The sequence below is a fragment of the Centropristis striata genome, chromosome 15 (genome assembly GCF_030273125.1).
Source record: "Centropristis striata isolate RG_2023a ecotype Rhode Island chromosome 15, C.striata_1.0, whole genome shotgun sequence".
Taxonomy (NCBI): Eukaryota; Metazoa; Chordata; class Actinopteri; order Perciformes; family Serranidae; genus Centropristis; species Centropristis striata.
The window spans coordinates 19,905,352-20,029,702 of record NC_081531.1 but is presented as its reverse complement, the minus strand read 5'-3'; the positions used below and the strand labels follow the sequence as shown (position 1 = coordinate 20,029,702).

The following is a 124,351-nucleotide window of genomic DNA, read 5'->3' as shown; positions in this document are numbered from 1 at the left end:
GGTGTCTTTCAGAAAATAATGTTATTATATTTCATAGCATTGGAATATTACTACTGATACTTCGACATACAAGCAGTATTTTTATACAGCTGGTGGGGCTCATTTTAAATGCTTTATTATATAAGCTGTTGGAAAGTGCAGTACATTACTGATTATTTTATCAACTGCTAACATTTACTTTTTGTAACATTTGAACATGTTAAGTTACTACAGCTGTCATACAAATGGAGTGGATTAGAAGTATAAAGTAGCATTAAGGTGAAATACTCAAGTGAAGTGAAAGTAACTCAAAAGGTACAGTAATTGAGTTGTTTTCTCCCACTGTAAAACACTCTAAAAAGGGCCATTCTGCAGTATGAGTGCAATGTAAGTATAATATATACTCATAATGCTGTGTCAAGAACTTGAGAAGAAATCTCAATTTGTTTTATTTGTAGTACTTTGAAATCTGTTTTGTTCTTTTTGTGACAGAAGTGTTTGCTAGCTGACCTGAGATCAGGTGAAGATGAACCTCCGAGCTTCTTTCCCACAGAAAAAGTTTACCAGCCATCTCTTCACTGTCTGTGGGAAATGTGAGCGCTGTCTGTAAGTCAGTCTGTGGGATCTGCTGACTGCAACACTGGGAGCTGTTATCTGCTTCATCATCTCTGCTGCCGACTCATCCTGCATATAAAACTGCTGAGTCTCTGAAACAAAGTCAACAGACAAAAAAAAAAGGTTTGGGTTTCCTCCCTTTAGATTACATGATGCAGCAGATTCTCCAACCACAGTGTGATTGTTTGTTTGTTTGTTTGAAGGTGCTGATGTCATCATCAGTCGCCGGTGGATCTTCGTGGGAACTAGAGGAGAGTTCACTGTACTTCTGTACTCCACTGTGTTTCCCAACTGTACTCTACTGTGAGAGGGTGGATCTGAATAAGAAGTGAGTACACTATGCACGCCTATACTGGGAACCTGACTGCACCAGCTTGTGGCTATGATGCTGCTAACACACTAAGCTTCGATATACCTTTGCTATAGCTGGATCCAGAACCTCAATTCTGTGACCATTGTCTGACTAAGATGTTTTGATGATTGATTTGACTTCTATGGACCCTTATCAAAAATGTAGCCCCCACGTACCTCCCAAAAAATTCCAGGATATTTTGCCAGAGGGCCAAATTAACAAAATTAACTTTTGAACCAGAGTACCTAGAATCATGTTTGAGTAGTAATAATAATGATAATAATACATTTAATTTATAAGCACCTTTCTAACCCTCAAGGACACTGTACAATAATTGTAGACAAAACAGGGAATGAAAACAAGCTACATCAAATAAAACAAAACAAAGAAAGTGTGGCATGGTTACAGAAAATAAAACTGAAAAAAAGAAGTGCCGTGCAATCATACGGAGTTGGCTAATTGGCACAGATGAGTTTTGAGTCAGGATTTGAATAGTGGGAGAGAGTCTGTGTTACGGAGAAGACACTTTTCTGTGTAAATTGACCATGACATCAGTTTGATGTTATGACACCTTTTCTGACCAAGAAATCCAAGATGGCCACCATCAAATAGAGTGAAAGACATTGAAATGTAAGTTATTGTTTCTAAACAAGAAAATAAAACATCCTTACAGAGTCATAAAGATTGACCGTCATAACAAGCGTCACTGACCTAATACTTATTTTAAATATTATGTTGCTGTCGCTGTACAGCTAAAATTTTCTGATGCTATAGGATTCATAACAAAACGTTTTAAAAAAATAGACCTACCTTGCTGTGTTTGTTCCTGTATTTCTTTTTCCTTGTCCTTCACACGAATTATAAAGATATTGGCTGCCTTATGCTAAGTTTTAATGTCCTATTAATTTACAATACTTCACTGACAAATGATACTATGAATGTTTCTCTCCAATGCTCAAATGTCTCTGATACTGTAGAACTATTATTCCGTTCATTTGCTACAATTTCCTTGAGAATACAGGTGCATAGCAATAAATTAAAATATCATAGAGAAGATATAGATCCATTACACACAGAATGAAACATTTCATGTCTTAATTTATTTAATTTCTTTTAATTAAAATGATTATGGCTCACATTTAATGAATACCTCAAATTCAGTGTCTCAAAGAATTTGGTATGTCCATCTATATGCACTCAATACTTGGTTGGGGCTATTTGACTTGAACTACTGAAAATTTACTTTTCCATGATATTCTAAAATATTGAGATGCACCTGTATCTCTCCTGTATCTCGCATCATTGAAAAGCCATATTAATATTTTGGTGCCTTTGTTGATTTACTTCCTTATTATTTGACTTCATTATTTGTATTATAAAAAAAAAAAAGTTGTAAAAACAATCAACTACATCATTTTTTAAAATATCTTTTGTTGTTGTTTTATCAAATAATATATAAATGTACTTGTTTAAACTGTGTTTTTGATGACTTTTCCCTTTTGAATCCCATTTGGATTTTTTAGAATCCAACACAATCCTTTCTTAAATTAATTATTATATTCTATTTTTCAATTTCCCTTTTTTTCATCCAGAACATTCTATTGTTAATTTGGACGTTTGGGCGCTGTAAAAATGGACGAAACATCATTACCCTTTTTTTTTTATTTTTTTATTCCAAACACACATTCCACTGATATTTACACTTTTAAAAAGACATTCACCCCCTTTTAAAAAAAAATTAAGATAAATACAAACATTCCCACGCTCTTTACAGTGAGCTCAGTGCGTTCTGGCTGGCAGCATCAAGTTGACAGAGACATTTTACAAACTTTAAAATCAACATCAGTTCTCAATGTAAACACAAGACATTTTCTGGCGGTGAACCATCACTGCTGGAGAACCAGAGGGTCTAGGGGCAGAACTTCAGTGAAGCCCCCAGAGTACAGAGGCCCACACTGGGGCTGAAGCTGCTGCAGCTGTTGGGCCTCCTGAAGGTCCTGCTGAAGACAGGATGCTGTTTGCAGGTCGACGTAGAGCGGTGGTGAGCCGGTCTGAGGGTCGGCAAGGGAGGAGAAGCATGGGGAAGTCAAGTGGGAGGAGGGGAGGAGAGGTGGAGGAGTAGGGGAGGAGTGATGGACGGAGGAGTAGAGGGGAGGAGAGGAGCTGCAGGTGTCCCACTGTGGCACCACAGCGCCAGGGGAGTAAGAGGAAACGTATCCCTTAGGAGGAGGTGGAGGAGGAGTGGGGGAGGCGTGGTCCGGTACCTGCATGTACAGTGAGGGGGAGCTTATGTGAGGAGGAGGGAGGGAGTTCTGGAGGTGACACATGAAGCCGCTGAGACCAGGGGAAGCATCTGGGAGTGCAGGGAGCTCAGTGCTGCCGCTGCAGTGCATGCTGGGAATTTTAGGGCTGGGCTCTGACGAGGAGGAGTCTGAGGAAGAGGGCGAGGGAGAGGAGGAGGACGGTTTCTCATCGTCTGCCTTTCTCTTTCTCTTGCGGCGAAAGTTTCCATTGTCAAAACTTTTCTCACAATTTGGGTCCAGAGTCCAGTAGTTTCCTTTACCTGCAGAGAGGAGGAGAAGGGGGAAGGTTAAAGACACAAGCACCAACTATTTATCTTATCTTGTCATCAGAAGGTCAAAGAAACACACATTTAATTTTTTAAATATCCAGAAACAAATGCCAGGAAGGTGGCTTTAGCATCAGTTTCTGCCATGCTGAACTCCCTTTAAAAAACACTTAATTTTTAAACCTCCTTTTTGCAAGCAGGACAATTACAATTAGAGTGAAATGTATCTCTTAACAGATCCCTGACAATCTCTGTTGTGTTTTTCACTTTTTATTTAGAAACCATAATCCAACTGTGAGCTCAAGAAACAACCAGAACTGTCTGGTTTTAACTGTGTCAGACAGCTTCTTTTATGGAAAAAAACTATGTGGGGTTTGGTTTGGCATAATCTTGTTAAAAACACTATAACCACTATTTGACTTGAACTTATGGTGGAAAGTAATGCGTTTGAAACACGTTTTACCTTTCAGCCAATAAAAGCCTATTTCCTGTAATTGATGTATAGTTATGTTAACAAAATAAAAGCCTGGATTAAAGACTAGATCCTGTGATACACTCTAAACTGTACAGATTTATTTTGATAAAACTCTCACCTGGGTCACTCTCATCACGGGGAACCTTCCGGAAACAGTCATTGAGCGACAGGTTGTGGCGGATGGAGTTCTGCCATCCAGCTTTGTTGCGGCTGTAGAAGGGAAAGTTTTCAGAGACATACTGGTAGATCTGGCTCAGGGTCAGTCGCTGCTCGGGTGCTCCCTGTATGGCCATGGCGATGAGGGCGGAGTAGGAGTACGGTGGGCGAACCAGGCGCAGGACGTCATCCGGGGTGGACAGGGAGAACCAGGGGCCGTTGGGGAGCAGGGGCCTTTGAGAGCTGTAGAGATGAGGGAAGAAGCCTCCGAAGGCTGGAGGGAGTCCTAATGGGAGTCCTGTGGACCCTGAAATGGGGCCCGGGTCTGGGCTGTTGGAGCAGAGGTAGGAGTCGCTGTGGTTGTTGGAAGCTGGGAGCCATGGTGATCCAGACAGGTTGGGGTCAGGAGGAGCTGGAGGGCTGTACAGGCTGAAGTCAGATGGATCGAGGCCCAGAGGCAGAAGCTCCTGCTGGGGGAGAGAGCGTCCACACAGCGGGGGGGACAGACCTTGCTCCGGGACGAAGGACGCCATGCTGGAAACTCTTGTCACTTTCCTGTCCTTCTATATGAACCTGTGTGTGTGAGGACGTCCTCTTCTGCTTAGCACAGCCCAGTGTGTGTTTGAAGAAGAGTCCTCCTGCACCTGTCCTGCTCTGTACACCTGCTGCTGCTCACCTGAGGAACTTATACTCTGCTGCCCCTCCCACAGACGAGCTGATTGGCTCCTGTGCTGTCTCACACACACACACACACACACACACACAAATTCGCATGCAAAAGTGTGTGTGTGTGTGTGTGTGTGTGTGTGTGTGTGTGTGTGTGTGTGTGTGTGTGTGGTGGGGGTTGATTTGAATAAGAGCAGGTTGAATTCCTCCCCTCAGGCAGATAAGAGCCTGAGGATTTAATGCTGAGGTATGTCACCACACACACACACACACACACACACACACACACACACACACACATTTGAGCCTCTTTTTACAGTTTCAGACGTTACAGCTTCTCGTCTGATGAAAGTCACTTATTCTAAACACTGAAAGTAAAACAGTAAAAGTCTTAAAGGGACAGTTCACCCCAAAAGCAAAATACATAATGTATTACTCTTACCTGTAGTTCTGTCAAATCTAGATTGTTTTAGTGTGTGTTGAAGATATCAGCTGTAGAGGTGCTTGGCTTGTGGTGCTCAAAATGCCAAAAACCTACATGTGAAAACACGATCAGTCAAGATAATCCAAAGACCTCGTTGTGAGTAGTTTCATGTAGGAATTATTTTCTATAGATTGAACTACACCCATCAACCGCATCACCAGGCAGAAGGAAACATGTATCTATATAAACTTGGCTCGGAAGTAGTAGATTTTTGCAGGGTTGAGTCCTAAAACCTGTAAATGAGTTAGCACTTTAGCACTTCCGGTTCCCTCGTCTCAAAGTCAACACTGAAACTTGTGTATTCTTTGAAAGATCACCAAAAATACACCGTTTATCGTAGAAGGAAACTATAAAAATGTGCATTATCATTGAAATTCTGACAATCCTTTAATGTATTACAGCTTATGAAAAGTAACCAAAACAAGGCTTAAAATTGTGATTTTTGTCAAAATCACTTAGTTCTACATGTCTAGATAATGTTAAAATCATTCAATTCTGTGCTTCTCAGCGCAATTGTGAAGCCCTGATTGATTCTGATGAGACGAATGGTCACAAATATTCACTGAAAATCGGATGTAAGAGCAGGCTGTTTCCACAGAGCAGAGAGGAGAGGAGAGGACAGCAAGTAGAGGTTGTAAAAATGCGAATAGCATGTATGGCATGTTTTTTTCCAATATTTATGACACGTGTGGGCACTTGCAAAAGTGTTGTATATATACATTTGATTTTATTTCAATTAAAAAAAGCTTTTTGTTTTTTGCTGAGTTGTTCCCACTTTTAGCCATGATTGTGCTGATTCTATAGAGATGAAAGACTTATATATTGCAGTGAAATACAAGGCCACTGTAAGCTGAAATGGCTTGGGATTCAGAGGGTCAAAGCAGTTAACAATAGACTGACTGAAACAAAATATTCTCAGATCAGAAGTTGAATGTTTATTTTAAATGTGCTGACTCACGAGGTTGAAGTGATTCCTTGAGAGCAGAAAGTGAAACTGAATCTGATTTAAAAGGAACTGACAGTCTGAACACAAACAGAATAACAGACCATCAGCTGCTGTTTGAGGTGTCGCCCAGACCATTGTTCTTAAAACCCCAAACACACAGTCAGCATGTCCACAGTCACATTAACACTTCAATCCCAATTAAACCATACCATAGCACTTTCATTTAAATATCTTAGTCTCACTGCAAGCCAACATGTTCTCCTTTAAATCAGAATTAGACCATAAACACATGCTGCATTAAGGGGAGACACTACAGGTGAATAGGGGTTTTTGTTTTCTAGACTTTATGTAGATTTCCCCTCAATTGACCAAAAGTGAGCATTAGATAATATCTCATTTGTATTTAAACATTATAGAAAACTTGTAACACAAAAAAGAATATATCATATTTACTTGTTAAATTTTCTTCCCTTGTGTCTTGACAAATACATGGAATTTTACTTGAGATTTTAAAAGCTGTTTTCTTAAAACAAGAAATCAGAACCAGAAATCTTTACTTTAGTAGTACTTACATACCCAAACTTTCCAGTTTCCAGTTCATCTATATTCTGGATTTTTTTTATAGAGGGACTTGTTCATATATTATTCATGGACTGATTTATAAAATGTGAAAATGTATTTTTTTTATTTATTAATTTTATTAGCTGTTGATAGTATTTTTATGGGTTGGTAAAAAGAGATATCCAAAATTGCTGTTAAAACCTTTGAATATAATATGTCAACAAAACTAAGCAAAACATTTAGAACCTGGATTTATACAATGTTAAGATTCCTGTTGCTGCTATGCATATGCAAATTAGCGCATATGTAATAAAAAAGTAAAACCATAAAATGTCAGAAAACTTGCAATACAAAAAAATAACTGTCATAATGTAAGTGAGGGGAAGTTTCATGGTGATATCTGTTGGTCAAACGTTTTGCCATATTCATGTGTGGTGTCTTATATATAAAGTTTGTGCAGGGATGTAATGATACATTCAACTCACGATTTTGTTACGATTCACCATCCTGAGTTAATGATACAATTTTCTCATGATTTTAACAAGTGAGATTGAGGACAAGTTATGAGTGAAAAAGATTCACAAAATCTACAAAAATATTTTTTTCTGATATCGTTTCTTTATCAAATTAAATAATCATGTTTTATTTTTGAGGTAGGCTATAATCTGTGCAACACAATTTTGTTTTAAAAAAAGAAAGAAAAAAACTGTATTTGAAAACAAATCAAATAAATAAATAAATAAATAAAATCTCTTCAGATGAACAGATTGAGCCTTGGCCTGTCTTCCTACCTTTGTTATTTTTTATGGATATCATCATTTTAAGGCAGAGATTGGGATCTCTGTACATTCACAAAGCATGCAGTTTCATGTCTTGTGTGTTGTCTTCTTACCTGTTTCCTTTTTTGACTCCCTCTGGATTCCACCGGATATAGTTGCATCACACTTGGATGTAACACAACCGCCAGAGCTTACTACCACTGGACAATGCATGTAATTCCTCCAGACTCACTGCTGCACTTTTCACAAACAACGCAAAAGTGATTCTCTGCTCTGATCTGCTTAAAAAGGAAGCCAAAATGCTGCCACAGCTCAGATTATAAACAGGATGGAGCATTCTGCAGCCGCCATGTTTTTCAGCCTTGAAAAGTTGATGACGTAGGACATTTGACAAGTGACGTCAAAAGTAGATAGCTCCATCTATCATTGCATTGTTGAGAGCAAACTTAATGACATGTTATTGTAGGCCAACCCGAAAGTTAGCATCAACATGGGGTCTATTAAGAAGTGTTAATGCAGCCGATAAGAGTAAAAAGCTAACGTTATGCGATAGCTAATTATTCCACAGTAGCATGACTTGCGCCGTTATGCTTTAGCTTTTTTAGCTTTAAGAGTTTTCAAGACATTGAAAAATACTAGAGGCTGTAAGGCGGACTAGTGAGAGAGTTCCTGCCTGTGTCTGGTGCAATGATGTTTAATGTCCCTGACAACCACTGGAGTCTCATTTAGCCACTTGTTAGCAAACCCCTTTTTGTGGGCGGATTTACTAACGTATTTTATGAAAACAACAAAACGCGAACATCTCTTAAGCTTGTGTTAACCACAGACCTGAACCTAGGGTTATATAAAGTCATTACACCATGTCTGAATCTCCATCCATCCATTGTTTCTGTCTGTAGAGGAGATGATTTCAACATCACCTCCTCTGCTCTGATTCTAATCCTGTCCTTGTATTTTTACTTCAAATTTAAAATCGCAACGCCATCATCGTCATCGTAAATCCAGGCCACCGACAGCAGAACTGTCAGTGTGTCTGGACTGAAGCAGACAGACTTCTTATCTCTGCCAATGGGACTCAACCTCAATGATTCACACCTGTTTGTGTGTGTGTGTGTGTGTGTGTGTGTGTGTGTGTGATGATGGCAGTTGGCAGTGGCAGCAGTAATCTTCAGCCCTGCGGTGCCTTCGAGGACGATGCAGACAAAACAACACACAGAGTCTGAACCATAACTGACTGATGACTGGGATTATATAGAGTGCAGGGGGTGAGGTGGGGGGTCCAGAATACTTTCAAACATAACTGTCAAGTACAGTCAGGTTGAAGGTGATCAGCAGAGGGAGATTAATTGTTTCACATTAATATCTTTAGATAGCAACATACAGCTTCAACAGCTGGCTCCACAAATCCCTTAATTACTGAAGCCTCGATCACTCAACACTCTAATAAATCACTTAAAGCCATTGATGCTTGCTGTTACTATTATGATTCATACTAACGCTCAGAAGAATTTATGATGTGTGTTCAGTCTTGATAGTGGTTCTAAAAGGAAACATATATGATGTTAACTCATCAGGATTCCCCACCATGTAACAGAACTTTTCCACTAGGTCCGACAACAGAGGGCGTCTCAACACTTTTTATTAATTTCCTACGAAGAACAGCAAAGATACTCTGTGCAGGGGAAGCAGCTGTGCATTGCATGATGGGAGGGTTGAGGCGAGTCTTGAAGGTGTTACTGCATTTGCTGTTCTGTATTAGCATGAAGTAGACTAGACCTCAATATTATGCTAATGAGGCTAAAATGAAACAAGATTAAGCATTGGCATTGACTTTCTTTTCTTTATTTTTTGTAGATTAGATGTAAAGACAGTTTACAAGCATGCCACCATGTCATTTTCTGTTTAAACAGACTGGTCTCCCCTCAAAAACGACCCCATAGGTCATTTGTACAAGCAGCAAAATGCGACCCATATTTACTTTTGAGACAGTCCACCACTGCGCTCAAGTAAAAATGAATGACGGCAAGTATCAAGCATCAAAGTTGTAGTTATGGCAGGAGGGAGGGGAGGTGGATGGGTCAAACAAACCAAGGACTTTCACCTAAGAGAACGGCGTTTGTGTCCTGGGTAAAAACAAAACCATGCATCATAGTTTTTACATAACTATGTCATTTCCAGTAGTCATGTCATCCTTGTTAACTACTTCACTTCCAGCATTTATGTACATTTATTTACTGTCTAAACTGTCTTTTATAATGCCTTACCAGAAAGTTTTTGCCCTAAACCTAGATCAGAGGTTTTGTAGCCTAAATTTAACCAAACTGCAGCCTTTTTTTTACAACATCGAGCCGTACGTGTATGTATAATGATATACGTGCTATTTTTAGAACGCTCCGATCTGTACCATGAAATGCTCAAATTGGTCATTTTGGTTATTGACAAATGATTTATTCTGTTGTTTAGTTTGGAGATCTTGTTGGTTTTAAACGGCAAGCAGAGAACCAGGGCTGCCCAACTAGCAGCATGTTTATCCAGCCAGGTGTGTTCCACAATAGGCTCCAATAGAGAATCAGAACCCACCTATATTTTCAGCAAGTGACCATTGAATGGAGATCCTCCAGCACCCTAAAGTGAATCAGACCTAGCCCTTTGCAGGGTTCCTGTGCAGCAGGTTTTTGCCTGTCCTTGCACCCCTGATACTGGGCGGAGAAAACTGAGAACTTTGAAGAGCTGCAACCCAATGTTAAGAAGACGCTGAGTTAGCACACACACCCGGTTCATTCTTTGCTACAAGAACAATGTGTTTTCTACCACACATTCGTTGCAACAAAAGATTAAATAATTGTCACTTTAATAACTTTCAAGAGTTTTAAAATCCTAAATCGTAGCCCCAAAATGTCCCACACAAAGCATGAACACTGGAGACTTGTGATGGCTTCATTAATTAACAAACAAAATGTAGCTTTAAATACATTCATGAAATGTGGGATTTATTGAGTTCAGCTGAAGAGAGAATCAAGACAGTTTTTGCCATCAACACGCATAGTTTGAAAATGAGATACACTTCCACTAAATGCTATAGAAATACAGCATTATCCAATTTCTTGATCTGGAAGTAGCATCATACAGACAATACAATTTAAAACCTACACTTGGAGATGATTTAGAGCTTTTAACCTGAAGGGTTTATTGTGTTAAATCCGTCAAACTCATGAACAGAGCCCTGACAAGAAGCTGTAGTTTGTATATGGTCAAAAATAAGCAAATTAAGCTATATGTGCAAAAAGACAGCATTTTTTACTCACAGAAAGATATTTGCTAATGGCATTTGAGGTGGACATTCATCCTAATTCCACCTGTTGGATTTGCTTCTGGTTCAGTTTTGTGATGCGGTCAGGACTACATCTGTCCGGTCATGTGGTATCCAGCTGGGTCAGAGAGCAGACATTGGTTCTGCTGGGAAGAGCCGCGGTTTTTGGCATCAATGAGGAGCAGAGGAGACTGGGAGTAATGGCCGATGATGTCGTTTACTGATGGGAAGTTCTGCACGCACACACACACACACACACACACACACACACACACACACACACACACACACGGTGCGATTACATACTAAGTCAAAGTCCACAGTGGCCGACATGAATGATGCAACACCAATGATGATGCAACACCAATGATGACAAACTTTACTTCTTCTGAAGACCTCCGGTAAGTAACTTCATGTTTACCTCCTGGACTTTGAGTCCGGTTCCGAGCAGGAACCTCTGGTTCTGCTGTCTGATCTGGATGTTGTAGACTTTGTCCTGGTATAACACCATCAGGGTGAAGGGCTGATTGGCGAGCTGTCGGGTGCTGTCCCTCACCAGGTACGCCCCGTCCTGAACACAAACACAGAGTAATATGTGAGGGGTGAACGCCACAGAAAACTTGATGTAAAACTTCTTCTGATTGATTATAACAGGACATTCACTCAAATATTGCACTTCAATACTAGTTTATACTTAAACATTATAAGGGAATTTCACAAATGTGACACAGCAACACCCTTCTATATGGCTAATCATGCTGAGTGTTTTGGAGCTACAACCCCATCATGCTTCAGTGAATTGCACTGTGGGATACAACTCAGGGTTTTTTTTGCGTGTATACTGTACTTTTATTTCAGTACTTTGTTTTTCTTACCTTGTTGACTCGTTTCAAACATCCTTCTGCCTGACCTCTGCCCACTTTACCTACATACCAGTGAGGGTCCAGCCCCTACACAACAAACACACACAACAAACACAAAGACAACAGCATCACCTGCTGTTCACTGTGAAGAACATACATCTAGCACGTACATGTTATACATAAACCAGCCTGCCTACATTCACACAGACAAATGAAGGTTATTAAAACGGTTAAGGGAAACAAAATAAGCTTTCAGAACTGAGAAAAGTATTTACTGATTGCCCTTTCAACTACACGTCTAACAGCTAACAGGGGACCTAAGACTGTGTGCAGGTTTATAAGGACGCAGTTATTCAGTTCAGAGGTGCACAACCAAACACCACCAATAAACCTTGCTTCAGGATTGGTTTAAAGAGAATAAATGTGTGTGTATGAGTGTGTTTTATTACCTGTGTGTGTCCTGTTGTGGGAGGAGAAGGACGAAATGACTGTCTGTCTGGTCCCCCAATGCTGCCTCTTTGTTCAGCCATCGCTGCATACACACACACACACATGCACACACACACATACACACGCACACACACACAGTCAGTTCTGTACTTATAATCCTGTAATATCCCTACTGCTGGATGAAGAAGCTCTTTAGGTAACAGAGCAGCCTCTAGTGTTTTCAAAGGGCCAACACAAGAATCTGATTCCTCAGGTCATAACTGTGAGTTGTAAATATGGTGTCACTTGTGTAAAAGATAAATAAAATGAATGAGTGAGGGAACTGCCCATTAACAAAAAATGTATTATTTTATTATATACAAAATATTACATTATATTGACACTGACACTGAAAAACAAGTGATATCTGAAAAAAAAGGTGTGTACGAATGAGTAGCCAAATGTATTTCGCCATATTTGGGAGACAATAAAAAAAAAAAAAATTTAAAGCTATTAGGAGCACAATAGCCTGTAGCCATCAATTATCATAAGCTAAAGGTAGGTTTCTCTTCATAGACAAACTTTTTAAAATCTGTTTTCATTTAGTCATAGTGTCTCCATTAAAAGTAGGGCAAATCATTTATTAACAGTACATGTTTGCAGTGTAACAATAAATCACTGGATTTTTCTTTTACTCAAAAAACCTTAAAAACATTTGACGATTCTCAGGTAAGTTTTGTAGCATGTCTTTCTCAGTATTCTAAGTGAATTTATGGATGTTCTGGACGGACATCAGAAATATCTTCAAGAGGTGTAATGATATCAATTATGTGTTTTATGTCTGCGTGTTGACATTTCACTGAGTTACGAAGAAGAGAAGGAGGGAGATTTTTTACATAGATTGATACATACATATTGATACAGATACATACATATTGATACATTGATTTTACATAGATTCACCTTCTGATCAACGCAAAGTTAATCCTGCTTGAATGGAGCTTTAATCTCAAGAGAGAAGGCATATTTCCTAAAATGTCGAAATAAACTGTATTCTTGTAATGTTAGTGTTAATCTTGTTTTGTTCTTACCAGAATGCAGTTTGTGAGGCAGAGAGCCTACAGAAGGAACATTGGGAGGCAGACTGCTCAAAAACAAACAAAAGAAAGAGATTATTCATCACAAATGCCAGAAATACGGAATTTAAGTTTATCCTATGGGTGTTTGATTTTTTTTACCACTAGTTGGTACTGTTGAGTCCTTTATATCTTGTGTTCTAAAACCATATGTGGACAGTGATCACAATAATTATATCCATCTATACTGACTGCAATGGGTAACATAGCGTAAGAACTGATATAATCTCAGCAGCACGTGATAATAACTTGTACCATATTTCTAAATCTATTGAGAGCATTTGATACAGTTAATTACAACATTTTATAGATATGTGGTTTTCTTGATAGAGCATTTGTAATTGTTAGATATAACTTTATATGAAATAGAATAACATGACAATAACTGGTTAAGATGTTGAGTTGCTGTTCTGTGGTGTGCCTCAGGGCTCCATTCTTGTACCACTATTTTTCCTAATGTATTTAATTGATATACCAAATGTGTCCAACATAGTTATTCTTAAAATGTTGGTAGATGGTTCTCTCACAATAATTTTGATTAAACAAACCGACTCTGGTTCATCTGCTTATGCTCTCTCTTAATATCTACCTTAATTATTGTGGAAACACTCATCAAAGATATTACTTATTACTAGTATTAGAATAATGAAATTCCCTCAAGACCAAACAACTAAATTTCCTGGAATTCAGCTTGAGAAAATATATTGATTGTGTCAGTAAATAAATAATTTAGTAGTTGTTATTTTGTGTCCTTGTTGATTTCATATCACAGTATTGTGTCTTAAATAGCAATAGAGGGCTAATGCAAAAGTATAAGAAGTGACTGTTGTTGTTCAGTATTGACAGGATGCATTTACATGCATCCTGTCAATGAATATTGTTTTTTCATACCTGTCTCCTGGGCGTGAGGGGAGCCCGGGAAGTCCAGGGCGTGGGGGCAGACTTTTATTGTGAAGGGGGAAGGTGTTGTGTTTAAGAGCTGGAAGAGAAGAGAATGATTTAAAGAATCACTGATACTCTGGGATATACTTTTATTAGCCAGTTTATAAGTTAAGTGTAAATGTGCAATGATGTGTCCATTATCAGGAAGATGAGGTCATTGATTCTTTAAAAGGTATTAACTCATTTTTACTATTATTAAGACTAATAATTTATCAAAATCATCCACCTGAGCTATTACTCTGCAACAGGAGATATTTCTCATTTGCTTCGCTCATAGAACCCTTTGGCTTAGCTATGAGCCAGGAAGTTAAACGTTACGCTAGCAAGATTTAATGTCAATAACATTGAGTATGGTTGGCAACATTATAATTTGACAATACGTTAAACAACAAGACTAGCTAGTTATCAGTCAGTGTCCCCAAATCAGATTTTCAGCCATCTGTACCATAGCCTGAAGTAGCAAGTAAATTCAAAGGGGCAGTGTACTTCTTGCAGCTTGTGTGTTACAGTCTCCATCTTGTGGTGTTCAGAGGATGTGGCAATGAAGGACGAAACTCAGTGTTGGAAATAATTGCAATAAATTCTGAAGAGAGGTTTTGAGAGTGTTTCTTATGCTATGGTTGCTACTAGCCAACACATTACTTTAGAACGGTAAATAGACAGTTTCACTGGAACCGGTGTCCACTGTCAAGAATTAATGGAAATCCTGCATCCAATCAGAATTGAGTATAAAATAAATATACTAAAATAATCTCACCTTCTTCATGCTGATGAGAGAGTAGAGAAGAAAAGAAAAGGATTAGAGTTAATTATTTTTCTTTGCTAAATTTACCATCATAATAAAATGTTATTTGAACAACAACTTACCACCTCTCTCTTCGTATCGAACCTGTAAAATCAAACCACGTTAAAAAAAATCTGATTAATATCAAATAATTTGATCATCTTGCAGTTGTTTTATCATGCAAAATGGGAAGAAAACAATTGAATAATATGACAGCAATAACATACTGGAAGCAAATGTGATTAATTCACATTATTGACTGATATAAAATGTCAGGTCTGCCTAAATGCACGGTTATTAGAGATTATTTGATGAATGATTTGTGTGTGCTGACCTGGTTGCAGCAGGCCTGGCTGAGGAGTTGCTCCTGCTGACTGAGGTGGAGGATGGAGGAAGAACAGGTGGTTTGGTCATGGTGGGAGGACTGGGGGTGTCCTGTTGAGGCCTGAACACATTAAAGATTGGAGAATAGTTAAGGATCTTAATATAAGACCACAGTTCAGCTAACTTCCTCTGAGGGCGAGCACATAGACCTGCTTCCGTTTGCTTACAACAGTTGAACTGCTGACTATGTTTAATGTCATTTAAAAGGGGCAAAACGTAAGAATAAAATAAAATAAAAAATATTTATTATTTATTTTCTTTTACGTCATTATTTGCACATATTTTATACCTATTTATTTAAAATCAGTGTAAATAGTAAAGGGCCCAGCATAGACCCTTGTCGTGCTCCCTTATTTATTCTTAATAAATATGATGAACAGTGTCTCTGTACTTACCTCCAAGAAGGAGTCCTCGGCTGTAAAAAACAAAAACAAAAACAGAAGGAAACAAATATGTTATCCATGTAAACATTTTGCATGTAATTTCTGAACTGATCTAATGAATAAAATCATCCTTCGGCTCAGAGTATTTTCAGTATATTAACATTCATCCACCTGATAACTGTGTTGTTAAATAAAGTTCATTTCAACAAAAGACTCACCCTATCTGCTGTGTGAGGTCCTGTACAGAAGAGAAAAGTTGATGTCATCGTGATCAGTAAAAACATCAGATTATAAAATTTATACTTCACATCTTTTTTGTGCTTATCTGTCACATTATTGTGTGTTTTTTCAGGGAAAATGTAGATAATGTAATGAAGTTGTTAAAAAAAAAGAAAGAAAAGAAAAAAGAAAAAGCATAACAAATAAAGATGACAGTAATACAATCAACTGAATTTTACATTTACATTTTTACCTGTCTTTTTTTTGTTTACCAGTTTATTACTTTTTGCTTCCAAATCAAATTATGACTCTCAAAACTACCTCTGACAGGGGACGAGTTGGATCCTGAATCTCGGCCCGGTTTGTTCCCGCGAAAGATCTGCGGAGGCCCTGGAGGAACTGAACAGAGCAACAGAATTACAGCAGAATTAAATAATCTCCATTCCAGTCCAATCTCCATTAAAAGTCAGATGGGTGACATAATTAGCAGCTCCTGCTTGCAATGTACTCATGGATGTACAGTCAGCTATCACTTCTTTATGAGTGTCTGTTTACATGTGAACTCACATTTTCTTCCCACACTATGTGGAGAGTGGTCTCTTCGAGAGGAGCCAGACTCCGGCTAAACACACACACACACACACACACACACACACACACATACAGTATACTGAAATTATTTGAGCAGTTTAAAACAAATGTTCAAAATCATTACTTGAGTGTTAAAATGAGACTTACCACCCGAGGAGATGGTGCAGAGAGGGTGGAGACTGGGGGACGAGGACACAAAGCAGGGGGTGGGCCTCTTGAGGACACATGGTTATCTACACACACACACACACACACACACACACACACACACAATCACGCAGAGTTATTAGTGTATTACCATCAGTTTACTGGTTTAATGAGCTGCATCCATCTCTTCATAATACTTAAAGCAAGATTGTGCGGGCTGCAGTACCCCCTGCTGGCCACAGTGAAACCGTAGAAATATTTATTATTTCTTGTAAAGTCCTCTACAGCCACATTATAAAAATCTGAGATTTTGAAAAATATGTTGCGATTTTTCAAAAGAAAAAGTCTTAATATTAGGAGAGTAAAGTCATATTTCATAAGAAAAAATTGGTATTACCACAAAAATATTTCAAGAAAATAGTAGTAATAGGCTAAGAATAAAACTCTACTTTAATAAGAATAAATTCATAACATTTCAAGAAAAATGGCGGCAATAACACAAGAATAAAGTCAAAGTTTTTCAAGAAAATGTAGCAATATTACGAGGTGGGAGGATCAGAGGTGTCGGGTTGAGGCCCTGAAGATATGAAATATTAATGGACAGGTGCAGATGATAATAATATAAAATGTCGTATTTATTTAATATGATCCAAACCAATGATTTGTAGTGAGCATGTGGTAGCATGTTATCTATTACATACCGATGTATTGACTTTCTCCTATGGGCATGGTGGGGAACAGCTTGTGAGCCAGGTCCTCTGAAGGTTCAGAGGGAGGTGGCTCGTAATCGTTGGCCGTGTCCAGGTCATCATTTGGGGACTCGTAGTCTCCCACGCTGCCCTCATCGCCACTGTATGGACTCTCATAGTCATCGTCAAACTCTTCATCATCCTGACGGAGCAAAGGACAGGCGGAGAGGTGGATGACACAATAGCAACATACTACAGTTCTGCAACCAGTGATCCAATCTAATGTTTCTACAGAAATGTAAGTCTGTTTGAAACTGAAGTGTTGCTAAAATGTTAAGAACCTTTAACACCTCACACCCCTCCTAAAATCCCAAAGGTGCCCAGGATTGAAGAGAGTTTTTTTCTGGTTAAAATTAAATGAAAAGGAACAGAAAGAGAAAAATAAAAAGATAAAAGTCAGACTTACAAACTCGTCTTCACCCCAGCCCTGAACTTCCACAGGTGTTTCTGTAGAGGAGAAAGCAGCCCACAGCTAAATATACTGATTTTTTATATTTATATATTTACATAAACTAAATATAAACTAAACTAATACTGCAGTACTGTAAAGTGTACTAGCACATGTAAGAGTAATATGATACCATATACTTCAAGCTACACCAGAATATTATCATATTCATAATACTAATAATAATATGATTAAGTCATTATACTTTGTGTTTGTTCTACATTAATACTAAATGTTTGTGTAACAATATTATATTACACACACAACCTATATGTATGTATGTAATAAAACAGTATATATTGCAAAGAATCACTCAACAATTTCGACCGAACATGAGATGCTTTGTGATATAAAATGATGGAAGATAAATTCCTACCTGGTTCATGATATTTGGGCGTTGATCTGTGGTGGAAAGAAATAATTTTATTGTTAATATTTTTTAAAAAGGTAATTATTGAGTATTAATTAAAGTACCTCTGCAACTTCATAGTATAATATTTAAGCCCTGTATACATTCATATAATATCTCTGTTTTAACATATGTGGTACAGTTAAGGAACTAGTTTAAATACTATATTTAAGTATCCATTGGTTTGTGGACTACTGTTTTGTAGCCTTGAGTTTGGAATTTCTGCTGTTGCAACTTTTTTGGAGGCCAGAAGCAACCATATTTGGATGAAGACACTGAACACCCACCTATACCGTCAACCTGACTGCACCTGGCTCCTGGTTATGCAATGAAAAGTCACTGCTAACAAAGTTATCTTCCATAATTTGAGGTAAACCAAAGAAAAGTTCATGCCTGGTAGTAAAAGAAAAGGTCAAAAGGTTTGAAACATGTTCTTACCTAATACCAAACAGGCCTCTCCTCTCCTCTTTCTTGCTGATTTCAATGCTGATCTTTGAGATCATCCTGAGAAAAGAGACACAGAGAGCTGCTACATGTCTATGTCTATATCATATCATATCTCTCAGCTTCTGTTCTTCCACACATGGTCTCTTTCCATTCTTGCATCACACAAAAAAACATTAACAAAGTGCATACTGGTGCATCTCAAAAAATTAGAAATATCATGGAAAAGTCAATTTCCAGTAGTTCAAGTCAAATAGCCCCAACCAAGTATTGAGTGCATATAGATGGACATACTTTTCAGAGGCCAACATTTCCATATTAAATATACTTTTTAAAATTGGTCTTTTGTAATATTACATTTTTTGAGATACTGAATTTTAGGTCTTCATTAAATGTAAGCTATAATCACTAAAATTAGAAGAAATTAAATAAATTAAGACATGAAATGTTTCATTCTGTGTGTAATGGATCTATATATAATGTGTTATTTCCACTTTTTACTTTACTAATTACTGACATGAATAAACTTTTCTACGATATTCTAATTTATTGAGATGCACCTGTATTATATATTTTAGAAAGGAAAATAATGATCTTAATAAAAAAACAGAGGTTAAAAGTTTAAAGTTGATGTACTGTTTTACTGTTAATTAAAAATAATGTAATCCATCAATATGTGGGTGTGTTACAGTATCTGTGAAAAGTTTCTCTGAGAAATGAATCAGCAGGTCTACTCACGGAGCGTGAAGTTTGGGGAATTTCTGGAGGTCGTTCTCACTCAGATTCTACAAAACAAGAGAAAACCGTGTTTAACAGTACATGTTTGATCAATATGAGGACATTTTAAAGTCCAGACCAATGAATAGCTAAAGCTTTACCTTCTCTTGTCCTTCACTACCTCCTTTCTGTCCTTACCTTTCCTGCATCCTTCTATCCTTCTCCACCTCCAACTTACCTTACATCCTTGTCTTTCTCCATCTCTCCCTTTTCCTTTCCGTCAGCCTTCTGTCTTTCTTCAGCTCCTTCTCTTCTTTTCTTCATCTTCTGTTCTTCTCCAACTCCCTACATCCATGACTCTCTCCACCTCCTTCCTTCCTCCCCCTATCCTTCAATCCTTCTCTACCTCCCCCTTTCGTTCGCTACATCCTGATATCCTTCTCTACCTCCTCCTTACCTTCTCTGCCTTCATCTCTTCACCGTCTTTAAGCTTACAGTCTGGATTTAACTTTTCTTTTCTTAATAAATGTTTGTAAATGTAAATAAACTCACTACAAATCTGGAGCCGCTGATGGAGTGCTTCAACACCACCTTATCGCAGCCAGACAGATTCATCTGCAAAGACACATTACAAACATCAGTGACATAGCTCATACAGTGTTTTTGTGGGTGGAGGCAGCAGGAGTTGAACACTCAAACTCAACAGGATTATTCCTCTCTTCAGACCAGATCAACACTGACTTTTAGTTTCACATGAGACATGAACAGTTGTCCCCTGGGTGAAAGTTTTGTTTGTCTGACTCTTTGATTCACCCAAACCGCCATCATACACACACTTTGTCACTCTTTATACTGCATCAACTCTTTCTTCCTTTGAGGCAGTGAGGCTCCTTCTAGCTTAAGATGACGTGTGTTATAGGAAAATTATTTGTTTGTGGGTAGAAGTAGGAACAGTGAAGAAAAAGAGCCTGAACACAGCTAATAAGCTACAATAGCTTCCTTCATTTTAAACTTTTCAGCTCTGAATCCACTCAAATGTCTGCTCTGTCAGGGCAGCCTCTTATTGGTCAACAGTTAAAATATGCAAGTCAACTCTTATAACGAAATCCACTTATTGCAGCAATAGGCTTGCTCTATAAATGTTGTGACTGCAACTGTTGTCTAACTGCTGCAAGTTGCATTTAAATGGTCCTTTTGACCACTAATTAAGAGAAGAAGATAGAAAGATAGAGTATGGACGGAGCTCTCACCCTCTTCAAGTGGTCTGCCAGCTGCTGTGGGCTCCACCCCATCACCTCTGCCCTGGATGGCACTCGATCACAGCTCATCCTGTGTTTTCTAAGACTTTCAAAGACTCCGTCAAGCTGATGTCAAGCCAAAGATTCTAACGAAAGGTGACCACCATCTGAGTGGATCACCTGGAGATAAGTCTGTATTTGCCCAGTCCTGCTGTTCCTATTGAGGTTGTCTTCAGTTGGACGTTCACACGACGGACAGGCAGACAGGCCTGACTCGTCACCACTCCTTCCTACGAAATGCAAAACTAAACTTGTCTTGAAGAAATAAAAAAGTAACTGCCACCAAAAAGTTTTACTTCCTCAAAATCAACTCACCACTTTCTATCTCTCCGAGTCTTTCCAAGAGAAGACACTTAAGAGAAGAGAGCAAAGTGTAGGCAGACATGTCACTGGGGAACCAAAATGGCTTCCTTCTTTCTTCCTCTCTCTCTTCCACTCTTTTTATGTGTCTATGTCTCTCTATCTCTTTGCCTCTCTTCCCTCCCCTCCCTCCCTCCGTCTCAGAGGAAGTGACTGTGCAGAGGGGGGGATGAGGGCAGCATCATCCTCCTCCCCCCGTCTGACCACAGAGCGGAACAGATGCTGCACTTGCACCCACTCGCTGCATCTAGCGAGAAACGCTATCTTAAACAAACACAAGAGAGGAAGCAGGAAGTGACAGACTCTGGATCAGTTTCTGTGTTCAGTTTGCTCTCTGCAACAGTTGACACTGAACCCAGGTCAGATTATTAGAGCCATCTCTATCAATAGATTCATAGAGTGATTAAAAAAAGGTTAAACTGCAACTTCTACTGAAGTGTGACGTATTTGTGAAAAGAAACCAACAGTACAAATTTGATGTAGTTGTACTTCACTTGTGCATTTCAGTTTTCCGCTACTTTGTACTGATCCACTATATCAGTATGAAGTAAATATTGTACTTTTTAATTTTTGTACTCCATTACATTTATCTGACAGCTTTAGTTACTTTTCAAGTTAAGATTTTGCACAGAATACATATGACGTTTATAAAATATGTATTTTTTTATATATTGACCCCACCAGCCATTTAATATGGTTAACTTTTAAAATTTTGAATTGTAAATTATGAACGTGAATTTGTTAATTTCAATCTGTGTGAACTGAACATTTAGTTAGCTCTTTTAAAGCTTTAACCTGCGTAGCACCGAGCAAAACCCCATAAAAGCTTATTAAATGTGTTACTGTTGCTGTTCTCTCAGACAATATTTTAGCCTATGTTTGTTTACATTGTCAAATTTTCACCATCAAAAGTGTACTGAATGATCAATTAGCAGCTACTGTTTGGAGTGTATCCATGGATGCATAGTCAAATATTTCTGGATTACTTTGATACTGAAGAAAACTTAAAAACATGATGATATTCAGGCAAGTTCCACAGTATTTGTTTTCTGATTTCGAAGCAGATTTAAGGATGTTTATTCTGGATGGACTTTAAAGATAATGGTATCTTCAAGAAGGGTAATTCACACTGAATTGTCAAATATGTGTTGAACAATGACTGTGTTCACATTTCACTGAGTTACGAAGAAGAGAAAATGGGAAATTTAGGGTAATAATTTACTTCCTGCAGCAGCTTTGCGTCCTCTTAACTATCTAGTTTCTCCCTGTGGAAGCTTTTGTCTTTGTCCTCATGAATGTCCACTATTTATTACAGGCGATAATTTTCTGTCATTACCCTATGGTCATGGAATGTCATTCTACCATTCTAACTTGTCTTATCTAATAGTGTCTCCAGCCCACTGGAGGCAGAAACAACGCAAGGTTTTAAAGGCTAGCTTTCATAAATATGACACAAGAGATGTGCATTCTGGAAATAAGGGAACAAAAATAAATCCTCACATATATGAGCTGCGGTGAGGGCTGACTGTAAGAGAGAGCTACCGAGTGTGAATATGCAAAATTAAAAAACTTTCAGTTCAGCTTTATTCTTTGGTTAGTGGAGCAGAAGAACACATTAAACTCAAATCCTGTTTGGGAAGTTCTTTAAACAGTCCTGTAAATTCACTTTGAATACCACATGCAAAAAAACTCACCAAAGTGCTGGTTAAGAAGAAAACTGTGTGTCTAATATAATAAATTGCATAGCTAACACCAATGTGTCATTCTAACACACTGTTGCCATGTTGTGTTCGGTTTCACAACAAGCGGTTAAAAACTGCATAACCTTAAAGAATCAGAATTATAATGCTAAAAAATCTTTTAATTCAGCCTCCAAACAGTTGCTGTGCTGTTATTGAGGAGTAACTACATTTATTCTGTTTTATTTCATTTCTAAATAAAATACATTTGTTAATTTATTCATTAAAAAAATAAAAAAAAATAAATGAAATTGGAGAGATTGTCCCTGAGGGCAGCTAAAAAAAACCCACAAAAAGCCTCCAGCATGTTTTTTGGTGCATTTACTGAAAAAGAGCTGAATAAAAGATAAATTGGAGTCAATTAGAAACAAAAAAATGTTTATTAAAATCTGAATTTCCCCCAACAAACAAATATGTTGAAAATAATACTAACATGACTGTGTCTGATGTCACAAATAAAAATTTAAGAAGTAAAAATTAAATTTGTTGCCATTTTCTCTAGCTCAGTTCTTAAATATTTTATGTATTTTAACACTCAAATTCTTGTAATCAAAAATTCTGTTTTTTAGCAAACTACACTACACACATTTTTCATAACAAGAATTTGAATCTTTGTATGAACACTTTTGAATTTTAAATGTATTTTTGTTTGAAGAACAGCTTCTTTTCAAGGAGTTTCTAATGGAAATGCAATTCCATCTGCATGTACTTGAACATGTCGCAGTCTGACATCTCATTAACTTAAAGGAAAATTCTGCAGTTCTTTCTCTGCCCTTCTGTCCATATTTTCTGTTAGTTCCCAAGTTTTCTTCTAGGTTTTCACAAAGATAACTTTACCATAACATTAAAGGGTTAGTTTGGATTTTCTTCAGTGGTTTTTTCAGAGGTACTTATCCATAATCAGTGTATTACCTAAAGTAGGTTAAGTCAGCACATTCCCAGTTTGGAGAAGCAGAATGGAGTAGCAGTACAGAAGCTAAGCAATGAACTGCTTAGGAAGGGATGTGCAGAAAAATGGATTTTAGCCACCTAAATCACCATCACAGTCAAAGCCAGATGCAAGGATCTTCCCACACTTCAACCTGTGTGATATTAACCTCTGGTGCTATTAAGGCACTACATTTTTGTCAATGTCTGGTGGCTTTGATGAGATAGATAACAGCTTCAGTACCTATTCATTCAACTTTAACTATTATAAATATTTCCTGTGTCAACAGCCATCTACTGTAGCCAATACTCTGACTATGGATAACAACACTTTAAAAAGTCCAAACTATCCCTTTAAGAGTGTGTTCACCTTCATTTTGCTGAATCAAATGTGTTCAGAACCGATTGTGATGGATGAATCTACCAAATAAAAAGCCTGACTGTAGACAAAAAGGAAATAGTCTGAATCAGGCTGATGAAAGATTTCAGGACTGAGAGTCTGCAACAGGCCTTCTTCCTGTCTTCAGAGTCTGAGTCTGGTCTCAAAGTCCAGCTGACTGGAACCAGTTCGCTGCCCTGGTGCATGATGGTCCCCACTGTGGAGTTGCAGAGCCTCAGTGACTCTTCTTTGATGAGCCAAAGCCAGAGAAACCCATCACCGCCGCCATTTCATCATCCTCCTCAAAGTCCACGTCTTCTTCTGCCCGACGCTTCCTCTCCTTCTGCTTCTCCTTTTTGTAGGCCTTCGCCTTCTCTTCCTGACAACAGAGAGGACACCAGCTCTCAGGTAGGCATCATAAAACTCATTAAACTTTGAGTAGGCATCATAACACAATAAGTATGGATCACAACACTACAAGTATGAATCATAAAACTACAAAAATGCCTCATTAAACTATGAGCACACATAATAAAATTAAATACATCATAAGACTATAAATATGCATCATAAAATTACATCCCCCAGTTTCACACTTCCTTTCAAGGGGACCCCCCCTCCTCACCTCCTCCCTTAGCTCCTTCATGCGCTCCTCAAAGTCATACTCCTTCTGCTTCTCCTCCATCTTTTTCTTGTTCACCTCAAAACGTTTCTTCACCTGATCAAGAGACGAGCGCTCGACTCGCATCGACATCCCCAGGTTCCTCTGGTCTGCTCACACACACACACACACACACACACACACACACACACACACACACACACACACACACACACACACACACACACACACACACACACACACACACACACACACACACACACACACACACACACACACACACACACACACACACACACACACACACACACACACACACACACACACACAGAGTTAGGCAGGAACAGACTGATAAAAATGAATTTATCATCACCTCACAGATGTGAACTCACGCTTTTTGCCATTGATGTGATCCAGGAAGTTTATGGAGTCTTTCACGACACAGTCACAGACATTACAGTAATAACTGAAAGAGGAAAGAGAAACCAATCAAGGTCCAGTTCTCTGTCCATCACTTCGGGAGAAACCTAAACTGTGATGTTTTAAATCAGGAGGCTAAGAAGTCAAAACGTTAAAATTCACCACCTTTTATGTGGATGTCCATCCAATCAGTGATTATTGTAAGTGTAGTCTCTTGAAGCAATACATTCCTCAGGGTATGCTATACTGACAGTGGAAAATATGTTGTTCTTCCTGCATCCTGCACTGTTTGATGTGACAATGACATAGTTGGAAGTGAGAAAGAACTACAGGCTAATTCAGCTTGGACAGTTGCTTACATACTCCTCCTTATTCTGTTTGCTTGTATTGCAGACTGGTTACATTTCCAAATGCAAAAATGGCATCACTAAATATGAGCACGGAGGATGAGGATTAATTTTTACAATGTTCTGGCTTTTTGCTTCAATCGACTACATTTACCATCAACACTGATTGGAAGTCCACACAAAAGGGGGTGTATTTTCCATATAAATAAGGATGTTTGCAGTTTTCATACCCGCCCATCTCAGCCTGAGGAGTGGTCTTTGTGATGACGATGGTCTTCCCCAGTTTAGACTCCAGATCCACTTTATAGTCTCTATGACGGAGGAGATCCCTCTTGACCGGCGGAGCTGTTTTCCCTGAAAGAGAGAGGCATTTGGAATATAAAAAACCGAGAAAAGGAAAGAATAAATAAATCATCATTAAGGAAACAAAAAAAGATAGGAGGAAAAAAGGAGGATAAGATTGAAGTACAGAAAGAAAAGAATGCAGGAAATTTTAAACACAACACATTAAACACAATTTTCCTCTTATTAGAAAGTTCCTTAAATTTTCCAAATCAGATGTGGAAAATAATTAAATAAAATCTAAACTTGAGTTTATTTTTAAAAATATGTATGCATCTTCTCACCATCTCGCCTTTCTCTGTCTCTCTCCTCAGCCAGGCGTTTCTGAGCGAGGTTTTCATATTCATCTTTGTCCCACTTCCGACGGAAGTCATTCTTACTGGACTAAAAGAGAAGAAGAAGGAGGAGAAAGTAAAAATTGAGAGAAGAAGCCAAACCTACCCCTATGGCAAAAATCAAAACAGGAAAGTAACAAAGTTTATTTACTTAAGCACAATTTTAAGATACTTGTTCTTAATTTGAGTATTTCAATTTTCTACTACTTTATACATCTACTCCACGGCATCTCAGAGGGAAATATTGTACTTCTTTTTACTGCACTGCATGTATTTGGTAACTTTAGTTATTTTGCAGATTCATATAACTAATACAGAAAAAAAAGACCAGTGGACTAGGTGAGGACTGACTGCGATTAAATCTGAGATTAAATGACTGCGAATAGTGATTAAATCTAATATAATATACATACCCATAAAAAGTATAAAACAAAGTATATGAAGAACAATTATATCACTGTGGGCATTGTCATAAAAAAAACTGTTTAAACCACCAAGATCTAAAAATGAACTTTTAAAATGTGGCTATAAACAGGATAAAAAGTGTATAGCCGGGGAGATGATGCCATTGACAGACTACAAAATGAAATGGGACTGTTAACTTGATGAAAAATACAGATTTCTCTGGGTTTTATTGTTAGAAACCTTTGAGTTAACACAAATACAACACTCAAAAAACACATACATAACATAAATCTAGTTGTTTTAGGTACATATTATACCTTTAAAGCAATGCACACAATCAATACATAAATAACTATAATTCAATAATTCTGAAGGTGATACTTTTACTTCTTCTACATCTTCTGTCACTTAAGGGCACAATTGTCAAAGTTAGTAATACAGAATTATGTTAAAATAGTAATAACCAGTGGTGGAATGTTACTAAGTACATTTATTCAAGTACTGTACTTAAGTACAATTTTGAGGTACGTTCTTGAGTATTTCCATTTTATGTACCTTTATACGTCTACTTCACTACATTCTGAGGGAAATGATTGTACTTTTTACTCCATTACATTTAGTTGGCAGCTTAAGTTACTAGTTTATAAGGTCAAGATTTAACATGGAAAAACATGATCAATTTAAAGTGATTAGACATATGTTTTTCAATGATACCTCATAACAGTAAAATAGGTAGTAAAAATGAGCTTTGTCTTCACAAAACTAAAACGCTGCTTACATAAATGCATCAATACAGATAATGTAATACGATATTTGGAATATATAAAACAATCGGAGTGGGGACATTCTGCATAACGAGTACTTTTACTTTAGATACTTTAAGTACATTTTGATACTGATACTGTTGCACTTTTGCTGAAGTAAGTTTTGAATGCAGGACCTTTACTTGTAGTAGAGTAATTTTACAGTGTGGTATTAGTAATTTTACCTAAGTAAGGGATCTGAGTACTTCTTCCAGCACTGGTAATAATAACATTATTGCATCGTTGATGTGTTAGTTGGTGGTAATGACGCTTTTATTCTGAAGGAATTACGCCGGATGTCTCATTGTTGTTACTGCTAGCGGAAAAACGGCTAACAGTCTAGGAATCAGCAGCGTTATTCTACTTCAGCAGTGCAGCTAAATGACATAAACAAACCACCACAATGTTCAAATTTTAGTTTAGTTTGAAATGTTATAAGAAACATGAATTTTACATTTGAATTAAACCCGGAAACATTAACAATTGTTATCTGTCATCGGGCTAGCTGCCTTTAGCCGTTAGCTGAGGCGCCGCTCCAAACTGTTCTAAACCCTTTAAACGGACACCAGTGTCGGCTGTTAGCAGCTCTAATAAACAGACACTGCGGTGCTGAAGAGAAAGTCACAGACACATTTAAGTAATTTAATATTTTGACACTAAAAACACACATCAGAGCAGGAACTCACCCCACTACCAGACGCCATCTTGTTTACTCGGTAGCAAAATACGGCCTGTCGCACAATCAGGGTTCGTGTTTAAGAAGCGAAACATCACCCCCTACAGGAGCGGAGACACACTACTTTAATAATAATGTAAGAATAAATTCATAGGGAATACTATCCATGCTAAAATGTTCTCCAAGAGGGAAATTCTACTGGGATGATGTTCACTGGAAGAAAACATGGTTACAGCCTTATAAATTTTGCATCTCTAATAAGATTAAAGAAATACACTTTTTACACAAAATCTACCCTTGCAATTCAATGCTATCCAAGTTTATGGATATGGATAATAAATGTGTCTTCTGTGATGTGGAGGAATATATTGGTCATGCATTTTGTGAATGTAATGTTGTAAAAATCATTTATCTGACTTTCTTAGTGTCTCATACCTATTGTCCAAAAAAGATGTTCTTTGTTATTTTACTCATTGTAACAAATCTATTGAATTTGTAGCCAATTTCTTAATTCTCTCTTTCTGTAAGTTCTTTAAACACAAACACAGATTTCTCAAAGCTAAGCCAACGTTTAAGCTGTTTCAACTTGGTTGCCTGAAATAAATAGGCTACAATTGCCTGTATGAAGTACCCTGAAGTAAATAAATATGGCATTATAAAAATGTAATTTCCCTGAAATTAATAAATGTGGCATTACGAAATAAAAGTTCCCTGAAATAAATAAAAGCCCTTTATTTATCGATTGATTGATTGATTTATTGATTGATTGATTTATCAATCTAATGCCTAATTTATTTATTTCAGGATCTATTTCATAGGTTAATTTATTGACTTACCTATTATTAATTTATATAGGCTATAGTTCAAACGCTGGATAAACCGGTTGATAACAAAAGTACTATAGTGATTGACTGATCCATCATCTGACCAGGAGCAGCCCAGGTGAGTCGCTTGGCGGCTGCAGGCCCCGCCCCCCTCAGGTGCGGCTCGTTAAAGAGCTGTGAAAGCGGAACAATAGCGTCTGTCAGACAAAAGTGTGAGGCGCCAAACTCAAACTGCAAAAAATGTCAACCAGCGGAGTGGAAACTGCAGCTCAGAGCCCGCTGCTCTCCTCCAGGTCTGTAACAACAACAGGAAACACCTTTTACATTAGAATTAGTTAAATCACGACACAGAGAAGGTGCACAAAGGCACGGCTTTATACCCGGATTTTACTCATTCAGTCATTTCTACTTTGGATGTGATACATTTCACCCCAGCGTTTTAAAAACATATATATTTTTATATTAGGGCCTATTTATATTTTATTAAGTCTGAAAATGATTTTGAACTGTTAAACCCCGGAGAAGAGTTGATCAATTTTGTTGCTACATGGTGGTTAAGTGAAGTGAAACTTAGGAGTGATTAACTGCCTTTAAATTTTAAATGCGGATTTCACTTCTCAGGCTGCACAAAGGCTCCAACTCTGCTCTCTGATTGGTAGTTGTCCCTGCAGCTTGTGGGCAACACCTGCAGGCATCACTAAGGACTGCTAAACTGACTTTTATAACTTTTCTGTTAAAAATAATTTAATGGATATCGCAACAAAACGATTTGGATAAGGCTACCTAAATTATCCCTTTTTTGTCTTGCAAGTATTCTGAAATTTTATGTTTTGTATGTACAAATTTGGTGTTCTATATGTGCTGATTCTCAACAAATTTCCAGAACAGGAATCTGAAAACTCTTGTTTAATTTTGTTGACATATTAAAATTAAGGGGTATTTTCTTTTTATTGTTACATAATCAGAAAACATGGTTTAACAACCATAACATAAAATCAATTTCTGCCATGTTTTTAGGGATAAAATCTATTCTAAAATTCTCAGACTATTAATATATATATTTTTTTTTTGGATCACAACATTGCTGAAATGTTGTGTTCAAATATGCAAATTAGGCATTATCTGCTAAGAATGGAGAAATGTCATGCTGACTTGGCTTTTAGGTGTTGTTGAGCCAGGTCACACACAGAAAGACTAGCTCTACCTATCTTGCGTCCTGGTACACCCCTCTGATGTGATCTTGTTTCCCCAGCTTCTGTTTCAGCCCGTGTGTTTGTATGAGGGGCTGGTCATCCGCCGTGTGGAATGGCCTCCCTGACCCGCTGCTGGCCGCTGCCTCCTCCAGATGCTCTGCCCCCGAGCCATGGCTCCTCCCCGGCTGCAGCTCTGTCTATGACAGCCTGGTCAGGTGAGAAACACATCTGGTGATGATCTTGTCACCCGGACTAACATGACCAGGTGTTTCACTTCATGTGGAACTGCACAGCATTTTCATCCCTTGGCCTAGGTCACACATATTGAGACGATGTCTCACATTATGATACTACGTTAACCGTTACCCTCAGATTCCAGTCTTTGTGCTATATGCTAAAAGTTTTCCCCTGCTCTTCCAGTCAGCAAAAGTCAGCAACTGAGGTAATAATGTAGCACCAGTCATTTTTCTAAAGATTGGCAAGAAAAAAAAAAAGTTGAAATTGAAACCACTCCGCATTGGTAATGTGTTCTAAAAACATTCTTTGTCCCAAGTTTGGCTTGTTGGGATCTGGTCACCTGAAAGACGTCTCAGTGCCTAACAATTTGTTTTAAATCGCATTACATAATTAATTCTACACTATCTATGCTCTGATTGGTTTACAGGTGTAAAATGACAATATAGATCTGTTTCTGAACTAAAGGTTAAAAAAATACTACAGTGTAAAAATACTCAAGTAAACTTTTTTTAACTTGTAGTTAAGTATTTGAATCAAAATGTAGTATGGCTCAAACTGCATCACAGATATTATGACACAAAGGTTTGTTCCATTTAACATAAATTAATTAATTAAAAAAAGTTTAATCTGTGATATTTTCTTACCAAGACTTCAACCTGGTGTTTTTTTTGTTTTTTTTGTACAGCAGAAATTTTCCTGAATTCAGGTTCTTGTGACTGTAATTGTTTATGGGTTAAAAATGAGCCAGATTGAAATCAGTGGATTTCTACTCATGACGTAAATTGTCACATCTACATTCTTGCATTCTTCTTTGACTCTCTTCCTCCTCCTCCTCCTCACAGTAACCTCTCTCCAATTCCATCTGCTCCGGCTGCCAGCGGCCTGCGAGGACGAGAGAGGGCAACCCCCAACAAACCTCGCAGGTTCAATAACTTTATTTTAATAGAGCAGAGATGTGTAGTCAGGGTCTATATAATGATGTCATGCTGAACAAGATCGTAATGATTTTAAAAGTTATTAACAATAATTTGGAATAATGTGTAGAACATTTTACAGAACAGAATGCAAACCACTCAAACTGTATGGACCCTGTCTACAGTCACTCAATTGTCTGTCTGCAGGCCGTCCATCCTGGAGCGCTGTATACTCAAAGTGTCCACCAGCAGTGTGGCTGTGGGGACGGACGATCTGGACAACAAGAGGTCAGTAGACTCAACTTAAACAAAACATTATAATGTGACCAACAGGATGATTCATTACTATGACTGAAGGCGTTGTTGAGAATTGCATTGAGGAAACCTTTAAAATTAAATTATCTGACTCCAACAGTAAATCTTCTTGCCAATTCTCTGTGCAGATGGTTTGATGGGGAATGATGAGCAGGAGACGTCCAAGTTCTCAGTTTTTACATTTTATTACAATAAGTCAAGGAATGTGCAGTTAGAGTCTCTGGGTTTAAACATCACTTCCCTGATTTACTGCCCTTCTGTCCCTCTAACCCTTTTTTATAACCTAACAATGTTTTACTAATATGTGGGTAGATCTCTCCAGAAGGTGCGTCCCTTTCGAACCGTTGATTTGTCAGTTTTAATCAATATTGTGGACAAGTCATGTCACCAAGAAGAGAAGATAGTTACCTCCTCTCCTCAGCACACTGTGTCCATGACCTGGCCTGTTCCCAAAACATTCAACACAACCTCCTGCCTTGTTATGACTTGCAGAGATATTAGTGGAGACACAGATGTTGCAATGTGCACATAAAATACGAAGCATACAATGTATATTGTGATAATAGAATCTTCTATTTCTATCTATTTATCTATATCTATTATCTATATCTATCTATTTAATCACAGTTTCTAAACCAATATTAACACATGATCAAAATCATTGTATCAAGAGCATCTTAAATGATTAATCCATGTCAGCAGAGAGAGAGGGCACACGCACACAGTGAATTACGCATGCAGATAGTGACCCCCATGCACAGAGACAGAAGACAGAGTAACTAATAATAATTATTTCTAACAGCGTTCAGTTGTCACCTTGTTTGGCACCTAACAGTCTAATTAATAGTTCAACTAAAGAACAAATGTCAAAGAAGTTCAGTATTATTATATCTATAAAAAAAACCTACCCCTTTGGAATATATGAAAGCTGTAGATTAATATTAAAATACATTTTTAGACTGGCTTATTTTACAGAAGTGGAAGAACCCAAATAGATTAGAGTGACTTATAGGTAATGTTTCCACATTAAAATGTCAAACAGGTTTTTCAAAAACCCTGAAAAAATCAAATGCAATTGGAATAAAGGTAACTGTTGGTTGCCTGTCAATGGCATCCTATCTGCTTTGCGCATGCAACAGTTGCAGGACCTCTCTCCAGAACTAGTGCCTGATACAGACGGTGTCCATGTCGTCTTTGACATTTCTTGGCAAGCTATCCCCACTAACTGTATCTTGTGCACAAAGACGAGGATGCACAGCAGTGTGCATGATGGTTTCAATTATCAACAAATGGGTCAGGAACCCACTCATAAAAATAATTTCTCCATAGGGCTACTTGTGGGATTTTTGTCTTTAAATTTAGCCTCAATCTAGTCCCTGACGTCTTTGTGTCCCTGCAGGCCCCCTCCTGGTCGCTCCTACCCCCGCCTCCCGGACCCGGCCAACATGGAGACCAACGCTGCAGTTTTGAAGCGGCGGCAGAAACAGATCCAGTATGGCAAAAACACCAGCGGCTACCAGAACTACCTGCAGCAAGTCCCCAAGTGAGAAAACACCCATTGGTACTGAATCAGGGTTCAAAAAACATATCTTTATAACTTAATAACTAACCCAAACAACATGAAACACTTCATTGATTTAGCGTGGCTTTCACTTCCTGACGATGTCATTATCTCTAATGTCGATCCAGAATAAAGGTCAATAAATCCACGAAGAGATCATTGAAAAAAGACCCTGCAGAACTTGCCTGAAAATCATCATGTTAAGTTTTCTTCGGAAAGCCATTCAGTGATGGCTGTCTTTCCATTCTTTGGATGCACTGCAAAGTAGGAGCTGATAACCGCTCATTCAGCTCACTTTTAATGGAGACAATATGATTAAATGTAAACATTTATAGATTAAAGTGAAAACCAGTACCGACCTGGAGCTCACATTACCAGAGAACATCTGAGTTCTACAGGGTCTTACTCTCCTGATTTATTCTGTCATGATACGTCTTGGAAGCATCTATCAGATTAACAACATGTTTGACTTCCTCCATTTTCACCCTGGGCAGGGGTCGAAATAATTCAGTTGTTAAAATAAATATCAGTGACTTGGTCTTATCTGCTCCTTACACTCTGACTGCTCCTCGTCCTCAGACACCTGAGGGACGCTAAACTCCACCCGTCCACTCCCAACAAGTACAGGAAGTACAGCAGGCGCTCCTGGGACATGCAGGTGCGTCTGTGGAGGCGAGCGCTGCACCTGTGGGATCCTCCGACTGACACCCAGCCGGACACTGCTGACACACAGGACCCTGTGGAGCAACTGTAAGTGGAAAATATATCTGAAGCATTAAATTATTTGTTATTGAATGCCCCGATTTCTTTTTCTTAATCAGTTACATGTTTGAGAAACTGACATTTTACAGGGATCGTACACAGCTTAAGGCAAGCTAAATTAGAAGAGAAGATTACTTTATTAATCCCACAATGGGGAAATTCAACCTCTGCATTTAACCCATCCTTTTTTACACACAAGTGAAGACACCATGAACAAATGTCAAAGAAGTTCAGTATTATATCTATAAAAAACCTACCCCTTTGGAATATATGAAAGCTGTAGATTAATATTAAAATACATTTTTAGACTGGCTTATTTTACAGAAGTGGAAGAACCCAAATAGATTAGAGTGATTTATAGGTAATGTTTCCACATTAAAAATGTCTAAAACAGGGTTTTCAAACCCTGAAAAAATCAAATGCAATTGTGGACAAAGGTAACTGTTGGTTGCCTGTCAATGGCATCCTATCTGCTTTGCGCATGCAACAGTTGCAGGACCTCTCTCCAGAACTAGTGCCTGATACAGACGGTGTCCATGTCGTCTTTGACATTTCTTGGCAAGCTATCCCCACTAACTGTATCTTGTGCACAAAGACGAGGATGCACAGCAACGTGCATGATGGACACCATGCAAGGAGCAGTGGGCAGCACATTACTGCGCCCGGGGAGCTGTGCAGGAGGGTTAGGTGCCTTGCTCAAGGGCACTTCAGTCCTAGACCTGTCAGTACCGATTCAAACCGGCGACTCTAGGCCACGGACTGCCCGTGGCCTAGAGGAAATTATATTTTGCTTGGCATTAAAAAGTCCTAAATATAAGACCAATTTTACCAATACAGAGATGGAAAAGAACATTAAGCAACACCCATTACTTGGGGTGGGGGACATTTTTTCCTCAAATGTTATTGTAATATAAAGCATGTCTTCTTGCCTCCTCAGAGATGAGGATAGAAAAATACTACTTCAAACTTGGCAAAATTGGAAACGAGAATCTTTTGTATAAAATCCTTTTTTTTTTTCTTTTTTTTTTTTAGATTTTGCCTTAAAAGATTAATAAAATCCTTTATTTTTAGATGAATGTTTTTAAGATAAGATAATATACTTTTCTGACTTCCCCCCCCCCCCCCCAGGCAGAACCAGCTGGCAAAGATGACCTCTGACCTCTGTGAGGATGGAGGAGACAAGCAGAGAGAGAAAGAGACTCCAGCAGCCTCTAAAGCCTCCTCTGTGTCTCCTCTGTCAGCCTTAACGTCTTTGGAGCTGACGGGACCCTGGAACGTCCCGCTTTCACCGGTAACAGAACAGCCGGGCCTGTTTGAGCATTTCGGATGCTTTGCACAGCACAAACTGTATTTATATCAACCTGTGTTTTGTTCCTTCCTGTCAGGAGGCTGAGATGAACCAAAGGGCTCTACGATCTCCTCCCGGCCTAAGCTACTCCTTCAGAAGTCGGCTGACCAACAATGACAACATGACAGACTGGCTCCGCCTCCTGCTGGAGGCAGACAACGGCCAAGGTGAGTCGATTGAAAATATTTAATAGTACTGCTTCCTTGTTTAGTTAGTTTGTGTTGTTGTGTCGTAAAAGGAGTAGGAGCCAACCTAACTAATCAAGGCAGCAGTAGACCGCCAACCTCCTGTTTTCTACAAGGTAAAAGTTATGGTATTCGAAAAGGAGTCTGGAGGCCTCAAAGACAGCATAGTTGGGTATAACTGGTTCAGTTCCCGACCGCTACAGAGAATCCATAAAGTAGCTAAATGTGCAAATTAATGTTTTTCGGAGGCAACTTATTCACTTCGAGGCAGCAACCTCCGGGTCCGAGCAGTGAGGCAAACCAGGGAGAGCCTTAAGCTGCATTCTACCAAAAATGCCAGCAGGGGGTGTTGATGGTGGCTGCAGAAGCATTTCATTTCATTAATTTCAATACAAAATGAGAACTTCTCACTTGATTTATTACCGCAGAATTTTTTCTTTTAGGACAACACTATGGTCTCAATCGCGAGTAAGATCTTCAAGATCTCATGTTAATAGTGTAAATAATGGCCCCATTTAGAAGATAAAGAATCGTATGATTTGGGGCGTGGCTACCTTTGTTTGACAGGTCACTAACAAGGCCAGCCATCATCAGAAGAGAAGGAGAACAATGCGTATCCAAGAAAAAAGGACGTTACCGGTTTGGTCTCACAACTTTGACCCTTTCACTGTATTTTCACTTAATGACAGTTTATTTAAACGTTTTGTTCATTAAAAATGTCTTGTTCAGCGTTTTGGTTGGACTAACAGACATTTTTCTTAGGCAAGTAATATACGTTTTGTTTTTGTTAGCCAAAATGAACATCCCAGTTAATGCTACAGTAAATGCTAACATGAATTAGCAGCGACTTTGCTCAGTCAGGTTGCCGGTGAAGAGAGGCGTGTCATCAGAGCCCTCTCTCTCCTCCACAGCGCAAATACGGTCTGCTCCCTGTTTTCTAAAAACGAGATGGCGACTAATGTAACGCTAAACTCGATGCGTCAAACAGGCAGTCCACAAACAAATGGGTGATGTCACGGTCACTACGTCCATTATTTATACAGTATATGTTCACTTCCCATTTATCAGTAGTAGAAGGCGGTATGAAGAGGTATGATCACATCGTCATATTTGAGATGTGATGGGTGGTGTTTCCACCGGTTTGACTACACAGTTGAAGGCTATACATCAGACCTTGTTTTGTTTCTCTTTGTCTTTTCCTCAGTATTTGATTCTTAAATTGTTTTTTTTTTTTTCCCCCTCTGTTTACATAACATTAAATATTGTTTTCTGGTAGATTTTGGCTCTGATGACCAGCAGGTTCCTGTTTTCTCTGACCAGCTCTTGTGGAATCCATACTAAGTCACCTAATCTCCACCAGTCTGAAAGAAACAAAGTTCAGTCGTCTGTAAACGTCTGAAACTCCTCAATCATCTTTGAGGAAACTCGATGTGGCATTGTTTATCCTCAATGTGTCGGAGTAGAGTTTGTGTGTTTCCAGTACATTTGTCTTTTTAAGATGCTTGAAGATTTACTATGACAGCAGGGATGTGACTGATCCTTGATCAGAGTACCATCCAACCCTCCATCGGGAGGCCTGCGACCTGAAGAGAGGAACCACCTCTTCTCTCAGCTGAACACCTGAGCATGATACGATAGTTTGCACTTTATATATTTATGTTAAATTGCATCAGATGGCACACTTCTCACCTGCATCATGTTTTAGTTTCAACTTCTGCACTAATGGAAAAGCTGCTATATATATATCTATATATTTTTTTTTTGTACTTTAAGTCACTTTGTGTCACTTTTATCGCCTCTTCTGCAGGCTTGTCTTTTGTCCACCATCACCTTCATGCTCTACTGTCTGGCTCAGGCTCCAGCTTCTCCTTTCTCTACCTCCAATGTTTTTTCTAAAAAACAAAAAACCCTTATTAATTGAAGGGAAATGGCTGTCACTTTGTGTTGTGAGTTTTATTTTACTTTGTTTGTCATTTTGTGCTGCTTGAATGTCAAGAGCAAAGCTGAACGATTAATAAAGATGTAAATAAAGTGTTATAAATTCACAGGCGGACCTGTTTATTTTTTCCACACATCTATTTTTTTTTTTTTTTTTTTAAATGAGTTTGTTCCCAATATACAAGAGTGGGGCCAGAGGGGTGGTCCAGGCCCCTGAGAGTCCATAAAGCTACCCAAAGAATTAATAGAATTACTATATAACCACAAACTACCTGTTATGCACATTTTAAACCAAAACTAAACACTGTAATTTCAAAAAGCCTTGAAATTTTGTACTTACATCTGGCCTTGTATGGCAAAGTTGATATATCGATAAAAGCAAAATGCAAGTGCTGAGGAAACAGATTTGGTGCGTGCTAGCTAGCTAGCTAATATTTGTTTAATTTGTGTTCTGAAACTGGAGCAAAACCCTATTCCCATCAAGTTTTCTAGATTGAATGGTTTTCCTGATAGAGAACTCGCAGAACTTACTCTTTGTTACATATCAATTTCTAATAATCGCATTAGGGTAGTGGAGGGACACAAGCATTATTTGGCATGTCTTTATGCCTTGTTGGGGGGGAAAAAATACGGTGCAAGTGTATTTTCTTTGTCAGCAGTCAGAAATTGATGGGTATTCCTCTAATGCTTTTTTAAAATCTAAAATTAAATATTTCATTAAATTAGAATATGGATATAGTAAAGTCATAAATATATGATGTAAGAAGCAATACAATTGTTCATGAAGAAAAAAACGTAAATTTCCAATACAAGCGCTCTCTATACTCACAAAGATTTCACAACAGACAACAAACCAAAATTACTTTAAGTAGCTCTCGACTGACCTCACTCCAAAAAGTAAAAGGCAACAACAAAAGAAAAGGGAGAAGAAAAAGGAGTCTCACAGTAACCCGCAGCTGTCGCGTCCGTCACCCTATGCACATACTGTGCCTTCTCTCATCCATGTATAGTGGAAGTAAAATGAGAAATTATACAAGTACACCAGACAATAACAGGGTGGATGACGTTAATAAGAATGAATAAGTAAATGAAGTAAAAACAGATAAACAGTCAAATTAAATTTCATAAACCTAAATAAATTAAATGAAACCATCAATACAACAAACAGTATATATATATGTGTATATATATGTATATGTATGTATGTATATGTATGTATATATATATATGTATGTATATATATGTATATGTATATATATATATATATATATATATATATATGTTTGTTGCACAATTAAATAGTCAAATACATCCAAGCAAAATATACAGATAATAGCATATATAGGATATACAAATGATATGCATTTTTGAAAATCAAATATTACTGTTAATGTCACATAAATGTATTCTCCCCTATGAACAACTAATGTAAGATGTAAGAGCAGACTGTGAGGTTATTTTAGTTAATGTGTGGTGCAGAGGGTTGGAGGTGTCTCCTCCGTCCACACGGTGTGCTGCTACAGGCGGACAGCATCAGTCAGATCTGTCGGTGAATCATCTGTTTCTGTGTGTTTGTCCTTTAACTGCAATGGTCTCTTACACTGTTTCACCTAATGAACAATCTGGAGAATTAAATAGTAACAGCAGAACTGAGTGACAGGCAAAACAGACCGCAGATCTGCTGCTGTAAACAAGCTGCCTCTGTGCTCAGGCTTTAAACTACAACTCCCATCATCCTTCAGCGATCCAGCTCTTATTCTAACGCTTGCTAAATTATACTTATTAATGTCATATTTTCGAATTGTTAACTAGATAAGAGATTGAGTGAGGATGTGATAAAAAATATTATAAATATGTAGCAGGTGCTGTGCGGGGTGATGAGGTGTAGCACCGCCCCTCCTCCTCCTGCCTGGCACCGTAAATGTTATTTATGAATGCCTACCGCTCACGGGCGTGTGCACGCACATTCGTTATTATTATGTTTTAATAATTACAAGACATTGGACATTGATTACCACCGATGCTAAGGACTGACACGGATCCTGCGTTGCCCGCTGTGTGCGGTTAAATCCAGACTTTAATTCATTGTGGTGGGTTTGGTGCTGACAGCGGAGAGCGGCGGCGGCGGCGGCAGGCGGAGCGGTGCTCTTTAATAATACTGGGTCAATACACCGAGTACCGCCGCTGTCTGCCAGCCCGCTGCATCACCCCGTCACCCGGAGGTGCTGCCCGATAAGGTAAGCATGCCAGTCGGCTGAGAATGAGCAAAAACAACCGATTGTGAGATGGTTCCCTGTCTGTGGAGGCTAGCTGATCCATCCCGCAGCATCCCGCCGTGTTTTCCTCCTCACACGCTGCTTAGAGAGCTCACAGGCCGGCCAGACGCTATTATCATCCCCGTTATTATTATTGTTAGCTGGCGCTGATTCTGGATGGGAATTAGCCTGTGAGGCATTCATATTTTTTCAGTGATAACCTCTCTCAAGTAAAAGATAGAGGTTGGACGAGACACGAGAACATCCCTGCTGATATTTACCGGGTTTGTTTGTGAACCAGCGCGGCTAGCTGCTAGCTGCTAACGCTGGGCAGGTCAGTTAGCCACCGTTAGCTAACTGCTGCCCCTGGATGCAGCCAGGCGGCCGGTGTAGCTCCTTAGCCCCGCAGACCCGCGGAGCACACCAGCCTGAGCCCCCGGAATCAGCGAGGCTGTGGCTGGGGCACAATCCTCAGTCATCCGTTTTATTTCAGCGAGCAAAATGGCTGAATTTATTGTGCCGACCTTGAAAGTAATAACGAGATGACATATTATTTATAGCAAGCTAACTGTTCAGGTGAGCTGCTCGGTGATGTAACCGACTGCATTAATACCACACATCTGATTTATTTTATTTTATGATACACGACGCATATGTAAAAAAAAAAAAAAAAAATCATAATGACATCCCCATATTTATTCTGTACCCAAACAGGGGGACCACTAAATCGGTGTGTATTAGCATCCCTCATTGAAAACAATAGGATTTGTTAGCCAAAAGCTAGCAGCAGCCGGAGATGCCCAGCGGCCTCAGCCAGTCCGGCATCAGAGAGGCGGCTGTGCTCAGGCTGCACAATGGCCTCCACTGCCAGGGACAGCCTGTCATCTCCAAACACTGTGCTATTATTTAACCACAACAACCCATGTGTTTAACTGCACCCCCATTAACACCAGTATCTCGAGACTGAATCAGCATCAAGAGGGTGTTCAGGGTCTCGACTGTTTGTGGCCCCTGACCTCATGTGTACCATAATGACTCCATCAGTTGTCATCCATGTGTTGACATGTTGTTGTATCATATTTATAAGGCAGGGTCAGGGGGGTGCGCTAGAAATAGTGAGTGGAATGTACCCTCTTTATGATGTATGTGTGTGTGTGTGTGTGTGTATATATATATATATATATATATATATATATATATATTTATAAGGCAATCAACAGAGTATTAAACATGCATTTATATTGATTAGGGGTGTCAAGATTCTGCAAATCCACAAATTTGATTTGACTTTTTTTCAGTATTGAAGGCTATGCCATTTGTTGGCATTGTTAGACTATGCAGTCTTGATGCATAAAGATCAACAGATCAATGGTTTTTATGCCCTGACAACTCATCATTCAAATTCTTTAAAAATATCATCTTTTGTCATATGCCAAATTTTTCTGGAATGTACCACCCGTCAAATGTTGATCCTGTTTTGGATTTTGATCATTTAAATTGGAAGCTCTTTTTGATCCTTTTTTAAATTTTAAATTTAAATCATGACCCTTCTTACATTGATAATCGGTGAATTGCTTGCCAAACATTTCAGCTACTTCTTCTATGGTAAATCTGATATCTTGTGTTTAGGATTGTTGGCCACACAAAACAAGCAATATGAAGATTTCACCTTGGGCTCTGAGTAATAATAGCTTTCAATTCTTTATTTGTCATACAGACAACAATTACAATGAAGCACTCTTTGGCCATGTTTTCAGACATCTTCCAACAATGCTTCTAAAAAAATGTGAAAAGTATCATTTGCCATAAGTCAGACTCACAGGATGCAGGCTGCTGGTATATTTGCAAGGGCACCATCACAGCATCCCGGTCTTTGTGCTGCCCTAAGACGATTGGGATTGGTTTAAAGAAATACAAACAAACCTGAATATCTTTTCCATTATCACTGAAAGGTAATGGGATCAGAAAGAATAGGTTGCCATTGGCAACCATTTTGAGAGACAGACAACTATCCCTGGCCTTTGGTGCCACTTTAAGATATTAAAAATGTATTAATGTTTTGCTGATCACTGTCCCTACTTTGTTTATAACATTAGTGTAGAGCTGCAACGATTAATCGACCAATCAATTATTCAGTTAAGAGAAAAATAATCAGCAACTATTTTGATAACTGATTAATCATCAAAGTAATAATATTGGCAAAACTGTCTCTCAAATGAGGAGATTTACTACTTTTCTCTGTTTGTCAGCCGAAAACCCAAAGATATTCAAAACATCATCACTTTGACAAAAATGAATGGATTTTTAACAATTTTCTGATCTTTTAGACATAAAACCTCTAATTGAGAGAATAATCAATAGATTAATCAGTAAACAAGATAATTGTTATTTGAGATACATTTAAATATTGCTGTTACATTCAGAACTCAAACCAGACAGAAAACATTGCACATGCATTGGTGCATTCACTTGCATACACACAATGGTGAAGCAAATTAAGTTTTTTGACTGTGGGGTGAAATTTACTTAGCTAACCTTTCAACATCACAAAGGAAATTGCATGCTGATTCAGTGTGCACAAAGCTAGATTAACCTGAACAAAAAAACAACCAGGAATTTTGAAGTCCTGACATCATTGAGCTTGCGGCAAAATCATACTGAACAACATACACCTCACCACCAATGATGCTTAGAGCGGGAAAAATTTGTTGGTTAATAAATTAGTTAGCTGAATTTTACTATTTTGATCATTTTGTCTATTTTCAAGTGAAAATGTCAAATTTCTTGTGTCAGCTTCTTTAATGTTCTAGATTTTCTCAGTTTTGTATCAAATTGTTTATTTTTGGGATTTGGGCTGTGGATCCATATAAATCAAAAATCTGATGTAATTTGGGGTATTTTCCTCGATATTCTGAAATTTTGTAGCCCGAAGGATCAATTGAATAATTGAAGACAATAAATGCATTAATACATAATTGTCAGCTGCAGCGCTTATATTTTCTGAAGAAGCAGCATGATGATCATATAGAAGTTAGGGCTGCAACCAACAATTACTTTATTATTAATCATTATTATTATTTATCGCAAATTATTTTCTCTATTACTCCATCCATTTTTAGGTCTATAAATGGCCACTGTATAAAAGGCAGCAAATTCTCACATTTGAATTTGATCCATGAAATGTTAAGAAAAAAATATTCCGTATCCAGTTTTGAAATACTTGTTGATACATTTTCTGTTGATGTCAACTGATATATGGATCTGTTTTACTTGTTAATTGCAAATATTTCAACATCAGTGTTTAGACTCTCAATAGAGGAATGAAGCTGCCAAAATCAAACATTAATAAACATGGGTTTACCTGCTATAGACACAGCACCGAGGCCAAATTAATGTAAAAACCGTGTGCAGAGGTGACCTAAGGCAGGGCTGTACAGTGCGAGTGTTTCATTCAAATTATCCCCCAAAATGTGAGTGAGGGCCCAGTGGCCCACCAGCCCACTTTTAGGCTAATTTTCTGTTACCAGTTTAGCATGAAGCCATGGTGACATTAGCAAGCTAGCTAACTAGCTGGCTGCTAAATGACTAGAATTTAACAACTTAATGCTTCATCCACACACTCTTGTCACAGCACATGGCTAGCATTAGGTGAGGGCTTCTGATTGGCTTACCCAGTAATTTTGGCCTAACCTTAACCAATCTTATGCCTCAACCTAACCCCGTTTGTTGGATATGGTCTAGCATCTACCTTCATTTTCTGTAACCAGTGTAGCAATAAAACATGGTGGTATTAACAAGCTAGCTAGCTAACTAGTCAATCACTAGAAGAGTAAACCTCCATCCACACGTTCTTGTCACAGCATAGTAAAAGGCACATCAAAAGGCTGCACTGACCAAACATATCCAGCCATATTCAGGTTCCAGCCTAAACATGTGTATGTATGGGGACTTTGCCGCCCTTCCATTGGCTCTTATATCTGCACCCTTGGTTGTTTAAATGAACATGCTTGACTCTGCAACACTCAAGTCTATCTGCTCTTCCTCTCCAGGTGCGTTGCCGGGGGCAACAGCTGACTGACAATGTCCTTGTGAGAGTGGGCGGGGCTACCTGGCCCTGAGGTGGTAAGGAGGAGGAGTCTCAACCCTCAGCCCCTCCCAATCTCTCCTCCTGCGACGGACCGAACGGACGGACACACAAACGGGTGTGGCTCTCCCCTCCCTCCTCCTCTTCCTCCTCCTCCTTCCCTCTTGTCCCCATTCTCTCCCCATCCTCTCTCCTTCTCCTCCCCCATCTCCTCCCTCGACCCCATCCCCTGCCACCATGCTGTGGTCACGCTGCTGGTGGAGAGCCTGAGGAAGCAGACTCTGGAAGGCGACCCTGCTCAGCCAGGGGACTTCTACCTGGTGAGTCTCCTCTCCACCTGCAGTCGCATCTGCACTGCAGCAAGGGCTGCAAATCCTAATCCTAATCAAGGTTATTTTGGTCAATATTGGGATAATGATTATTTCACACTTTGAACCAGCCTCCTCAGCTGTGTGATGACATCTAAGCTGAAGCAGCTCTCTCATATGTCCACTAGATGATGCTCCAACAAAAAAAACGTGCAGGTTAACTACCTCTCATAGAATAAAGTACTGTAGTACAGCACTCATCAATAACATTTCCTCCTATTCATCTTTACAATTTTAAACCAAGAGAAAATAATTATTTTGTTAGCAGTCAACAACAACAGCTCCCATACTTTTATATATATCATTTAAAAATGTGTAATCATTGTATTATTAGTAGAAAAGCTATTTAGTCTGTTTAAACTCCTTGTTTATTATCTTTTAGTCCCTGCTGGACCCGAAAACCCTCGCAGAGTGCTGGCCCCCAGATGGCTTGATGCCTGGTGAGTGTTCCCGATACAAGAATTCATTGTGATTTGCTCTACATGAATGAAAGAGTACTCCATTAATGTAGTATTTCACTTCCAGTTAGAGCTTAAAATCAGAACGATCCAAATCAGCAGAGTTGGAGATATCCTGACTTTGGTCTTTACATATCCTACGATGCAACTTAATAGTGAGAAAAAAATGTATTCTTACATATCAATAACCTCATCACATGTGTGTATCCTCTCAGAGAGCAGCTACTGGCAGCTCTGCCCTCCCTCCAAGTCTGGCCTGCAGGGGGGGTTACTGAGCTCTAGTTTCCCCCCCGGCCCCGTGCCTCTGGTGCCCCCAGATGCTCACCTGCAGGAGGGGGGCGACCCCCTGGACGGTAACCCCTCTCAGCCACAGCAGCACCGGCCCCTGGCGCCCAGCACCTCAGCATCCGAGCTGTCCCTCCCCGGAGCGCCAGTGCCCCCTCCCGGCCCCGGCCCCGGGCCCCCTCCACCTCCTCCCCCGCCACCCAAACGGCACTGCCGTTCACTGTCGGTGCCCGAGGACCTGTCGCGCTGCCGCTACACTTGGCGGCCCAGTGCCTCACGGGTCTGGACTCCTGTCAGTCGCCAGCAATGCCATGGGGGAGCGGTTACAGGTGGGGGCGCAGGGGCGGGAGGAGGGGGTATAGGGGCAGGTGTGGCAGGGGGAGGAGCCTGTCCTCTCCGTGCTCCCAGCTCTTCTCTGAACTCGTCACTGCACTCCTCATCAAGTCCAACTTTCTTCAGCCTGGCGCTGTCTCCAGACTCCCCACTGCCCTGGAGCTTCCCCTGGGACCCCAGCGAGGCGGCGGCAGGGGGAGGAGCCTGCTGCTGCTTCTTCCCCTCCCCCTCCTCCTGTTCCTCCTCGCCCTCTCCCCTCCACCCGCCTCCCCCTCCTCAGAGGCGTTTCTCCCTCTCCCCCGTGCTCATCAGAGACTCGGCGGCCTCCACGTTCCTTCCCCCGCCTCCTGTGCCGAGCCAAGCGGCAGCACGTCCTCCGAGTTGCTCGGCCGTGGCTGGAGCGACCGTGGGGGGCCCGGTGCCCGCCTCACCCTCCTCAGCTTGCAGCACGCCGTCATCTCTGCGCCGCAGTCTGCCACCGCAGCTGCCTCGATGCCACTCGCAGCCCTGCGACCTGCTGCTGCTTAAACCAGGTCTGAAGAGACGCCGTGACCCCGATAGACCCTGCGCCCGACCTGTCCTCGACTTCACTAAGATGACTCAGGTATTGATTTCGCATCTTTCTTAAGCAATTTTTTATTTAAGTAAGTGATGAAGTAAAGTCTCATTGTGGACATATTGATCACATTTCTGACCAACTGTTTTCCCAATATGCTATGCTATATTCATGCTATGTTGTATGCAATCTTGTCTGATTCATTGGTATTGATTGGAGGTGAAGTCTAGTTTTCAGAGTTGTTGAAACTTAACTTCTAATAAGTATCTGTGTTCCTCTTCTTGACCCCTCACCTGTGTCGATCCTGCAGACCCGCAGCATCGACCCGCAGTGTCTGGAGCGTGGCGGTAGGCTGGCGTGTGGAGGCGACGTCTGCATGGGCATGGAGTCCTTCATGGGCGACTTCAGGGGCTCCTGCTCACCTGCCGAGTGCCTGGGCAGGACCAGCATTGGGCCGCTGAGCGAGAGCGACGAGGAGTGCCGTGAGGACGACGAGGACGACGACGGCGAAGAGGAAGCCGAGGAGCGCGAGGCGGCGCAGCAGGCGGTGTTTGAGAGGGATTGTACAGAACTCGACTTGAACTTAATAGAAGAAAACTGACGCATTTGTAAATGGAAGGCTGTTCTCTGTTTCAGTTTTATAATTTTGTTTTGTTTTAAATTGATCTGAAACCCCTCCCCTCTTCCTGGACCGCCATCGTCTCAACACTCCGCACCTCCTTGCCACCAATCAGCAAGGCTCTCAGGAACAACACCTTCTCTCATTAGATGAGCTGGGGTAAACGAAGCTGATTGATGACGACAGTGATGATGTGACTACCACCGGTAAAGACTCGGCGCTGTGGAATCCTCCTGGCTGCTTTTTAACATTTGTTAAAGCTATTGGAAAGTTCGTTTTTAAAATAAGAGTAATTTTGGTGATGAGAGGGAAGTCTTAAACCTGCATCTGACATTCAGTTACCAAAATGATCTCCGTGTCATTATGCTAACACACCAACAAGCCATTGTTCAGGTACCTGAAGCCCAGATGCAGAGTTTTTCTCTCCTCTGTGACTGGATTCAAACTGTCCAGGTGCGTCTTGGAGTCCAGGTGTCTTCCAACACACAGCTGCTGAGTCTCTGTAACACACTAATGTCTGATAAGGCTGTCGCCGCACTGCAGCGCTAACCTGACACGTCATCACCACGTCCATCACACAGTCCTGCACCGCAACACAAGGCCTTATCTCAAAGAGCAGCTTTCACCTGCAGTCAGGATTTAAAGGGTCAGTTCACCCAAATTAAAATTACTTATTTCTTCATCTAAGTTCAACTCGAGACATTATTTCCAAAATTAACAAAACTAATCCATGTTATGATTTCAACCTGAATTTCGTGGCTATAATTATTTAAACAGCTTGGTGTTGCTACACTACACTACAAAATAAATGCACTTTATTTTACTATATCCAGTCACAGAACATGACTCCTCTGAGGGGCCAAATGTCTTCAGCAGCACTCGACAAACTCGTAACATTGGAATCTGATTTTTTTTTTTGGTGAAATTTGAGCTTATTTTTGTTTCAGTCAACGTTTTTGTTGTGCATTTAGGCATTTTGAGCTGCCTCCAAAAAATACCATTAGGATCCCGATTGGGTATTTGGTTTCAGCCATTACAAGTAATAGTTTTTTTTTCTTTGGGACTTCAATGCGAATATTCAGCAACAAATCTATCTCAGAAACAACAAGGACAAGCGTCCCGAGCTGATGTTGACGATATGCTCTGTGTCTTTGTATTTTGGGTGAGCTGACCCTTCAATCAATAGAATGATATGACATTATTAAGGTATTAAGTAGTTGACTTGTTGGTTGGAAATAAGTGGAATGTCACTTGATCTTTAAATACACACAAGTAGAGCAGCTTAGGCTGAATATTAATAACCCAGCATCTGATAAACATTTATTCGAGGTAAATACATTTATCACAGCCCAATGTCTCAAATAGAGATTTTCAGTATTTTATTTGAGTAAAACATTTCATTAAGAGTGATCAGAATCAGTAATCTTTTATTGGCATACCATAAACAGCTCAAAGACAAAAACATTATTGCAGATGAACTACACTCTACATGTCACAGTCATGTGAGCTCAGCGATGTGATCGGTGTGGCGTTCAGGTTCGCTGCTGTTTCGCGGTGTCATCCCATCAGGCTTCACTGAGGGCAGGTAGCCACTGATGCTGTTGTTCACCTGAGTGTTCACACATTCCTGTCACACGCCTGTCACTACACTCACTCCTGCTCATTTACCCATTGTGTGTCTCTCTCTCTCTCTCTCTCTCTCTTTCTCTCTCTCTCTCTCTCTCTCTCTCTCTCATCATGATCCTGATGGTCATGTGACTTCTGTCCAGATTAAATCCGGATTGTGTCCTGATAATATATCTTTACCCGACAGTCTGTGTTAACTCTCAATTTAATCTAAACAACTTTTGTGGACACACAAGGCAAGTTTCCTAAATGTTAACCAAATTTATGGAAAATGCTCAACAGAAAAACAGTTTCTTAATGTCTGAAATGTAGGAAATAAAAAGCTGGTTGAGCTAATTCCGAGTCAGTGCCATAAAGCCACTGCGGATGAAGAAGAGGTGTTTGAAAGAGTATCAGTCAAAGCTGGAAAAAAATAAAAGCTATTATTTTGAAGCCAGAGCTTTAGATAAAAAAACAAACCTCACAGCCATGGCAAAATGTACACGATATGAATTAACAATTGCATTAATGATAGAAAATTTTAAAAATCATGCTTTCCTGCAAAAAAAGAAATATTTTAACAAGCTGGAACAATTAAAGTTAAATGTTAAACATTTTTCAATGCTTTATAATATACTTTATGAAATTCCTTAATTTAATTGCAGGTGCTTTTATCTATCAGGATTTAATCTTGATGCTGAAGATGCACATAACCACCAGCACTAAAAGTGATTTCTGGAGAGTTGTCTGAAAATGCTTGCAAGTTATGCCGATAATTTTTTCCCCTCAGATTTTCACTTGAAACCCTCAAAAAAAAGAACAAAAATGTAATGTTTAAGGTCTCTCAACCTGAGCATCCAGCTGCACTGCTGCATAAAGGACCACAAGGCTTATTTTACATTTTAGAACTTTTCTATTGAGAATCATTCTTCACATTCCTGCTGATCACTTCAAATCTGTGATTTCCTTCCATCTGGGCAGCCATTTTGTTTCCCATAGTTTCTATGAAAATCAAACTGCAGTGAGATAATCCATTACACTCAGTGTTGTATTTTAGTTTTTCAAAATGATTTTCATGGGGTGATACAGCTGAAAACAAACCTCTATTCAGTGATGCATTCAGGGACACTCTAAGGTCTGAGAGCTGCCGGAAAGAGAGTCAAACCCAGAAGACAATCACCAAGTAAACAACATATAAAAAATGTTAAAAAAAGAAAACGTGTGTTTGGTCGCTTCGGTTCAGCAGATGACTCTCAGATGTAAAAATGTCCCTGGATGCAAAAAGGGAAAAGAGGTACAATTTAATAAACTTTCACTAAAAAGTAAGGATGTTCAAATGCTGACTGTGATGGATTATCATCATTTATAATTGTGGCAACTTTACTGTTAAACTTTCAGATATTTGTTTAAGCTCAACAGCAGCAAATTCACTCTGTAAGAGATTGTTTTTGTGTTAGTGAGTTGTTTCACTTAGAGGGTTTCATTTTGAATGAGTGTTCCTTCTATGTCTAATGTTAGATTTTATCCGTCTCATCGTTGGGGGGAAATATGAAAATAACGTGTATTTTTTAACTGAGAAACATCCTCTTGCACTCTTAAAGGAACAGTTCAACTTATTGACAAATATGTTCACATTTTGTTGAGAGTGAGACGTGCAGGTGAATATCAGTGTCAAGTACGGAAGCCGGAGTCGGTATGTGGTTAGCCTAGCTTAGCATAAAGACTGGGAACTACTAGCATGTTAATATGCTAATGTTAGCATTTAAGTCTAAGCACAGCTGTGCCTAGGTAGTTGCAGAATTTGTTTGTCTTCACATTAAACAAACGAGGCACGGTGTGTTAATTAGTGAACTTAAGAGATGTTGGTGGGTTTATTTTTTTAATTTTGGTTTTCCCCTGCTTCAAGTCTTTCTGCTAAGCTAAGCTAACAATGTCCTGACTCCAGTTCTGTACAGCTAGACAATGTTATTCATCTGAACATCTCTAAGAGAGGGAGAGAATGAGACTATTTACAAAAAGGTTGAACTACTCCTTTAAGGTAAGGTGAAACTTTGCTATAAGCTAACATGTTAGCTTCATGTGCTCTCACTTAGAAATTCTAACTTCAGCCGGATTCACAAAGCAATTGAGAATCAGAGATTACATTTAAAAATGCAGAAACGTGTCCAGAAATCTACATGTCACACACGCACATATGAACACAATGTTGTTGTAACACACATATACAAACACTGTCTCCCTGTAATGCATGTATACAAAAACAATGCCCCCTTAGCACACATATACATACAATATGTCCCAGTTACACACGTAAAATAATAATATACAGTTGTTTTTCCTGTGGCACACATGCAAACAATATGTTTCAGTAACACAAACATGAAAACAATATACAAAGAGCATGTCCCTGTAACACACATACACAACACAGGGTCACAATAACACACATATAAACACAGTATCCCTGTACCACACAGTGTCCTGGTATCACGCATATTCACACACGTTTACAGACATGAAACACACATATGAAACACACTAATGCAAACACAATGTCCCCCTAACAGACACTAATGTAACAAACACACACACTAGTATTGACTTAATAACACACAGCGCCCCTGTTACACGCAAATACACAGTGTCCGTGTAACAGACATTAAATATGTGCAGTGTATCTGTAATGCACATGTACACACACACACACACACACACGCATTGTCCTTGTAACACACATATAGAGACAGTGTCCCCATAGCACAGATAAACAAACGCCCTCTCCACAATTCCTCCTGGTTTGTCGGTTTGTCTCTGTTGATCACTCCATAACACCCAACATAAGCCTTAACTGAACATATTCTATTATTCTGTAAATCAAAACATGAAAAAGAAAAAAAGGAAAAGACAAAACTTACGGAGAAGAAAAGGAAATGTGTACTGTAGCTGTTAAATTTTTAGTCCCTCTGTTCATTATTTTCTGCTGTTTTTTCTTAATATTTCTAATCTGATGTCTGAGCGTGACGAGTTGTCGGCGATGAATGCATCGTGTTTGAAAAAATAAAAAGCTTCAGGACGGAGGAAGAGCTGCGAATGGAGGAGCAGTCATGTACAAAGTTAGTGGAGCGACTCGGACATCTCTTGTCTTTTAGAAATGTTTTTTATTGTATGTGATTAAAAAAAAGAACAATGACAACATGGCAATTTGAAAAGCAGTTTGTGAATAAATTAAGTTTATTGAGAATTATTTTACAAAGAAAGGGGAAAGCTCGTGTCCTGTGTTTATTGTCATCACCCCCATCAAGTGTGTCAGAAACCAGTTCATTGAAAATGTCAGGATGCCTTGTTTTGTTACGATTAAAGGGGCATGACACTGTTTTTATATGCTTTTTATATAGTTCAAAAACTACAGGTTTAGCTGGTAGCCCCACCCGCCACCATCAATCAAACCACAGGATTGGCTGCAGCAGTTAGTCTGATTGACAGGTCTTCTAATAAAGTAGATAACAACTAAATCAGTTATCAGTATTTGTTCTTAATCTGTTAGGATGTTATTTTTAATCAGCAGGAACTTTTCAACATGAGGATGTTTTTAGTTATGTTTAGTGTGATTTAAAATTCAGAAAACTAAGAAAATATTTTATATATATTTTATATCGCAATTTTACAAGGAAATGTCAATTGAAGAATAAAGTTACAAATGTGTGACATGATATTAATAAGAGAGAATGAATATGATGAGAGTATAGCTACAATATTATGAAAATTAAATATTTTAGAATAGAATTAGATATTTTTTTCTAAATATATTTTAGAAAAGAAAAAATCATGATAGGACTACTACTGGAAAAAAAACTTTTATGTATAGTAAATAAAAATTGTATTTTGAGAATTAAGTCTTAATTTGATTAGAGAAAATTTCCTAATAAAATAAGTAATAATAGGAACATAAAGGTTTTTTTTTCTTCCAATTTGTCATTCACCTTAACGGGAAAGGAAACAAAAATTGTGACAAAGAAGCCTTGAAACATCACAAGAAACAATACTTTTATTTTAAACAGTTTATTATTTAAATTATTATTATTACTATTACTAAAGGTCAAAGTGCAGGTAAAGAATATCAGCTTCATGTTCCCTCTGAAATCAGACACAATAAAACCACTGAAACAACAAATATGGGTGAATAGACGAGATGGTTCCCTGTTCAGTTTTTCTCAGCGGGGCTGCTCTCTGAGGAGGAGGTGCTGATGCTGGAGGAGGTGATGGCCGGGACTGAGGTTAAGCTGATGGGGACCACTCTCTCCTTCCCATCGTGCACCATTTTCTCCCGGGGGGCCTGGATCTGCAGCCGACCATCCACCAGCGAGCAGGTGACTGTCTCGGGGTCAACGCCGTCCGGCAGGTCAAACTCCTGCCTGAACTCCTGACACCTGTAGGAGTAGGAGCCCTTGTCGTCCTCCTGCTTCTTCTCTGTCTTGCCGCTCACCCTCAGCTTCCTGCCCACCTGTTTGACTGACAGCTCCTCGGGGCAGAATTCCTTTGTGTCCAGGCTGAGGGCAAAGCTGCTGCTGTCCTTTCCGAGCTCCTGGAAGGCGATGGGCTTGAAGAACCCTGTCGAGGATGAGGTCTGGTCGATCTCCTCAAAGATCTTCTGGTGCAGCCTCTCCATGTACTCCATGCTCTGCCTCATCTCCTGCATGTGGCGGATCATCTCCTGTTCCAGGTGGTAGAAGAGAGGCCGGGTCTCTGGCCACAGGCTGCGGATGGGCCAGTGTGGCTCCAGGAAAGGCCTCATAGTGATGGCGGACGGCTGGAAGACGCTGGGACACAACATCCTGACGATAGAAGAGGTGGAGGTTTCAGTTCAGCAGCTTCAGTCTGGTGTCTGTCTGACTGTTTGTCTGATATCCTGCTGCCCTGCTCTTTATATACTCACACACCCCATCGGAAAGTTCCAGTAATATTCCTGTGTGTGTGTGTGTGTGTGTGTGTGTGTGTGTGTGTGTGTTCACCTGCTGTATAAAGACCATGACAGAGTCCTGCAGCAGAAATAGAACAACGCTGAGATGTGTTGGCATGTGGCAACTGGCTGCAGGAATACCAGCCGGGCTGCATTTAGACTGTGAACACACACACACACACACACACACACACACGTCATCATCAGTCACCTTGCAAGTCAGCTCAAAGTACTTTTTAATTGTTGAAGTGCTTTATTTTAAGGGCTGGCCTAAAAATTATTAGGGCTTTTTGAGGTTTTTATATAATTCTGTTGCTTCCCAGTATTGTTCCTTATGTACTCAAGTCCAAAAATTCCAAAAGTAAGTATATTTTTGTATCAAAGCGCTATTTTCTGTTGTGACCTATTGTGACCTAACATAAGTTTCAGGATTATGAAGTTTTACTTTGACCATTAAAAAGATCTTCATAGGTCACATATTTCAATGGATTTCTATTCAGGATGACTATGACTATTCATTCATTCATCCTTAACCTCGTGTCTACTCTCGGGTTGCGGGGGGCTGGAGCCTATCTCAGCTGACATTGGGCGAGAGGCGGGGTACACCCTGGACAGGTCGCCAGACTATCACAGGGCATAGAGACAGACAATCACACTCATTCACGCATAGGGTAATTTAGAGTCACCAGTTAAACCAAATGTTTTGGACTGTGGGAAGAAGCCGGAGTACCCAGAGAGAATCCATACTGACATGGGGACAACATGCAAACTCCACACAGAAGAGCCTCAAGCCGGAGTCAAACCGGCGACCCTTTTGCCGTGAAGCAAGAGTGCTAATCAAATTTCATTAGATTTTACTGGGATTTTTTAGATCAAGAAATTTACACGGGCATAGTCATGGCTATCAGGATTTTTTAAATGACAATTCAAATATGTTGAATATGTGTTATATTATAGTTTGAGCTGATTTTTCATTTACATTTTTCAATAACTGTACAATTATTGGTCATCCTAAACAGAAGTCCATGTTTTCTCTGGTTTGGTGGGTGTGTCAGATGTGCCATGTAATCAATGTAGGCATTAAGTTATTACCTTTACAAATTGTTAATCTCATGAACATACATATCATGTAGCCTATACATTTATTTATATCTTTAATGGTTATGATCAGGTTTAATGAGTGAGATGAAATCATCTTCGACTTATCAGACATAGGCTTACGTTTTGATGAAACCCCGCCCATTAAAAATACAGTGTGCTTGCTAATAGGTACAGGGTGTTCAAAGCACGTTTCCTCTTTATCGTTTTGTCGGCGCTGAACCGAACGCACCTCGGATTACTACAACGGCTCACTTTACCGCATTCGTTATAGAGGAAATATGTCCGTGTGCTTAAACTGAAGATGTCCACTCATGCCGCCGATATCCGAAGGGCAGAGGAAACCAAGCCAAACAATGTAAGTCACCTAGTCACGTATCCAACGGTGTCGTCAACTTAAAAGATGAGCAACTGTATATTAATGTCTAGTTTAGTTTCAAAGTCACCAGTAAACACTAGGACACCCGGCTATCCGTAACACCGAACACAGACTCTTTAACCTGACGCACTGAAGCCAAATACTACATTAACTAAAATAATTCAGCCATTGCTTAACAGATCCTGAGTGAATAGGGATAAATTAAGCAACCTGTGCTTTCTTCCCTTAGATCCCACTGTAGTAGAGCAACTTTATACCTCTGAACTTTCTACGGATTTTCTCATTAATGAATTCATTAATGTATATCAGAAAAAATCTACATCGATTCTGTTGTTACATACAAATTTAGTTGACTGACTCATCCCGCCGCCGGTATCGGGGGAATAGCTAAAATGGTAAAGCACTCGCTGCATCCAGGCAGGGAGCCAATCTTTACGCCCCCCATGCAAGGGAAAAGACTGGGAAATATAAAAAAGAGATGTTTTTCTAAGTTGACAGGAGACAGGATCCGCAAGCGAGAGGTAGCGGTATCGATGCCCGCATCCTCCAAAAGACCTATTTTCCGAATAATTCTTATAGTTTGTTAAAGGCTCCTTGGTGCTCGTGTGTTTTTTTAGGTGAGGACCGAGACAGTTTCACTATAATTAACGATTTCAGTGACTATATTAACATTGACCACTTGACATGCATTCATCATCATGTGTAAACCTGAAATATAACCTAGGAATAATGCATGCATAAAGTCCACAACAACATAAAATACAAATTAAATTGAGGAAATGTTCTTCTTCTTCTTCTTTATTATTATTATTATTATTATTATTATTATTATTATTATGGGACAAATTAAACACCAAATTATAATATTATAAGTAATAATAATACAAATTATTATCATTATTTTAACAGTTTTATTATTATTATTACACTTGATTCCATAGTTTGAATAGTTTTAACTTCACTTATCAAAGATAAATAAGAAATATTTTATACATCTGATTTACTTTTATGTGTATCATCCAGCAGGCGGCGATGTTGCTGCTTGATTTTCACTACACATTGCAGTTTTTCTCAACAGTTTGTATCCATACATTGTTAGAAAAGGAAAAGTTGTTACTCTTTCTGAACCTGTACCCCTTTCGTGATTAAATGCAACTTAATAAGTTACTTTTACTTTTACTGCTGATACTTGTACTGCAGCTTCATGTAGTTAATGTATACTTACCCAGGTAATATATACATAATATTTTGAACTCAGGACTTGTAACAGTATATTGTCAGACTGGTATTTCTACTCCTTCTGCAGTGCTTCAGTAAAGGATCTTAGTAGCATACGTCTTCCTATCTCAATCAGCTTCTTACAGAGTTGCCCTGCTTGTACTTTTAATACGTTAAGTGTTTTATGTGCAGCTGCATGTTATTAATTGATGTTTTCTGCCTTGGTGGAGCTGCAGGACGGGGCGAGTCTTCAGCCGCTCTCAGATCAGCAGTCTGACAGGAAGACACCCAAATAAGGCTCGAGGAAGTGATGACGCCGCTGGCTGATCTCCATGTGACGTTGAGCCCAAAAAACTGATCCGGGCTGTGACGTGTCTCCTGAGTTTCCGGCCATGGCGTCTGGCTGGGCTCCTTGTGTGCCGTTTATCGGCTGCAGTCCGGCGGAGAGACAGCAGTCACCGACCCGAAGAGAAGTCTGGACTCCACCGGATCGTTCACGCTCCAAAAACCGCAGCACAAAGAGCACAGAGAGCACCGGAGCGCCTACGTGCAGCCCGCTCTGCACGCTCACCGCTCTGACCAAATATGGGCTTCCCTCCTGCCATATTTGGGAACATACGTCACGCAGGAGTCTTTATAAAGCCGGGAATCCTCATTGAAAAAGTGACAGACTCAAGTTCAAGTTGTCAGCAGCAACAAGTGAAAACACCAACTGGAGTAAAACGTTTAATGTTGTTTACTCTCCCTGATGACTCATCACTTCTACCACAAACATCAGAGAACAGTCTTTTAAAAATATATAAAATATCTTCACGCGGGACCCCGGAGCTGACGACCCTCCAGCGTTGGCTTCCTCTGAGCATCATCGTCCCCAGCAGCAGAAGCAGCGCCAGCCCGGCCAGAGCACCTCTCCGCCGGGTTCAGGAGCGGAGACAACCTCGGCTCCCCCGCAGCACGCTGCTCAGGTCCCAGAGCTCCAGGAGCGACTGAGCTCCACACCCGCCGCCGCTGTATCTCACTCTTCCTCCTCGACCGAGATGGCAGCGACCAAAGCGGAGCTGCTCTTGTCCGCCCTGCAGATCTCCGACCCTCTGGCCGGCTTCACGTCGCCTCTCTCCCCGCTGGATAGTTATCACTCGAATCTGGAGGAGCTTCAGATGCTGCTGCAGAACGCCGCAGCGGGAGGCTCGCTGCTGGCCGCGTCTGCAGCTGAGGGAGCCGGGCTGCTGAGCGGGGAGTCCGGGGAGTATGGAGGTGAGGATCGGGAAGGGTTGGAGGAAGTGGTGTTGATTGTATGTCAGCAGGATGTTTAGGAGGAGAGAATTGTTGTCAGAAAGGAATACATTCTCTTAAATATAGCCTACATCAAAAGCCCCTTAAATGTTTCATATGCAGCTAAAGTGAAATATGGAGATATAAGTCACTTCAATGGGTAAAATGACACTTTATATTATTATGAATAGAGCATAGTGAAATCCTGACTTTTTATCATTCTGCTTATGAATAAATAATATATTCATACAGTGAGGTAGATTTAAGAGGTTTCTGCCCTCATAGACTAATTAAAAAGCATGATTATTAATCAAACACTTAGCTTATAAAAGATAGCTAATAATGCAATACATTTTATCATCATCATTCACCTACAAGTAGCTGTACCAACAATAATAACTGAAGTACAGTTTCTTTTTCTGAGATCACATATATCATTATTAAAGAGTTCTTATTCTGTTTTATCTGAGAACAAATAGAGCAGAGCAAACTTTTCTTTAAGGTGTGGTAGAGGAGGTAATCAGCTTTGGTTTCCTGTCTCTGACCTGCAATTCTTCTTTTCTGTTTTTGCCTTAGACTCTCTGTCAGACCTGGACCTGCAGAGTCTTCCCCCTCTCACCCCTCGCCTCACCCCTCTGGCCTACAGTGGACGCTTCACCTTTGAGCCCGCTGCCAGCAGCATGTGGGCTGAGCCGCTCCTTAGCCTCCTGTCGGGGTTGGTCAGTGTTGGGGCTCCTCCGCCTGCCTGCAGCCTCCCCTCCTCTTCATCTTCAGTGACATCATCATCAACAACATTGATGTCCCAGCCGAGCCTCAGCTCTGTCCAGATCAGCTGTGGCTCTGGTGATGTCACCTCAGTCTTCTCTGCGACACCAACGTACACCTCTGCTGCCAGCTCCGACCTTCTCCCCCACCACACTGACTCTCAGCTGCCCCCCCAGGCCTTCCAGCCACAGGGTCCACCTCCTGCCTACCCCAGCTCCAGGCTGGGGCTCCAGCCCTCCTCCCTGGTGGTGCCGATGCTCCCAGACTACCTTCTGCCTCAGCAGCATGACAGCGAGCATGGCCTTATCCAGGACCAAAAGCCAGTACTGTCACAGAGCCTGAACCCACTCACGCCGCTCTCCACCATCAAAGCCTTCTCCCAGATCCAGACCCAGACTCAAAGTTCCGCCTCAGGCCCCGCCAACCAGGCTGAGCTCACCAAACCCAGCCGGACCAGGAAGTCCCCCGCAGGCCGGCAGTGCAAGACGCCGCCACATGAGCGTCCGTACGCCTGCCCCGCTGATGGCTGCGACCGTCGCTTCTCCCGCTCAGATGAGCTGACACGTCACGTGCGCGTGCACACGGGTCAGAAGCCTTTCCAGTGCCGCATATGCATGCGCAGCTTCAGCCGCAGCGACCACCTGACGACGCACATCCGCACGCACACTGGCGAGAAGCCGTTTGCCTGTACCGAGTGCGGACGCAAGTTTGCCCGCAGCGACGAGCGCAAGAGGCACTCCAAGATCCACCAGAAGCAGCGGGACCGCAAGACAGACACTAACTCTTCAAGTATGCCCATCCCCATCACCAAGCCCCCTGCCTACTCCTCGCCTCCCACCTCCTCTCCCTGCTCCACATACTCCTCCCCCATACACAGCTCCCCCTCCCCTGCTGCCTCACTCTTCACCTCCTCTTCCTCCTCTTCCTCCTCCTTCTCCCCCTGCTTCACCTCATCATCATCACTGTCACAGGTCTACGCCTCCTCACCGTCTCCCCACCTGTACTCCTCCTCCTGCTCCTCTCCGATGGGGAGTCCTCAGTCGGAGCTCCCGTCCCCCCACGGCTCCAACATCTGCTGACAAACAGGAAGTTGTGACCTCTGACCCTAGACTGTAACTCTGCCTTTAACAAAAAACTTACATATCTGACCATCCACAGACATCAAACTGTACATTTTATTTCAGTGTTCATCCAATGGTGATGAGGTCAAAGGTCAACATATGTGTGGAGGAGGCGTGGCTCCTCATCGCCCCACAACATCAACTTCCTGTTCCTGCAGCATCTGAACGAATGTTTGAAAACTGTTTTACAGACTCAGCAGCTGCTTCATTTGAGCCTTTTCAGCCACTGTAATCGATGACAGTGTGAAAATGATTAGACTTTATAGGGAAAACTGCTGAATTCAGCAGATGTCCAATCCCCTGAATGTAAAAAGACTTTAATTTTTGAATGAGTGTAAATATGAGTACTTTTGTAAGTGGAATATGTGTACATAATGTTTACTTGTAGTATAGTGTACATACATGAACATGTACATAGTTTTTACCTACTGAGTAGGTTCTGGGACATTTGTATGTTTACATGCAGGTCAGTGTTTGATTTTATACCGAACATGTTTTCTCTTTGAAGCAAAGATCTGCAATAATAAAATGTCAAAAATACTGTTGATGCTTTTTATTTTAGACTGGTATCAGTTTTATGCTGAATTGAGGAGCATTCGATTGTATCCCATGTCTTTCATCAGCACATGTATGTTGATGAAGACTTTATGATGAAGTTTAAAGTGAGAAATTGGACCTTGAGTCGGGGGCTTTCGGCCGCTTTTGTTCAGAGGTTAACTTTCACTCTGAATGTAAGATTTTTTGTAATTCATTTTAAAGATGAAGTGAAAATTTTAAGAACTATAGTTTCATGAACATCAAGCAAACTCCAGTCGCTGAAGAAAACCATGTGAAAGTGGTTAATCGGACTGTGAGTTAAGAGTGTTTTACCAATATTGGTACAAGTTTAATACTATGGAAGATGGAAATTGGCAAAGTATCAACAAATAAATAACACATAAATAAACACAGGAGTAAATAACTACCCAAATAAATATATTCTAAAATAAGCAGGTACATTAACGAATGCATGAAAAAAAAAAATACAAGATTACAATTAAATTCTGAAATAAAATTGTTGTAAACTTAACATGTTAAATAGGAGTTTAACACCATGTGAACTGCACAACTTTTGAATAAAGAAAGCATTGAATAATAATACTAAGTTACAGTCAAAATAATAGAAATAGTTTTAGATAATAATTTAAAGATGCATTCTGCAGACACACACTCCCTCCTGTACTGTGTCGTTTGTGTCAGCAGTTAATCCTCAGTGTGCGTGTGTCAAACAGCCAATGGGATCATACTGCTGTCACTGGCCAGTTTTCTGCAGGAAGAACAACACCGCTTCAGCCCAAATATGGTAGTTCCTGCCTCTGCAGCGGACATCCTGGCGGCCATATAAGGAGCTTCCTGCTACTGGCCAGCCCCTTTGCTGGCGGGACGCCTGGACGGTGTATGTGTGTGTGTGTGTGTGTGTGTGTATGTGTGTGTGTGTGTGTGTGCTGAAGTGAACTCAGCTGTGACGCAATAACTAGACGGACAGGGACGGCAGGTTGAACTGGTGTGTGTGGAAGTAGGCTGCTTGAGGTGCAGAGTACAAAATGATCAGTCCCGCATTCACAAGTATAAAAGTCCTGATAGTTTGAGTTTGGAGAGAAACTCTTCATCTGTGATGATGTTATGTTAGTCCCTGTAGTAGCCATTTCATTGCAATGAGAACATTTTTTGAAACTTGACCTCATTTTATAGAATGACCTGGTGTGACCAAAACAGGAGCAACTGATGAGACATTACTGAGAATGGGAATGACCTTTATATAGTCACATCATAATATTCTAAGGTGGTGGGAGTGGTAGTGGTAGAAACTATTAACCCCATTATATCTGAAGGATTAGATACATTTTTCGATACCATGTGGAGAACTTTTCTGCTCCATGTGCTTGTTATATCACTACACGATAGTTAAAATTTTTCATATTTTTTTATTTGCTTTTTGCAGTAATTTTGTTAAACGATTCTTGTATTTTTTATTTTCTAGAAAATGGATTATTAAATGGGTTGAAGCTAATGACACATTTTCAGAAAAAAAAAGAATAAATAAATGTATTTATTGGTTGTTGGGTTTTCTTTTGTACCCAAGGCTTAGAGTTATTCATCTTAAATTGTATGTAAATCGTAAATTGATTTGAACAAATGGAAAGCAATCACATTTCCCCCCACAAAATATACATTTACATAAATCTTTAGATTTTATGACTTAATTGATAGAGTCAGAACAAATGAGCCACAGTTTGTATTGCATTTTATGACATAGTGTTAGGAAGGAGAATATTTGAATGATTCTGAGTCTCTTTTTCACAGGAACCAAATAGTTTTAAGCCACAGACTGTATATTGTGTTTTTTAAATTAAAGTTGAAGCTCAAATTTGTTACAAACCAGCAGGTACAGCAGGTGGCGCTCTCGCTTTATACAGAGGGACTGCGACTGTTCCTGAACAAAGTTCGTTAGTATTTTGATGAAAATGTGTCTGAATCACACAGACGGACAGCGCGTACAGTAGCGAATGTGGAGTAATCTGCAGCAGTGCCAGTGATTGGAAAACATTCTGTGGACGTCTGAGGCATTTGTCCACCGTGAGGCTCAACCATAGAATGTATAAACCTTAGCAAACCAACCTTAGCATACACTTTACAAAGGATAAATTATGAGAAAGTGTCCACTCTACAGAGCTTCTTGTGACAAATGTCAGGTCTACAGTTGGTGAGTGTAGACTTTATCGTCACCAAATTTCATTATCGCTCTTATTACAACCGACTCCACTGCATACTATTTTTACTAAACAGGCGTGGTGTACAGTACAGGTTTCCGTAGTGTAGTGGTTATCACGTTCGCCTCACACGCGAAAGGTCCCCGGTTCGAAACCGGGCGGAAACACTCTATTGTGCCAGTAAGGAACACCGAAATAATTTTTTTGAGGTTTTATTTTTTACATAAAACCCAATCTTATTTCTAACATTATCGACTTCGAAAATATTGTTTTGACACAGTTTTTTCTGCCGACCCCATGCATTCTCAATGCAGTTCTTATCACAACGGATGTAATATATTTTTGGCCACAGGCGGGATTTTGTTGGCGCTGCTTCCCACTGTTGATAAAAGTAAGAAGATCAGTAAGGAGATCCAGTTTTCATCTTTCGAGTGACTGGAGCAGAGAATGATGCACAACAGTATAAGATGGTATTTTTATATTTTGTGTTGGTTGTATGTTGCTGTTGTATGTTGTTACATATTTAATGTATCAATTTCACTATTATCCAAGACGAATCTTGCCTTGGGGGAGACCAATAAAATAACTGACTTTTGACTTTGACTTATTTATAATGTTACAAATAGTCAACTATTTCTTTCTTGAATTGTGTTTACATGATGGAAGGCAGTGACATTTTGAATCTGGACCCTCTCAGGAGGGCATCACAGAACAGTTAATAGATGAAGGGATGATTATGGAACCTAAAAACCTGTCTGAGTAATCATGCATCACTTCTGGTCCTTAAGTACGCAGGTGACTCTGTTATTGAAAGTCTTCTGCAGGGTTCAGAACATGGTCATTGCTGTGCGATTAAAGGGGAGCCAGTGGCAGCAGTGCAGCAGTATAAATATCTGGGCACTGTCCTGGATGATAAGCTGAAATTTGCTGCAAACATTGACGGTATATGTAAAAATGTGAACCAGCGCCTGTTCTTTTTAAGTAAGCTGCAGAGTTTTAATGTAGACAGGAGTCTAATGAAAATGTTTTATTCTGCTTTTATTGAGTCTGTACTTGCATTTAATGTTTTCTGCTGGTTTAGTTTCCCTAAATGCAGCACCAATAGGTATACAGGTTCTCTTTTGTCCCATCTGCTATTGTCGCTCTTAACAAGCAATGATGTCAGGACGTTATGCTTCTTATAATCCTACTCCATTTAACAGTGAGCGATGATTGGGAACTGTGTTGTTTGCACTTGTGTGCATGTTGTACTTGTATTTTTTTCTTATACTACTGTCTGTAAATCAGATCAGACTCTTTAAAGACATTAAACATTTACCTTACCTTAAAAAATAGACTTACATTAATCTAAGAGATTTTTTTCTTTTAATATTCCCATTGTTAATATTTCAAGTTAAATCAGTTCGCAGGAATTGATACATTTTGTTAGATTTTTCAATATTGTTCCGCTCACCATCATCAGCATTAAATCAACATGTGGTCTGTTGTCTGTAGATGATTTCAGAAATATTACCTCACATTTTGAGTGTTTTTGAGACGACATGAAGCCCAGTTATTCCTAAAGCGTGATTGGCGAAGCCTGTAAGGCTTTGTATAATTCCAGTTTTATTCCTGCATGATTGTTGTGGAATGTTCACAAGGTGTATAATAAATCTGAAAGTAACACATTCTGTGGAAATATTGTCTTGAAAAGATTTTCCTTTGCAAAAGAGGCAACATTTACAAATAGGGCTTATTTTCATTCATCTCCCAGCTTGTCTGTTAAAATATCTGAAGAAAACCGATTGACTGGAAAAGTTAAGTTTAAAAATGACAGATACTCACATAGTGAAAGGAAGAATTTTGTATTATATTTTCTCAAAGAACAGAAGATTACTTTTAAAATGTTGTCAAGTCTACTACTTATTTATTAATTTGTAGAATTTGAAACATAAACTTTTCATTAATTTTTCCAAACAAATTGCTACCAGACACTTGAATTCTCAAAACTCTCAAAAAGATGATTAACAAACTATTTTTTTCTGAAGGTACCATTTAAAGCCAGTTTTACTAATGCTTTCATGCCATTTTTTTTGCATACATTTAATACATACAATGAAATGTAATGTGATTTTGCAATATCATTACAACAGTTACTACAGTTTGCAGTACACACAGCAGCATGTAGAGAACTAAAGAGTAAATTACACAAATTGTGAAGGTATGTTAAAACTAAAATTGCTTAAATTAAATTCATTTGGCAGATGGTAAAAGGAAGAAGGAAACATTTTTAAAATAATACATAATCAAACCTGTTTTCAGGGTTACAATAACCAGATTCTATTTTAAGTCTGAAAAAAAGTTACTGTAATTCATTTTGCATATGCAATATTTTCCATGCACAGTATATAACGTAAACGTATGTAAACGTTTTTCAACAACACTGACAATCAGTATGTAGAAAATAAAAACATACATTATTTTGTCTTCATTTTACATTTCATTGAACTGACACAATCAAAACAACCTAAAACAAAGAACATCACAGCTTGACCCTCATGTTTGATCTCTGCAGTGAAGACACACTTCAGCATTTAAACTCCTGTCTACTTGAGCTCACACAACTCAGCAGTGTCTCCAACATTGTATGCAAGCCAAAACCCAGGATAGAGAGGCTGAGTGAACGTGGTCTGGACTCTGTGGAGGAGAGTCATGGTTTCAGAGATGCTGTAGTAAGACAGAGTACCTGCCTTGTGATCCAGGTAAACCCAGATTCTGGAGGACTGAGGGCCTGAGATGGAAGTATCACTACTGTTATGTCTGAATATATAACCACCACTGTTACATTCTCATGCCCAAGATTTGTCATTATATCCAAATACACATTCATCTTTGGTCCCTGTTCTGCTAATATCCCTGTATGCAACTGCTATATCAGCTCTCCTGCTCCACTCCACCTCCCAGTAACAACGTCCAGTCAGACCCTCTTTACTTAGGACCTGCCACCAATGAATAAATCTGTCTGGGTGAACTGAATATGACTGGTTTGCTGCCATTAATGTTGCTTTTCTGTTCCTGTCACTCAATGACAAACGTGCATTTACTGTATTTGGATCCAGTGTGATTTGACGAGAATATTTCATGAAGTCAGCTCTGGTTCTGGGTTCTGCCTGAAGCTGTAAAATGTCCACTTCAGTCACTGCCAGTGAGATCTTTGTCCACTCCTCACTCAGAACAGCGTGCAGTTTATCTCTGGCCTCTGTCACAGCTGCTGTCACATCCTCAAAAGAGGGCAGAGGGCAATTCTCAATGCTGGGTAAGTTTTCAGACTCACTCAGACGTGACAGCGAGGGGTAGTTATTGAGGAAATGCAGGTGATCTTCTGAGTGTGAGAGCTGCAGCAGTTCAGTGTCTTTTCTCTTCAGCTCAGTGATCTCCTGCTGCAGCTTCTCCTCCAGCTCTTTAGCTTGACTCACTTGGGTTTCCTGCTGGCTTCTGATCTGCTGCTTCACCTCAGAGCTTCTTTTCTTAATAAGATGGCTCAAATTAGTGAAGATCTTCTCGCTGTCCCTCACAGCTTCATCAGCAGAATGATTGATAGCCTTCACCCTCTGCTGAAGCACCTTGACGTCTTTCTCTCTGTCCTGGACTCTCTGTTGGATTTTTTGTCGACTCGCCCCGAGCTCTGTCTGCCTGTCAGCCCTCTCTGCTGCAGCAGAGACTGTGTCATGTCCTTTATGATCGTCCATGGAGCAGAGATAACAAATGCACTTCTGGTCAGTGCGGCAGAAGATCTTCATCACCTCGTCGTGTTGAGAGCAGACGTTCTCCTGAAGCTTTAAAGTGGCTTCAACCAGCTTGTGTTTCTTTAACGGAGCAACGTTGTAGTGAGGCTGGATGTGTTGCTCACAGAAAGAGGCCATACACACCAAACAGGACTTGCAGGCTTTCAGCTTCATCCCAGTGCAGAAATCACAGGCCACGTCTCCAGGTCCTGCATTGGATTCATCAGGTGAAGCAGCTTCAAGTCCGACCTTCTTCAAATCCTCCACCAACTCTGCTATTATGGTACTTTTCACCAGTAAAGGCCTCTCTGTGAAGCTCTGCCTGCACTGAGGGCAGCTGTGTGTTTTCTTCTCCAGTTTCTCATCCCAGTAGTCTCTAATACAGCTCATGCAGTAGCTGTGCCCACAGGGAATAGTCACCGGATCCTTTAGAAGATCCAGACAGATTGAACAGCTCAGCTTTTCTCGATCAAAAATCCCTTTCTGCGCCATTTCTCCCCTTGAAGACAGTGAATGTCAGTAAGTTTCACTTTCTGATTCCAGATAAAGCTGAGCTCATTTACTCATTCCCTTCCCCCAATCTGCAGTGTATGGGCGTTTCAGCCCTTACATTCAATGACATGGTGTTTACACCCATCTTTAAACTGGCAGATCTGTGAAAGGGGCGGGGACAACAAATGCCTGAGTTGAATAGACTTTGAGCAGGAGGAGCCTGACCTAGCCTGAGTGGTGGTTAACAAGTGGTGCTTTACTCCAGGAAGAGAAGAGTTTGAGAGCGACACTTTTTCAGTTATAGTCTACCTTTCAGATAATTATGGAACACCAACGACTACTAGACTACTACTACTAAACTTCTAATATTAATACATTTTACACATAATGCAACTCAGAGTACTTAAGAGCTTTACTCTAGGGTTGTAGAAAAATATCATGGACATTTTTTTTTACTATTTTATTATTATTATTATTATTATTATTATTATTATTATTATTATTATTATTATTATTTTATAATATATTAACAGTTTTGTGTCATATCATCTCAAATATTTGGCTTCCTGCACTGTACACAGACGTTGTAAACAGTAAAAATCAGCAGTGTACTGATATATTTACCAGCATGTTAAGTGTAACCTCAGCACCCTGAAAGTCTGTGTACATCTTTTTCAGTTCCGTTGAAATGTTTTGTTTAATGTACAGACAAGATGTAACAAAGAACTTATAGTATAATACTCTAAGTTATGTGTTTTCTGTTACCTACATGTAAGATGGGGGTTTAACTGCTCTATACTTACATTTTAACTGCTACTGCATTATATGTGTTTTATTTTGCTGTGCACAGGGGGGTAAAGAGGAACTACAAACTTTCACTCAGGAAGGATGAAGTTGTCAATATCGGTTAGTTGAACATTACAGTACTGACTGTTTTCCATTGAATAGTTAGCTAGCTAAAGAGCCCCAGCAAAATGCTAACTTTAGTAGGAAACTTAGCACCTTAAATGGCCCGAAGTCAATATAATATTGCACAGATAAATGATATAATGTACCTGAGTTAGCTTCCCCCCCACATCATTTTCAAGTTGCAAAAACAGACTGTAAGTTAATGTCATGAATAGAGTTCTTTTAGCAGGCTACCTGACCAAAATTAGTCCATCTTAGTTAACTTTGATATGTTTGATTTTGACAGAGCTGAGATAAAACTGCACATTAAAGTCATTTCTATATTTTGGATATACTGATTCTTCTGCACCATAAATTTATTTAAGAAGAACAGAACACCAACCCAAAGTTTAATTTTGCCATTTTAATGAAATACAAAACTTTTCTATTGAATCACATGTTCACACCAACAGGCATCACAGTCCTCCGAGGTTGGTTTGGAGTTTACATTCATTCTAGTACTCTAAAACCAAAAAAGAAACAACCACTTTTTTTACATGCACCTTTACTTTATCTCATTGTCCTTTCTGAAACAAATGGCAGTTGGTCTACATCTCAGCAATGACTGGTAGCATTGGGGCCTTAAACCTTCTGGACTGTCTGCATGTGGTGCGACAGCCGGACGGCTGAACACGAATGCCTGCCTGTTTGCAGAGACCCGTCTGTCTTTCTGCTTGTCTGGTAGCTGAAAATGCACCATCAGTCTGTTTTGCTTCATCTGCCTTTTTCTCAGAGTTTGTCTCTCTGTCCTCATTTGTCTTCCTGCTGTTCACGACAGGAATCTGCCTGCTCCTGGGGTCCTTCAGGGAAATCTCAGAATGTTTTGGACCTTGATGTCCATCTGACCTGGAGACAGAGGGTTGACTAGCTGGGAAATAGAGATAGGAAAATTGCCACCCTGCTTTCTTGCCCTCCTGTGTCCATCCTCTGCGGACAAGCCGAGCTGCAGCGAGGACAGAGTCCACCTGGCCGTCTGAGAGAAGAGGCCCAGATAAGGCTGAGGTCCTATCCAGGGCAGGAGGCACAGGCTCTGGCTTACTGCTGCCGTCCATCCCTCTGATGTCCCAAGTCTCTGAAACTCCTGGGTTGAGGTACTGAAGCACCTATTAATCACATTAAAGCATTGGATTAATTGCTATGATATCGAACCATTAGATCAATTGTTGCCAACATGTGGGTTGGAAGTTAAGTTTCTGTCTGCACACTATTGCATAAGAAAAGTTAATATTAGACTTGCATTCATTCACACACCAACACTTTCCAACTACTGAGAAAAATATGTGTCTATTCAGCTGCTAAATGTTTCACTATGTTCACCAGCTAGTTGCTAGATTTTTCTGACTGTGTTCTGGTGACGTGCAGGTGTGGGGTTTATCATTTTCTGTGAGCTGGAACTTGCTAAAAGTATGAAGAGTTGCAGAAAACTGCGGGTTTTAAGTGCTGATCTAAGGTGGCTGCAGCTCATCAAATATCCACTAGGGGGAGCCAGAGGTCCTATGAAATACTGTTATAAGACAGAACAATACAAAGCAATGTAAATGTCAAAGGACCCATTCTTAGAAAATATCTTGCATTTAGTCATGTTTCACTGTGCAAATAAACCAACTAAGTGGAACTAACTTCTAATTCTAGGACACAAACAGGATGCTGAAGGATTCATTTCATTCATCCCCTATGTTTAGCTTTAAGCAGTTTCCAGCTCATTGCTTGTGAATGGTTTTGGAAGAAGTTTGTTGATTCAGTAGCTAATTAAAACTAACAAGCTCAGCTGAACAGAATATAGACTATGCAACCAACCACACAACGAAATTCCAAGGATTTAGAGATGATGGTAACCAATATATGTGGTTTAGGAACATAGATGAAGATCACCTGTGCAAATGCATACATATTTTAAAATTTATCAAAAGTATGTAACAACCATGCAGACATGCATAGGACAGCTGTATTATTCCCTGAACATGTTGTAAATGTTGTAAATTAATATGCACAATAGTAGATTCAGGGAATAATACCAGATTTCTCTTCTCTTCTCTTCTCTTCTCTTCTCTTCTCTTCTCTTCTCTTCTCTTCTCTTCTCTCCTTTCCTCTCAGGACTGACTAAGTCATCGCTACTTTCTGTTCAACCCCCTTTCCTCTCTCTCTCTCTCTCTCTCTGCCCCCCCCCCCCCCCCCCCCCCCCTCCCCCCCCCCCCCCCCCGTTCCCATTTAAGTGAGCTTTACTGGCGCAAAGTTCATTTCTAAATATAGTCATCTTTTTTGCAGAAATGGATATAAAATGTAAGAAGGAGAAACTGTGTTAAACACTAAATATGTTTTATTTACAGTTTGTCTTTGTCTGTCTTGTCTACCTTCACAAAACCTCAGACTCTTCTTGCAAAACCAAACTTTTACCTCAGAACAGTTCAATCTGTGCTCAAAACTGAACTACGTTGTCAAATCGTGCCCCAAGTCAATCAAAATTAAAAACACTACTGAGCAGTCACTAAACACTACATAGAAAAATAGAAAACACAATGCTCAGGACATGAAGCTGGAGAAATACATGTTCATTGTTCACTGTAGGCTAAATGCATGTTGCAAAAAATATACATGAAATACTAGGCCTACAAACAGACCGACCCTCCATTACAATACTACAGTACATTGGTACAGTGATGTACTGAAACATATATTTACTGACAGTATACTGTGGTACAGTATATAGTATGTCATACAGTAATTGCTGTCAACATTTACATACTGTACTATAATGTCATAAAAGGTAATTACCTGTTCTCTTCTCTCAATCTTGGGATTATGGTGGACACAGTGTACACAGTGTACCCTTTGTCCCGCCTCCCTCACGCTCATACCATGAACAAGAATATGGTCAATCACAGTAGCTCTCATTTCATCAGATATTACTGTTCTTTATCTTCGCTGACCACCTTGACCTCGTCGACCCCCTTGACCTCCTCTTACACAAACTCTTCCTCTCAGATTTCTATCCATTGTAGGGCCTCACAAACCAGGGCTCTCTGAACTGGCTTATATGTTCCCTCACATCATTAGCCACAAGTATGATCAATTTTGAGTTGTTGTGTTCAAGTGGTGACACTTGTGCTTTAATTGTGTTTGACTTTTGTCACCTGTGCTCACCATTATGCAGCACGGGTGCATCACAATGAAAATGTGTTGTTTCTAAGCAGGTGGAAAGTGCTTATGGTTTTGCCAAAAGAGTGATTGATTCAATCAGTGTGTTCAGGCAACTGAGCATTTGGTTCAGACAATTTATGTTTATTTTCATACATATGTCATTACATTTTACATTGGAACACCGAAACAATAGAAAAAACATGAAAAAGCAAATCCCACCTCAAGGTCAGCTATCATTAGCTTTTTCCTGAGCTTCAACCATATTGCATGGTATTCATTGACAATGAAAACCATTGTCTTTGTTATATAGGGTGCCATTTATTTTTCTTTCAAAACACATTTGTTGCAAACTAATATATTGCTTAAATATATACTGTATTTAAGCAGAATATTTAGGGTAGCTGAATGCATAATTTCGCTGAAAAATAATGTTCCTGTTGCTTGTAGCTGAACTTGGCCACTTCTGAGAAATCCCTTTTGGGGATTTTGTGCAAAAGGTCTGGATTCTGTTGACTGTGGACGGACTGTAACCTCAGTCTGCAGGGCTGCTGCTCTTCTGTCTGTTTGCTCTGATGAGACATTTGCTCTCTGCTCTTCACCTCCTGAGTTCAGCAGGTTTATTTTATCTGCTGTGGAAGAAGCAGGGAAACCTAGGTCCGACACAAAGGTTTAAGTTGTGTATGTCAGATGAGTGACCACATATGCAACAGGCAACAGAGTAGCAGAGTTCAGGGAGTCATTGCCTGTGTGTGTGGCTCAATATACACATTGGACTTCATTCACGTATGAAGAAAGACTCTCAAGTGCAAATGCAAGTGATTTGACATAACTTTCACCGCTCTTCTTGTGGTTAGAAGTTTACCACAGACATTAAAAAAACTCATTAGTGGTCTGCTGGACAAGTCACCTAGGCCGCTTTCACAACCAAAATCCATTTAGTTAGTCCGAATCAGAGTTAAAATTATAATTATACTTATGCTGTATTCAGTCTTGTTTTCTTTCACAGTGCATTAATGTAAGCAGAGCAAATAAAAAAAAACAGAAGGGCATGTCCGTAGGCGGAGGGCTGGAAATATATTCACAGGATTAGTTTTTATTGGTTGAAAAGTTGGCGGTGGACAATGTAAACAGGGAAATAAACAAAGCAACATGGAGTTGAATGCAAAATGAAATCCTTTCTCCTCCGGTTGATCTCAAATGATTTTATAAACATCATTGTTTTTGTGGACTTTATTCAGCATCCCTTGCATGTGTTCTTTGGCGCCAGATGTCAAGCAAACATCAAACTTCAGCAGAAATCTAAGTCATTCGTCTCCTAGTCATGTTGCATCTGTCGCTCTGTGGACATCTCACAAAATGCCCGCGCAGGTAGCCCACAATCCACTGCCTTTATGGTTTGTTTCCTGTAATTGGGTCGGATTACGTTCACAGTGCAACCCAACAGTGACACTTATGACACCTAATGCCCATTAATGTAGCAGAACAGGTAGCCTTATAGCAATTTTGCCCATATCCTTGTTTTCAATTAGCTTCATGAGCAGTCCTAAAGACCTCTCTCCATTTATCTCCCATAGATGGATTAGATTGCCAAAGCAATTTATTTTTTATTCCAGTTCTTCTAGACTGTTTATTGGTGGATTGCAACCCTGCATAAAGTGTAGCCAATCCTGTCAAAACTTTGCATAATTATTTGCTCCAAATCAGGTGATGGTAATAGGCCTAATTTGCATTGATTTTTTTTTTTGCAACAATGACAATCTCATGAACAGGTGATATTCATGAAGTTGAAATGAGCGATTTTGTTTGTTATCAGTCTGCTGAATCTGACCTGCAACACTTGCATGAGCAAAGACCATGAAAAAGAATATACAATTTTGAAGGTCCAATGTCTAATTTGACAGAACGCATTTGGGCCTTTGTGATCAGTTTTCTATATTGAATCAGTGCGTTCCATACAACATGCACCACAGTAATGCATTTCCCCAAAGCACAACCTTTTATTGTCTTTCATCTTTGTGTCCTACTGTTTCTGTTGTACCTGAATGAGTAAGTAAGATACAGTAAGTCCAGAGCATGGGGTTCATTTATCCTAAATGCTCTCAACTATTCCAACTATTTGAGGATATCACTAAATCATGTGACTTTCAAAAGCTGCTGTTCACATGTTGACTAACAGCTTCCTCTCCATGGCTCACAGTACTTTCTAGATACATGTGCACAGAGGGAGCACGTGAAAGCTGTGTCATAGTACAGATTGACCAGTTCACTCAGGTTGTGCTGGCTCATGGTCGCCATCAATCCGGGTCAAAGGTAATGGGAAACCTGCTGAATACACTCTTTGTATTGTCAACAAATTCTTTGAAAAGTAAGAACAAATTGAATCAATTAAACATACCAGCCTCACTCCACCCACTAGAGTTAAAAGTACATTAATGCTGAAAGTAGTTCCCCACAAATACACTGTAGTCTTTAGGAAACACTTATCTGGAGGGAATCCACAAGGTGTTTGCTAAAAACTGTTCAGGAAATTACTGAGACCTTTCATTTTATTTGATCTTATATAAATGACACAGGGTAGAGAAGTCAGAAAGTATTGAGAGACATGTTCAATGAACATGATTTGTTGACAATGAGGAAAAAAATAATAAAGTAAAGCAGCATTTGAGACATTATATTAAAATTATATCATTTATTTTGTGCATAAGAGCAAGCTGCAGTTAAAAAAAGAGTTGCTTTGAACTTTGATTCTTTGATGAGGAACACAGTTTACAGTAAACAAGGATATTGAGAGACGAGGACAGCTAGGAAAATCTTCTGTTAACAGAACGTGAAAAGAGAAATATGAGCAAAACAGAAATGAGCTTTGTTTAAGCACCAGACCTTAAAGTACAACCCAAATTCTGTAAAAGTTGGGACGATGTGTGAAACGTGAATAAAAACAGAATGCATCAAATTCAAAGTGTCTTTTTACAACAACAACAAAAAGATTGGTTTTAATATACAATCTAATGTCTTTTAAACTGGATATATGTCAGAAAGCATTACCAAATTATTGCATTCTTTCTTATTTATGTCCCAAACTTTTTGGGAAAAACCCCAACAACACATGACAACAATAGATAGCCAAAGTACTGTGTTTAAACAGTTTTAATTTCTTTTCAAAATAATATGTTTTTTTTTAAATTGAAACTAAAATAAATAGAAAATTTCCTCTGGGGAAATTGTGTGTTTTGAATTGTGTTTTGAATTGTGTGTTTACACCATAATGAGAACTATGCCCTTTAACCTCAAAATGTGTGTGTGTGTGTGTGTGTGTGTGTGTGTGTGTGTGTGTGTGTGTGTGTGTGTGAAACGTGTATCTGGAGGAGTGTGTGCGCTTACGCGCGTATTTGTGTGTGTGTAGCGAAAATCGCATAAAGTTACCTGTGTGTGTGTGTGTGTGTGTAATTAAAATCACATAAAGTTACCTGTGTGTGTGTGTGTGTGTGTGTAATTAAAATCACATAAAGTTACATGCGTGTGTGCGCGCACGCGTGTGTTTGAAGCATATGTATGCATGTGTGAGAAGTGTGTGCGCTTACGCGCATGTGTGTGTATCTGTAACTGTAACCAAATCAAAGATTTACGTCACGAAAAATGTGTATTCTGTAGAGAAAAGTAATAGCACACCGATCCTGATCAAACCGCACGTTTTGATATATAATTTGTCCTGCAACTCTTCAAGTTGTAGGACTAGTAGCTGGACGAAATTGCGTCCGGAAGAGGAAGAAGAAGAAATCCACAGTATAACAGTAGTACTCTGTGCGATTGCCCCGTGGCCCTGATATAGCATTCAGAGTTCACAGATAGTTGCAACATGAACACTAGATCCTGACAATGTGAATAACAACAAAGCTAAACATCAGAGGAGGAGTTTGTGGTGAGGGAGGCACACCTGTATGAATATGAAAAGGTGTTTCTTGTTAACTGGGAGCTGATTAGTTGATGAGTCACTAAGCCACTGATGCTGGAGACTGAAACATGAATAGTGAGTAAGTGATTAACTGGGACTAACTGTGTCTCTGTGTTTGAGATGATGATGTCAAGCAGGCACTCACTGTGACATTCAGCTCTTTGTTGGCTCAACAGGAATGCAGGGTAGGGCAGCTCCCTTTCTATGGAAGAGAGTTATTTATTTTAAACACTGATATCAATTCAAATATCTGCTTTTTTTCCCTCCCATTTTAAAAAAATCCTTCAAGCAACAATCACAACAACAAGCAAAGAGCAAAGAACTATTGTTAAGTTTTTTAGCCTTATGTTGCTTTGCTTGATTGACTACAGCCAGTATCGTCTTGTGGGTTTTGTTCTCTTTCATTCACAGCATATCCACAGCCTTTACTGTGGTTTGTGCTGTTGTGCCTGATTAAAATGCTTTCTAATGGTCGTTGTTAAAAGATGGGAGAGGTTTATTTATTTACGACTTTTAAAGGATGATAACCAGGTGACATCTTGGGCCCAAAACCACCTGTTGTGTAACTTTTATCTGGCAGGACGACTTGTTGGTTGTGTAACCTGAAGTTCACAAGTTCAATCCCCACCATTATTACTGACTCAGAGAAAGAGAAATTTAGCTCTGGAGCTCTGAGTTTAAAAGACTGCTTCTGCTAGAAAAAATACAACATTTGTTGTTTGGTTTAGTTTTTCTGACCAAGAAACTCACTCATGTGGTCGTGTGAATGTCTTTCCTGAAGTGGTGTGACGCTTCTTTACCATCATTTATGCCGGTTAGGTTGGGTGGTTGGGTGTACAGTATTTCCTTTTATACAACAATGGCAGTCTTGTCCAACAGTCTATTCATCTTTTTTCTCAGCCACATTTTCCAGCTTCTCCTGGAGGATCCTGGGGTGTTTTTCCAGTACCCGATGGGACATATAATCCCTCCAGAGTGGTCTGAGTCTGGGCCACTTCGACCGCTTGTATCTTGTCACTGAAAGCTAAAAAGTAGAAAAATATTCTCCCCCTTTGATATACAGTCATGGAAATTATGAATAGACCATTGTTTTATTCAGTTTCATGTTCATTTTAATGACTAATTTAAGAGGTGATATCTAGACATTTTCCATGGTTTTCTTGATAATAACCAAATTCATTATCAAGAAAACCATGGAAAATGGCTATATATCAGCTCTTAAATTAAACTCTTATGAGCTGTTTTTGTTGTTATCATTATATTTGTCCAAACAAATGTACCTTTAGTTGTACTTGTACAAGAAATTGAAGAAAACAAGGGTAGTCTAATAATATTTTCCATGACTGTAGAAAGGATCCCATAAAAACAACCATGCCAGTTCCCCAGAATCAAAGAGCAAATGCATTTTTTGGTGCTAATGTTCAACAATCATATAGGAAGAAAGGATGGGTCACTTTTTGAAAGAGGTTGTGAAAAGCTTTAACATCTGTATGTAGATATCTGTATATCAGGCTTTAATGTGAACATTGTACACAGCATGGTCCATGAGAACACATCTGGATGTGGTTTGTCTCACATAAGGATTGGATGTCAGCCACATGTAAATGCAATCCATACAATGCAGTCACATTCTTAAGGAGAGAAACTGCATGCATGACCCAATTTTGAGATTTTGACCTACTTTCAGAGTAGTGGAAGGAAAACATACAAAATGCACATTTTATTTTTACTACACTTTGTGTGTTCATGTCTATACTGCCCTACAAAGCCTAATTGCAGTAACTATGCAAAGGGTAAAACTGAAAAAAACTGGTTTAAAGTTTTTTTAAAATGTTTTTTTTACTGGCCAGCCAAATGGGTTATAGGTAGGTAAGTAATATGACACTTATGACCTACATGTATTGATGATGTAATTTTTATGCTCAAAAATCATGATAATTTATTTGACCTTTGACCCCAAAAATGTAGTTACTGCACTCTGTTTTTGCATTGCTGAAAAAGGTACTAATAGTAATGCAAAACCAGTGCAGTAATTACAATGTTGTTGTCTTCTTTCAGCTTTAATATTTTGTTTTCAGTGAATAAATATTTTTAATTTGATTTTGTTCTGAGTGCATTTAAAAGTGTTTAACAACTCTATTCAAAGATTTGTGTATTTTAGACTTAATATTATAAAGTAATGTTATATTTTAGTCTCAATATAATTTTATCCCACTTTTTTACTTGATCACTATCTAGATATTACTTTCCCTTTCAAATAACCTTATAATTGCTATTATTCTTGTCTTCACTATTCAGCACAATGAAGGAATTCAAGGCACTGTATCACAGTCAAATCAGACTGTGTTAAGTTAACTTACTGTGGTCTACTTTGGTTTTGAGATTTTGGAGTTACTGCAATTTTTATATAATTATTTCTCTGAAATAAAGCAAAATTGAAATCTTAAACTTTGTCACAAGATAAAACAGACATTATGGAGTTCATTCTTAGTTATTACTCAAATTCGACCAAAAATGTAGTTACTGCAGTTAGGCTTTTTAGGATAGTATATATTTAGCTTAAATTCAACAAAAGTTAGCGTTAGATAATGCTGCATGTGCATATTTAGGTATAGAATTTAAGAAGTGAAAAAATCTTTCAGTAATCAACTGGGGACATTTCATGGTGATAACTATTAGTTAAAATCTTTAACACATTCACTTGTAGTGGTCACCTAACACTACTTCTTCCACTAGCTACCACAGTCACAAAGTCTGCCTGTTTACATTTGCATATTAAGGTTAAATCACGGCATGCATCATGCACACAGACTTGAGAAAATAAGGCTCATTAAAAGCCGGTTTAAATACAAAAGCCCATAAATTAAATGTCATAATGCATAGAATGTATGTGAATATATCACATGGTAATACCAGGTGTGATATTACATTAGACTGCATGTTTGAAAAGCATGAAATGTGCTATATAAAGTCCAGTATAAAGCTGAAATGAGTTAAGTTACGGGCTCGTTGAGATGAAGTTCTTACACTTTGACTCTAGCAATGTCTTAGCATATTTGTATTGTTTGTCAATGATTCAATACTAATACTATTCTAGTGTTGTTGTTTTTTCAAGATTAATTGTAAAAGCTTCTGCACAACGATAATATAAGACAATATTTAAGAAAAATGTCTACAGCAGTACAAATCTTGATTTTCAACCAATTAAATTATCATCTGATGATGATTAAGTTAGGTTTATTACAGTGTCACAATTTCCATTCATGTCCTGGTCCCACCCTCGTTTTAATCCTCTGCTGGTTACAATAAATAAGTGATATCCAAGAAGCGCAGGGAGGACTGGTCTGTCCAGTTTGTTCTGTCTGTCTGCAGGTGTTGCTAAACTTAGTTTGGAAATGACAGCTTCTCAGTACAGACTTCAGCTGTGACCGGACTACAACGCAGAGCTGTCTCTTCACACGAACACACAGGTGAGACATTAAGTGACTTCAGCTGTAATAAATAAAAACTATTCTATACACAGGCTTGCTTTTATTATTCCTAACCTGTCTGTTTTTGGTATTTTTGTCATCTAATTCTTCTCTCATGTAATGGTTGTATTCTTTTAAAAAAAAATATTATTATATAAAGCTCCACCTCTTCTCCACCTTGTGTTAAAGGGGATTATCATATTATAAGATAAATATTTGCTATTTATACAGTCATATATTCTTCATTACAAACATGTACCATAGATTAGAATGTATAATTAGAATTTTAAATGTAGATTACAAAAGTTTGTATATTCCATTCATTCACAACCATGTTCACAACTGATAAATTTGACAACCAAACTGTCTTCTGATCTGTCAAATCTATGGTTTACAGATCAGAACAGATTAGATTTAGTCACAAGAAATCACTTGGTTAAACTTTATCACTTTGAAATCTAAAATATATTGTCTTTATATACAGTCATGGAAAAATTATTAGACCATTGTTTTCTTCAATGTCTTTGCCTTTACCTTTAGTTACCAGGCATTAAATGAACAAGAAAGCAAGGGGGGAAAAAAGGTGATCTAATATTTTTTTCCATGACTTTGTGTCAGAAAGGATCAGCATATTCAGCATATTATGTTTTATTTACATTTTAGGCAGCGTCCCAACTTTTTTGGAATCAGGGTTGTAACAAACCAGAGCTTCAAGAGAGATCTCATCAAACCCCTCTTCTTCAAAAATTGGTTTTATTGGTTATGCTGACATTTTAATCTAGTCTTCATCAGAGCACCACTAGCAGTTTTTTCCTCATTTTACAGAAAATGAGTAAAACGACAACATCCAACAGAACAAACAGGAAGGCTTTAAACAAATAACTCTGAATTACTTTCCGGGTATCACCAGCTCCCAGGAATGCTTTCTTGGCACTTTTTTCACGTTTGTTTCGTGACGTTAATAACAATGAGTAATGTGAACTCTACATCCTTGTTCCTCCTTAAGAAGCCACCATGTCGTCCAAGATGGTCATCAGGCAGCCTCAGCCTGTGATGGATAACCAAGACTCTGAAGAGTGGGGATCTGGGATTTGTGACTGCTGTCAAAACGTGCCAGAGTGTAAGTGTCAGTTCAAGCAGTGAAAGATAAACTGGTAAAGATAATATTCTGCAGAAGCTGTTCATCTAGTTCTTTTTTTTAATAATGAAGTTGTAGATTAAGTCAGATTAGATTTTTATCCCTTGTGCACAGATAGTCACGCTATGCTGTATCTGTGACAAAAGGACATTGTTTTCTCACTTACAGGGCAAGTCTTTGTCCATTGAAACATTAAAAACATGTTTGTCTTTTTACCAGCTTCACAAAAATACAGGGGATAACAACACAAAGTCAATCTGTTGTTTCCTCACTAATTTATTCTAAAACTCACAAAAACAGACAATCTTATTTGTTGATTTGAACAATTAATAAACTTAAAAATGATGTAATACACACAAAAATCTATGCTACATGACAATAAACCAAAATTATATCAACTAATCTGAGAAATAGTTTATACCAAACCTGAAATCCTCATTCATTAAAGACATAAGTAGGTGATGTATTTACTTCCTTCCTCATATCTCAATTTGTATCTTAAAACATTACCTGTGTTTCTTTTCTCTGGATGTTTGCAGGTGTGTCTTTTTATTAGTATCAGTGTGCTTATCTTTTTGTTTTTCTGTTTTCCTCTTAAGGTTGTTTCGCTTTCTGGTGCTTTCCATGCTTCGCCTGTATAACTTCCAAGAAATATGGCCAATGTCTCTGTCTCCCCCTGCTGGACATCGGCTGCATCCCTCCCATCACCATGTCCATGAGGGTCTCCATGCGGCAGCGCTACGGCATCAAAGTAAGGCCACAATTCTCCGTTGTGGTTGCTGTAATTAGCTGGCAGAAAGGTTTGAGACCTGGATGCCATAAAGTCCTAATCTGTATTCTTTTGACCCATATATCTTTAATTCATAAACATATTTACAATTAAAGATAAATAATACTCCCCCATAACTTATATGACATAACTAAAGTTCATTTGTAAAACAAATCTCAAGTGTTGTTAGCAGCAATGACATGTGTATATTAAACAGTCAAAGTAATAAAAGAGTCTCAAAAAAAGTCTCTCAAAAAAAAGTGATGGTGAAAAAAAATCAAATGATGGTGAAAATGTGATTTATTCTTGACAGATAAAGTATATATCTTCTCAAACTTTATAAATCAATCTCTTCCAAACATATTACAATGAAAATAAAACCACAATTAACAAGATTGTGTCTAAAAAAATTATTCCAACTTTATGGGCGACTGTGTACATCCAAAATGATGACAATACAGAAATCTTGTTTTGGGCTGTGGAAACTTTATCACCACCATAATAAAAGTATACAAAGAAGAACTACTTGGGGAAAGATCATAGCTTGGCTTTAAAAAAGCTGCGTTGTGAATGCTTGGAAACCTTTGTTATCATGTTTAAAAGAACTACCCTCCATGGTACGACTAATGTGAACAGTGTTTCAGGGCTTCAAATTATATTTTAGGCTAAGAATTCATAAATGGTCGGAGGACATAATGTACAGGTGCATCTCAATACATTAGAATATCATAGAAAAGTTTATTTATGTCAGTAATTCAATTCAAAAAGTGGAAATAACACATTATATAGATCAATTACACACAGAATGACACATTTCATGTCTTCATTTATTAAATTTCTTCTAATTCTAATGATTATGGCTTACATTTAATGAAGACCTAAAATTCAGTATCTCAACATTTTTAATATTACAAAAGACCAATTTCAAAAAGTATGTTTAATATGGAAATGTGAGAAGTATGTCCATCTATATGCACTCAATACATGGCTTGAACTACTGGAAATTGACTTTAACATGATATTCTAATGCACCTGTATTTCAATGTATGAATTAATAATTAAAATCAAATCAAATTTGACTCACATCAGATTATTCACCTGTTGACCTGTCATCACTGTATCTTGCCCGCAGGACACCATGTGTAGGGACTGTGTGTACGCCTCCTTCTGTATGCCCTGCACCTGGTGTCAGATGTCCAGAGAGATGGAGAGACGAGACCTCCAAGTCGTTCTAGTCAGTGCCAAGAACACATGACCCCGTCACCTCCACTAGGGCTGTCATAAACCACCACACTGTAGACTGGAGTCCTTTGAGAGAGACTGAGAGAGAAAAAAATCACTGACTGAAAACTCTCACCATAAATGTGTGCCTATAGGATTAATGTATAACCCTTCATGAGCATTTATCAACTAATGAATTCCCTGGCCTGGGATTCAGAAGTTTTGTATAATAGTTTACCATGTAATTTTCTTTCTGTTAATTTTTTGGTTCTGTAATCACACCCACACTTATTATCGGACAACCTACTTTTTAGATGTTGTATAGGCTTTTTATTATTAATATTTAATTTGTAATTATTGGTATTACTATTTGTTACAATTTATCAAACAGGAACATCTTAAATCAATCAATAGTTTTATTTTGCTTTATTTACAATATATATGCACATTTACTTTTTAAAATATATTTTTTTGTTTTTAGATTAGTCTGCTAATGTCATAATGTCACGAGGTGACTTTTATTATTGAGTGAATGTCATTAAAGTAAGTTAAATGAATATAGTTTGCTTTATATTCTGTGTATTCTTACAGCACTGTTAGTAGAAGGTAAAAACACATTCAAATAAATATATAAATCAAGTCACAAATGTACAACACTGCAAAGAGAAAATTAACTCTTATTTTAAAATCCTGATGTAATACCTAGGAAATCTGCTAGAGGGAGCCACACACTTCACAATGAGCTGATAGTTTTATAGCCGGTTGAGGCCATGTGGGGTCAAAGTGGATCAGACCAATGATCTGCAGCAAACCACGTCATGTCTCACCTTATTGTTCCTGTCAACCGCCTACACAGGAGGAGGATAACATAACAAAAACACCTTCCAATAAATGAAGCTTTTCTGCACTGAACATCACAGAATGTGTCTGAGACCACGGGCACAGTCAGTGAATGTCTGAGACACTCAGACCTCTATTAAAGCTGACACATATTGCTAAGTGGCACTCAACAACTTCCTGTCTATTATGATTTAGTGTTGACACAGTTGCCTGGAAAGAACTATGCAATTTGGTAATAATTATTGGGAAAATAGTGACGTTCAGTCAGAAAATAACAGCATCCAACTCTGGCTTTGGAAAGACAAATGAATTAACTGCTGCAGGACTGTTAAATAAGACTGTGGTGTGTTTCTGTTATTCTGTCCAACCTGTGTATCACAGTCATTATAAGAAAGCAATAAATAAAAGCAAGTCTATACATAGAAATAGATAAAATATTATGCATGGTGTAAATAAAAAGAGTAATGTCAAGTTAAACTGATAAGATAATAATTATTTTACTTTACTGGTCAAAATTAAACATTATTATAATATTACGGTTTTTTTTTAAAAGTCACTAAACCAAATATTTCATTTTAAAAGTTTAACATGGTGTCTAGCTTTTTTTTTATCACACTTGACATAACATTGGTAGGTTTTTTCACGTCCAACAGTTAGTGTATTGCTTTTCTCTTTCCGGCAAAAATGGGCCCCCACACTACACTGCCAGAGTTGGCATACTTCAGTATTTTGTTGGTCTCAGGTGTATTCTACTTGTAATAATATTAGGATTTGCTTGTATGCTGAAATCACAGAGAACACTTACTCAACACTTTTTTAGCACCTTGGTTTGTTTTTAAAATCGGCGTGGGAGTTTCAGCCACCTACCACCATAAGCATCTGTTTCCAGAAAAAAAATGGACAAAGTTTGAGACTAGCTGGCGAGAAAAATGGAGCGCTTAGAAGATAAAGGACAAATATGTTTATTGGTTCGTGACCAAACCAGAGCTGAAAGACAGATTGGACTTTATAAGTGTTGGATATGTACAACTTGTTGTGTTTTTATGCCCTCTGGTGGACCAAAATTGATCATCGTAGCTTTCAATGACAACATGGTTGGCTTGATATTTGCCATAAAAAAAAAAAAAAAAAGGATTGGGAAGAGGAGATTTAACCTAATTTTCTGTTGTTCTGTTTGCACTGGGAACTTATGGAGTCAGTATCATGTCATATTTTGTCAAATTACTCCCAATAAACTTTCCCATCAGTTTAGTTTGGTTTGCGTTCCAGCGGAGGCAATCCCTCCCCTCAGCTGGCACACTTGGCTCTGGTGTTCACTGTAAATTGCTCAGTGGGTTGTTTTTAATGGGATTATAATGACAGTTATGGTTTGCAAGAATTGATGTTTGTGACTTTTATGAGGTGTGAGTGAAGGGGCGGGTCCAGGCGGCTCATAAAGGCTGCAGGAATGTTAATTGGTCGAGGCCACTGCTGCCCTCTTTGTTCTGCTCTCTCATACTGGGCTTCTGTTGCGCCCGTTAAAGGCCAAAGAACTGATTTAAAATCTGTGACTTTAACCCCGCACACCCTCAAACACCCCCCACACACACATATGTACACAGCTTATCCCACCTACAACCCCCCTCATTCATCCCCTCCCATTCTTCTTCTGGGTTTTTCCTTCCAATTCCTGAAGAAAAGGGACCCCTTTGCTTCTCTCATTTCCTCCATGTTGCTTAATCAGGTGGTTGGCACTCCCCTCCCTGCTGAGTTTGATCCAGTGTTGGGGGAGTAATTTTATCACAGGTTTTTTGTTTTTCTCTTGTGGTCACACGGACGGCTGCACTTCCAGCCACATGACTCTGTAATGTGTTGTGGGAAGTTACTGAAAGACCCAAATGGGATTACTGTCATTTTTTATTGTTTGAAAACATTGAATAAATGAGCAAAACCAAATAAAGTTATTTTTATTCTTTTAGTATTCACTGTTAAAGATTTTAATGCCTGATTATCAATCATTATCTTTGCCAAGGAGGTTCTGTTTTTGGTTCTGTTTATTTTGTCTGTTTGTCAATGAGACTTTGGAAAAACTACTGGCCCAATTTTCATAAAAATTGGTGGAAAGATGTAGCATGGGCCAAGAAAGAACTTATTACATTTTGGAACATTTTAAAATCTTCCAAACGGGATGGATACACAGATTATTTTTTCACTTCCATTAATATTACAAGATAGGGGCTGAGGGCTGCGTTCTCTGAATGCCCATCTATTTCCGCTTTTGTTTTTCATCCACAGTTTCATTATTAAAACTCGATGCTTATGATTTTATTTGAGTTTTTGCAGCCTTGTCTTTGATAATTTTCTGTATTCTCATATTGTTATCCACCCCTTTCTTTCTAAAAGAATCGAACAAGTTGAATCATGCTGGTACAACATTTTGTACCACTTTTTTTAAATGCTGTAGTTGTTTGTTTTTAGCCATGCTGGTGGTGTGGGTCTATAGATGGCAATGATAGTCTGTGGTGGATGGATTGCTATTAAATGTCCTATAGATATGCATGATCCTTGGGATGAATTGCAATATCTTAAAAGATCTGCTGACTTTTCATTTAGCACCATTTTAATTTTATAAATTAAAGACCCTATAAAACAACACACTTGTCACCACAGAGTGATAAAACATCTGCATGTCGAAATCATGACAAAAGAAGTCAAAATGAAAAAAAAGTTGAAATCATGAAAAAAAGGCAAAATAACGAGAAAATAGTCAAAATAACAATAAAAAAGTTGAAGTCAAGAGAAAATAGTCAAAATGAGAAGAAAAAAGTCGAAGTCTCGAGAAATAATTCAAAATGAGAAAAAAAAGTCGGTATCACGAAAAAAAAGTCGGTATCACGAAAAAAAGTCAAAATAACAAGAAAATAATCAAAATAACAAGAAAAGGTTAAAGTCAAGAGAAAAAAGTCCTGAAATATTCATTTTTTATTATTTTTTACTTAAAAAGGTGTTTTCACATACTGAAGGAGGAGATGTTTGTGCAATTCTCTTTCTGTAGTTTTCTGTACAAAACTAATGGCGCTCCTGTCATCTTCAGCTTTTCTTTACTTTTAGAGCAAATTAGCAAATGTTAGCACACCAGCTTTATACCTGCTCAACATCAGTAACTTCATAACGTCATCAGCATGTCAACATCAGCAAGTTAGCATTTAGCTCAAAGCACCACTGTGCTGTAGTCCAGCCTCACTGAGTTGCTTCCAAGTCTTGTTTCCTTTCAGTGGAGGGATTTAGGTGCACAGTCTGCAGCTCATTTGTGTTTCTCTCTGATTTTCTCCTAACTTTCTTGGGGGAAAAAATCACATCCATCCTCACCACATGAGGACTTTTTTGTTTCCTATAACTACACTGTCACCTCTTGCTGCAGAAACACAACTGTTGGATGCAAAATCACAAAAATCAGCTTATATATACGGCTTTGAAATATAAAATAGTTTTCAATGAAAATTGAAAAAAAAAACCCTGAAAAGAATCATCCTTAATTATACTAAATGAGTGAATCCTGAGATGTAAATCAGAGGTCATGAGATGGATTTGAACCTGGAGTACGTGGAATCTGCCAGAGTGTCATCCTGTCTGTCAAGGTTTCCACCATGACAGATAGAGACACGTCTATCTGTCCATAATTTCCAGGGGAAGTGTTCCTTTTAAAAGACAAGGTTGGAGTTGCCGGGGAGTCGGCTGATAAAGGCTCAGGTTAAGATGAGGCGGGAGGGGCAGGCGTAGTCCGACACACGCTATCAGACGACGGGCCTCCGAGCAAACAAACAGCTCTGACCTCTCAAAACAACGGCAGCAGGGAGCAGCTGATAGTGAGAGACGGATAGGTGGAGGTTGGTGATGTTGCAGTGGGTGTGTGTGCAGGGGAGGCAGAGGGCAGGGGCGAAAGGGCACGCAGGGCAAGAATTATCTGATCCCTCCGTCATCTTACTGTCTCAGTGTCTATTAAAATCTGAAAGGTGGGTGTTTGTGTGAGAGAGTGGTCGTTTTCCCTACAGTTGGTGAGTTACTGTGTCTTACACCAACAATAATTTTAACTGCAGTTTCAGTGGATAGTTTTGTGTCCCAGAATGTTCTAAAAAGTCCTGTGGGGGGAACTGACATGCACGTTAACAGCCATATCTTTGATATTGTCACTTGGCATCATCACACCTTGTTCTAAAAGCTTGCCATCTGCATTGTGAAACAGTGGAAAAGTCCTTAAATGGTCACAATAGTTTCTCAGATTACAAAAAAAACAAACATATTTCCTACCTTCGTAATGAAAAACATTAACATTTGGCACAAGACATTATCAACAAGGCATTCTCTCCTTTATTATTATTATCTATTTTACTCTAAATGGGACATCATTTATAAAATAACCATCATGTTGTATTGAAGCTGACTTGAAACTAGCAACTGAGACCATAAACTTATCATGAGAATGTTTACTGAGGTAATAAAACAAGTGAGAAATAGGCTCATATTCCCATTGACTTACATACATAGTCTTCTTTTTGCAACCAGTGGAGTCGCCCCCTGCTGGTCATCCAACTGTAAAAGAACAACTAAACAGCAAATTCAAACCTATTTGCATTATTGTTGACATGGCCCGTGTGCCTATGTAGCTGCACATTTGTCAGTGACACATACAGACAAATGAGAAAAGAGAGGGATGGGAGGTGTTGCAGCAGAAGAGAGGTGAGTGAGGGGAGGGAGGGTCAACAAATTCTTTGATTACTGAACCTTGTCATTCAGATAGCAGAGCGCTTGAACACTTGGCGAACTCACCGGACATCAGCGACACAGGCACACAAGACTGGAGACTCTCTCCTCCAGAAACGACAGTCATGGAAATAATTATTAGACCATTGTTTTCCTCAATTTCTTGTTCAGTTTAATGCCTGGTACAACTAAAGGTACATTTGTTTTTGACAAATATAATGATAACAACAAAAATAGCTCATAAGAGTGTACTTTAAGAGCTGATATATAGCCATTTTCCATGGTTTTCTTGATAATAACAACCAAAATCATTTACAAGAAAACCATGGAAAATTACTAGATATCAGCTCAGATATCAGATATTAGAGAAAATAAGGGTGGTCTAATACTTGTTTCCATGACCGTACATGCATTTCTGCTAGGCAGTTTTCTCCAATCACAACTTCAAATCACTTTGTTGACTCTCTGTTTTGTGTTTGCCCTCATTCTACATCCACCATGTTACTCACTACATGTTTTTATAAGTTTACTTCACTTTAAAATGTCCAAAGATCATTAAATGAACCCGAAACAATGTTGACAGTCAGTTAAATGTTGTTTCCAGATTCTCAAATGTGACTTTCTGCTGGGTTTCTTCTGTTTATATCATTGTAACTTGAATATCATTCAATTCTGGACTGAATTTAGACTCTTTTTTTTAGAAGAGCTTTCTGGCAGATCTGAGCCTTAGATTTTATTAGTCATTTTATAGACTAAACAATTAATGAACTAATAAAATAACATTGAAATGGCACTGTAATAAAATGTACACATCTGTCATCTAATGCAGCATTTAAGTCGAGCTATATAAGCTAAAGGTAGAGCTATAGGCTAAATAAGGCATTAGCTGGCATTCATGTAGTTATAATAAACTCCTCATCCACTAGGGGGCAGTACTGGGAGTTAAACTCATGCCAGGCTCCTGTGAAGAGGATCCCACTGTTGTTGGCTTTGATATACGGCTGCTGGAAACAACCCCTAAGTGCATCTCAAGGTTCATTGAAAGGGTGAATAAGATCTATAACTCTTGTGTGGATGTTGTCGTTGCACTGTTGTGTCGGACACCTGACAGACTTGTTTAGTCTCAGGAAGAAAAGACAACAAAGCCGTATTTTATTTGGCCTAAAAATGCTTGTTAATATTTTTATTTAAAAAAAAATATAATAACATATATCTGTGTATATCTTTGATATTCTAGGACCTAAATGTTTTAATTGGTTTAAAGATAAATGATGTAGCAATTATATTTTAGCCTAAAAATGAAACTGAAATCTCCTCATCTCATATTTCAGGGATTGTCATCAACACAACACAATTTGTTAATTTCTGGATTTAGAAATATTTAAATTTACATCTTCTTGTGCATCGATTCTGACACTATGAATCAATATAATATAAAAAGTGCTGCATCCCTTTGTGTTTTATGAGACAAGCTTTAAGAAAAAAATCTTCTAATAATCCTGCATTGAACTATTAGGGTTCTCTATGATTGGACTGACTATAATTCGTTTTGGAGAAGGTCACAAGTGATTAAATAGAGATTATTAAAGATAACTTTAAAAAAAGCTTGACCTTAGCATGTACCAGATTTGACATTTCAACTGTCGTCCTCAGGCTGTCAGATGCTCTCTGTCCTTGTTTTATTTGTGACACATTGGATGTAAATATAATACAAATCAAAAGTAGTTGTTTGACCCAAATCCAAACCTTTAAAGATCCCAAAATATTCTCTTGATAGGTGACATCCCACAGTGACTCCAGCGTTCGCAGGCAGCTGAGAATTGATGTGTGTTACGGTAAGAGTGAAGCCTGTGAATTACCTTTCACAGTCAGCAAGAGTTTAAACTATCCAGAGCAGCAGTGGAGAGGCTAGATGTGTGTGTGTGTGTGTGTGTGTGTGTGTGTGTGTCACAGCCACTATTCCCCACTTTCGTAACAACACACACATTGTTTTGCAAATCCTAAGTTAGTCTCAAGTCTTCACCATGATGTTCTGAGACAATTCCTAAATCAAAACCATGTTCCAATCTTCCCAAATGTAAAGCTTAAACCTTTAAACAGATTAACAGTGTGCATTTAACCAAGTAAATCGATTAAAATTTAAAGTAAAAATTCCTTTGATACAAGACATGTCGTCTGTTTTTGTTGACCACAACAAGAAATATTTTTGCATTGGCACATCATGATCAGATTTATCATCTGTTTCTTTCTTTAAGTGGCTAAAGTCCAGCAGAAGTCACACGGCAATGTTAATGTCAGAGTTTTATCCCAAGTCTGTTTAGTTTTTGTTTTTTTTAAGTTTATGATTCAAAAACCATTCAATTCATCAAATCTGATTTAAACATGCCCCCTGGAGTCTCTTTTAAAAACAAAGTTTCTGTTTTCATTCAGCATTACTCACCAAAACGCACTGTGTGAATCCTTGAGCTCTAACAAACACTCTAAATACATGTTCCTCCTGCATTGCGGTAATATGTGTTTACTTGCATGTAGTTGCCATCCTCACTGCCAGTTTTGGTGCATTATTATGTTTCTTGTACCACTTGTTGATCAATGTAATAATGTAATAATGTAGTAATGTTGGCGGTGTGCTTGTGTGCGTTCACGGCAGCTAACAAAATGGGGATCTTCAGATAACAGTGCCCTATATCATTAATAGTGGACAGAACCTCTGATGGAAGCATAGTCTGGATAGATGGAAGCTATGATGCTTAGGAGAAATCTTAATTTTTGTATTAAGAGATCTTACAATATCTTTTCAGTAAACTACACTTGTGCAGCCCGGCCAGTCCGTGACACTTGGCAGCTCCCCTACATGCAGCGGTTGGTCATTGCTTTTTAAAAAAAGGCTTTATTTGTTTTCTTTTCTTCTCAGTTTGCAATGTGTCACTTCCCGTGGGCGGAGAACTTATAGGTACCGATGTTACAGTAAGAGCAGAACTTGTCTCTGTTGCAGCTTATTGGGTGTATTTTTATATGTGGATATTTTTTTTGCACTGCACTCCTCCCTGACCCACAACACCACTAACTACTCTGACCCCCACCCCCTGCCTCCACCCTCCACCCCCCACCCCCAAAACCTAGACTCTTTGTCACCGTGGTGATTGGTAGACTAAACACGGTGCAATATTCACCAGATCCACAGCCCATTGGATCATTAAAAACATTAAGACGATACAAAAGGAAACAAATCTCGTGACCCCGCCCCACCCATGTGTACCCCTGGCCTCCTCACACTCTCTATTTTAAGTGCACGGCCACATGGACATGAAATTACACACACACACACACACACACACACACACACACACACACACACACTGAAGCCTATATTCTTAACATTCTTCGGCCAGTAAACAAACGGGCCGGACAGATGCATCACCCCCGGCAGACAGAGAGATTCTGAGGGCTGGGAATGTTTACACGGTCCTGTCGCCCTCCGAGGCCTCATCCAGAGCCGGCAAGGACTCAGGCAGAGAGGAGAGAAACCCTCAGAGACAATGTTCATCAAGTCATTGACTGCAACTGATACTGCTTCTGATAAGACTACGAGGAAGTGCTCTGAACTGTGTCCATGGCAAGTGTAACAAAAACAACAAAAAACGTAGATTTCATTTAATCAAAGTGAAAGAAAACCACAAACCACAGACAAACAGTTTTTGCTCACTGTTGAATCAGTTTCCATTCCAAGTAGGGCAAATCAACCAAACTCGGTTTTTAATACATTTTTGGTGAGGATGATGATGGGTGTTTGTGGGTAACTTTTATGATGTTTAAGTGTCATATAATACCCATGAAGCTCTCGGGAAGTTGGTGGACAGAGCTGTGGTCTCATTTAAACTGTTGATGCTGGATGGAGGCTGATGCAAAGGAGGTGCTCATTCCTGGTGTGGAATCCTGAACTAGTCTCTTAGTCTCAGGTTCGTCCGCTGAGGATTTCTGCGTAGCAATACAGGAGGAGTTTCAAAAATGAATGATAATTAATGAATAGCCTGTTTCCACTACAGAGAGGTTTTTCAGAGGATTTCAAGGACATTCAGGATTCTTGCTTGTAGTCCCAAGACCTGAAGAACCATGGTCTAAATGAAGCATCCAGCATACTTTCTGGTGCCAAAAAGTTCTATGTGTACTTTCCAATAAACCAAAAGTATCAGGACAGTGCCTGCAGTGCTAAACATGGTAACCAGTGGTGAAAAAAAAAAAATCAGAGCCCCCACTTAAACTACTACTAAAAGTACAGAAGTATCAGCATCAAAATGTACTTAAAGTATCAAAAGTTGAAGTATGGTCCCACTCAGATTGTTTTATGCCAAATAGATTATTATTATTATTATTATTATTATTGATGCATGTATATATGTATGTAAGCAGTGTAATTAAGTCAGGGTAGGTCTTATTTTAACTACCTAATGTACTGTTATGCAGTTCATTTCATTATTTTTTCCTAAAAAATCAATCATGTGTTTCATATTGAATCTCGACCTGAAAAGTAACTAAAGATGTGGAGTAGTGAAATGTAGTGGAGTAAAAAGTATTAGTAATTAGTATTAGTAATATTAGTAACATTAGTAATGTATAATATACATCAAAATGTAGTTAAGTAGAAGTATAAAGTTACATTTAATGAAAATACTCAAGTCAAGTCCCTCAAAATTGTACTTAGGTACAGAACTTTAGTAAATGTACTTAGGTAGATTCCACCACTAATGATAACACATCGACACAGTAAACAAGCCACTGGTTACACTAGTACCAATATTAGGATTAGGTACAGACATTTGTTGTAATGCAACATATTTGTTGCTATTAAAAATAGATAAATTGATCTTGTTCTTTTTGTTAAAGGCCAAAATCCATAAAGAGAATCAAAAATATAATTGTTTTTTATTTCACATATTCCTCCTCAAAAAGGGACTCCTACATTACCCATAATGCATCTCGACTGTAAACAGTTTGATTATGGTGTGTACAGTGTTCCTTTATTACCAAGTAGATGATTTATCTGAAGTATTTTTGTAATGGAAGGTACTGAGCTTTTACCTATTATTGTTGTTTGGGTTTACATACTTCCTTTAGAATGGCTGACTTTACTGCCCTCCTATGGATGAGATAATATAAAACCAAACTTATTCTTTAACATAGATGAAATTCTACACTTTTCATGAGTTAAAAGGAAGATTTGGGGCTCAGGATGACACAAAGCAAAGAACTGGTTTGTGTGCAGCACCTAAAAGAGTCATGAGACTGAATGAGAACCAGCCAGCAGACATGTTGGAGTCCCCGCGGCCCCGGATACGAATGAACTGACCGCATTCTACCGTGACTCCACATCAGTCAAAAAGATATACGCTACTTCCTCCACACACACATACACACACACAAACGCTAAGAAAAAGCCTCCATCCCCGTCTCCATCAGTCAAGTCCTGTGGCCGATGAACTTCCATCGTCTCCAAGGTTGATAACAAGCCTCTTAAGCTTGGCGGCTAATCAAGCTCAAAGGAGGGAGAGAAAGAGAGATAGTGGAGGAGAACAAGAGGTCTGCCTGTGGATGCAGTGATGTCTCTCTCTCTCTCTCTCTCTCTCTCCTCTTCATTTTCAATTTTCCCTTATCTTCCTCTCTCCACAGGGGGAGGCGCAGGGAGGCCTAATAGCCCGAGAGGGGGGCTGTGGACTCTCCAGAGTACATACCAGTCATTTACTTTAACAGGAGAGAGAGAGAGAGAGAGAGAGAGAGAGAGAGAGGGAGAGAGAGAGAGAGCGAGAGAGAGAGAGAGAGAGAGAGAGAGAGAAATGTCTTGATAAATCATCCAGGGTCACACGGCTTCCAAGTTCCCCTGAGTCCCGGAGATAGAGAGCAAAAAAGTAAAATGAAAGAAACAAAGAAAAATGAACGAAAAACCAAAAACAATCTGTCTCAGACGTCCGTCTCCTCTTTGATGTCTGTCCCATCAGACAAACAGCATAAAGCTGAAATAAACAGAAACAAGTGGCTGCTGCTGCTGCTGCTCTCTATTACCAGACTTCCTTCACATGCTTTGATGAGCTATTCTTGGCATGAAAATGTGAGCTCGGATTAATATGGCTACTGTGTTTGGTCTGAACTGGTGATTCAAAAAAAGAAGAAGAAAAAAAGATTTATTGATGTATCTTCTCTATGACACAACACCATGTCCATGTGGAAGATTCCTGTTGGTGAAATGCCACTATGAAAAGACTAAGGGAATTTCAATAAAGGCATCTTAATGGTTTAATATAGTTATTTTTGACTAATCTGGTGTTTATTTTACACCTATTTCTAATGTGCTTGTAGTCATCTTGTAGAATCAGTTTTCTCAAAGTTGGTCAGTCTCTTCTGTGATTTCCCAATTCACATTTCTGCAAGTCCGGAATATTAATACAACCACTGCATTAGTGGAGATGTTTGGCCTTTTTTTTTCAAATTTGATCGATGACTTTGTTGGAAAATGGCTATGAGCCATGACAGCAGTGTTGTTTTGCAGCTGACTTATCTCTTCCGAAGCTTTTCTTGACTGGCTGTTTTTCTTATTCTTTCACAACTCTTTATTTCACTCCTTAGTTCCTAATAGTTTCCTCTAAACAAGTACATGATATCATGATGGATCCAATCCATGACAATGATATAATGTGGGGAAATTGGGAGCAGCAGGCAGCTTAGTAATATGAATAAACACTGTCATGATCAAATGAAGGGAGAAATGCAAAACATGCAGTTAAATTAATTGATTTAGTTACAAAAACATAAATTAAAAAAGACATTAAAAGGCAGTTGAGTCATTGGTGTCAGTGAGTGGATGAGTGGGAAGTATGATGTGCAGATGTTCGTGGGGGAAAAAATAACAAGCTGCATGGAGAGGTTTCCTGAGAGGACACAAGTGTCAACATATAACTGAGAGCACTGGGCCAAAGTCTTCTCCATGTACCTGCAGAAGAAGAGCACACAATAAACAAGACAAAGGGCCTTATTTAAAGGATCTATATCACATGGTCTAAAGCGCACCACATAAGTGCATTTAGAGTGTGTCCAGCTTCAGATTTGCAGGTTAAACAGTGCATTATCTAGGCACAAAGTAAGGCCCAAAGAGTTGTATTTGCTCTCTTAATGAATTTGTTTGGGTTCAATATAATTTAAACCAATCAGAGTATCTCCCATTCCCTTTAAAAGGCAGGTGCACCTGCAGCAGTCAATGAGCAAACATAACTGAGGAGGAGGATCGCTGCTGCACTTCCCTATGTGTATCCATCATTTATTAACCTGCCTATGTAGACACATCTTACTATTTGAACAATGCACCCATTACAGTGAATAGTAGGGAAATATGCACCATTTACTTTAAACCAGATTTTTGTTAGTGAATTATTTTTCTGCTGCTTCAAGATAGAGATGCAAGTGACTGACTGCACCTCATTTTAGGCCAATACGCCTATGGTTGTACACAGGTTTTTAAGGGGCAGGGGAGTAAATTAATAAACACAGGGGCACCTGCTGTAAGCAGTGAGGCATCAGCGCACAAAAAGGACACTTTATCATGTTTTGTCCACTGAAAGGGCACCCTGGAGGGCCACGTTTTTTCTGAACATTGGGGCACCCCCCTGAGTCCATCAGTGGTTTCACAGATAAGAAAATGACAACTACGTTGCTGCACTGTGCACCACTTTGCACTGAGCAACTTTCATAGGAATGAACAGGGACCCTTCTCCATTGCTGTTTCCAGTTCTCTTTATACATCCGTGCGCTCCATGTTGTGAAACTGAAATCGAGGGTGTGGTGGATGTGTGTTTAGCATGTCTGACTTTCATGTGGCAGACTGGAGTTTACATCCCTTCACAGACCTGCAATTAACATTCCCTTATTTACCAACTGTAACCACAATCTTTCCCCAAGTGTTTAAACACTACCCATACCTTTCTTTTGCAGAATATTCCAATCGAGAAGGTGCAGAAGGGAAGAGGCATAACATATTGCTATTGCTATTGTCCACCTGGTCACCTGTAGAGGCTCAAAGAGGTCACAGATGTACAGAGGTCTCATCACTCCTCTGTTACTCTCTCTCATCTCTTTCCCACGACTTTCTTACCTCATCCTCTCTTCTCACTGTGCCCCCTCCTCCTCTCTCCACCTCTTGTCATCTCTCCGTCTCAAATCACCTCTCCTAACCCTCTCATTCAGCCTCTCCGCCATCTCTGCTCTCTCCTTGCCCCACTGTAACTATTTTTTTTCCCATTACAAGGAGATTATTGTTTTTTGAGTGACACTGTTGTACTGAAAGCAACAGGTAAACACGACACAATGGCCTCAGTTGAATTTGTTTTTATGCCGTATGGCTAAATCACCCAATATCATATTTATATAATATGTTCTTGTCTGGATAATAGAGCTGAGGTTGTTTATCCTGTTCTTTCAAGTTTACATAAATAAAATGTAATTGATTTAGTTCTTACATCTGAAAATATAATAGTATGATAAAAAAAATAGTGATGACTATTGAGTGTTGTCTAATTTTTTCTAAAAAAATAAAACTTATGCTATTTTAAAAATTTAAAAGATGCTTCATTCAACGTTTAGGCAGTTATTTCTGTCCTTTTTTCATCTTCTCCATCTCTATTTTAGGTATTAACTTGACATTGTTTACTGAGTTGGCTTGCAGTTAATGGGCTATAACGTGAGGTCATGTTCAACCAACAATAAATCACCTGGTAGTATTCCTACCCCCAATTTATCCGCCTCATCACTGATCTGCAAAGCACTCACAATTATCCATGACCCAAAACATCCACTCCACCGGCCTTCCTTCTGTACACAGAGAAAGACTCTATACATGTGAAGGAAAGCAGAAAGTGGCTGAAGAGGAGAAATAAAAGTGAGAAACACTGTGACAAGTGTGTGTTGAAAAGACACACATACACACACACACCTCTCTATCTGTCTATCTGCCTACACAACCCCCCACCTCGCCTCCCCCAAACACCCCCTACTGGTTCTCTAACGTCACTCCTGCAGTGCAGATAAGACCGAGCCGGGCTGTCAGCGGACGCCGTGTCTGTCATAGTTCACACACACACACACACACACACACACACACACACACACACACACACACACACACACACACACACACACAAAGAAAACCTGGCACTGACAGTTAAGGAGGAAGGGTTGGAGTAATATGTCAGTTCATCAATTATGGGCCAATATTGTCCTTTTGATTGGAGTGTAATCAGATATTTCCGACCAGTATGGCTGAATATGCCCTCAAGATGCACTTAGAAAGGACTGTAGTCTGATTGTCCAAACCTCTCTTAACCATATTATCTGCAAACCGTAAATACATCCAGTTGATCCAACTGGGAAGGAGAGTCAGCAGGCTACTCTTTTATTTTGCAGCTTTTACATGAAAATAGTTCTGTCCTGATAACATACTAATTCGCTTTGCCATAGTGCCTTGAAGAAAATATATTGTCACCTGGATTCTGTCCAGTGACATTTTTTCCACTGAACAAATAAAAACACTTTAAGGTTAAGGTTGGGGAAAGATCATGGTTTTGTTTAAAATTTTCCTGCTTCATGTTATTTGTAGTTATTACATTGATGTCAGAAAATATTTGAAAACATATTGATGCAAATAAGTGGTAAATAAACGTACTTCCTAGATTACTGGGTTGATTTATTAGAGTATCTAATGTGGTGACTGATAAATGAAGCCTGATTTTACTGAAAATGCTCATTTATTTGTCTGTCATTTTATATCCTATCAGACAAGGTAGACGTTAGAAGCTAACTGAGAATATATTAAATTCATGCAAGAGTCACATGGTTGTTTTTTCACTTGGACCATCCTCAGGCCAGGCTTTTATCAAGTTAATCATATTTTATTGAATTGTATTTTTTGTGAAGGCATGCCAGCCTCTTATCGAGAAAACGTTGTATAATGGTTAATATTAATAAAAATAAACAAATAAATAACTAAATAAAAATGAACTGGGTGACGTCAGTTAGGCCTATTTGACGTCACATGATTACCTGCGGCAGGTGAAAGGTCATCATGTGACGCGGCCTCTGTTTTGCTAACGTGCGGCTGTGACACTGCAGACACACGCGGGAACGTTTAAATGGTGAGTTTGTGTGATGGATTATCACGCTTTATTTATAGTCTTGTCGTTACGCAGCGTCATTACGTAACATTATATCGCTCCTGACTGCTGCTTCTTCTGATAAATAACACAGTGCGATCACCTGTGACTGTCTGTGAGCGTTTAACCCCTTGCTGCCCAGTGGTTTGCCTGAACACTAAAGCTGTTGTGTAACTGCTGATGTTACAGTGAGCAGGGACAGAGCTGGAGATATCTGAATCATTTCGTGGTTGTTCAGTCAGCTGTTGTTGTTGTTGATGTTGTTGTTGTTGTTGTTGTTGTTGTTGAGCTGGATGAGTCTGTGCAGGTCTAAAGCTAGTAGCTTTGAGGACTTTGGTCATCCTGGATTTAAGTGAATCTGTGCTGTTTAATGAGTCATTAGCTGAAGTAGGCCATGTGTTTGATTCATGCATTGAAACTTTTTGATGTGGTCAGAACTTTAAATCTGAATGTGATTTTTGTGTTTAATTTCTTTCAGTACTGATCTTTACCTCTGAGCTGTTTACTACCTTATGATTGCCTTATAATTTTGTCACATTTTTCTTTCCCTCTGCTCCTAATAAGTTTATATTGCATATTTTGTAATTATAATAAAATGTAAAATTACTTCTCCCCTTCAGGGTGACATTCCTATTAGCCACGGATGTATTTTGGGTATGAGCTAATTGGCAAATAAGGCTAACATTTTAATAAACGACAATACTACAAATCAAAAACTAACTTATCCATCTTAAAATAAAATGTTGTTGTCTTCACAATGAGAATAAACAGCCTCACAAAGCTGCTAGCATGGATTTAGGCTTATTTTGTCTTTTCATAAAAAATAAAGTTATCTAAATAACCATAACACTAAATCAACTCTAACTAAATGGGAGGCCTTTGTTTTCATGGATGATACAATATTTTGTAAGATGTGTACCTAATGGAATTGGGTGTTGCTGCATGCACACACTTTCTTGTCCATGTATGCATTCCCCCAGGAGACACACACACACACACACACTCTGGTTTTCTCCAGGAACACAGAAATAGAGGCGACATTCTACCATTAAGGCAGTCACTAATCATGCTCGACCTTTTTCCTGCACACATCTTAATGTGTCTCTGCTAAACTCCCCATTAGTGGGTTCCCAACCCCCAAACACACACACACACACACACACACACGTCCTCCTCAAATTCACCTATAACATGAATCATGACTGGAAAGTTATTTTAGATTTCTGTGACGGAAAATGTATCAAACTTTACGTTTTTTACTCCATTTAACCAAAACATCTGATACTGCAAGGGTTTTAAAACAATCACTCAAACTTAATTACAGTTTTGACCCTGATCTGGCTCTACTTAAGACCCCATCCCCTTCAGCGACCCCCATGTCTTTATCCTAAATGGAGGCGAAGAAAGCCGGGTGTCCCTTCCCCAGAAACACAACTCTGCACTTAGCTTCTCCGGAGTCATTTCTCTGAAACTGCAGCCTCTTAAAAAGCTCAAGGTGTTTGCATATTATCAAGGCTTAACGGAGGAGGAGGAGTGGAGAAAAAAGAGTGAAGAAGGGTGGGGGGCACATGAGGGGGAGTGGAGCAAGAAAATCTAAAATAGAGATGTAAGAAGCAATAAAACGGCCAAGAAGGAGTGAAGAATCTCAGAAGAAGAACATAAAAAGGTGAAGGTTCAGGGCGTGCGGAGAAATGTTCATTTATTTATTCTCCATCCTAAAGCATAAACTGATAATAAGTCACTCTGCATGGGTCTTTGGATCTCCTTCCAGCCGTTTTACAGTAAAGGATTATGGGTCATTAAAAAGAGGAACTGGATCAAAACAATGTGTTGCGATGAAAAATGGAGACGCCTCCCACACGCGATGCAGCAATCAAACGAAATGCGATGTACTTCCGTGAGCGACCCTAAAAAATGTGCACGTACATGCTTTGACAGCCAGCCGAGCCCTAATGTGTATCTCATGATTCCTTGGGTGCCATCACAAGCTGCTCGTCTTGTAAACGTCAGCGGTGTGGAGGGGAGAGAGAGATGGTGTTAAATCCTCCAGAGGTTGAACCCCGCAGAGAGACATTTTTCTTCTCAGCTTCACCTGCTGAAAAGTAAATGTTTAAGCGAGCCCAGATAAACAGCCCTAAATCATCATCGAGGGCTGCGAACGCACACCTTATGGGGGAATGAAGGAATTCTGGGAAATAAAAGTTGTCCCTTGGCTGTATCTCCGGGTGTATCAGAAGTGTGACAGAGCTGAGGTGGAGGGAATTTAAATCCCGGATAAAGACACAAGGACACACGGTCTAAAACAGATTTTGTTTAAGGTTGCAGTTGCCAGCTTCCTGGCCACCATCCCTGTCAATGTTTCTGATCGTGCCAAGATACGACAGATCAACAAATCTTTCATCTTGCAGACTTTGCACCCTTAATCCTGGCGGCATGGATAGAGCTGCAGAAAATTGGTTGAAATGTATTTTTAAAAAGCACGTCTGTGGGAAACATTATCTCGTCATTCATAATGAAAGCAAATGCCTGTCTTTGCTCGGGATATAAACACGGATTAGGCTTTTCATTTAACAATATATTTGCTCGACTTTTCCCCCTCCGTCTTCCTCAAACCCAAACAAATCATTAACGTAATCGCAGTTTTCCAGCAGGACGGCGCTGTGTGGCCGGGAGGTTACACGCCGCAGTTACAGCAAGAGATAGAGGGTCACTGTAGTTTCCGCAAACAAGGGATGTGACCTGATGGTTCTTCTGCAAGGTCACAATAAACAAAACATAATTTTAACTTGGAAATTTAGGGAAGACATTGCTGTATTAGACAAAAAAGTTTCAGTTCTGGAATAATTTTATCTATTTGGTCTACTTGCTATGACTCTGATAGGAAGTTGTAATTAGGTTAAACATTTTTTGTCCTAATTTTCAGCTATTTTTTTTCAGTTGCCAGATGTTGATGACCTAATGTTAAGAGACCAACGTACACCTTATTATCTGAGATTTTAGAATATTGAACTAAATCTGAAAACATGATGTATGAGTCGAAAAAAAAGCTTATCAGAAGCCCAGTGGACTTTCTTTCTCAAAATATTAACACTTTATTCTTGTAATTTCCATTTCCCCCCCAAACAATTGATGTAGTTTCTGGAGGAATAGTGTTCACACTGGCAAACAAGTACAGAAGAACTTAAACAAACTAGAATCAACACATTCAATCTACTTCTATTAAGTTAAAGATTTCCATCAGGTGTTCATGGTATGCGCGGCTAAAAGCATGTATATAAGTAAATATATTGTGCAAATTCTTATGTGTCAAAGATTCACATGTCCTTCCAGCATCTATAGATATATGAAGTACTAGAAGTTGGAGCTATTGGAACTGACTGTAAAATTACAATTTCTGGTATTTGAATCAGGCATAAACAGTCAATGAGAATATTGTATTGGAAGTGATAGTGATTGAAATAGGGGTGGGCGATATGACCCTAAAAGAATATCACAGTATTTCAAGGTATTTTTGCAATGAATATATTCTTGACGATATGACAAAATACTGAAAATATGTAGAAAAGCAGTTTAAAAAAAAAATATTTTTTAGTGTGTAAAATCAAAAATTGTACTGTCCCTAAGTACAATTTCGAAGGACGTCTACTTAACTTGCATAAGTAACTTTATACTTCTACTTCACTTTGGCTGCCAGCTTTAGTTACTTTTCACATTAAAAAAAACCTTGATTTAACATTTTTAGAAATTAAACCACATAAAATTATATTAAGTAGTTCAAATTAGCCCTACCTTGACAACAGTAACATGCTGCTTACATAAATGCATCAAAAATAATTTTCCAACAATATATAGAGAATATATAAAACAATCTGAGTGGAGTCATTCTGCCTAACGACTACTTTTTATTTTCTTACTTCAAGTCCATTTTGTTCTTGGTACTGTTGTACTATAACTTAAGTAAGTTTTGAATGCAATGATTTGATGTCACTACATTCAGAAGTAGCAATTTTGCCATTATTGCAATATGCATTTTTTTTTAATCATATAAAAGATATACTGATATTATTGTGAACAATATGATATATCACACCCTTAGATGGAAAGTATTTGCCTGTTACCTCTGAAGATATTCAACAGGGTAGAGAAGAAGAAGAAGAAGAAGAAGAAAGCAAAAACAGAGCAAAACAATTTTGCACAAACTTTATATATATATGTATACGAAGAGCAATGCATTAGTTTTGTCAAACCAGTTTTTATTTCTACATCTTCTTAAATAGATTAAATGATCTTCTGTGGGTTGAGAATATCCTGCAGCTCTGCCAAAACTGAAGTTATGGTTCGTTGTCAAAATGTAAATAAGGTTACTCCTCCTGTTCACTTTCACTTCACCTACAGCGATGATGTGGAGCGAATGGAGTGACGCGGCCTGTATAGTATTATTTTATTTGGCAGTATATAGCGCAGCACAGGGTGCTGGCAAGCGACCCCCTCCATCAATACCCCCCCACCCTCCTCCCCCCTACCCAACCCACAGTGCAGCACCTCCCCGCCTCCCCCTCAGTATCTCTTAGCTCCCAGGAAGCTGCCGGGCTTGGCTGGAGCCAGAGTTCTGCCCCATCCATCATCCTTATCAGAGAGAGTCTGGCTGTACTGAGGAGAGGAGAAGAAAAGAGTAGAGAAAAAGAAAAGAAGAAGAAATAACAGTGATTTTTTTACTAGATGAATTAACAAGCAAAAGAAAACAAAATATAATGTTACCCTTTAACATTTTATTTACTTTTATGATGCACCAACAGCCGTGTTTGTGTGTGTGTGTGTGTGTGTGTGTGGTTGTGGTCAGGAATCAGGATGGGGGTGAGGTGGGGGGTCGGCAGTGATAAGCCCTGATACAAACAATAACAACAGGCACCGTCCAGCCACATCAAAGCCCCCCATTTAGATTTGGGGTTTTGGCTGGTTGGGGGGTGCACGGGTGGTGCTGGGGGCTGGTAGTGGCGGTGTAGGGGCAGTTACAGTTGCTCATCAAAGCCTCGGCAGCAGTCTGACCTCGAACCAGGACGGCTCAGAACATCTTTTACAACTCTGTTTCAAATAAACAAAACACAGCGAACAACACAAAGACAGAAAAGAGGAATGTCCACACTGACTGCTTTGGTCCTGATAAAGAGTTTATGGTCTTACTGCTGTGGATAAAGAGCTGGATGCCATAACTGTCAGTGTGTCCTCAGATGTCGGAGGGAGCGTTACACAGAAAGGAAACACTTTCACTATCAAAGCACTGACTGAAGATGAGGATGTGTTGTCTTATTTCGTTATCTCCAAAAAGATGCAAAGGGTCTTCATAATAATCTAATCTGTGAGGGTCCAAATTAAAAACTATGAAAAAACTCAAACTCAAAGATTATTTTTGATCTAAAGAAGTTTTTAGAGATAGAAAAGATGTTACGTTGAATTACAAATGATGCACAAGATGTCAAATCTTCCTATTTGATGTAATATTGCAGCTGTGAAAAAAGTACAGTGTTGTGTACAAACTTTTTTAACTTTATATATGACTCTGAAGCTACTTGAACAAAGGTTATTTGTTGTAATTCAACATTTCCCTTTAAATTTACAGACTGGACATTAAAAACATACATTACATATATACACAAGACCTCAATAAAGCACCTACAAAGGACAAAGAGCAACATTTGTGCACAAAAGCAAAACAAAAGAATATCAGATAGAGTTGATGTTACACTATTACACATAATCTGGCAAGGATTTCTCGGCCCTGATATGAAGGAGCCTTAATGTGGCGGCAGCACATTCCATCTTTTTTAAATATATAAACTCTTCCAACCAACTGCTCAAACTAAAATAGTTCTTATCTGTTTCCAATTCATACATTTTTTTTCTTTTGGCAGCAAGACAACCCAGTGTCACCACTTGCATTTACCACACATCACATCTATTTTGTTGCCTCGTACACACAGTATAGGACATATAGCAAAATCAACCTGGAGAATCTCTATTAAGCCATGTGTTAAAAACTTGGAGGGGAAGTACTTTTTTTTGCCTAAACTGAACTAAACTGCAACCGTTTGACGACATTAATTACATGTTAAAATTGGCGACTGTTACATTTACATTGAGGACATGTTGATCTTCTCTGCTTATTTTGAATACTCTCCTGTGGGTCGTGTTTGAGGGAAGAGACAAATGATAAACCCTCATGGCCACTTTATTAGCTAGCAAGCTATACCTCATAAAGTGCCGATGTGGTCTTCTGCTGCTGTAGCCCATCTGCTTCAAGGTTGGACATGTTTTGTGTTCAGTGATACTCTTCTGCATACCTTGGTTGTAACGAGTGGTTATTTGAGTTACTGTTGCCTTTCTATCATCTAGAACCAGTCTGACCATTCTCCTTTGACCTCTGGCATCAACAAGACATTTTGGCCTTCACCATTTGTGAAATACTCAAGAGCAGCCCGTCCGGCACCAACAACCATGCATGTTCAAAGTCACTTAAATCACCTTACTTTCCCGTTCTGATGCTCAGTTTCAGCAGCTCGTCTTCACCATGTCTACATGCCTAAATGCATTGAGTTGCTGCCATGTGATTGGCTAATTATATATTTGCATTAATAAGCAGTTGTACAGGTGTACCTAATAAAGTGGCCAGTGAGCGTATGTGACGGTAGGGTCTGGAGGACTTGTTGGAAACAACAGAAAAGAAACTTCAGCAACTTTAGCAATACCAAAGAAAACCAATAAAAATCAAGCTCTCTTTGGAAACAGATCAAATATATTCTGTTTTGTGCCCTTCTGATTCTGCTCAGAGATGCTCATCCCCATGCAGGCACCATCTAGCCCCCTTCAATGCCAGAGGGAAGCATAAACTCATCCATCATGATAATCACAAAAAACAAGAGCAATCCATCTCGCTGGAGATGAATGGGCTTCTCCGGGGCTGGAAATGTAACAAAAGTGCTCTCTAATGGTGTATAGTTGTATTAGGGCCCGTTTATAGAAGCCATAAGGCCATTGTCAGACAGGCAGGGAAATACAGCATCATTACAGCTCTGTACAGACGTGGATCAACCTCTGATAACATTAAAGCAAAGCTTCCTTTGTGTGGCGGTGGTCTGCTCTCCACCACCGTAACTGGTTTTGGCGTGAGCCAGACGAGCAGCAGCTTTGATGCTGCAGTGCGTCGCAGCAGCCGAGGCTCAGCTGATGTCAGAGCCGTGCAGCTGACAGGATGAGTGTGTGCTGTTTGAAGTGGAGGTGCTGCTCACTGTGTGATGTAATTAAAGCTACATCCTAAAGCAAGGAGCTGATTTCTCTGCCATTATGAAGTAAAGGGGCTCTGTTTCTGCGGACTAAAGGGACGTGTCAGGGTTCATGCATGTTTTTATGACTTACAAGACAAGCTCATCGTTTTCAGCTATATGTGGAAAAATTAAAAGTTTCATGGATAGAAAATTGAGAACTTTGGCAGTGTTAAATCTTTACCATGCATTGGACAAATAATAAAAAAATAATATAGATAAATGATACCTGGAGAGCATGGCCAGAATTAAGTACTTACTCAGTTAGGAGGCCATTTGAGGACATCTGAAACTCAACTTGTATATTCTATGCATATTAGCACCTTAAATTCCTCGTAGCATGCTCACTATGTGACATTTAGCCTTACTTAACAGTGATCAACATTTTAATATGCAGTGTGCAGCTGGTATTTTTAGTACAATGCTTTTTCTATTACAATGGTACACACCATGCTATGTGTATTACAATTAGTGGTGCGATCCTGTACAATTCTTCATAGATAGTGTAATATTTAGCTATTTCATTGTATTTCTTTTATTTGACATTATTTAATTAGTATTTCTCTCTGTTTCTTTTTTATTGTGTCACTCAATCACTATTTTTATCTGCTTTCCTTAACTCTTGAGCTGCTGTAACAAATTTAGCTAACATCCAATCATGTTTATGTTATCTTTTTTATTTATTTATATGCATATTTTTTGTTTTCACAGATGTAGAAACTGATAGCAGAGAGAGACGGGCAGTTTCATGTCCCCAGCCGGACACGAAGCTGGGACGTTTTGGATCAAGGTCAGTGTTTTAAATCCTTCTGATACAATTATCACGGTAACAACATGCAACAGGTGGACATTCTGAATCATCAGACTCATGTCATATCAATGTGTACCATATCTTTCAGTCATTTTCTAATCCTTTTTGCGGTTCTCTTAATTGGAAAATGTAAAAAGATGTCATGTTCAAACTTATAAATCTTATGGTAAATATACATACAATTAAATACAATTTGATGCATTCTGTTGTTATTGACGTTTCACACAATGTCCCACTTTTTTAATTGGGGTTGTAAAACTCATGTAAAACAAATAATATCCATAAAAATTGAGGAAACAAGAAGCTTTTTGATGTGAGATAAGATCTGGGGCTGCTTCTCTGACTTTGAGTGAAAACTCAAATCAAAATGACCCAGAATGCATCTACCCAGAACAGTGTATATATATATATATATATATATATATATATATATATATATATAAACAAACTGCTTCACAAAATAATAATGCTTGAGATTAAAGGGAATACCTTTTATGGGGTTATAAAATGTAATCGTGTTCTGCCTGCATTTAAATACATTATATAAAACTGAATGTTATTACAAAAAACTACAGCAGTATAAAAGACAAGATAATTCTGCTGAACCAAAAACATCCATCTGGTCAAAGTGGGGCCTGCTTTCTGTCTGCAGAGACAACAAAGAGAACAATTTCCCTCAGGATAAACAGAGACATTTATTAGAAAATAACCTTTGATCTGAAATTATGAATATACAGATACAAACTATAAGACACGGAAAGTGAAATGTATCTGTAATAGAAACTTAAAGGAAGTCATTTTTGATTGTATGCAATCCCCAAAAATGTTTACATCAAGAAGTGGGTGTTAGAATTTTTATTATATTGGTTTTTAAAAGCACTGGAGTGAGTAAGTAACCAGGGCTGGAGGATTTTAACAATACAATGTACCACCTGTTCCCCAAGAAACATTTGACGATCCACCAAAACAAAAGTCTGTACAAAAAAAGGTCAAATTTTTGCGTAATATATAACTTTGTGCTCCACATTTTGTATTAAATTGGGTCTAAAATGAATTATTATCTCCCTTATCTCTTATTTAAATTAATTTTTAATTTAGATTTTAAAATTAATTTGAAATTAAGAGTCAAGAAAAAAAAAATCTTCCTCCGGCCCCCCCCAAAACATCCAGAAACAACACTGAGGACATGCCCTCTGTGTCCTAACTTTTGTCCTGCGTAAAAATCTCTTTAACATAACACCTTAAAGTGGGATCATGCATTTATTTTTGATAACATAGAAATAAGAGATGATAAGAAAAGCTTGAAACTGGTACATAGCATTGAACCGACAACAATTTTAAAAATAATCCTTGTCCGGTCAGATCCAATCAAATTACTTTTTCAAAGATTCCCTGCTTCATTATAATTCTGTATAATAAGACAGAAGAAGCTGAGGCATGATCAGTTTCTTGGACAACTGTGAAAACCTGTTCCAGGCTGCAAACAGCCGAGCGGATCTGTGCCGTCCTGACCGCAGCGGCCTCGCGTGCTCTTGCGCCGCTCGTTGTTTTCATAAAGGGCAAAGCCCGGAGGCCCCCTGACAGATACAGAGATGTAATTGGAAGCGTCTGGCATTGTGTGTCAGCCTACAACCTCAGTGCTTCTGTCTACACGTACAGAGAGATTCCGACCTGTACACACACTTAAAGTCAAGTCACAGTATATCATGACCCGACGTCACAGGTTTGCTTTTACACTGATCTATTGGCTGTGAGAGACCGTGGGAGAAGGGAGTGGATGCCTGTCTGCCCAGAAGGCTCATCCACATTTGGTTACGAAGCAGTAAAAGAGAGAAAAACTGAGGTGATTCAGGAGCCAAACAAAACCAGGAGGAACACAGTCACTGTGTTTATTTCGATTTTATACAGGGTATCTATCTTCACCTGTATCTGAAAGGGTAACAGGTGAAGTGATTTGTATTGACATGTTAAAATCAACAGCAAAATTGCATTTTTAGGCTGTTTGTGTTTGCATATAAATGTGTACAATACAGAAATATGAGCGGAAGAAAAGGATGATATTTTAAGATAAATAAACAATGTCAAAAACTTTTATTATTACTGGATAAACTAAGCAACATCCTTATAGTAGAGTTTGTAAAATGTGACATAATTGTTTATATAACATAACTGAACAGTTAACTTATGTAACAATGTAGGCCTACATTATTTAACTTACATAAAAATGACAATGTTGACTTTTGGTTTTTCATGGGACATAAACAGCGGCCTCCTGCAAAAGGTCCATCCCTCCTTCCGTGGACTTTGTTGCTCTTTATACTATGTCAACTGACTTTCTCTTTTGCTCTTGTCAAAATGTCATGGCTACTGTTGCCTATTAGCAACTAACATCAATATAGGTAGTTTTAAACTGTGACTTCTGCCTCTCGAGTTTTATATAAATAATAATGCTTTATTTTTTTGGGTATTAACAGTGAATGAGAACAGCCTGAATTAAATGAGTTTTTCCTAATGAATGCTTTTTTATAAGGCATCTGTCTTTTGTAAATACATCTTGTCTTTAAATATAAACCATGCTCTAAAGAAGACACAAAGAATAATATGAATATATTTCTTACTTTACTCATACAGGTTGCTTGCCTGATTATCTAGAGGGGAGAATCATCCAAGACAGCAGCAGCTAACACCTTCGGCTACAGAGCCACGGTAAGCACATTTCACAACTGACTTAGACTATCTTGATGCAGGGAGCATTACACTTTGGCAAAAATCCCAAACATCAGACGGGACGGTATGAGATTGCTGATAGGGAAGCAGGACTAAACAACATGTGACACAAGCAGAATGAACCATAAATCCCGTCCAGGGCTCAGCGAGAATGAGCAGCAGTGAGTGGCTGGAGCAAACGGCCAGATGTGGAGCGGTGCTGCTGAGGAGGGAGACAGATTTATGGCCTCTTCTTTAATGAGGTAACATCCTTTTCTCTCATAAGACTTTTAAGAACTTTTTTTTTCTCCCACATGCAAGAAAAAGCAATTCCTCTGAAAGCATGGCGAGGATGCGGAAGGCAAAAAGCAGGGGAGGGGAAAAAACTGAGGAGCAAATGTAAAATTCAACTTATTTTTCTTGTTATGTCGTTGTAGAAGGGAGTTTCGGGAGTGAGAGGGAGTTTGAAAAGACAGAGTAATATATTAACAGCAACATAAACAGCCCAATATGATCTACAGTCTTTATACTCTTATGTGAATGATTTGCAGCTTTAATCTTTGCAGTTGGTGGGAAAATTACAAAATTACAGCCTTACTAGATAAACTTGCAGAATGGGCAAATAGTGCAAAGAGCTATGAATTCATAGGAGTCGCTTACACTGGGGATACTGGGAATGCTGGGGACATTGGATACATGACATGAATAAATATAAAATAAAATACACAAGTGTGCATTCTCCAAAAAGCAACATATGCTATAATAATAAATAAATAAAAACATGCATTGTGATGCATATGGATGACTGTTGCTTGTGTGGTCGACATCGTTTTATGTTTTATTTTCTTATTGTCATACCTTATATTATGCGCGTTTTGTTGTTCCAGTATGCAATTTTGACCTCGTACTGATTCTCATTACATTTCCTAACATTGCAACTGTTGAAAACCACATAAATGTGTATTAATCTGAGACCTTATGTCCTATTTTGTTTTTGCACAAAACGATGCCTTAGTAAACATTGTTTCTTACATCATCTTATTTTTTGGCAGCCCTTTGTTGTGGTCAAACTTATTAATTTGTCTAAAGACAATTTCTTGTTTGTTTGTCCCTAATATACAAGTGGAGGTGTTTACTTACTTAACTTGAGCTACTATTTTTTTTTTTTGCTTGCAGTTTGTAGTATTCAGAAACAGGATTTTACAACACACACAGTTACAGTGGTGGGAACTATTTTATTTTCGTTGCGATGATCATTAGGTAAACAGTCAAAATATGTCATTCATGTCTCTAACAGGAACGTGCTCTTAGATGTGTTTGGTTAGCGAACACAATGCTTAGACAGATGACGTTGTGTTGTTGTAACATTTTATCTGGAGGTCTTAGCTGTTTTCTCTTTAAACCTTAAATTAAATATATACATCCATGCCCTCAGTATCACCTCTTATCTAAATCAAAGCCTCCACTATTAAAAAATCCAGAGGGGTGATTAGGGCCCGCAGCAGATTGCATCCTATAAAACTGAAGGGCCTCTGCTTGTTTTTGCTGAGGCGGTGGGCGGCCATTTATGAGCTGCTAACATGAATGAAACAAGGTTTTAAACAGAGTAGGTAACAGAGGATTTGTGTGGCTGCACTTGAGGGCCTTTGCCTGAAACACTAGCACAGATTGTGCTCGGGGTCTGAATGGCAGAGTCATCACCCTCTAACTCCTCTGCTCATTATACAGCCTCTCCACCTTCACTCAGCAGTGTTTGAACAGCACCGAAGGACCCTACGAGAATGAGAAAACACGCCACCAATGTCATGAATGGGCACCGGCCCCCTCTCAAAATAAATCTGAGAGAAAAAACACGGTGGGTAAATACTGCCGGTCCCAGTGGTTGACTGAGAGCGACAAGAGTCAAAATTGAATTTCCGTGGAAGTGATGTAATCCGCTGGCCCGGGTCAGACCGAGATGTTATTATCTTAATTTGGGGTTCATTAATCGCCGGTGAAGCGGGCTGATGACAAGGTTTCCACCTTGTCCCAGCTGCACGGAGCTGCCAGCTGATTTAGGACGGCTCCCTGCCTTGGTATGTAAACCATTTGCAGCAGGAATGTATAAGCAAGCTGTAAAAATAGGATTTGTCCTGAGACATACAAGACAGATCATGCCGTAAAACAACGCGCCCCATCTCCACCGCAGCCTGGCGGGGGCGGTCGAGTTGTTTCATGGGGGGTGGATTGCTGGTTATTTCTCACAAGCGAAGGGAAGCCCACAGGTTCAGAGTTCGGGCCTTGGCGACAGGCCGTAGATTTGAGGAGTGGGGGCGCTGGTGTTTAAAACTGAGAATGGATTATAGGCTCCAGAATTCTGTTATCCTCCTCACAAATAAACGATATATAACGTACAACTCTCACGAGGGGGCTTATGGAGAAGACACTTTCACATGCAGGCAGGCAAACACACACGCATGCATCTTAGAAAGTGCAGAAGAAGAGACAAGAGACTGAATCTGACTCCGTACAGAAACACTACCTGTTACCTCAGACCAAATCATAATCCAGAGTGAAATAATGCACAGCAGCGTTTGTGACAGCACGGGGAGAAATAATGAAAGTATGATGCAAGGAAGCAGCGCACAGCTTACTGCTTTCACATCCATCAGCACTCTGAAATCACAGTTAATCATGTTTAAAAGTATGTAAGAGTGGGACAAATCAAGGGTTTGTATAAAATTGATATGCTCATCACAAGAAGAAGAGAGAGGCAAGTTTAACTATTAGCCTCTCCTTGCACGCGTTGGACATGACTATTTCAAATGTTGGGATTTAAAAAATCATATGAAATAAGGTACAACTTTCTGTCTGACAGATGGAAGAGAAATAAACGAGCAGAAATCTTGCAGAGATCACAGTTATGTCTGCACAAAAATGTTTAAAAAACACTGACTTAACCTTAATCCTAAACCAAACAACCCAATGCAAGCTTGGGGTTCTTCTACATTTACGGAGTTCAACATGTTAACTGATTAAACGTCAGAACTGATGCAGAAGTTTCTGGGGAATTAAAAAAAAAAAAAAAAAGATGACTTGTACGTTGGAATATCCGGTTGTAGCAGATTGAGAAGTAAAAACAGTCAGAAGAAATAAAATGATCCTCCTAGCCTACAACATCCACAACCTTTCATTCGTGTAGTAAAAAGACATTCATTCTCACTCAAATGTGCTGTGAGATCTCCCTCTGATGTCATTTAATATAGAGATTATTTTTTAATAGCTGCGAAACATTTTCCACATCCTTTAGCGTCTGTATGAGACGTACCGGGTGATGTAGTGTAACAAGTGTCACAGTCCACAGAGAGAAGAGGTCAGGGTGCTTAGATGGGTCAAAATACCGAACGTTCACCCTAGAGACGAGCATTGGGCTCATGGTTGTGTCTTGTGTGAATCAAAAGTTTTTGTCGTTATTTTAAGTTATAAAATTAACTGTCATGTAAATATCTCCTGATCTACATGATGCTTTGTCACCAAAGTTACTGCATAGTTCAGTTTTTTTCTTCAAATCTTTATAGACACTGCATATGGTAGATATGTTTTTTATTTCTTTTTCAACCCATATTATTAAACATTTTCCCAACCATTGTTTGAATTCACAATATAAAACCACATTGTAAGGGCATGGTCACATATGTGAAACATTTAAATTGGCAAATACTCACCTGTCGTTCACCTCCATTCTACATCACAAAAAGAAAAAATCTTCGCTTAACATGCACTTCAAGTGGGTCATTAGAGGGTAATGACAATGGTCTGCAGCGGTTCAGAAACGTCAGGATTCAATGTATTTGTAGTTTGCAGAAATGTACAACGCTAACATTTTTTTTCTGGCGACTGGGTTGCCCTGCATTATGGTCTAATATGGTTTCTCTACTATGTCATTCTGGTGGAAAAATGCTTTTATTTCATGTATAATGTCTTTGATTTCCCTTCAAACACTCAAATTTTTAAATATGTGGTCTAACGATATACAGTCATGGAAAAAATTCTTAGACCACCCTTGTTTTCTTCAATTTATTGTTCATTTTAATGCCTGGTAAAACTAAAGGTACATTTTTTTGGACAAATATAATGATAACAACAAAAATTGCTCATAAGAGTTTAATTTAAGAACTGATATCTACAAATTTTTCATGGATTTATTTATAATGATTTTGGTTATTATCATGAAAACCATGGAAAATGACTAGATATCAGCTCTTAAATTAAACTCTTATGAGCTATTGTTTGTTGTTCGTTATATTTGTCCAAACAAATGTACCTTTAGTTGTACCAGGCATTAAATGAACAAGACTGCAACAACATTGAACAAGAAATTGAAGAAAAGTTGTGGTCTGATATTTTTTCCATGACTGTATACGACATTTAACGCAGAAAAACAGATAATGTGTAATTGTGCAAAGTTAACTTCCATTGTGGTCATTAAAAACCAGACCTCTGTGTCTTCAGCAGCAGCTTAAGAAAAACAACTTTGGCCTATATAGAAGGTTTTTCCTCTTTTTTTCTATTACAATGTATCCAGTCTTGCAGTGATATTACATCATCGATTAATTGCTACAGCATTTTAAGTCACAGTTAAAAAAAAAAATTTCTCTGTATGGATGTAAGACGACTTTTATAACTAGAAAACAGCAACAAAAAAAAGAGAAGAGATCTTCATGGACTTGAAACCGAGTCACAGAGGGAAACTGGCTGAGGGGAAGGATGGTTTACAAACCTGAACTAGACAAACTGACAGGGGCAAAGTTGAGTTTGGATTTTTAAGTGTACCAGGCACATGCATGTTTGAGGTTAAAAAATGTCAAGACTTGGGCATTTATCATATCTCCGTGTTTCGTGCTTGCCCTCTGGCCAGCGATATGATCTGAGATCTATATCCACGTCATTACACTCACATGGGAGGTCCCATGGTTTGGACATCAATGACAGGCATCTCACCAAAAACAACCGTCCATGTATGTTTTTCTTTTCTGTTTTAAGACCCAACAATGGAGAATATGAAATTATTGAATTGCAGTGCAGCCTTACTATTGTTTCTGGTCCCACGTTAAATAAAACCTTCAGGATGACGAAAGCAGTGCTGGAAGCAGAAATGTCCCTGCAGTGGCATCCTGACTCTGTGTACTGTCTTGATACCACCATGACAGACTCGCAGGTTGACTCAGCATTCTGTTGTGCAGCAGAAGACGCCCACAACTGCCATTTTATTCAGAGCACATTGTACTAGCTGAGTGCCAGATAAACTACCTGTCATAAGTCATGTGGTTGGTTGTGATCATCTTGTCAGGACGGAGCAAGGATTTAAATTCTAGATGCAATCTTGCGTGCAGCCTTGTCTCTTCAGGCTTGCGGACGTCTGGAGAAATTCAAGTGCAAAATTTGGTTAGAAATGAGCCGGAGACATGGCGAGCCATTATTGTAATTTCAAACAATAAAGTTACGCCTCAGAGAAGTTGTTTGTATCAGACAAAAAGCCAACCACAAGTGCCGTTTCCGTTTGCTTTTAAACAAAACATTTTCCAGACTTTTGTCCTACTAGAATGATGTCAGGATTAAGAGAAGTGGAATATAGCAGCTACAATTTACAAACTTTACATTGTCTTACTTTTTGATGGCATCTCAAACTGTTCTGCACACAGGTAGACTCTGCTGAGAGAAATGTTGCATCTGCTGCTTGCCTGTTTGTCCTCGAAATGGGGTGGAGAATGGAGTTTTGAAGACAAGTGACAGTTTCGTGAGATTCTGCAGATTATATTTTGGGTCACTTCTTCTCTGGACTTCAGTCTTTCTTTCAGTTGGGTAGAACTTTCTCTAATTCTAGGTTGCATTGTCATCTGGTCAGCGATTATGATGTTGAGACTGTTTAGGAGTCAAAATGACAGCATCAACAAAGCACTGACGGCACTCACCTGCAAGTCACGGGCAGAGAGACAACGTAGGCCATAACTTAACAAAAAGCTGCTCTGTTGTAATGAGCAACTCCCTCACTTCCCAGCAGCGCTCATAATTTAGCCTCCGTTATTTAGATTGAGAATAACCGCCGGTGTAATTCGTTCAGCTTGGTGGCAGGCAGCACAAATGCTTCTCATGCAAATGAGGTATATGTGTACACCAAATTACAGCTTGTCATCCTGCATAACGCAGCCGCGAGCCGGACGATTCACAGAAGCGATCGTCCAGACAAGGCAGCACGGGCGGAATAAAAAAAGAGCTGAATGAAAAATCTCCATAAGGCAAAGATGATTTCTTACTCTCTGAGGCTGCTGTTTGATTGGATTACAGTACAAATGTGTTTTGCAGGGGATAAATCAAAATGCTGTTATCGCTGCTGAAAACCGGTGGAGACGAGGATTTGGGGAGCTGGACTCACCTCACAGAATGATTTGAGTAACAATATGCATGTTAAAAACTCCTTCCCATACATTATCGCATACTGTTTTGTTTTATTTTGTTGTGTATGGATGTGTACATGCATCGTAATGCATGGCAGAGGTCATGTGTTAGAAGCCCTGCCATAAAAAAAAGCCCAAGGGGCAAAAGGGGGGGGGGAGAAGAAAGCCGGCAGAGGAGGAGGAAGGGGAGGCGGAGGGGGAGGGCGGCAGCAGAGGAGGCGTCTGTTTTTCCTCAGGAACGAAGCTGCAGAGCGAAGTAGACGTGGAAAAGCCGGGGAATGGGAAAATGCTGCAGACGGCGGCTTGATCGTGCCTGAACCGAGCTGCAAAACTCTGCACTCGGTTTTACTAAACTCAGCTCTGTTAAGTTGTGTTCTGATCAGTTTTGTTTGGGTTGACTTCATCAGCACTGGCCTTGTAACTGGCTTTTCGAAATGTATTTAAGGGCATTAAGATTGAGTGCGATCCAGTGATGTGATATGGCTTAATGCAATGTATCCTTGTAGGAGTCTACTGAAGCAAAGTGCAGGATGGAAAAGATTGAAAGTCATTCTGGGAAATGTAGGCAACAGAGTCAAGAGAAGCAGCAAAACTAGAGTCACTCTGTGGCTTCATTGCATTTTGTTGATTTAAATCAGCCTAGCGTCACCTTCTGATGATCTCTCAGTTTTGATTTTCCAAGGGTCATTATCAATGGGTGCAGGTAAATACCTCTGAATAGACCTACAACCAATCAGGGCAACAAAGCTTGTGACGTTTTTCCCCTTGTCCGAAGGACAAACATGGCAACAAACTTCCTCAAATTACAGCTAAAGGGTACACTTAAATGTGTTTCTGAAGACATTTGAGGCAAAAATTGGCAACACAGTAACAGAATCTTTATATTTGATCGATGCTGCCTAGTTTGACAGTTTGATCAGAGTTTTGTGAGTTGCGCTGGATGTCAGTCATCACTTATCAATTATAGTTGCTGATTCATCCTCTGTTGAGTTAGTTGTTCCAGCTTTATAATGGTCATTGTGTTTCTTCTTCTCTGTGTGACTTTGGTTTAAAAATGGCATTTTTTAAATGAAGCCTTTACTCTTTGGTTAGTAATTGGTTTATTATGTTTGCATGATGTCATTACCTCTTGTTTTACTCCAAGCAGGCTGACGCTTTTTCTTGTAGGGTATTTGACCTGGGTCTGACGTCAATGCTGTCTCAGGGTCTGTCAGGGGAACCAGGAGGTCCACTGGCACCAGCAGGGCTTATCCCAGATTGACCCTGAGCCTCTCATCTCTCTTTTCCCACAGGAGGACTGACCTGGGTAGCCACAAAGCACTCATGGTCAGATTTATGTCCCGGCCTCAGAATTAAAGCCTACAATCTCCAGTCATCTCCATCTAAGGTGTAATATGAAGTAGCGATCATTATCTTTAGTGTTTTAACATTGAAATTACAATTTATATGCAACATTATTAGGTTGAAATTGTTTGTTTAGATGTTTCTTTCAGCACCAAATGTCCAAAAGGTCTTTGGAAAAAATGGCAAAATTATTTTGTTAGAAATTAACACAAGGGAGCTGGAGTTAAGCACCATGACTGAGAAAGGAAGCATAAACCTGCATTTACATATCCTTGTATGGATGATTTGTTTTAGCCCAGTCGCATTAAACATTTCTGCAAACCACATATACGTTTATATGAAGTGTTTTTGGGACCCTTTAGCTTTAGCACCAGGCTGGTGATGAGCGTAATAGAAGTGTCACACACTTCTTGTACTTCTACCTTTGTGAGGACCCTTCACTGACATGATACATTTCCTAGCCCCTTACCCTAACCTTAACTGTCACAACTAAATGCCTAACCCCAACGCTAACCTCAACTAAAACCTAATTATAAACTTAATCTTAAAGCCAGGTCTTAACCTTCAAACAGGCCTTTGAAGAAATGAGGACCAGCCTAAATGTCCTCACTTCCCAAAAATGTCCTCACTTTGTTGGCTAAAAACTTGTTATGATCCTCACTATGTAACACACACACACACACACACGCACATGCACACTTTTCCATTCACTTGGACATTACATTTACTTACATTCATTTCCTGGAGACTTGCCCAACCTTAGCCCTTACCCTGAAGATAAACCCAGTTTTTACCATTAAATGTAATGATTTACGTTATGGTGACTTGTATTTTGTCCCCATAAGGAAGGCAAGTCCCCTCAAGGTGACTGTGTCAACAGATGTATGTCCCCACAGCATCAGTAATACAGGCCACACACACACACACACACACACACACACACACACACACAGACTCACACATGCACATATACATTTAGCAGTGTAAAGTGATAACTTTAATAAACTGATAACTATTCTTTCAAATTAGGGCCTTTAAAATTACTTGCAAGTTATTTGCTAAAGTTACTATAATAACCAAAAAGGCTTCATGCATTCCGTTGCAATTTGACTTTTTGTTCTTAATTTTTAATTTCACAAAATCTTTCCAGTTAATTAAGATAATGAACAGCTGAAATAGTCTCTCCAACAATTACATAGATGCTGAAGTGTGCCGTCCATTTTTGTGTCAAAATCAACTTGCTATTCTTCTTGGTAGCACTGTTAGACCTCACTGCAATTGATCATGTAATTGCAGATCCATGATGATGAAGATAATATCAGCATTTTTCATTTTGAAGATTTTTGCCTCATTTTCATAAAGTTTGCCTCCCGATGTCCATGATGTGGTGCAGCTGCAAAGCCCTTCATACTCACTATTAATACTTATGTTGGCTAACAGGTCTGAAGAAGAAGCCAAAAGGCGTGAAAAAACATATCAGGGAAAGTCCAGCCACTGCCGCCTCGCCCTGCCATGGCATCCCACGCTGATACTGTAAAGGTCACTCCATCAGCCAACAACAGGATATGGTTATGATAAGCATCCAATCAGAGCTCACGTTGCTGTGATAAGCATCCAATCTGAGTCTGAGAGCTTGTCGCTGCATTCCACAGGCTGATCTGACACTATCATGAGGCCTGATGCCGGCTGGGACACTGAGCTGCGAGGCTATTTTAGGGTCTTTACAGATAGGAGGGAGTTTCAACACAGCTGAGACACACTGCTGCTGCTGTACTCCATACATGCTACTTTAATAACCCTCTTTAATACCTGTTCAAAACGGAGCTGTATGACTTCGAACATGTTGAAAGAGATTATATTTCTCCACTGTTCAAGGATTATTAGAACAGATGCTGCTAGCACACAAAATAATAACTAAACTAATGGGTAAGATGAATGTTAAAGTTAGCAAATGATTAGTTTTGGCTACTTTTGCTGCAAATTAAACTTCACTGAGGTTATAAACAGCTTGATGCATCCTCCACATGCAATAACTCTCTAATGCTTTGTTTCAGTGTCTCTTTCGACATCTGTTTCTTCTACATAATTACTTACTTGCAAGAAAACATGTAAAATTAGGATTTTTAAGATGCACTTGATGATATAGTCATTAGTCAATAATAGGCTTTCTCCATCCTGTTCACTGTTGATGCTTTGAAATGTAACATTTCCACATGATCTTACATCAGTTTAATTCTAATATGTTTTCAAATTAACATGCCTTTACTCAATAATGTGCACTGTTTGGTCCCCACCAACTTCTGAGGAAAATATCTCTTGTCTCTTCAGACATGCTCCACATTTTCACCAGCTAGTCACTAACTGTGTCTGTCTACTGTTTGATGCCGGGCAGGTAGTGTAATGTGCGTTCAGTTATGACCTTTTTTTGGCTTCCTGTTGGGAAAAAGGCTGATGGGAGTACTGAGCTCACACTATACAGTTAATGTGCTTTTTGAGCTTATGACATCTCAATAGATCTCGCTGATAATTTATTCTCAGCGTATTCTTAATAATAATAATATTAATAATAATATTAATTCTTAATAATAATTCTCAGAGTTATTCATTATGAGTTACAGTTTGATTGAATGTTAACAGAAACGTTGCTGCAAGGTGTGTGTCTTTTATATAACTTTCTGTGGCAGAAAGCACAGGGTTGACTACATAAAAGACTAACATATCATTTTTGATATCATAAGAAATTAACCTGCATGCAACAGCGATCTAAACTTTAATGTTGGTTCACTCTGCTCCTCAAGACTTTAGGTTTTTAATCCACATCTGCTGTCCTTTCTGTTGGAGTAGTTTTTTACTTTTGTACAACTATTTTTGGGACTTAAAGTGGTCGCTATTTTTTCCCAATTTGATTGATTGGAGCAGCCATAAGCAGTGCAAATCACAGACATTTCTCGGTGTGTTGGAAGTCTTTTAGAACTGCCTCCATCTGGAAAGTGTGCTGGTGTATGATGTCATATGCAAAAATCCACACATGAAATGGTCAAGACCATGTGGTCACCTGAACGTTACAACCATGTGCGATTGTTGAACATCATCATCCAATGGGTGTCAGTTAAATCCTCTCCTCTGATCTCAGCCAGCCTGATTTTGAAGCCTGGCAGCAGGATCGTACTTTTGTTCAACCTTGTGGAGAAAATGACTATACCATCATCCAGGACTTTCCCTCTTTAATGATTTGTGGCTCTTCTTCGGTTGAAACAATGATTAACCCCTGCTGAAGATTAGGATCGAGATGATGCTCTACATATTGATCCTGCTTGCAGAGCCAGGTTTAAAGGATCTGTTTGTCGGCCAAAGATTGATGCAGGACTTTGGAAACAGAACAAGCAGATCCTCCAGATTATCTTAGAGTGTTGCAAAATACCATGAAACCTGCTTATGAGGACATCTGAAGCTCGCTGTTTCTCAGTCTGCAGAATATAACATCTGTCGGTGGATGGACACGTCTCCTCAAAGCAACATGGGTGAAAGCACTTTTAGCCTGGGTGGCCTCAGAGGGGAAACGAAGCCCCTCATCCTGGTGTTTAACTTTGCTTCCTAGCTTCACCTCTCCCAAAGCTCCTTCCAGGTAAAACTAATGGCCGGCTCCACATCTGTGGCCCATTCACTGTTTTAATGAGCGGGAGAGAGAGGTGGAGAGAGCTGAGTATGAATGGACAAGCAGGGACTTTAACTGGCTGCCTCTACCATTAAGAGCCTGTGGGGCAATTATGTTACAGAGCACAATGACCTCAACGCTGTTACAGAGTGTTACTATTCACAACAGCCTTCACTCGGCTCCATCTGATGCATTTCTTTACATATTATATCACTGAAGGATAAATAAGTTGTCTGACCTACTTTATAAAATCAGTATCTACATCTATGATTGCAAAAAAGTTTGGATGATGACAATTTATTTAATGATCCAACTGTTGAACTTTTGTAAATATACACACTGGATTCTGAATTTGATGCATTCTGTTTTTTATCTAAGTGTTTATATAGCGTCCCAAATTTTTTTTTGAGTTGGGGTTCTGGAAGAATGCTAACCTCTTGATGTTCCTCTTAAATTGCCTTGATTTAATTTACTTTATTTTGAAACTGTAAGCCATTTAAGAGGAAAAAAATGGTTAAAGGAAAGAAAAAAATATTTCAAAATGACAAACTTACATAGACCACAGACAACAAAACAAACAGGCATCACATGAAATTGCAGTAGATACTGATAACACTCTTTTTTTGACACTTTAAATGTAACTTTCCAACACTTTTATAAAGGTCAGCACATAGTGTACATGATTTTTTTTTACACTGTGTACAATATTTAAACTTAGGACCCCGTGTTTTTAAATTTTTTTTTTATATCTGTACTAAAATTTCTTAACACTTCATGAAATTCAGCAGTGTTTGGTTGCCCAGCAGGATCTGGTATAGGTGCACCGTCACAGTTGACAACATAATAACAATAGGTAAATTACAATATAGTCTAAAATCTTGATAATATTCTCCTGACAGCTGTGTAGCTCTTTTAAATAAATAAAAAAGTCGATATGAAACTTAAACCAATAAACATTTTTAATTTTACTCCACAAATAAACAAGCAACTATGTTCTGTTTACAATAGTTGTAGCTGAAAATGAGCAATGATAGTGTTTTACTGCACCTCTAATATCCCTAATCTTAATTTCTACCAACATGTTTAACATGCAAAGACTACCAATGGGGGTCGCTGGGGGGTCACTTTTTGACTGCCCAGGACCCTCATAGATATTGAATGGAAATAAGAAAAAGCATCTATAAGATATGACAAAAGGGTACCTCTGGGGTCTGCAGGAACCACAGTCAGATCATTGAGGGTTAATCCAGGATCAGGATATCCACAAGGAACCCTTACAATACATACACTTTCGTTGTCCTGCCACTGTGCAAAATACTGATACTAAGTTAAGATAATTTAGGTTAAGACGGCATGTTATTTTTATGCAAAATTGAATAGGTAATTGAGGAAAATAAGGAAAGAAGTTAATTGGATATAGAAAATGAGATATCAAAATACTGAAGTAAAGGGAAAAAAAGGTCTACAAATGTGCTAAAAAAATACATACAGTGTGAGCTCATAGAAGTCACACTCACTGTTCCTTGGAGCAGACTTATGAATGTTGGCTGATGTTGTTCCCCCTCAGCTTCTAACACTTATTACTCACTCACTAAAATATCCAGCGGAGTGTTTCACTCTCTCTTTGGTGCTAAAATGCTTTTAGAGAAGTCGGTCCCTGAACCGTCTCCACCTCTAGATTTCTCAGGGTCAAACCTTTATGTCCATGTTTTGACTGTCAGCCATTCTAAACCCTCTGGGGTCGTCTGACACAGAGCAGCCACCCTCTGTTAAATCTGCTGCTGTGAAATCATTAGAGCCCGACCTGCCGGTGGTCCACCAGTCCAGAGCCTAGGACCTGGCTCTGGGTGTGTGAGTGCGTGTATATGTGTAGGGGGAGGCTTGGTTAGATGCTTCTGACCGTTGTACATATTAAGGAGGATCAGCACGGATAAGTGAAGCTTGTGATTGACATATTCTTGTGGATTAACTCTGTACTGCTTTATGGCTCCATAGCTTGAAACAACAACTTTTCTTTCAGTTAACAATGCTATTATTGTCTTTTGTATGTCTTGACGTCAGAAAAATAATAGCAAATACTTCTCCGGCTCTCTTCGAGGTCATATCAATGTTTTCTGTATTATGTTGAAACCCAACAGGGTCTGAAAATATGAAAAACAAAACAAACAAATCCTCACTTTCAAGACAGAATAATGGAAAATGTTTGTCATGTTATCATTCCATCTGAAGTTTGTTGTATGTATGTTTATGTATATGTACGGCGGGTTGATAGCTAATTCTTCCATCCCTGTCTTCCTGTCCTGTCCACCCCTATTGCCTGTTAAGCATCTTTGAGTGTCTAGAAAAGTGCTATATAAATTAAATGTATTATTATTGTTAATATTATTATTATAAATCACAACAAAAAGATTATATAAGTCTACTCCACAACCAGAAAATATCCTTACAAATATCCTACAGTAATAAATGAAACACATAGAGAAATACAACTTTTACATTGTTTCCTGTGTATCAGCTCTAAGTCGTGATGACCTTTGTATTAATATAACCATTAGTCAATTGTGAGAAAATTATTTGTCATTTTAAAAAAATCAGTCACTTTTAAAAAATCAGTCACTTTTAGATATTTTTCAGGCAAAAACAAAAATAATTTCGGTCTTGCATACTATTATCTGCTTTGCATTACAAAACGAGGTTTTAACTCTTGGTCAAACAAATATGACTATGTGACCTTTTGCTCTCTGACATTTTGATGGATGTTTTGATCAATAATCGAAAAAGAAAATATTTACAGATTTGTTGGTAAATTAAAATGTGAATTAGTTTTTGTTAAAAGGTTGATGTTATTTTCTGTGTAAATTCCCTATAAAATCTCTGATTTATCAAGGTTTGACCTCTTTTTTGATTTCTGCTAATGACATTTAGGTTTTTGATTATTGTATTTATTCCACACAAATTAGCGCTGCTGCTATAAAATAAAACACCCTGTACAGCAAAATATATTTTCTAAAGACTTTCCAAACTTCCAGTAAGTGTAAAAACCATGATGAAGTGCTTACAGGGACAGTCTGTACTGTTTATAACAGTTGGAGTACAATTGACATTCATTTAAACAGAGACACTGTTGAATACAGTGTCCGAATGACAAAACACAAAAAAACCTTAAGAAGGTTGTTACAGAAAGTGTTGCAGTTTATGTCAGTTTATGTCCCTTCGTCCCATCACTGTCACCTCTCTGCTCCACATTCCAGCCGTCCTGCTCTTATCTTTATTGGCTGAGGACGGGCAGAATTACAGCAGTTAGAGGACAGTTTCTGGAGCTTTGGGATGCAGATGTCCAGAAAGACCAGAGACGACAAACACTTATCAATAGATACATGACAGAAGAGGATCAAATATAGTATAACAACAGAGGAGAGCAGCTTCTGACACAGAGGACAGTTTTCTTTGTCGAGATAATGAGACTAGAAAGTGAAATAACTTAAAAAAAAAAAAAAAGCTGTTGTGGAGTGGCTGTAAAGTCAATGGTCTGGTAAAGCTCTGAAATGACGAATAATAAACTGTTTTGTCTTTGTTGAGGTGAAGCGTAAAAAGAGTCAGCTTGGACTTGGAGACTGATTTGTATATTCACTTAAAAAAAGTATTTTTTGACTTTTCAACTTTTGATATTCTGTGATAGAAAAATACACGTTTTAAATATGTGTATTACATTAAAGTAATCTGGTCCGCTAAAAAGTCAAGCCAAAATAATTTACATCAACCTTAACCGTTTTACCAAAAATGTACAAAATCTTTTCTTCAGTTTGTTATTTTGACAAACATGACTGATAACTCACAGCCACATTGTATTATATGCGCTTGATACAGCTAGATATACAATAAAGTCAGCAATTGAATGATATTTAACTAAAATTCACATAAAAACACAAAAAAACATTAGTTTGATATAAAGCAAAAACTCCATTGGTTTATTGATTGACTGTATCTGATTTATAGAAGGAAAACTTACTGATTCTGACTCCCACTCTCAAAGTGGAGCCTGCACCTCCTGGGCTCCATACAAGTAAAGATAACATCACAATGCAAAAGGAATATTAAATTAAAAATCCAAGGCAAAAGACGACATAAAACAAGAGAAATCCAAGCAAACCACTGGTTCTGTTTAACCAAATTATACCAAATTTACACTTATTATGTTTTAAAATGTATATCAATATGTGCTCAAAGCATTGGAACATTAGATTTAAAACACATTACAGCAAATTGTCTTACCAGTCACAATGTCATGTCAATGTCAATAATCCACAGGATACTATCATTAGTTTTTTCAATAAAAAAAACGTCCTAAGGAGCAGTGCTAGAGAATGATATGGCAAAACATGGGAAGCAAATATTATTTGCATGGCTAGATCCCACTAGGGACAAAATCAGTTTTTGGGGGGTTTGGGGTGGAACAACAACACAAAGACTGCTCTTAACATGGCGTGGGTGTACTGAATTCAACAACATGCTAAACTCACGATGGTGAAGCTTGTGATCTGAAACTTCTTGAAATCATAACTAGATGAGGAAAAAACAGCAGATGCTTTTCCCAAGGATTGATCTTGTTATCCCAATTTTTGATTAGATTTTCTCCCAAATCATGTTCTGTTAGCTTGATGAGATGAGATCTGACCTCAATATGACCTTGATTAGAGTAGGATAGAGCAGGATATGTATAAATTGAATATAAATGGTCAGTTTTAGCGCCGTGTGTACGCTATCTTACTTTACTTTATGGCCCGCAGAGGAAGAAGTTGCTGGGTTTCTTCTCCCATCAGGCATTGGGCCTCTGACGGACTCCCAGACGGGCCCATGGCATGACCCAGTTTGCCCACATTTCCCAGAATGAGGAGGAGCCGCCATGTCTAATTGTACCCAATGGGTTTAATTAGCTTTGCGTGTCAGTGTCGATGCACGCCAGAGGTGGATATATATACTGTAAGAGCCTGTATGATAAACACTCGGGGCTGAGCATGCTCGGCAGCCTTTTCCATGCTGAGCGTGCTCGGCTTTGAATCCGGGAGAATATTTGTTTGGAAATGTAGAGTTGAGGGTAAGCACTCTGAAGAGGAGGGAAGCAGTGTCTATTGAAAAATCTACATGATGACACAAACAATTATGAGGAGAATTCATAACACGGCCAAGATGGCTCCTTATGACCTATTTTGGATGTTTCCCCTGGCAAAGCAGTGAGAGGGGGGAGAGAGAGAGAGAGAGAGAGATGACTGGAGTCTATTGGGGTTGAAAGCAAAATATGAAGATACTATTACTGCTGCCCAGGTCTTTCAGCACCTCCAGTGATAGCAAGTAAAGAGAGAAAAAAGAGAGGAAGGAGATCAAAAAGAGGAAAGGTTCTGGTTAAAGGTTCAATGCAAAGTGAGGCATTGAGAGACAGAATGAACGAGAAGTAGAAGGAGAAGAAGTGGAGGAGAAAGTGATGCAGAGAGGGAAGGAGAGAAGAGGGGGACGGGAGTATGACCAGTATTGTATTTCATCTCTGCGTAGTGGACGTCTTAATCAACAGTGTCAGGTTTTCTTTCAGGAGGCTGCATGGTGTTTTTCATGCTGACAGCGGAGGTAGCATGTGAGTGGCAAACAGGACGGAGAGGAGGATGTGCCTTTATTCTGCTCATAAGCAACACCAGCTTGCAAGGAAATAATAATAATAATGAATGTCCTCCCTCACAAAAATATCATTGCAATCAAAAGCTTTTGTGTTATATTAGAATTCTGCACATCTAAGTATCATTCAATGCTATAATGCATTTAAATGCAGCTGTGGTGTTACAAA

The 124,351-nt window shown here is 39.0% G+C and overlaps 8 protein-coding genes, 1 non-coding gene and 1 pseudogene across 9 annotated transcripts; 5 read left to right on the top strand and 5 right to left on the bottom strand.

Annotated features, from left to right (window-relative positions):
- Positions 1-2,710: 2,710 nt before the first annotated feature.
- Positions 2,711-4,841, bottom strand: foxi3a (forkhead box I3a). Its single transcript, XM_059352387.1, has 2 exons — positions 4,109-4,841; positions 2,711-3,509 (listed from the first exon to the last, which is right to left on the bottom strand). The coding sequence occupies exons 1-2, from the start codon at positions 4,677-4,679 to the stop codon at positions 2,833-2,835; spliced, it is 1,248 nt and encodes a 415-aa protein (XP_059208370.1). The 5' UTR covers positions 4,680-4,841; the 3' UTR covers positions 2,711-2,832.
- A 5,700-nt stretch (positions 4,842-10,541) lies between these two features.
- lcp2a (lymphocyte cytosolic protein 2a) lies at positions 10,542-21,239 on the bottom strand. The gene is made up of 21 exons (XM_059351058.1): positions 20,788-21,239; positions 20,090-20,152; positions 19,559-19,605; positions 18,815-18,880; positions 18,344-18,369; positions 17,926-17,966; positions 17,472-17,661; positions 16,771-16,856; positions 16,600-16,654; positions 16,354-16,431; positions 16,032-16,051; positions 15,826-15,845; positions 15,381-15,635; positions 15,130-15,151; positions 15,020-15,029; positions 14,212-14,299; positions 13,276-13,328; positions 12,205-12,287; positions 11,768-11,842; positions 11,314-11,463; positions 10,542-11,125 (listed from the first exon to the last, which is right to left on the bottom strand). Exons 1-21 carry the CDS (start codon positions 20,863-20,865, stop codon positions 10,982-10,984), a joined length of 1,650 nt encoding a protein of 549 aa, XP_059207041.1. The 5' UTR covers positions 20,866-21,239; the 3' UTR covers positions 10,542-10,981.
- Positions 21,240-23,291: 2,052 nt separating this feature from the next.
- Positions 23,292-28,334, bottom strand: zmat2 (zinc finger, matrin-type 2). Its single transcript, XM_059352390.1, has 6 exons — positions 28,201-28,334; positions 26,256-26,355; positions 25,860-25,983; positions 25,255-25,328; positions 24,866-25,011; positions 23,292-24,619 (listed from the first exon to the last, which is right to left on the bottom strand). Exons 1-6 carry the CDS (start codon positions 28,216-28,218, stop codon positions 24,476-24,478), a joined length of 606 nt encoding a protein of 201 aa, XP_059208373.1. The 5' UTR covers positions 28,219-28,334; the 3' UTR covers positions 23,292-24,475.
- An 857-nt stretch (positions 28,335-29,191) lies between these two features.
- slbp2 (stem-loop binding protein 2) lies at positions 29,192-37,574 on the top strand. The gene is made up of 9 exons (XM_059352388.1): positions 29,192-29,307; positions 30,267-30,422; positions 31,287-31,367; positions 31,566-31,646; positions 33,073-33,216; positions 33,814-33,984; positions 35,125-35,287; positions 35,382-35,511; positions 36,806-37,574. The coding sequence occupies exons 1-9, from the start codon at positions 29,255-29,257 to the stop codon at positions 36,868-36,870; spliced, it is 1,044 nt and encodes a 347-aa protein (XP_059208371.1). The 5' UTR covers positions 29,192-29,254; the 3' UTR covers positions 36,871-37,574.
- Positions 37,575-39,375: 1,801 nt separating this feature from the next.
- Positions 39,376-51,223, top strand: fam53c (family with sequence similarity 53 member C). Its single transcript, XM_059352386.1, has 5 exons — positions 39,376-39,704; positions 43,772-44,126; positions 44,557-44,614; positions 44,848-45,854; positions 46,117-51,223. Exons 3-5 carry the CDS (start codon positions 44,608-44,610, stop codon positions 46,405-46,407), a joined length of 1,305 nt encoding a protein of 434 aa, XP_059208369.1. The 5' UTR covers positions 39,376-39,704; positions 43,772-44,126; positions 44,557-44,607; the 3' UTR covers positions 46,408-51,223.
- A 1,008-nt stretch (positions 51,224-52,231) lies between these two features.
- hspb9l (heat shock protein, alpha-crystallin-related, b9-like) lies at positions 52,232-55,782 on the bottom strand. Its single transcript, XM_059352389.1, has 3 exons — positions 55,690-55,782; positions 53,040-53,147; positions 52,232-52,862 (listed from the first exon to the last, which is right to left on the bottom strand). Exons 1-3 carry the CDS (start codon positions 55,704-55,706, stop codon positions 52,232-52,234), a joined length of 756 nt encoding a protein of 251 aa, XP_059208372.1. The 5' UTR covers positions 55,707-55,782.
- A 197-nt stretch (positions 55,783-55,979) lies between these two features.
- LOC131987199 (early growth response protein 1-like) lies at positions 55,980-59,380 on the top strand. Its single transcript, XM_059352385.1, has 2 exons — positions 55,980-56,936; positions 57,531-59,380. Exons 1-2 carry the CDS (start codon positions 56,720-56,722, stop codon positions 58,796-58,798), a joined length of 1,485 nt encoding a protein of 494 aa, XP_059208368.1. The 5' UTR covers positions 55,980-56,719; the 3' UTR covers positions 58,799-59,380.
- A 2,304-nt stretch (positions 59,381-61,684) lies between these two features.
- trnav-cac (transfer RNA valine (anticodon CAC)) lies at positions 61,685-61,757 on the top strand. Its single transcript has one exon. It is a non-coding gene; the product is annotated as a tRNA-Val (tRNA).
- Positions 61,758-63,576: 1,819 nt separating this feature from the next.
- LOC131987198 (tripartite motif-containing protein 16-like) lies at positions 63,577-65,846 on the bottom strand (annotated as a pseudogene).
- An 11,168-nt stretch (positions 65,847-77,014) lies between these two features.
- Positions 77,015-80,885, top strand: LOC131987005 (cornifelin homolog B-like). Its single transcript, XM_059352150.1, has 4 exons — positions 77,015-77,354; positions 78,361-78,474; positions 79,092-79,243; positions 80,394-80,885. The coding sequence occupies exons 2-4, from the start codon at positions 78,369-78,371 to the stop codon at positions 80,514-80,516; spliced, it is 381 nt and encodes a 126-aa protein (XP_059208133.1). The 5' UTR covers positions 77,015-77,354; positions 78,361-78,368; the 3' UTR covers positions 80,517-80,885.
- Positions 80,886-124,351: the final 43,466 nt, after the last annotated feature.

Bases quoted from the DNA above. Each gene is read 5' to 3' on its own strand.
- foxi3a (XM_059352387.1), bottom strand. From the start codon at position 4,679: ATGGCGTCCTTCGTCCCGGAGCAAGGTCTGTCCCCCCCGCTGTGTGGA. The intron at 3,510-4,108 runs GTGAGAGTTTTA...TCCTCTCTGCAG, and splicing joins CCGTGATGAGAGTGACCCAG to GTAAAGGAAACTACTGGACT.
- lcp2a (XM_059351058.1), bottom strand. From the start codon at position 20,865: ATGAGCTGTGATCGAGTGCCATCCAGGGCAGAGGTGATGGGGTGGAGC. The intron at 19,606-20,089 runs GTGAGTTTATTT...CTTGTTTTGTAG, and splicing joins TCAGCGGCTCCAGATTTGTA to AATCTGAGTGAGAACGACCT. The intron at 11,464-11,767 runs GTAAGAAAAACA...GTTTGTGTTCAG, and splicing joins GTTTGAAACGAGTCAACAAG to GACGGGGCGTACCTGGTGAG.
- zmat2 (XM_059352390.1), bottom strand. The intron at 25,012-25,254 runs GTGAGTTCACAT...GTGTGTGAGCAG, and splicing joins TCACATCAATGGCAAAAAGC to ACCAGAGGAACCTGGGGATG. The intron at 24,620-24,865 runs GTGAGGAGGGGG...CTCTGTTGTCAG, and splicing joins TGAAGGAGCTAAGGGAGGAG to GAAGAGAAGGCGAAGGCCTA.
- slbp2 (XM_059352388.1), top strand. From the start codon at position 29,255: ATGTCAACCAGCGGAGTGGAAACTGCAGCTCAGAGCCCGCTGCTCTCC. The intron at 35,288-35,381 runs GTAACAGAACAG...CCTTCCTGTCAG, and splicing joins GGAACGTCCCGCTTTCACCG to GAGGCTGAGATGAACCAAAG. The intron at 35,512-36,805 runs GTGAGTCGATTG...GTTTTCTGGTAG, and splicing joins GGAGGCAGACAACGGCCAAG to ATTTTGGCTCTGATGACCAG.
- fam53c (XM_059352386.1), top strand. The intron at 45,855-46,116 runs GTATTGATTTCG...TCGATCCTGCAG, and splicing joins ACTTCACTAAGATGACTCAG to ACCCGCAGCATCGACCCGCA.
- hspb9l (XM_059352389.1), bottom strand. The intron at 52,863-53,039 runs GTGAACACACAC...TTCTATCGTCAG, and splicing joins TCATGGTCTTTATACAGCAG to GATGTTGTGTCCCAGCGTCT.
- LOC131987199 (XM_059352385.1), top strand. From the start codon at position 56,720: ATGGCAGCGACCAAAGCGGAGCTGCTCTTGTCCGCCCTGCAGATCTCC. The intron at 56,937-57,530 runs GTGAGGATCGGG...TTTTTGCCTTAG, and splicing joins GGAGTCCGGGGAGTATGGAG to ACTCTCTGTCAGACCTGGAC.
- LOC131987005 (XM_059352150.1), top strand. From the start codon at position 78,369: ATGTCGTCCAAGATGGTCATCAGGCAGCCTCAGCCTGTGATGGATAAC. The intron at 78,475-79,091 runs GTAAGTGTCAGT...TTTCCTCTTAAG, and splicing joins CTGTCAAAACGTGCCAGAGT to GTTGTTTCGCTTTCTGGTGC. The intron at 79,244-80,393 runs GTAAGGCCACAA...TCTTGCCCGCAG, and splicing joins GGCAGCGCTACGGCATCAAA to GACACCATGTGTAGGGACTG.